Below are 106,838 nucleotides of genomic sequence, written 5' to 3' on the forward strand. Positions count from 1 at the left end.
CAGTCGCAGCCCTGGGAGGGTTGTGGGTGCGGAGAGCAGATCGGGGTCGGTGCGTTGCTCCGCTGCCAGTTGAGCATAGTCCACTGCTAGGTGGGCGCCGTGGACGGCGGGGCGGGAAAGGCAGTCGGCCACCACGTTGTCTCGACCGGAGACGTGCCGGATGTCCGTGGTGAATTCGGACACCGCGGCGAGCTGGCGTTGTTGCCTGGCTGACCACGGGTCCGCAGATTTCGCCATCGCGACTGTCAGGGGTTTGTGGTCGACAAACGCGGTGAAGGGGCGGCCCTCCAGAAGAAATCTAAAATGGCAGACTGCCAGGTACAGTGCGAGGAGCTCGCGGTCAAAGGCGCTGTATTTGGCCTCCGGGGGGCGCAGTTGGCGGCTGAAAAAGGCCAGCGGTTGCCAGGCCCCGTCGACCCACTGTTCGTACACGGCGCCGACTGCGTGGTCGGAGGCGTCCGTGGTGAGGGCCACCCTGGCGTTGGGCTGTGGGTGAGCGAGCATGGTGGCGTCGGCGAGCACCTTTTTGGTCGAGTCGAAAGCGGTCAACATGTCCGCCGACCACTTGATCGCCATTCTGTCTTTCTTACTCCGGAGGGCTTTGTATAGGGGCCGCATGAGGGAGGCCGCTCCGGGAATGAAGCGGTTGTAAAAGTTGAACATCCCCAAGAACTCCTGGAGGCCTTTGATGGTGGTAGGCCGGGGGAACTGCTGGACGGCTTGCACCTTGGCGGGCAGGGGAATGGCTCCGTCCTGCGTGATGTGGTGGCCGAGGAATTCGATCCTGCTGAGGCCGAATTGGCACTTGGCTGGGCTGATGATGAGCCCCTGCTCACTGAGCTGCTGGAACAGGGTGCGGAGGTGCTCGATGTGTTCCTGCTTGGAGGAACTAGCTACCAGGATGTCATCCAGGTAGACAAAGAGGAACTTCAGGTCCCGGAGGACCGAGTCCATGAGCCGCTGGAAGGCCTGGGCCGCGTTTTTGAGGCCGAAGGGCATTCGGAGGAACTCGAATAGCCCAAAAGGGGTGATTATGGCCGTCTTGGGAACGTCCGTGGGGTGGACTGGCACCTGATGGTAACCGCGCACCAGGTCGACTTTGGAGAAGACTGAGTGGCCGGCCAGTCTAGCCGAGAAGTCTTGAATGTGCGGTATGGGGTACCGATCCGGCGTGGTGGCGTTGTTTAGGCGCCGGTAGTCCCCGCAGGGGCGCCATCCCCCGTCGGGTTTGGTGACGATGTGGAGTGGGGAGGCCTAGGGGCTGTTGGAGCGGCGGATGATGCCGAGCTGTTCCATTGTGGCGAACTCGGCCCGCGCGATCTCCAGCTTGACCGGGTCCAGCCTGCGGGCATGGGCATACACCGGTGGGCCTGTGGTGGGGATGAAGTGTTCTACCCCGTGCTTAGCAACCTTCGCGGAGAAGGTCGGGTTGGTGAGGGCTGGGAACTCAGCCAGGAGTGCTGAGTAGTCGTCCGTTGAGCGGGCGCGGCACTGCCACGCCATTTTGGCGGGTTGGGGGGGGCCATGGCGCCCGGGACAGGTGACATGGTGTTCATGTCCACGAGGCGGCGCCGAGGCATGTTGACCAACAGGCCGTGGGCGCACAGGAAATCTGCACCGAGGAGCGGGGAGAGCACCTTGGCGGTGATAAACTCCCAGTGGTAGCGGCGGCCTGCGAGGTCGATGGTGATGGTGCGGGTGTCGTACGTCCGGATGTAGGTGCCATTGGCGGCAGCCAGCGCAGGGCCGCGGCCGCCTCGCTGGATCTCGAGGGCGGACGCGGGGATGATGCTGCGCTGCGCGCCCGTGTCGCACAGGAAACGGCGTCCGGAAGCGCTGTCCGTAACGTACAGCAGCGCGCCTGCTTGCCCCACGGCCATTGTGTAGGCCAGTGTGGGGGCGGTTGGAAACGTGCAGGGATGGCTGCAGTGGCGTGTCCGTGCACCGAACCAGGTATGGAAGTAGCAGTAGCCCTGGGTCGGAGGGCTTGGGGGACGTGGGGGCCTGGGGGGCCTCGTGGCCGAGCTGTGTGGCCGCGCGATAGAGGGTGGAGCACACGCCGACGCTGCGGAGGCCAGGTCGGGGGTGACGGCGTGGTTGGAGCTGGCGGACAGGAGCTTATTGGCTTCGTTGGCCAGGGCCTCGAGGTCCGTGAGGCTGGACACCACGATCGCCGGGCGGATGCTGGGAGGTAGTTGACGGATAAAGAGCATGCGGAAGAGGGAGCTGGGCGGTTTCTCGTCGGTCAGAGCAAGCATGTGTGAGAGCAAGTCTGACGGCGTGGAGTCACCGAGGCCCGGGAGGTCGAGGAGGTGGCAGTTGCGCACGAATTGGGAGGCTGTGAATTTTTTAATGAGCGCGGCCTTGAGATGTGCGTACTTGCCTTCCTCCGGAGGGTTTTGCAGTGTTGTCCAGACTTTCGTGATTGTGGAGCTGCCCAGGGAGGCGAGGAGGTAGTCGTACATCGTTGCGTCGGCGGTGATGCCGCGGAGTCGGAATTGCGATTCGGCTTGAAGGAACCAGGCGCTGGCCAGGTTTTCCCAGAACTCCGGCAGCTTCACAGAAACTGCGTTTGTGTCAGCCATGGTTACACTTAGGAGTCGTCCTGAGTGTCGGGGTCACCAATGTAGGAGTCTACGTACTCCTAGCAAAAAATACTGAACTCGGAGAGGTTCAACAGAAAAGGTTTAATTGTTGAGGCTGCATGCTGAACACAAAATGGAGTCACAGACTACACAACGTACAACTCTCTTTCATCAGTGCACAGCTTCGACTGCTCCTCCCCCGCTCTGGGCTTAACTATGTTGCAGATCGAGTTTCTTAAAGGTGTGATCCTTCTTAAAGGCATGACGCCTGATTTATAGTCTACGGACCGGAAAGTGGATTGTGTCCGTTCTGTGATCGGTACGCCACAACCTCCCTATTCTTCCGACCAAAATGTAATACCTCACACTTATCTGTGTTGAACTTAATTTGTCAATTATCTACTCATTCTGCAAGTTCATTAATGTCCTCTGTAATTTGTTGCAAACCTTCTCACTGTTGACTAGCCCCCCCAATTTTGTGTCATCTGCAAATTTAGAAATTGTGTTTTTGATTCCAAAGTCTTAATCGTTAATGTAAATTGTGAACAGCAGTGGTCCCAGCACTGATCCTTGTGGAACATCACCACCCACCTTCTGCCACTGTGAATAGCTACCCTTTACTCCTACTCTCTGCGTTCTGTCCTGAAGCCAGCCAGCAATCCATTCTGCTACTTGTCCCCTGACTGCATTCTCTGACCTTGTTCATCATTAATACTGAGGAAGATTGTGACAAAATACAAGAGGACATTATCAAGCTTGCAGAGTGGGAGGGTAATTAGCAGATACATTTATAGGTGGTGCATTTTGGTAGGAATAATAGGAAGGCCACATACTACTTGGAAAATAAGAGTTTAAATGGGGTAGAGAAGCAAAGGGATCTTGGGGTCCAGATATACAAATCACTAAAAGTAGCGACGCAGGTTAATGAGGCCATAACAGGAGCAAACAATGGATTGGGGTTCATTTCTAGAGGGATAGAATTAAAAAGCAGAAAAGTTATGTTAAACTTGTATCGAACCTTGGTTAGACCACACTTGGCGTACAGTGAACAGTTCTGGTCACCATATTATAAAAAGGATATAGAGGCACTGGAAAAGGTGGAAAAAGGCTTTGCAAGGATGATCCTAGAACTGAGAGGATATACTTATCAGGAAAGGCTGAACAGGCTGGGGCTCTTTTCTCTAGAATAAAGAGAAGGCCGATGGGTGACCTGATCGAGGTCTTTAAGATTATGAAAAGGTTATATAGGGTGGACCTGGAGAAAATGTTTCCACTTGTGGGGCAGTCTAAAACTACAGGTCATAAATATAACACAGTTGTTGAGATACCGCGGCAAACGTGGGAGTCGAGACCAGAGCTATTGAAAACTCAACTGCTTTATTCCAACCACATGACAAACAGGAACTAGAAAAGCCCGCGCATCCACTTAAATACTTCCCAGACAGGAAGTGCTCCCGGCAGCCTGTCCCTGCGGGAAACAAGTTGCTGGAGGAAAGGGCCCCCGGCTGGGGGCTTCTGCTTAGACTGTCTGTGCCGCCGTGAGCGGATTATGTCCAGTGGTGGCGTGTCGCCACAGAGCTCCCCCCAGAATCCGCTTAGGAGGAGTGGACGAGACGTGACGGTGGTCTAATGGTTCTGCCGCAGCGGCTCTGAGTGGTCGCCGGTCTGGTTGGTTGGGTCGGGCGGTTCGCCGCCGGCTGTGCTGGCTTGCCGGGGGGACGGCCTCTAGTTGGAGGCTGGGCCACGGGGACCTGTTCCCCTGGTTCTGTGTGTGCTGGTTTGAGCCGGTCGATGGAGACTGTCTCGACCCTGTCGCTGAGTCGCAGCTTGAAGACCTTGTCCCCGGTTTGTAGTACCTCGTACGGACCGTCGTACGGGGGTCGCAGGGGCCCGTGGTGCGTGTCGTGTCGCATGAAGACGAAGCGCACCTGCTGTAAATTTGGCGGGACGTGAGGTGCGAGTTCGCCGTGTCGGTTGACCGGAAGTGGGGCGAACTGCTGAGCGGAAGAGAAAGAGTCGAGCCGCTGCTGTTCGGCCGACCAAGGCTTGGTAGGCTCCGGAAGGAATTCGCCTGGGACGCGCAGCGGTTGTCCGTAGACTAACTCTGCTGCTGAGGACTGGAGGTCTTCCTTGACCGCGGTGCGTAGGCCGAGTAGCACCCACGGTAGGCGGTCAGTCCAGGTACTGTCCTGCAGGCCTTGAGTGACCTGTGGAAGCGTTCACAAAGTCCGTTGGCCTGCGGGTGGTACGCCGTGGTGCGGTGGAGCGTCACCCCGAGGTTGTGTGCTGTGGCCGTCCAGAGTTCGGAGGTGAACTGGGCGCCTCTGTCGGAGGTTATGTCGGCCGGTACGCCGAACCTCGCAATCCAGGTGTTAACGAACGCCCTGGCGATGTCGGCTGTGGTGGTGGAGGTCAGTGGCACTGCCTCAGGCCAGCGTGTGTAGCGGTCGACCATCGTGAGGAGATAAGTTTGGCCTTGCGATGGTGGCAGGGGACCGACGATGTCGACGTGTACGTGGTCGAAGCGGCGGCTGGGTACCTCGACGTCTCCCAGGGGTGCTTTGGTGTGCAGCTGTACCTTAGCCCATTGGCAGGCGAGGCAGGAGGTGGCCCAAGTCCGAACATCTCTGCTGAGGCCGCGCCAGACGAAGCGCTTGGAGAGGAGTTTGACGGATGCGCGGGAACCCGGGTGAGAGAGCCCGTGGAGCGCGTCGAAGACGCGGCGGCGCCAGGTCTCAGGGACGACCGGCCTGGGTTGGCCGAGTGAGACGTCGCACGTGACTGCCGTGGCTTCGGGCCCGTGCGCGACCTTGGCTAGGCGTAGCCCTGGCAGGCTGGTAGCCGCCGAGAGGAGGTCTGGGTCCGTGAGCTGGGCCGCTGCTAGTTGTGCGTAGTCGACCGCGAGGTGATTCGCACAGACGGCGGGACGGGAAAGGCAGTCGGCGACCACGTTGTCTCTACCGGAGATGTGCTGAATGTCCGTAGTAAACTCGGAGACGGCCACGAGCTGGCGTTGCTGCCTAGCGGACCAGGGTTCGGTGTGCTTGGCCATCGCGTATGTGAGTGGCTTGTGGTCCACATACGCGGTGAAGGGGCGGCCTTCCAGGAGGAACCTGAAATGGCGGACCGACAGGTGGAGTGCGAGAAGCTCGCGGTCGAAAGTGGAGTATTTGACCTCCGGGGGGCGCAGTTGGCGGCTGTAGAAGGCAAGTGGCTGCCACGCGCCATTGACCCACTGCTCGAACGCGGCCCCGACCGCGTGGTCGGAGGCGTCGGTGGTGAGCGCGACCCGGGCATCGGCCCTCGGGTGCGCGAGCAGAGTGGCGTCGGCGAGCACGTTTTTGGTGGCGTCGAAGGCGGCTGCCGTGTCAGTGGTCCAGTCTATGTCCATCTTGCCGGATTTTCCTCGGAGGGAGTCGTATAGGGGCTTCATGAGGGCTGCGGCTCTGGGGATGAACCTGTTGTAGAAGTTCACCATCCCGAGGAACTCCTGGAGGCCCTTGATGGTTGTGGGGTGGGGGAATTGCTGGACGGCCTGCACCTTGTTGGGCAGGGGGACGGCCCCAGCAGGGGTGATGTGGTGACCGAGAAAATCGATCTCGGTTAGGCCGAATTGGCACTTCGCCGGGCTGAGGATGAGCCCGTGTTGGGCTAGGCGCCCGAACAGGATGCGAAGGTGTTCGAGGTGTTCCTGTTTGGAGGAGCTGGCCACGAGAATGTCGTCTAGATAGACGAATAGGAAGTTCAGGTCCCGGAGGACTGAGTCCATAAGGCGCTGGAAAGCCTGTGCTGCATTCTTGAGGCCGAAGGGCATCCTCAGGAACTCGAACAGGCCGAATGGGGTGATGACGGCCGTTTTGGGGATGTCCGCGGGGTGTATGGGGACTTGGTGGTAACCGCGCACCAGGTCAACTTTGGAAAAGACGGTTCGTCCGGCCAGTCGGGCCGAGAAGTCCTGGATGTGTGGCACCGGGTATCGATCGGGGGTGGTGGCGTCGTTGAGGCGGCGGTAGTCCCCGCAAGGGCGCCAGCCTCCGCCGGGCTTGGGGGCGATGTGGAGGGGCGAGGCCCAAGGGCTGCTGGAGCGGCGGATGATGCCGAGTTGTTCCATGTTGGTGAACTCGGCCCGCGCGATTTCCAGCTTGGCCGGGTTGAGTCTGCGGGCGTGGGCAGAAACAGGGGGGCCGGTGGTGGGGATATAGTGTTCCACACCGTGCTTGGCGGTTTTGGCCGAAAAGGTCGGGTTAGTGAGGGCGGGAAACTCAGCTAGGAGTGCCGAGTAGTCGTCCGTGGCTCTGGCGAGGCAGTAGGTCGTCAGGCCGGCCGAACGGGCCGGGGTAAAGGCGCCGGGGATGGGGGCCATAGTGTTGATGTCGACGAGGCGGTGCCTTGGAATGTCGACAAGGAGGCCGTGGGCGCGTAGGAAGTCGGCGCCGATGAGTGGGCAGAGGACCTTGGCTGTGAGGAACTCCCAGCGGTAGCGGCGGCCCGCGAGGTCGAGCGTGACCATGCGGGTGCCATATGTGCGGATTTCAGAGCCGTTGGCTGCAGCCAGTGTGATACCCCGTGTGCCGCGTTGGATCTCGAGGGCGGAGGCGGGGGTGATGCTGTGCTGGGCCCCTGTGTCGCACAGAAATCGGCGGTTGGTTCTGTCGTCAGTGACGTACAGTAGGGGCTCCTTCCGCCCCGCAGCCATCGCGGGGGCCGGTGCGGGGGGGGGTTTGAAGGAACACGGTGGCGTGCAGCGTTGAGCCCTAGCGCCAAAACGGGTGTGGTAGTAGCAGTGACCCGGAGTGGTAGGGCGGCCGGGCCTAGCGGCCCGGGAAGACCGCGTGGTCGTTGCCGTGAGGTCGGGCGCGACGTCGCGAGCGGCCTGTGCAGAGAGCAGCCGGTCGGCCTTTTCGGCTATATCATTCAGGTCCGTGGAGTCAGACTCCACAATGAGCGGGCGGATGCTGGCGGGGAGCTGCCGAATGAAAAGCGTGCGAAAAAGGGCGCCGGGATTTTTGTCGTCTGAGAGGGACAGCATGTGGGAAAGCAGGTCTGATGGTGAAGCGTCACCAAGGCCGGGGAGGTCCAGGAGTTGGCAGTGGCGCTGGTAAGAGGACGTTTGAAATTTTTTAAGTAGCGCAGCCTTCAGATGTTCGTACTTGCCCTCCGTTGGTGGATTCTGCAGCGCTGCCCAAACCTTGGGGACTGTAGCGTAGGTGAGCGAGGCGACGAGGTAGTCGTACTTCGTGGCGTGGACTGTAATGCCTTTCAGCCGGAATCTGGACTCAGCTTGAACGAACCAGGCTTCGGCGAGGTTCTCCCAAAAGTCTGGTAATTTAACCGTGACTGCGTTTGTATCCGCCATGCTAGCTTAGGATTCATCCTGAGCGTCGGGGTCACCAGTGTTGAGATACCGCGGCAAACGTGGGAGTCGAGACCAGAGCTATTGAAAACTCAACTGCTTTATTCCAACCACATGACAAACAGGAACTAGAAAAGCCCGCGCATCCACTTAAATACTTCCCAGACAGGAAGTGCTCCCGGCAGCCTGTCCCTGCGGGAAACAAGTTGCTGGAGGAAAGGGCCCCCGGCTGGGGGCTTCTGCTTAGACTGTCTGTGCCGCCGTGAGCGGATTATGTCCAGTGGTGGCGTGTCGCCACACAGTCTCTAATAAATCCAATGGGGAATTCAGGAGAAACTTCTTTACCCAAAGAGAGATAAGAATGTGGAACGTGCTACCACAAGGAGTAGTTGAGGTGAATAGCACAGATACATTCATGGGGAAGGTAGATAAGCACATGAGGGAGAAAGGAATAGAAGGATATGCTAATAGGGTTAGATGAAGAGTGGTGGGAGGAGACTCGTGTGGAGCAGAAACACTGGCAGTGACCAGTTGGGCCGAATGGCCTGTTCCTGTGCTGTAGACTCTGTAATTCTATGTAACTCTGTGTAACTATGTCTTCTGACTCCTGACGTAGCTGGAAAAGCTTTTACTATTATTACCACAATTGTGCACCATCTTCCAAAAGATCTCTTAGCCTCTCTAATGGCTGCTTTTGACTCCCTCAATTGTGGGTGATATTTGTCCCTATTCTCCTATAAACTGAACTCACCTTGATCTGAACTGGGTTCAATGTAAGACAGTTCGGGGAGTCAGGAGTCATTCACCCGAAGACCTATGCTGGCCGGTAAAACCCCAGACGGTTCCTCAATAAGGATTCCTCTGGTTCCTCGCCATATATTTGACAGGATAACGAAACCCAGCTTTCTTACCGTCCACTCCTGGAGGCCCCACTCCCTGAGCCTACAACCTTCAGCAGGGTCAGTGGTGGAGTTCCATAACGGGAGTGATCCCAGAGTAACTGTCGGGATCGCACTCCCATGGATGTTCCGGGTCGTGTATTTTTAGTTGTCCTGGTGTCTAACACACACACATCAATAAAACAGGGAATTCCTGGAAACACGCTGCAGGTCCTTCTTTATCTGGAGATCAAATGTCTGTTGTATAATTGTACCAGCAGTTACCAGGCTCCTGTGAACTCCTCCCTCTGCTATTTTAATGTGGACTTTAACCAATTTATTTTAAACAGGTTCATTTTAATCGAATTAACGCCTGCCTTAAAATGGTAGACTCAGGACTGTCACACAAACACGTTAAATCTTCATAGAATAATTACCACAGTCATTTTTAGACTAGAAACTTAAACCTGCCGTTTCACTTTCAGTCGGGAACTGATCGCAGTTTGACCCCAATCTCTGATTTGACAGCACATTTCCAGCATTCGCCGTTCTTCCAGACTCTAAACACAGTTGTAAAGGAGCTTTCTGTTCTGTGCCTAGGAGCTCTGAACCATGGAAGAGAGCGGCTGGGACACATTTCTTACACACCCCAAGATTAACTCACATGGGGACTTTGCTGTCAGTGAAGAGAGACGAGAAAGACCAAAGTGCCGTTTGCCCCTCTCAGTGTGGCCCTGAAGGACTGTGTCCAGGCTGAAGTTCTATTCCCGCCGTACGATCCTCCCCCAGATTGTCCTTTCTCATAGAGTCATAGAGTAATACAGCACAGAAAGAGGCCCTTCGGCCCATCGTGTCTGTGCCGGCCATCAAGCCCTGTCTAATCTAATCCCATTTTCCAGCACTTGGTCCGTAGCCTTGTATGCTATGGCGTTTCAAGTGCTCATCTAAATGCTTCTTGAATGTTGTGAGGGTTCCTGCCTCTACCACCCTTTCAGGCAGTGAGTTCCAGATTCCAACCACCCTCTGGGTGAAAAAGTTTCTCCTCAAAACCTCCTGCCCCTTACCTTGAAACTATGCTCCCTGGTTATTGACCCCTCTACTAAGGGGAAAAGTTACTTTCTATCTACCCTATCTACGCCCCCCATATATTTGTACACCTCAATCAGGTCCCCCCTCAGCCTTCTCTGCTCTAAGGAAAACAACCCCAGCCTGTCCAGTCTCTCTTCATAGCTGAAGCGCTGCAGCCCAGGTAACATCCTGGTGAATCTCCTCTGCAACCTCTCCAGTGCAATCACATCCTTCCTATAGTGTGACGACCAGAACTGCACACAGTATTCCAGCTGTGGCCTAACTAGTGTTCTGTATAGCTCCATCATAACCTCCCTGCTCTTATATTCTATGCCTCGGCAAAGGAAGGGAAGTATCACATATGCCTTCTTAACCACCTTATCCACCTGTCCTGCTGCCTTCAGGGATCTATGTACATGCATACCAAGGTCCCTCTGATCCTCTGTCCTTCCTAGGGTCCTACCATTCATTGTGTATTCCCTTGCCTTGTTAGTCCTCCCAAAATGCATCACCTCACACTTTTCAGGGTTAAATTCCATTTGCCACTGTTCTGCCCATCTGACCAACCCGTCGATATCGTCCTGTAGCCTGAGGCTTCCCTCTTCGCTATTTACCACTCCACCAATTTTCGTGTCATCTGCAAACTTACTGATCATACCTCCTACATTCATATCTAAGTCATTAATGTACACTACAAACAGCAAGGGACCCAGAACCGATCCCTGCGGTACACCACTGGACACAGGCTTCCAGTCACAAAAACAACCTTCGACCATCACCCTCTGCCTCCTGCCACTAAGCCAATTTCGGATCCAATGTGCCAAATTGCCCTGGATCCCATGGGCTCTTGCCTTCTTGACCAGTCTCCCATGTGGGACTTTGTCTAAAGCCTTACTGAAGTCCATGTAGACTACATCAACTGCATTACCCTCATCCACACACCTAGTCACCCCCTCGAAAAATTCAATCAAATTGGTTAGACATGATCTCCCCCTGACAAAGCCATGCTGACTATCCTTGATAAATCCTGGCCTCTCCAAGTGGAGACTAATTCTGTCCCTCAGAATTGTTTCCAATAATTTCCCTACCACTGATGTTAGGCTCACTGGCCTGTAATTCCCTGGTTTATCCCTACTACCCTTCCTGAATAATGGTACTACGTTAGCTGTCCTCCAGTCCTCTGGCACCTCCCCTGTGGCCAGAGAGGTTCTGAAAATTTGTGTCAGAGCCCCTGCAATCTCCTTCCTTGCCTCACAGAGCAAGCTGGGATACATCTCATCTGGGCCTGGGGATTTATCCACTTTTAAGCCCCCTAAAACCACTAGTACCTCCTCCCTCTCAATGCTAATTTGTTCACGTAAATCACAATCCCCCTGCCTGATTTCTATGCCTACATCATCCTTCTCCAAAATGAACGCAGATGCAAAATATTCATTTAAAACCTCACCTACATCTTCTGGCTCTACACACAGATTGCCACTTTGGTCCCAAATGGGCCCTACTCTTTCCCTGGTTATCCTCTTGCCATTAATATACTTATAAAACACCTTGGGATTTTCCTTTATTTTGCCCACCAGTGTTTTTTCATGCCCCCTCTTCGCTCTCCTAATTTCTTTTTTAAGTACCCTCCTGCACTTTCTATACTCCTCTAGGGCTTCCACTGTTTTTAGTTCTGTGTATCTGCCAAAAGCCTCCCTTTTTTTCCTAATCCATTCTTGTATATCCCTTGACATCCAGGGTTCCCTGGACTTGCTGGTCCCACCCTTGACCTTTACAGGAACATGTTGGCATTGTACTCTCTCTATTTCCTTTCTGTAAGAAGTCACACAACACCAGGTTATAGTCCAACAGCTTTATTTGAAATCACAAGCTTTCGGAGCGCTGCTCCTTCTTCAGGTGAAGTGGAGAAATGCATAAAGACACAGCTTATATAGTCAGAGAATAATGTCAGATGTTTACAGGTAACCTTTCCAACTGCCATTTATCACACCTCGGCAGAGAGATAATCACAGCAGTCAAAGGTGTGAATGGTGTCCAAACAGGTCAGACAGTTTTTTTGTTTTTCATACAGACCCCAGCATCTGCAATATTTGACCCCTTGTGACCCCACCTCATTGTTCTTTGATGTACTGTTTCCCTGACTGACCTGTTTGGACACCATTCACACCTTTGACTGCTGTGATTATCTCTCTGCCGAGGTGTGATAAATGGCAGTTGGAAAGGTTACCTGTAAACATCTGACATGATTCTCTGACTATATAAGCTGTGTCTTTATGCATTTCTCCACTTCACCTGAAGAAGGAGCAGCGCTCCGAAAGCTTGTGATTTCAAATAAAGCTGTTGGACTATAACCTGGTGTTGTGTGACTTCTTACATTTGTCCACCCCAGTCCAACTCCGGCATCTCCACACCATATTTCCTTTCTGAATGACTCCCACTGCTCTGATGTTGATTTTCCGACAAGTAGATGATCCCAGTCCACTTTGGCCAGATCCTGCCTTATCATATTAAAATCGGCCTTCCCCCAATTTAGAACCTTTATTTCCGGTCCATCTTTGTCCTTTTCCATGACTACCTTAAATCTCACCAAATTATGGTCACTGTCACCAAAATGCTCTTCTACTGACACTTCTGTGTCTGCGTGGGCCTGCGTGGGAACACTGAGCATCGGCGGCAGTTAAAACCGGCGGCAGTGAGTGAGGAGCAGCCCGACCAGAGCGGGCCTGCGTGGGAACACTGAGCATCGGCGGCAGTTAAAACCGGCGGCAGTGAGCGAGGAGCAGCCCGACCAGAGCGGGCCTGCGTGGGAACACTGAGCATCGGCGGCAGTTAAAACTGGCGGCAGTGAGTGAGGAGCGGCCCGACCAGAGCGGGCCTGCGTGGGAACACTGAGCATCGGCAGCAGTTAAAACCGGCGGCAGTGAGCGAGGAGCAGCCCGACCAGAGCGGGCCTGCGTGGGAACACTGAGCATCGGCGGCAGTTAAAACCGGCGGCAGTGAGCGAGGCCCGACCAATTCAACAGCAGGGGAGAGAGGTAAAAAGTAATCAAAGTGTGACGTCACCAGGAAGCAGGTAAGTGATTGGTTGGTGAGTATTTCTCTCTTTTTTTTAAACTTTAACTCTGGTTTATAGTTTCTAAGGTCTCTCTAGTGTAGCAGGGACTGTTGGTGAACCAGTTAACTGTAGTGTAATTAGTGGGATTGATTGATTTAATTTAAATTCAATTAATTAAAGGGTAAGTCATGGCAGGACAGCCGGGCCCCGTGATCTGCTCCTCCTGCGATATGTGGGAACTCAGGGACACTTCCTGTGTCCCTGACAACTACATGTGCAGGAAGTGCATCCAGCTGCAGCTACTGACAGACCACATTGCGGCGCTGGAGCTGCGATTGGATACATACTGGAGCGTTCACGATGCTCAGGACATCGTGAATAGCACATTTACAGAGTTGGACACACCGCAGGTCGAGGTTGGACAGGAAGAAAGGGAACGGGTGACCAACAGGCAGAGTACTAGGTGCAGGCAGGTAGTGCAGGGGTCCCCTGTGGCCATCCCCCTCTCCAACAGATACAACACTTTGAGTACTGTTGGGGGGGATGGCTTATCAGAGGAAGGCAGCAGCAGCCAACTTCCTGGCACCAGGGGTGGCTCTGCTGCACAGAATGGGAGGAAAAAGAGGGGTAGAGCTATAGTAATAGGGGATTCAATTGTAAGGGGAATAGATAGGCATTTCTGCAGCGCAAACGAGACTCCAGGATGGTGTGTTGCCTCCCTGGTGCAAGGGTCAAGGATGTCTCCGAGCGGCTGCAGAACATCTTGGAAGGGGAGGGTGAACAGCCAGTTGTCGTGGTGCATATCGGCACCAACGATAAAGGTAAAAAGCGGGATGAGGTCCTAAAAGCAGAATATAGGGAGTTAGGAGATAAATTACAAAACAGGACCTCAAAGGTAGTAATCTCAGGATTGCTACCAGTGCCACGTGCTAGTCAGAGTAGAAATAGAAGGATACTTCAGATGAATACATGGCTAGAGGAATGGTGCCAGGGGGAGGGATTCAAGTTCCTGGGACATTGGAACCGGTTCTGGGGGAGGAGGGACCAGTTCAAACCGAACGGATTGTACCTGGGCAGGGCTGGAACCGATGTCCGAGGGGGAGTGTTTGCTAGTGCTGTGGGGGAGGGTTTAAACCAAAATGGCAGGGGGTTGGGAACCTGAGCAGGGAGACAGAGGAAAGGGAAACAAGGATAAAAGCAAAAGATAGGAAGGAGAAAAACAAAAGTGGCAGTCAGAGAAATCAATGGTTTAAATCAAACATGGCCACAGTAAATAATAATTCTAATAGGTCTAAGAGCATTAAAAAAACAAGCCTGAAGGCTTTGTGTCTTAATGCGAGGAGCATTTGTAATAAGGTGGATGAATTGGCTGCACAAATAGAAGTAAATAAATACGATTTGGTTGTGATTATGGAAACGTGGCTCAAGGAAGGCCAGGACTGGGAACTCAACATCCAGGGGTATTCGCTATTCAGGAAAGATAGGCAAAGAGGAAAGGGAGGTGGGGTAGCATTACTGGTTAAAGAAGGGATTAACACAATTGTAATGAAGGATATTAGCTCTGATGAGGTGGAATCTGTATGGGTAGAATTGAGAAATACTAAGGGGGAAAAAACGTTAGTGGGTGTGGTTTATAGACCTCCAAACAGTAAGGCGGAGGTTGGGGATGGCATTAAAAGAGAAATTAAAGAAGCGTGCAATAAGGGCACAGCAGTCATCATGGGTGACTTTAATCTACATATAGATTGGGCCAACCAAATTAGTAACAATACTGTGGAGGAGGAATTCCTGGAGTGTTTACGGGATGGTTTCCTGGACCAATATGTCGAGGAACCAACCAGAGATCAGGCCATCTTAGACTGGGTATTATGTAACGAGAAAGGATTAATTAGCAATCTTGTTGTACGAGGCCCCTTGGGTCGGAGCGATCATAATATGATCGAATTCTTCATTAAGATGCAGAACGAAGTAGTTGAATCGGAGACTAGGGTCCTCAATTTAAATAAAGGAAACTACGATGGTCTGAGGAGCGAGTTGGGTAGGATTGATTGGGGAATGGCCCTCAAAGGGTTGCCGGTGGATAGGCAATGGCAAACATTCAAAGACCGAATGGATGAACTACAGAATTTGTTCATCCCAGTTTGGCATAAAAATAAAACAAAAAAGGTGACCCAACCGTGGCTAACAAGGGAAATTAGGGATAGCATAAGGTCCAAGGAGAGGGCATACAAATTGGCCAGAAAAAGCAATAATCCTGAGCATTGGGAGCAGTTTAGTGTTCAACAAAGGAGGACAAAGGGATTAATTAAGAAAGGGAAAATAGAATATGAGAGTAAGCTTTCAGGGAACATAAAAACTGACTGTAAAAGCTTTTATAGATATGTGAAGAGAAAAAGATTGGTGAAGTCAAGCGTAGGTCCCTTGCAGTCAGAATCGGGGGAATTTATAATGGGGAACAAAGAAATGGCAGACCAACTAAATACATATTTTGGTTCTGTCTTCACAAAGGAGGACACATATAACCTCCCAGAGATGCAGGGGAGCATAGGGTCTGATGAAAGGGTGGAACTGAAAGAAATAAGTATTTGTAGGGAAATGGTGTTAGGAAAATTGATGGGACTGAAGGCCGATAAATCCCCAGGGCCTGATAATCTACATCCCAGGGTACTTAAGGAAGTGGCCCTAGAAATAGTAGATGCATTGCTGGTCATCTTCCAGAACTCGATAGACTCTGGAACGGTACCCATGGATTGGCGGGTAGCTAATGTTACCCCACTATTCAAAAAAGTTGGTAGAGAAAAGGCAGGGAATTATATACCGGTAAGCTTGACATCGGTAGTGGGAAAAATGCTAGAGTCCATTATAAAAGATGTAATAGCAGAGCACTTGGAAAGCAGTGACTGGATCGGACAAAGTCAACATGGATTTACAAAAGGTAAATCATGCTTGACTAATCTACTGGAATTTTTTGAGGATGTAACTGGTAAAATAGATAAGGGAGAACCAGTGGATGTGGTGTATTTGAACTTTCAGAAGGCTTTCGATAAGGTCCCGCATAAGAGGTTAGCGTGCAAAATTAAGGCACATGGGATTGGGGGCAAGGTATTGACTTGGATAGAGAACTGGTTGGCGGACAGAAAGCAAAGAGTTGGAATAAACGGGTCGTTTTCCAAGTGGCAGGCAGTGACTAGTGGGGTACCGCAAGGATCGGTCCTAGGACCCCAGCTGTTCACAATATATATTAATGATCTGGACGAGGGAATTGGATGTAATATCTCCAAATTTGCAGATGACACAAAGCTGGGTGGGAGGGTATGCTGTGAGGAGGATGTCGTGAAACTCCAGCACGATTTGGACAGGTTGGGTGATTGGGCAGAAACATGGCAAATGCACTATAATGTGGATAAATGTGAGGTTATCCACTTTGGTGGCAAAAACAGGAAGGCAGATTATTATTTGAATGGCAATAGATTGGGAGAAGGGGAAGTGCAAAGAGACCTGGGTGTTCTTGTACACTGAAGGTAAGCATGCAGGTGCAGCAGGCGGTTAAGAAGGCAAATGGTATGTTGGCCTTCGTAGCAAGAGGGTTCGAGTACAAGAACAAGGATGTCTTGCTGCAGTTGTACAGGGCCTTGGTGAGACCACACCTTGAGTATTGTGGGCAGTTTTGGTTGCCTTACCTGAGGAATGACGTTCTTGCCATGGAAGGAGTGCAGCGAAGATTCACCAGGCTGATACCTGGGATGGCAGGAATGACGTATGTGGAGAGATTGTGTCGATTGGGCTTATACTCACTGGAGTTTAGAAGATTGAGAGGGGATCTCATCGAAACCTATAAAATTCTGTCAGGCCTGGACAGACTAGATGCAGGAAGGATGTTTCTGATGGCCGGGGAGTCCAGAACCAGGGGTCATAATCTAAGGATAAGGGGTAAGCCATTTAGGACTGAAATGAGGAGGAATTTCTTCACCCAGAGAGTGGTGAACCTGTGGAATTCTCTGCCACAGAGGGCGGTGGAGGCCAGTTCATTAAGTATATTCAAGAAAGAGTTGGAAACATTTCTTAAGGCTAAAGGGATTAAGGGATATGGGGAGAAGGCAGGGACAGGGTACTGAATTTGGATGATCAGCCATGATCTCATTGAATGGCGGAGCAGGCTCGAAGGGCTGAATGGCCGACTCCTGCTCCTATCTTCTATGTTTCTATGTTAGTAGTGAGCTCCAGCCAGGTGATGCTAAACACTCAGGTGAGAAGACAAAAATCTACAAAAATGCATTGAAAACAAAGCTGATTTATTTGACACATATCCGGAATATTAAACACCAGCCCAGTTATAGGGTTATTAACTTCAGCAGAAACAAAACCCAACTGTCAGAATGAACAAGGTTCAGTCCTGGATGTGATTAACAGCAGCAACAACAGCAGAATCCAACCCCTGCAGTCACTTGTGAACTGGCTGGTGTCTCAGCAGGTTGGATGACCGATTGAATCCCTCCCCTCCCACGGAGCAGGTGAACGGCCTCTCCCCAGTGTGAACTGGCTGGTGTTGCAGCAGGTGGGATGACCGAGTGAATCCATTTCCACACACGGAGCAGGTGAACGGCCGCTCCCCGGTGTAACTGCATCGATGAGTTTCCAGGTGGGATGGGGAATTGAATCCTTTCCCACAGCCCCCACATTTCCATGGTTTCTCTATGGTGCGGGTGTCCTTGTGTCTCTGCAGGTTGGACAATCGGTTGAAGCCTCGTCCACACACAGAACACATGTACGGTTTCTCCCCGCTGTGAATGGTGCGATGATTTTTCAGGCTGTGTTAAAGCTCTTCCCACAATCAGTGCACTGGAACACTCTCACTCAGTGTGTGTGTCTCGGTGCTTTTCCAGTCACACTGATGTTTGAAATCTTTTCCCACAGACAGAACAGAGAAAAAGGCCAATGATATTCAGGTCCTGATGAATCAAGTGACTGTCAGATCGTGTTGTGATGGGGCAAGTTATTGACTTGGATAGAAAACTGGTTGGCAGACAGAAAGCAAAGAGTTGGAATAAACGGGTCTTTTTCCAAGTGGCAGGCAGTGACTAGTGAGGTACCACAGGGATTGGTCCTTGGACCCCAGCTATTCACAATATATATTAATGATCTAGACAAGGGAACTAGGTGTAATATCTCCAAGTTTGCAGACGACACAAAAGTGGGTGGACATGTGTGCTGTGAGGAGGATGCCGAGAAACTCCAGGATGATTTGAACAGGTTGGGTGATTGGGCAGAAGCATGGCAGATGCAATATAACGTGGATAAATGTGAGGTTATCCAGTTTGGTGTCAAAAACAGGAAGGCAAATTATTATCTGAATGGCAATAGATTGGGAGAAGGGGAAGTGCAACGAGACCTGGGTGTCCTTGTGCACCAGTCGCTGAAGGTAAGCATGCAGGTGCAGCAAGCGGTGAAGAAGGCAAGTGGTATGTTGGCCTTCGTAGTGAGAGGGTTCGAGTACAGGAACAAGGATGTCTTGCTGCAGTTGTACAGGGCCTTGGTGAGACCACATCTTGAGCATTGTATGCAGTTTTGGTCGCCTTATCTGAGGAAAGATGTCCTTGCCATGGAGGGAGTGCAGCAAAGATTCACCAGGCTGATACCTGGGATGGCAGGAATGACGTATGAGGAGAGATTGGGTCGATTGGGCTTATACTCGCTGGACTTTAGAAGAATGAGAGGGGATCTCATTGAAACTTATAAAATTCTAACAGGACTAGACAGACTAGATGCAGGAAGGATGTTCCTGATGGTTGGGGAGTCCAGAACCAGGGGTCACAGTTTAAGGATAAGGGGTATGCCATTTAGGACAGAGATGAGGAGGAATTTCTTCACCCAGAGAGTGGTGAACCTGTGGAATTCTCTACCACAGAAGGCAGTAGAGGCCAATTCATCAAATATATTCAAGAAGGAGTTAGATATATTTCTTAAGGCTAAAGGGATCAAGGGATATGGGGAGAAGGCAGGGACAGGGTACTGAATTTGGATGATCAGCCATGATCTCATTGAATGGCAGAGCAGGCTCGAGGGGCCGAATGACCTACTCCTGCTCCTATCTTCTATGTTTCTATGTTTGGTTTGAGTTTCCCGTCTTTAAATCCTCCCCTTCTAACAGCCTGTAAAAGGAGTTTACAAAAGTCATCACTGTAAGTACAGGATAGAAATTCAGAACAGACAATTCTAGTTTCTATGTAACATTCTTTCCTCTCTTGTTCCCCCAAAGTTGTAAATCCCCGTCCCACACACTCTTCCTCCTCCCTATGCTGAAATGCAAACCCATCGTGCCATCTCCAACATTTCTTTCCTCCACTCCCAGTTTTCCCCCTCCCTCTGCTCTGGTTGGGTTCGGTTCTACACCCGCCATGTGCAGAGTGAGAATAAAATCAATGCGTCAATGATTGTGTCTCCGAATCACTGGGACCCTGAAGCCCCGCCCGCTCTCTGTTCCTGTACAAAGATGGCCGTGCATGCGCCGTGCTGCAGGTAGAACCAAGTTGGCGGCGCATAACCCGGGCCTGCCAACGAGAAAAAGCCTCACCGCTGCCGTCCGGCGGAACACAGACCGGGTCGCTGGATCTCATTCTGGCCTGAGGCCATTCTCCAACTTTATAAACCCTGCGGCGCGGCCTACGCACAGGTTATTAATCTCCCGACCCCACCGACCTGCAGCTCCGCCCGGCGACTGCCCGAGCCTTTCTTTGTAAAGTCGGCGAGGGACACGTGACCCGGGCCCACGGCCTGATTGACGGGAGCTTCCGACCAATAGGGAGCGAGCGGGGCGGGGCTGGAAGAGCGAGCCGGCAGCGGGTCCTCCAACCAATCGGGGAGCCCGAGGGGCGGGACTAGCGCCGGCTGATTGCCTGATCCGCAGGGCAGCGAGTTTCTCCAGTCTCTTGTTCAGGGCCCGGGGCCAGGGGAGGCTGTGGGCCTTTATTCCCCTTATTGCACACAAGGCTCTTTGTCTCACAACACACTGGCTCAGCTTTTAATAGAGACTTTTTAAATTCATCAATAAAAGCAAATAAACCTGGATGCTTCTGAAGAATAAACTTTGTAATATTTAGGAGTAAAAGTACAAGTTTCTTTCCCTCTGTGGAATTTATCAGTTTCAGGAAACAACAACAACCACTTGTATTTATAAAGCACCTTTAATGTAGTAAAACGTCCCAAGGCTCTTCACAGGATCATTATAAAACAAAATTTGACACCGAGCCACATAAGGAGATATTTGGGCCGATGGTCAAAGAGGTAGGTTTTAAGGAGCATCTTAAAGAAGGAGAGAGGTAGAGAGACGGAGAGGTTTAGGGAAGGAATTCCAGAGCTTAGGGCCCAGGCAACTGAAGGCACAGCCACCAATGCTGGAGCGATTAAAATCGGGGATGCTCAAGAGGCCAGAATTCGAGGAGCGTAGATATCTCGGGGGGTTGTGGGGCTGGAAGAGATTACAGGGATAGGGAGGGGCGAGGCCATGGAGGGATTTGAAAACAAGGATGAGAATTTTAAGGATGAGACACTTGAGGAAAAGGAGGGAGTGGGGGAGGTTCAAGCCCTTATGGGACAGGGTCGCTAATTTTGTTCTGCAACAGTTACTGGGACAGACTGTATCTCCCCCTCTCCTCCACACAGGGTTTTGTGGTAGTTAAAGGGACAGTGATTCTCCTTGTTCTGTGAGATTGTAATTAAAGGGACAATACTCTGAGATGGCTGCGAACTTTTAGCGTTGCCAGCCTTTCTAAAACATCTTCCTTTCTTTGAAGATCTGTGTGAACTCGCTGGTGACTCAGCAGGTTGGATGACCTCTGAAACCTCTTTGCACAGTCAGAACATTTAAAGGGTCTCTCATCGGTTCTGGGGCAGGAGGGATCTGGTTAACAGTGATCACAATATCATTGGGTTTAAAGTAGTTATGGAAAGGGACAAAGAAAATTCAACGGTGAAAATACCCAGCTGGAAGAAAGCCAATTTCAGTGATTTGCGAAGGGATTGAGCACAGGTGGACTGGAAACAAAGGAAAACAGTGAATGACCAATGGCAGGCCTTCAAGGCTGAGATAGTTCAGGTACAAACCAAGCATATTCTCATACGGAGGAAAGACGGGGCATCCAAAGCTAGAGCTCCCTGGATGAGAAAGGATATCGAGGTTAGAAAAAAACAGAAAAAGGTTTACAACAAATGTCAGGTACAGAATACAGTCAAAAACCAGGCAGAATACAGAGAGTGCGGGGGAAAATGTAACAATATAAGGGCAAAGAGACAATATGAAAAAAGATTAGAGGGTAACATAAAAGAGAACCTAAAAATCTTCTATAAACATATGAAAAGTAAAAGGATAGTTAAAGGAATGGTGGGGCCGATTAGGGACCAAATAGGAGCTCATCATACGGAGGCAGAGGGCGTGGCTGAGGTACTGAATGAGTACTTAGCATCTGTCTCCACAAAAGAAGAGGATGAAGTTAATGTCGCAGTAGAGGAAGGGAGAGTAGAGAAATTGGATAAAAATAGATAGAAAGGAGGTGCTCAATAGGTTGTCATCACTCAAAGTTAACAAGTCACCCGGTCCAGATGGGTTGTTCAGGGAAGCTAGGGTGGAGATAGCAGAAGCTCTGACCACAATCTTTCAATCTCCCTCAGATATATGGGAGTGGTGCCAGAGGACTGGAGGATTACAAATGTTACACCCCTGTTTAAAAAAGGGGAGAGGGATAAACCTGGTAACTACAGGCCAATCAGTCTAATGTCAGTGGTGGGTGAACGACTAGAAACCATTGTCAAGGACAAAATTAATACTCACTTGGAGAGGTATGGGTTAATAAGGGGCAGCCAGTATGGATTTCTTAAAGGTAAATCGTGTCTGACTAAACTGATTGAGTTCTCTGATGAAGTAACAGAGGGTTGATGAAGGTAGTGCAGCAGATGTTGTATATATGGACTTTCAAAAGGCATTTGATAAAGTACCACATAAGAGACTTACTCAGAAAATAGAAGCACAGGGAATTAAAGGGCTGATGGTAATTTGGGTGTATAATTGGCTAAGGGAGAGGAGACAGTGAGTAGTGCTGAGGGATGTTTTTCTGACTGGAGGGAAGTATGCAGTGGGTTCCCCCAGGGGTCGGGATTAGGACCATTGCTTTTCTTGTTATATATACCTGACCTGGACTTGGGTATAGGTGTCCAATTTCAAAGTTTACGGATGATACAAAACTTGGCAACGTAGTAAATAGTGAGCATAGTAGTAGCAGACTTCAGAAGGACAGAGACAGACTGTGAAATGAGCAGACACAAGGCAGATGAAATTAAATGAGGATAAGTGTGAAGTGATGCACTTTGGGAGAAACAACAGGGAGAGGCCGTATAATCTAAATGGGACTATTTTGAGGGGGTGCAAGAGCAGAGGGACCTGGGGGTCCATATTCACAAATCTTTGAAAGTGCCACGGCAAGTTGGTGAGATGGTTCAGAAAGCGTATGGGATACTTGGCTTTGTAAATAGGGCCATTGAATACAAAAACAAGGAAGTTACACTAAACCTTTACAAATCACTGGTTAGAAACATAGAACAGGAGGAGGCCATTCAGCCCCTCGAGCCTGTTCCACCATTCAATGAGATCATAGCTGATCTGTGACCTAACTCCATACACCCGCCTTTGGCCCATATCCCTTAATACCTTTGGGTAACAAAAACCTATCAATCTCAGATTTAAAATTAACAGTTGATCTCTCATCAATTGCCGTTTGCGGAAGAGAGTTCCAAACTTCTACCACCCTTTGTGTGTAGAAGTGTTTCCTAATTTCACTCCTGAAAGGTCTGGCTCTAATTTTTAGACTATGTCCCCAGTCCTAGAATCCCCAACCAGCGGAAATAGTTTCTCTCTATCTACCCTATCTGTTCCCCTTAATATCCTGAAAACTTCGATCAGATCACCCCTTAACCTTCTAAATTCCAGGGAATACAACCCTAATTTGTGAAATCTCTCCCCGTAACTTAACCCTTGAAGTCCGGGTATCATTCTGGTAAACCTACGCTGCACTCCCTCCAAGGCCAATATATCCTTCCTAAGGTGTGGTGCCCAGAACTGCTCACAGTACTCCAGGTGTGGTCTAACCAGGGTTTTGTACAGCTGCCGGGTTTTGGCCTCAGCTGGAGTCTTGTGTACAGTTCTGGGCACCACACTTTAGGAAGGATGTCAAGGCCTTGGAGAGGGTACAGAGGAGGTTGACCAGGATGGTACCAGGGATGAGGGACTTCAGTTATGTGGAGAGATTGGAGAAGCTGGGATTGTTCTCCTTAGAGCAGAGAAGGTTAAGAGGAGACCTAATAGAGATATTCAAAATGATGAGGGGTTTTGATCGAGCAAGTAGGGAGAAACTGTTCACTCTGGCAAGTGGGTCGGTAACCAAAGGTCACATTTAAAATAGTTGCTAAAAGAACTAGAGGGAAATGAGGAGAATTGTTTTCACACAGAGGGTTGTTAAGATCTGGAACGCACCATCTGAAAGGATGCTGGAATCAGGTTCCACAGGAACTTTCAAATGGTAATTGGACATGTACTTGAGGAGGACTAGTTTGCAGAGTTCTGGGGATAAAGCTGGGGTTTGAATCATAGAATCAGAGAAAGTTACAGCACGGAAGGAGGCCATTTCGGCCCATTATGTCCGCGCCGGCCAACAAAGAGCTATCCAGCCTAATCCCACTTCCCAGCTCTTGGTCCGTAGCCCTGCAGGTTACAGCATCCCAAGTGCACATCCAAGTACTTTTTAAATGTGGTTAGGGATCCTGCCTCTACCACCCTTTCAGTCAGTGAGTTCCAGACCCCCACAACCCTCTGGGTGAAGAAATTTCCCCTCAAACCCCCTCTAAACCTTCCACCAATTACTTTAAATCTGTGCCCCCTGGTTTTTGACCCCTCTGCTAAGGGAAATAGGTCCTTTCTATCCACTTTATCTAGGCCCCTCATAATATTATACACCTCAATAATGTCTCCCCTCAGCCTCCTCTGTTCCAAGGAAAACAGACCCAGTCTATCCAGTCTTTCCTCATAGCGAAGATTCTCTACTCCCGGCAACATCCTTGTAAATCTCCTCTGTACCCTCTCCAGTGCAATCACATCTTTCCTGTAATGTGGTGACCAGAACTGCGCGCAGTACTCTAGCTGAGGCCTAATTAGTGTTTTATACAGTTGAAGCATAACCCTCCTGCTCTTGTATTCTATGCCACGGCTAATAAAGACAAGCATTCCGTATGCCTTCTTAACCACCTTATCTACCTGGCCTGCTACCTTCAGGGATCTGTGGACATGCACTCCAAGGTCCCTTTGTCCCTCTACACTACTCAGTGTCCTACCATTTAATGTGTATTCCATTTCCTTGTTAGCCCTCCCCAAATTCATTACCTCACACTTCTCCGGATTGAATTCCATTTGCCACTGTTCTGCCCACTTGACCAATTTATTGATATCTTCCTGCAGTCTAGTTTCCTTCTTTAGTATTAACCACACAGCTGATTTTAGTATCATCTGCAAACTTCTTAATCATACCCCCTATATTCAAGTCTAGATCATTGATATATACCACAAAAAGCAAGGGACCTTGTACTGAGCCCTGCGGAACCCCACTGGAAACAGCCTTCCAGTCACAAAAACATCCATCAACCATTACCCTCTGCTTCCTGTCTCCGAGCCAGTTTTGAATCCAACTTGACACTTTGACCTGGATCCCATTTGCTTTTAACTTCGTGACCAGTCTGTCATGTGGAACCTTATCAAAAGCCTTGCTAAAGTCCATATACACTACATCAAACACACTATCCTCATCTACCCTCATTACCTCCTCAAAAAATTCAATCAAGTTTGTCACACACGACCTTCCCTTAACAAATCCGTGCTGACTATCCTTGATTAATCCGTGTCTTTCTAAATGAAGATTTATCCTGTCCTTCAGAATTTTTTCCAATCATTTTCCCACCGCCGAGGTTAGGCTGACTGGCCTGTAATTACTCGGTCTATCTTTTTTCTCCTTTTTAAACAAGGGTACCACATTAGCAGTCCTCCGGCACCACACCTGAAGCCAGAGAGGATTGAAAAATGATGGTCAGGACCTCTGCTATTTCCTCTTTTGCTTCACTTAGCCTGGGATACATTTCATCCGGGCCTGGGGATTTATCCACTTTTAAAGCTGCTACTTAATACTTCCTCTCTCACTATGTTTATTTCATCTATTATTTCACACTCCTCCCCCTGAAAGCAATGTCTGCTTTGCCCCTCTCCTTTGTGAAAACAGACGCAAAGTATTCATTGAGAACCCTACTGACGTCTCCCGCCTCCACACACAGATTACCCTCATGATCTCTAATGGGCCCTACCCTTTCTTTAGTTATCCTCTTAATCTTAATATATTTGACATGAATCTCGTCATTCATATGGAAATTACTTATGAAGTAATACTGGGCGGCCTGCTGGTGGCGCTGTCCAGGGAGAGTAGAAATACTCGGGCATGGGCCCAGCTTGCTCAGGACATTCTTAACAGGAACCAGTGAAGGACACAACTAGATCTCCATGTTGAAAAACAGATGATTAAAGCCTTGTTTAATACTCAGACCAAGTGCCTAGTAGTTTTCTTACTTCAATATTTATAAAACATCTTTGGGTTTTCCTTGATTTTACTTGCCAAGAATTTTTCATGCTCTGTCTTTACTTTCCTAATATCCTTTTTAATTGCACCCCTGCACTTTCTGTACTCCTCTAAAGATTTTGGAGTATTTAGCCCTCGCTATCTGTCATACCCCTCCCTTTTTTTCATTATCCTACCCTGTATGTCTCTAGACATCCAGCGGGCTCTAGATTTGTTAGTATACCTTTTTTCTTTAAGGGCACATATTTGGTCTGAACCCTCCGGATCTCCTCATTGAATGTCTCCCACTGCTCTGACACGGATTTACCTTCAAGTAGCTGTTTCCAGTCCACTATGGCTAAATCCCCTCTGAGCTTAGCAAAATTTGCTTTTCCCCAATTTAGAATTTTTATTCCTGGTCTATCCTTGTCCTTTTCAATAACTACCTTAAATCTAACAGAATTATGGTCACTAGCATCAAAATGCCCCCTTACTGATACGCTTTCTACCTGCCCAGCTTCATTCCCTAAAACTAAGACCAGAGCTGCCCCCTCCCTTGTTGGGCTTGCTACATACTGGCCAAAACGTTCTCCTGGGTGCATTTTAGGAATCCCGCACCTTGTATACCCTTCACACTAATTTTGTCCCAGTTAATATTGGGGTAGTTGAAATCCCCTACTATTACTGCCCTATAGTTTTTGCACTTCTCAGAAATTTGTCTACATATTTGTTCTTCTATCTCCCTCTCACTGTTTGGGGGTCTGGAGTACATTCCAAGCAGTGTGATCGCCCCTTTTTTGTTTCTCAATTTGACACATATGGCTTCGTTTGATGATCCCTCCAACATATCATCCCTCCTCACAGTTTGGGAATAAATTGGACAGCTCTTTCAAAGAGCCAGCACAGACACGATGGGCCGAATCACCTCCTTCTGTGCTGTTAGATTCAATGATCAGTGTGAACACGCTGGTGTCTCTTAAGGCTCTTAGAGCTTTTAAAGCTCTTCCCACAGTCAGAACATTGAAAGGGTCTCTCGTCAGTGTGAACAAGCTGGTGTGACAGGAGGGTGGATGACTCAGTGAATCCCTTCCCACACATGGAGCAGGTGAACGGCCTCTCCCCAGTGTGTAGGAGCCAGTGTCTCTTCAGCTCCCCGGAGCTTTTAAAGCTCTTCCCACAGTCAGAACATTTAAAGGGTCTCTCTCCCGTGTGAACTCGCAGGTGTGCCAGCAGGTTGGAGGACCGCGCGAATCCCTTCCCACACACGGAGCAGGTGAACGGCCTCTCTCCAGTGTGTAGGTGTTGGTGTCGCTTCAGATCGCCGGAGCTTTTAAAACTTTTCCCACAGTCAGAACATTGAAACAGTCTCTCGTCAGTGTGAACAAGCTGGTGTGTCTGCAGGGTGGATGATTCAGTGAATCCCTTCCCACACACGGAGCAGATGAATATCCTCTCCCCAGTGTGGAGGCGCTGGTGTCTCTGCAGGTTGTATGACTGAGTGAATCCCTTCCCACACATGGAGCAGATGAACGGCCTCTCTCCAGTGTGAACTCGCTGGTGTCGCTTGAGCTCCCGGGGGATTTTAAAGCTCTTCCCACAGTTAGAACATGTAAATGGCCTCTTATCAATGTGAACTCGCTGGTGTCCCTTCAGCTCCCCAGGGATTTTAAAGCTCTTCCCACAGGCAGAACAGTTAAACGGTCTCTCATCAGTGTGAACAAGCTGGTGTGTCAGCAAGGTGGAAGATTGAGCGAATCCCTTCCCACACACGGAGCAGGTGAATGGCCTCTCCGCAATGTGAGCTCGCTGGTGTCCCATCAGATCCCCAGAGCTTTTAAAGCTCTTCCCACAGTCAGGACAGTTAAATTGCCTCTCATCAGTGTGAGTTCGCTGGTGTCCCTTCAGATCGCAGAAACTTTTAAAGCTCTTCCCACAGTCAGAACATATAAATGGTTGCTCATCAGTGTGAACTCGCTGGTGTGTTTGCAGGTGGGATGAACAAACAAATCCCTTTCCACACACAGAGCAGGTGAACGGACTGTCCCTGGTGCGACTGCGCCGTTGAACCTCTATTGCAGATGGGGAACTGAATCCCTTCACGCCGTCCCCACCTTTACCCGGTTTCTCCCTGGTGTGATGGTGCATGTGTCTCGCCAGGTCAGGCAATCGGCTGAATCCGCGACCACACACCGAACACGTGTGCGGTTTGTCATCGCTGCGATTGCTGCTTTCTCCTTCCATGTGTGAAAGCCGATGATATTCAGGTCCTGATGAATCGAGCGTCTCTGTCAGATCTTGACGTGATGTTTGGTCTGAGCTTCCCGCCTGTAACTGCTCCACTTCTATAACCCTGTAAATTGAGATCAGAAAAGGATCAGAGGCAAACTGTTGTTTAATTTTCCCCTTTCCGACCCTAGGGGCAGTGAAGCTGATTTTCAGGCCCCAGCTGCTGCACAGGTTGGTTGAAAGGATCAGCAGTAATGGCGGCTGTAATACCCACAAGCCCCCGCGTGCCAGAATGCGTTCTGTTGACTCTGAGTCCCGCACATGTGCTCATGGCCCCTGCGCTCTCCCTCCTGCTCCACAATCGCCCGTCCCAATCGGTCTGCAACGCACATGCTCAGCGCACAAAACCCCGCGGTTGGAACATCGGGCGCATGTGGAGCCGCAACATCTGGTATGCGTGCGCGGCTCAGGTGGGAGCGAGTCGGTGTTTCGCCTCAGCCGCCAGGGAGGTGCGCATGCGCAGGACGACCCAACATTCTTCCTGTCAGCAATCACTCCCTCATTTCTTTAATAAAAACAGAAAATGCTGGAAATACTCAGCAGGTCAGGCATAGAGTCATAGAGTTTTACAGCACAGAAAGAGGCCCTTCGGCCCATCGTGTCTGCGCCGCCCATCCATCCCTGTCCAGTCTAATCCCATTTTCCAGCATTTGGTCCATAGCCTTGTATGCAATGGCATTCCAAGTGCTCATCCAAATGCTTCTTGAATGTTGTGAGGGTTCCTGCCTCTACCACCCTTTTGGGCATTGAGTTCCACATTCCAACCACCCTCTGGGTGAAAAAGTTCCTCCTCAAATCCCCTCTAAATCTCCTGCCCCTTACCCTGAATCTATGCCCCCTTGTTATTGACCCCCCTACTAAGGGGAAAAGTTCCTCTTTGTCTACCCTATCTATGCCCCTCATCATTTTGTATACCTCAATCAGGTCCCCCCTCAGCCTTCTTTGCTCCAAGGAAAACAACCCCAGCCTGTTTAGTCTTTCTTCATAGCTGAGGCGCTCCATCCCAGGTAACATCCTGGTGAATCTTCTCTGCACCCTCTCCAAAGCAATCACATCCTTCCTATAGTGAGGCGACCAGAACTGCACACAGTACTCCAGCTGTGGCCTCACCAGCGTTTTGTACAGCTCCATCATAACCTCCCTGCTCTTATATTCTATGCCTCGGCTAATGAAGGCAAGTATCCCATATGCCTTTTTAACCACCTTATCTACCTGTTCCGCTGCCTTCAGGGATCTATGTACATGTACACCAAGGTCCCTCTGACCCTCTGTACTTCCTCGGGTCCTACCACTCATTGTGTATTCCCTTGCCTTATTTGTCCGTCCAAAATGCATCACCTCGCACTTTTCAGGGTTAAATTCCATTTGCCACTTTTCCGCCCATCTGACCAACCCGTTTATATCGTCCTGTAGCCTAAGGCTTTCCTCCTCGCAATTGACCACCCCACCAATTTTCGTGTCATCTGCGAACTTGCTGATCATACCTTTTACATTCTCATCCAAATCATTTATGTAGATCACAAACAACAAGGGACCCAGCACCGATCCCTGAGGTACCCCACTGGACACAGGCTTCCAGTCACAAAAGCAACCTTCGACCATCACCCTCTGCCTCCTGCCACTCAGCCAGTTTAGGATCCAACGCGCCAAGGCACCCTGGATCCCATGGGCTCTTACCTTCTTGACCAGTCTCCTATGCGGGACTTTTGTCAAAGGCTTTACTGAAGTCCATGTAAACCACATCCACAGCATTTCCCTCATCCACCCCCTCGAAAAATTCAATCAGATTTGTCAGACATGATTTACCCTTGACAAAGCCATGCTGACTATCCCCGATTAATCCTTGCCTCTCCAAGTGGAGACTAATTTTGTCCCTCAGAATTTTTTCCAATAATTTCCCTACCACAGATGTGGAGACAGAAACAGAGTTAACGTTTCAGGTCGATGACCCTTCGTCAGAACTGCTTGTTCTTTAGTGTCAGCTGTGACTCAGTTGGTAGCACTTTCGTCTCCGAGTCAGAAAGTTGTGGGTTCAAGTCCCACTCCAGAGATTGAGTACAAAAATCTAGGCTGGCACTCCAGTGCAATGCTCATCTTTCAGATGAGACGCTAAACTGAGGCCCCGTCTGCTCTCTCAGATGGACGTCAACGATCCTATGGCACTATTTTGAAAATGAGAGGGCATGAAAAAATATTGGCAAGGAAAACAAGTGGAGCCTATTAGGGACTATAAAAGTAACCTGTGTGTGGAAGCGGAAGACATGAATACTTCTTAATTAATACTTTGCATCTGTTTTCACAAAAGAGAGGGACGATGTAGACATTGCAATCAGGGAGGAGGAGTGTTGCAGTGGGGAAAGAGTTAAACTGACATCGCTGGCAGTTTCACTGAATGGTGTAATAAAGACCATACTTTGCAGTAATAAGATTTTTCTAAGTTGCTGAATAGGCAGTGGAGATAACATAGCCGGACATGGAACCATAAGAGGCCGAGAGGATGCAAGTTCTGTTCTGGCAGGAAAGTAAACAATGAGTTGGAAGTAAAAGAGGCCGAGAGAGGCAGGAAAGGAGGACAATGAGTCCCCCATCTGGCATTAACACCGGTCAGAGGTGCAACAACTGCTTGACATATACTTTCAGATAATAAAGGCGGTGCTTTAATGTAACGCGGCATAGGCAACCAATCAGTGAAGATGCATGTGGGCCAAGGTCCAATCGGGTGGCAGGAATGAATTGTGCATGAGATGGCCATGTGTACTGTAATGTATAAAAATGTAGTGTTTGCTGTGGCAATTTGGAGAGGTCTGGCTAAGACAGAGCAGACTGTTTCCCCACCGGTGCAATAAAGACAACTTGACCATCGATCTAAAACCTTGTGTCGAGTGTTGGTTTAAAATACTCCACAACAATTGGTGTCATGAACAGGATTTGAACCTGTGCGGGGATAGAGAGTATACATGGACCAGGGTCCCGCAGGGGTTCCACAATAGTCCAAATATATTCCACTGTGTACTGAGTCAAGCCTTAGATGGGTTAGACCTATCAAAAGTACCAGACCGCCCTACTCCAATATGTTGATGATATAATGATTGCATCAGAGGATGCCAAAGGACACATGGGAGCAGTACTAGACACCCTCCAGACACTTCAGAAAGCTGGCTTTAAATTGAACCCCAAAAAGGCACAGGTTGGACTGTCCAAAGTAAAGTATCTGGGGCACGAAATGAGCCAGGGGTATAAGGCACTCCCGCAGGAACGAAAGGCAGCCATAAAAGACATGCCAAGGCCAGTGACCGTCCGGGGAGTGAGGAAAGTGTTGGGACTGTTTAACTACTGCAGGAATTTTATATCAGACTTTGCAGGGAAAGCAGAGCCGATTCAATGTTTAGTTAAAGGGGGGGACCCGCCACTGATAAGATAGAATGGGAATCGGAGCAGGACGAGGCTTATGCAAAATTAAAAGCAGTCCTGACATCTGCACCCGCACTAGGATTGCCAAATGTAGTCAAACCATTCCATATATACTATAGTATAGACGGGAACTTCTATAACGCTGTAGTCACCCAAGAGTCCGGGGGAGATATGAGGCTAATTGCCTATTACTCCACCCAACAAACCCCCATGGCTAAAGGAATGGCGAGATGCGTGGCGGCCCTCGACAGCGCCGCATGGGCGGTGCGGATATGCGAGCCCATCACTATGTCAGGACAGCTGATATTACACACGCAACACACAGTGTGGACCTGCTAAACACAGGCAAAATGAAGGCTGTATCAGACAGAAGGAGGGCAGCTTGGGAAGCAGTATTGATACCCAAGGACAGATCAGTCCAGGTTATAAGGGAACCCCACAGAAGGAATGCTATCAGAGGGTGAGGCACACGAGTGTCAGTTAGTAATCGAAGAAGAGGTCAAAGGAACCGTATCAGAATCGCCCCTTGAAAATCCCGAAAACACCTTTTATGTGGACGGATCTCGCCGATATATAAATGGGGAGCCACACACGGTTGGGCAGTAGTATCCGAGAACGGAGAAACAGTCACAAAGGGAGGGGTTGAAGGAGGAACCTCAGCGCAGGTAGCAGAACTAGTGGCTCTCACGGAAGCATTGAAATTGGCAAAAGGAAAATGAGTAAATATATACACAGGCAGCAGGTATACGTTTGGGGTAGTACATGATTATATGATAGTGTGGAATAGGAGAGGATATGTAACCTCCGGAGGAGGACAAATACAGCATGAGGAGGTAGTGAGAGACCTAGTAGAAGCAGTAAAAGGAGAAGAGGTAGCAATGATTAAAATAAAGGCACACCACAAGATAGTGAGCGAGCAACAAAAAGGAAATATGCTAGCTGATCAGGCAGCAAGAGCAGCAGGTAGAATAACAGCAGAGGAAGTGAACATTAAAAGAATCTAAGAGGAGACCGAAATGGAGGAGCAGGAGCAGTGGACAAAGAGAGGCGCAGCCAAAGGTAGAGATGGAATATGGAAAAAGGATCACAGGGTGACCGGACTGACACCATATGAACTCAGGACTGGACGAGCAACGTGTCTGCCGGAAGGAGCAGCATCTGGTAGCGAGGGACTAGGACCCTTAAAAGATAAAATGAGGAAATACGTACAAACATTGGATAATCAATTGAAGGAGCTCAAACAAGAAGTTAAAGAACAAGAGGCTCGAGGGGCCGAATGGCCTACTCCTGCTCCTATCTTCTATGTTAGATATCAGAAATAAAAATACACAGAAGTAGGGAGCCCTCGCAGCCCCTACCCAAGGTGGGCGAGCGGGTATTTGTTAAAATATTGCCAGAGATGTACTGGACCATTTGAGGTTATCATGGCCAGCGATACGTGCACATGTATAGATATGAGGGGAAAGGGTAGATGGAAACATTGGACCCAACTAAAACGGTACAACAATAACCCATCTGATCTTAAATCCCACAGGAACAATGGAATAAACACCGGAGATAAACTAACCTCTGGTGACGACCAGGCTTCTGCTTAATTTACAGGGAAACTTCACCATGAAGGTGGGATTACTGCTGGGACATGAAATAAGCCGACAAGTACATGATGAAGAAGCATCATGTTTTAATGGAGCAATCACATTCGGAGTCTCATCCATGGCTCCCAATACACAGAAAGAAGAGACAAGCGAACCGAGGATGCTACAATGTCCAGATATGAAACCTGGACCCATGAATGGACTAGTATTATTTACGGAGGGAGAACAATTGTATGGTAATGTGAGACACGAAATTGTACCGGTGCTAATGAACTTAACCATGATACAATGGCCAGGATATTGTGAAAGGTTTACTAAAACTAGAGAATTGTAAGCATATATGATGAAGAATGTAATTAACCAAGCTGCTGATGCGACAGGGGCTACTAATTTTAGGGGACATGCTACATTCCACCAAAGGATTAAGAGGAGCTTAGGAACCGATATACTCACAGGAATAAACATGGGGACATCATTCATTAATGCCCCAGATATACAAGGAGTCCAGAGTCATGTGGAACGACTACAAAGGGTAATACAACAGATTTTAGAGAAGGAAACTGGTTTGGTTCGACAAGGATCAGAGTTGGGAGGACACACGATAAGGAAATTACTCGAGGGAATCAAAGTTATAGAGGACCATGCTAGCATTATCAACAAACTAAACCATAGAGATGAGGAACAGGCAAAAGACGGGGTAGGGAGAGGCTTGTGTCATGCCTTTGGCCAATGGATCACCGGACAGTTAAAACATAATCTGGCACAGATACAGCGAGGCGAGGTACCAGACTGGATTAACAGCACACAGCTGTATGGCCTGAGCCAGAATCCAGGCCCTCTGAGTGCTTGTACCCTCAAAGGGATGACCAGAGTATATCCGGTGATACAAAAATGTAAAGCAGAAGTGACAGCAATGATAGGCATGGTACTCCTGATACCAGTGGTGGGACTAGACATGACTCCATACCCACAGTACCAGGTAACAAACATAGGCACAGTGAGGGGTGAGACATACCTCCAATACTATCCAATTGATACCTATGCCAGCAGGAAGAATGGTACTATGAGAGGAGTCTCCCTAAACGGATGCCACGGGAAAGGCACGCTTACGATATGCCCACATCCGGTAGGAGAAGGCCCTAAGGATGAGTGCGGCTATAATAAGACAGAGGTGTGTGTGTTGGAATTATCACATGTTGATCACCATCACACCCGCTCGGGATATAGAGGCGAAGGGGAGTATTGTATAGTCACCACAGAGACTGAGTACCAATATAGTTACCTTGTACGTGCAATCACAATGCCTAACTTCTGCTTTACGCCAAAGATCCCTGTGACAATTGGACACACCAGATTGGTGTATGTACATTCAAGGGAGGAGATAAAACCAAATGTGCCAGATAGTCTAAAGGACGAGTTGGTTAATTATGAAGATCCGGTAGGGGCCCCAATACCCTGCCTGCAAGAGGATCTGCAAGAAATGAAAGAGGATTTAAGTAAGATGGTGAAACAATACTTAGTGTTGTAAAGGAATCTTGGGGAATTAGAAAGGGACATAGAGGTAGAGCTACAGGAAGTCCCGTGGTATGAGAAGCTGTGGGATTGGGGAGTGAATGTCAACATACACCCATGGATCCGCATCATTTCTCATATATTAGTGATAGTACAGTTAGTCATGGCTATAGGATGGGGAATAGCAGCATGCACCACTTGTAAAAGGAAACGGACCAAACAAAGAGCTAAAGCGAGTCGGAAAACACAAGCTTGCTCTAAACATGATGGGTATGCAGGGCCTCCCGAACCAGCGCCTGATCACCACATGGGGCAGGAGGCACAGCGATGCTTATACATGTGGTTTAACTTGGGCAAGGGTCAAGTACCAAAAGGGGGGATTGCAGTGGGGAAAGAGTTAAACTGACATCGCTGGCAGTTTCACTGAATGGTGTATTAAAGACAATAATCTAATGGGCCTTTTGCAGTCGTAAGCTTTTTCTAAGTGGATAACATAGTCGGATGTGGAAACCATAAGAGACCTAAGAGGATGTAAGTTCTGTTCTGGCAGGAAAGTAAAACAATGAAAGAGGCCGAGGGAGGCAGGAAAGGAGGACAATGAGTCAGAAGTACAATGTTGATGAGACCCATTTGGCATAAACAAAGGTCAGAGGTGCAACAACAGCTTGTGGGATAACGGCCGATAATAAAGGTGGTGCTTTAATGTAGCGCAGCATAGGCAACCAATCAGTGAAGATGTATGCGGGCCAAGGTCCAATCGGGTGGCAGGAATGAATTTTGACATGTATTGTAATGTATAAAAATGGAGTGTTTGCTGCACCAATTTGGAAAGGTCTGGCTAAGACAGAGCAGACTGTTTCCCCACCGGTACAATAAAGACAACTTGACGATCGATCTAAAACCTTGTGTCGAGTGTTGGTTTAAAATACTCCACAACAGTGTAGTCACGGACAAATTATTCTAAAGAGCTTTTAAAAGCTACAAGATACGGGACTGAAGACGTTCCTCAAACGGAGGGGGGACAAATCCCAGGGACATGATGGTTTCCATCCGAGGATTCTGAGGGAAGCCAGGGGAAGGAATAACGGAGGGTCCCTGAGTATAAATTGGCTGGCGCCTTTCCCTACATTACAACAGCGACAGCAATTCAAAATCAATGAATTGGCCGTGAAGCCCTTTGGGCATCCTGGGGTCGTGAAGGGCGGCGAATAAATGCACCCTCACCTCTGAGTCAGAGGTTGTGGGTTCAAGTCCCACTCCAGAGACTTGAGCCCAAAAATCCAGGCTGACACTCCAGTGCAGTGCTGAGGGACTGCTGCGCTGTCAGAGGTGCCGTCTTTCAGATCAGACGTTAAACCGAGGCCTCCTCTGCTCTCTCGGGTGGGCGTAAATGATCCCAGGGCACTATTTCGAAGATGATTAGGGGAATTATCCCCGGTGTCCTGGCCAATATCAACATCACTAAAAAAAAAAACAGATTATCTAGTCATTATTACGTTGCATAGAAACATAGAAAAATAGGAGCAGGAGTAGGCCGTTCGGCCCTTCGAGCCTGCTCCACCATTCAATATGATCATGGCTGATCCTCTATCTCAATACCATAGTCCCGCAATCTCCCCATACCCCTTGATGCCTTTTGTGTCTAGAAATCTATCGATCTCCTTCTTAAATATATTCAGTGACTTGGCCTCCACAGCCTGCTGTGGTAGAGAATTCCACAGGTTCACTACCCTCTGAGTGAAGAAATTTCTCCTCATCTCAGTCCTAAATAGCTGACCACGTATCCCGACACTGTGACCCCTTGTTCCAGACCCCCAGCCAGGGGAAACATCCTCCCTGCATCCAGACTGTCTAGCCCTGTCAGAATTTTATACGTTTCAATGAGATCCTCTCTCATTCTTCTAAACTCTAGTGAATACAGGCCTAGTCGACCCAATCTCTCCTCATACGACAGTCCTGCCATCCCAGGAATCAGTCTGGTGAACCTTCGCTGCACTCCCTCTATGGCAAGTACATCCTTTCTTAGGTAAGGAGACCAAAACTGCACACAGTACTCCAGGTGTGGTCTCACCAAGGCCTTGTTTAACTACAGTAAGACATCCTTGCTCCTGTACTCAAATCCTCTTGCAATGAAGGCCAACATACCATTTGCCTTCCTAACTGCTTGCTGCACCTGCATATTTGCTTTCAGTGACTGGTGTACAAGTACACGCATGTCCCTTTGTACATCAACATTTCCCAATCTATCACCATTTAAATAATACTCTGCCTTTCTGTTTTTTCTACCGAAGTGGATAACTTCACATTTATCTAGTTATACTGCATCTGCCATGTATTTGCCCACTCACTTGTCTAAGTCGCCTTGAACCCTTTTTGCATCCTCCTCACAACTCACAATCCCACCTAGTTTCGTGTCGTCAGCAAACTTGGAAATATTACATTTGGTTCTCTCATCCAAATCATTGATATATATTGTGAATAGCTGGGGCCCAAGCACTGATCCCTGCGGTACCCCACTAGTCACCGCCTGCCACCCCGAAAAAGGCCCATTTATTCCTATTCTCTGTTTCCTGTCTGTTAACCAATTTTTAATCCATGCCAGTATATTACACCCAATCCCATGAGCTTTAATTTTGCACACTAACCTCTGATGTGGGACTTTAATCAAAGGCCTTCTGAAAATCCAAATACACCACATCCACTGGTTCTCCCTTATCTATTCTACCAGTTACATCCTCAAAAAACTCCAGTAGGTTTGTCAAACTTGATTTCCCTTTCATAAATCCATGTTGACTCTAATCCCGTTGATATTTTCTAAGTGTCGTGTTATCACATCCTTTATAATCGAGTCTAGCATTTTCCCTACTACTGATGTTAGGCTAATAGTGGGGTTACATTTGCCACCCTCCAATCTGCAGGAACTGTTCCATAATCTATAGAATTTTTGAATTGCTGTTTGTGGGAGCTTGCTGAGCGCAAATTGGCTGCCGCTTTTCCTACATTACAACAGTGACTCCACTTCATTGGCTGTAAAGCTCTTTGGGACGTCCGATGTACGTGAAAGGCGCTATATAAATGCAAGTCTTTCTTTAAGTTCTTTGTTTCTCTTTTTCACTCCATTTTGACCCAGACTGTCTCGCAATGGAGGGGTTATCATAGAATCACAGAAATTTAGGGCACAGAAGGAGGCCATTCAGCCCATCGTGCCTGAGCTGGCCGAAAAACAGCTTTCCAGCCTAATCTCACTTTCCAGCTCTTGGTCCGCAGCCCTGCAGGTTACAGCACTTCATGTGCATATCCAAGTACTTTTCAACTGAGATGAGGGTTTCTGCCTCTACCACCCTTTCAGGCAGAAAGTTCCAGACTCCGACCACCCTCGGAGTGAAAAAAGTTCTCCTCAACTCCCCTGTAATCCTTCTACCAATTACTTTAAATCTATGGCCCCTGGTTATTGACCTCGCTGCTAAGGAAAATAGGTCCTTCCTACCCACTCTATCCAGGCCCCTCATAATTTTATACACCTCAATCAAGTCTCCCTCAGTCTCCTCTGTTCCAAAGAGCAGTTAGTAACAGAGATTGGAGAAGTTTGGGGCTTTTTTTTGCACTGAAGGATGAGGGCCAGCCTGATGGAGGTCCTCAAGACCATGAGGGTTATTGATCAAAGGCAAATGACAGATTCCTCTCTGGGCACCTCAAAGTCTGCATGCGCCGCTCTTGTTGGGGTTTAGAACGCACATGCTCAGGGGCAGCGGAGTCCCAGGCCCAGCTGCTAGTGGGCATGCTCAGGGGCAGAGTCCTAGGACCAGCTGCTAGTGGGCATGCTCAGGGGCAGCGGAGTCCCAGGACCAGCTGCTAGTGGGCATGCTCAGGGGCCCAGTGTCCTAGGACCAGCTGCTGGTGGGCATGCTCAGGGGCAGAGTCCTAGCACCAGCTGCTAGTGGGCATGCTCAGGGGCAGCAGAGTCCCAGAACCAGCTGCTACTGGGCATGCTCAGGGGCAGCAGAATCCCAGGACCAGCTGCTAGTGCGCATGCTCAGGGGAAGCAGAGTCCCAGGACCAGCTGCTAGTGGGCATGCTCAGGGGAAGCAGAGTCCCAGGACCAGCTGCTAGTGGGCATGCTCAGGGGAAGCAGAGTCCCAGGACCAGCTGCTAGTGGGCATGCTCAGGGGAAGCAGAGTCCCAGGACCAGCTGCGAGTGGGCATGCTCAGGGGAAGCAGAGTCCCAGGACCAGCTGCGAGTGGGCATGCTCAGGGGAAGCAGAGTCCCAGGACCAGCTGCTAGTGCGCATGCTCAGGGGAAGCAGAGTCCCAGGACCAGCTGCTAGTGGGCATGCTCAGGGGAAGCAGAGTCCCAGTACCAGCTGCTAGTGCGCATGCTCAGGGGTAGCAGAGTCCCAGGACCAGCTGCTAGTGCGCATGCTCGGGGGAGTCCCAGGACAAGCTGCTAGTGCGCATGCTCAGGGGTAGAGGCCCAGGACCAGCTGCTAGTGCGCATGCTCAGGGGCAGAGTCCCAGGACCAGCTGGTAATGCGCATGCTCAGGGGGCGGAGTCCCAGGACCAACTGCTAGTGCGCATGCTCGGGGGGACGCTCTGCGTAACGGTCGTTAAAGGTTGAAGAGTCGGAATTACCGGCGGAAAGTGAGGTTTCTCAGCTGGACTGACGGGCGGAGAGGGACGGCGAAATAAATAACGGTAAACACAAACCTGGGAGTCCGAGGGTCCCGGGAAGCGAACCGAGCGGATTCAGCCTCGCGGAGTGGGTCAGACTTCCTCAGCGACACGTGACGTCATCGCCTCATGGACATGTGACCCGGGCCCGCTGCCTGATTGACCGGAGCTTCCGACCAATAGGGAGCGGGCGGGGCGGGCTGGTGGAGCGAGTCGGCGGCGGGTCCTCGAACCAATCGGGGAGCCCGAGGGGCGGGACTAGCGCCGGCTGATTGTCTGATCCGCAGGGCAGCGAGTTTCTCCAGTGTCTTGTTCAAGGCCCGGGGCCAGGGGAGGCTGTGGGCCTTTATTCCCCTTATTGGACACAAGGCTCTTTGTTTCACAACACACTGGCTCAGGTTTTAAATTCATGAATAAGAGCAGATAATCCCCATGCTTCTGTGGAACAAATTTCTAATATTTGGGAGTAAAAGTACAAGTATTTTTCCCTCTGGGGAATTTATTATTAGTTTCAGGAAACAACAACAACCACTTGTGTATTTATAAAGCGCCTTTAATGTAGTAAAACGTCCCAAGGCTCTACACAGGATCATAATAAAACAAAAATTTGACACCGAGCCACATGAGATATTCGGGCAGATGACCAAAAGCTTGGTGAAAGAGGTAGGTTTTAAGGAGCATCTTAAAGAAGGAGAGAGAGGTAGAGAGATGGAGAGGTTTAGGGAAGGAATTCCAGAGCTTAGGGCCAAGGCAACTGAAGGCACGGCCGCCAATGCTGGAGCGATTAAAATCGGGGATGCTCAAGAGGCCGGAATTAGAGGAGCGCAGATATCTCGGAAACTGCTAATGTAACAAACACCCTTATTTGAAAAGGGCAGTAGACAGAAGGCTGGAAACTATAGACCGGTTAGCCTAACATCTGTGGTATGTAAAATTTTGGAGTCCATTATTAAGGAGACAGTAACAGGACATTTGGATAATCATAATTTAATAGGACAAAGTCAGCATGGTTTTATTGACAAATTTGCTGGAGTTCTTTGAGGAAGTAACATATAGGGTGGATAAAGGGGAACCAGTGGACGTAGTGTATTTAGACTTCCAAAAGGCATTTGACAAGGTGCCACACAAAAGATTATTGCTTAAGATAAAAAATCACGGGATTGGGGGTAATATTCTGGCATGGATAGAGGATTGGCTATCTAACAGAAGGCAGAGAGTTGGGATAAATGGTTCATTCTCAGACTGGCAATCAGTAACTAGTGGTGTTCTGCAGGGGTCAGTGCTGGGTCCCCAACTCTTTACAACCTATATTAACGATTTGGAGGAGTGGACCGAGTGTAACATATCAAAGTTTGCAGATGATACTAAGATGGGAGGGAAAGTAGTGAGTGAGGAGGACATAAAAAACCTGCAAGGGGACATAGACAGGCTAAGTAAGTGGGCAGAGATTTGGCAGATGGAATACAGTACTGGAAAGTGTGAGGTTATGCACTTTGGCAGGAAAAATCGTAGAGCAAGTTATTATCTTAATGGCAAGAAACTGGAAAGTACTGAAGTACAAAGGGATCTGGGGGTCCTGGTGCACGAAACTCAAAAGGTTAGTATGCAGGTGCAGCAAGTGATTAAGAAGGCCAATGGAATGTTGGCTTTCATTGCTAGGGGGATAGAATATAAAAATAGGGAGGTATTGCTTCAGTTGTACAAGGTATTGGTGAGACCGCACCTGGAATACTGCATACAGTTTTGGTGTCCATACTTAAGAAAAGACATACTTGCTCTCGAGTCAGTACAAAGAAGGTTCACTCGGTTAATCCCGGGGATGAGGGGATGGACATATGAGGAGAGGTTGAGTAGATTGGGACTCTACTCATTGGAGTTCAGAAGAATGAGAGGCGATCTTATTGAAACATATAAGATTGTGAAGGGGTTGGATCGGGTGGATGCGGGGAGGATATTCCCGATGATGGGTGAAACTAGAATTAGGGGGCATAGTCTTAGAATAAGGGGCTGCTCTTTCAAAACTGAGATGAGGAGGAACTACTTCTCTCAGAGGGTGGTAGGTCCATGGAATATGCTGCCCCAAAAAGCTGTAGAAGCTACATCATTACATAAATTTAAAACAGAAATAGACAGTTTCCTAGAAGTAAAGGGAATTAAGGGTTATGGGGAGCGGGCAGGAATTTGGACATGAGTCTAGGTTCGGATCGGACATGGCCCTGTGGGTAGCGGAGTGGGCCCAGGGGCCGTGTAGCCTGATCCTGCTCCTATTTCGTGTGTCTAATTCTGTTAGATTCAGGAGATGGTTCTGTGATAGTAGATTGGCGGTTAGGATCAGATCAGCCATGATCTTATTGAATGGCGGAGCAGGCTCGAGGGGCCGATTGGCCTACTCCTGCTCCTATTTCTTATGTTCTTATGTTGTAGGGGCTGGAAGAAATTACAGGGATAGGGAGGGGCGAGGCCATGGAGGGATTTGAAAACAAGGATGAGAATTTTAAGGATGAGATACTTGAGGAAAAGCAGGGAGTGGGGGAGGGTCAAGCCCTTATGGTACAGGGTCGTTAATTCTGTTCTGCAACAGTTACTGGGACAGACTGTATCTCCCCCTCTCCTCCACACACGGATTTGTGGTAGTTAAAGGGCCAGTGATTCTCCTTGTTCTGTGAGATTGTAATTAAAGGGACACTACTCTGAGATGGCTGCGAACCTTTAGTGCCGCCAGCCTTTCTAAAACCTCTTCCTGTCTTTGAAGATCTGTGTGAACTCGCTGGTGACTCAGCAGGTGGGATGAACTCTGAAACCTCTTTACACAGTCAGAACATTTAAAGGGTCTCTCATCGGTTCTGGGGCAGGAGGGATCTGGTTAACAGTGATCACAACATCATTAGGTTTAAAGTAGTTATGGAAAGGGACAAAGAAAAATCAACAGTGAAAATACCCAGCTGGAAGAGAGCCAATTTCAGTGATTTGAGAAGGGATTGAGCACAGGTGGACTGGAAACAAAGATTGTCCAGGATAACAGTGAATGACCAATGGCAGGCCTTCAAGGCTGAGATAGTTCGGGTACAAACCAAGCATATTCCCATAAGGAGGAAAGATGGGACATCCAAAGCTGGAGCTCCCTGGATGACAAAGGATATCGAGGTTAGAATAAAACAGAAAAAGGAGGTTTACAACAAATGTCAGGTACAGAATACAGTCAAAAACCAGGCAGAATACAGAGAGTGCGGGGGAAATTGAAACAGGATATAAGAAGGGCAAAGAGACAATATGAGAAAAGATTAGCGGGTAACATAAAAGAGAACCCAAAAATCTATAAACATATGAAAAGTAAAAGGATAGTTAAAGGAATGGTGGGGCCGATTAGGGACCAAATAGGAGCTCATCATACGGAGGCAGAGGGCGTGGCTGAGGTACTGAATGAGTACTTAGCATCTGTCTCCACAAAAGAAGAGGATGAAGTTAATGTCGCAGTAGAGGAGGGGGGAGTAGAGAAATTGGATAAAAATGGATAGAAAGGAGGTGCTCAATAGGTTGTCATCACTCAAAGTTAACAAGTCACCCGGTCCAGATGGGATGCATCCTAGGTTGCTGAGGGAAGCTAGGGTGGAGATAGCAGAAGCTCTGACCACAATCTTTCAATCTCCCTCAGATATATGGGAGTGGTGCCAGAGGACTACAGATGTTACACCCTGTTTAAAAAAGGGGAGAGGGTTAAACCTGGTAACTGTAGGGCAATCAGTCTAATGTCAGTGTGGGTGAACGACTAGAGACCATTGTCAAGGACAAAATTAATTCTCACTTGGAGAAGCATGGGTTAATAAGGGGCAGCCAGTATGGATTTGTTAAAGGTAAATCGTGTCTGACTAACCTGATTGAGTTCTTTGATGAAGTAACAGAGGGTTGGTGAAGGTAGTGCAGCAGATGTTGTATATATGGACTTTCTAAAGGCATTTTATAAAGTACCACATAAGAGACTTACTTGGAAAATAGAAGCACAGGGAATTAAAGGGCTGATGATAATTTGGGTATCTAATTGGCTAAGGGAGAGGAGGCAGTGAGCAGTGCTGAGGGATGTTTTTCTGACTGGAGGGAAGTATGCAGTGGGTTCCCCCAGGGGCCAGGATTAGGACCATTGCTTTTCTTGTTATATATAACTGACCTGGACTTGGGTATAGGTGTACAAATTCAAAGTTTATGGATGATACAAAACTTGGCAACGTAGTAAATAGTGAGCATAGTAGTAGCAGACTTCAGAAGGACAGAGACAGACTGTGAAATGAGCAGACACAAGGCAGATGAATTTAAATGAGGATAGTGTGAAGTGATGCAGTTTGGGAGAAACAACAGGGAGAGGCCGTATAATCTAAATGGGACTATTTTGAGGGGGTGCAAGAGCAGAGGGACCTGGGGGTCCATATTCACAAATCTTTGAAAGTGCCACGGCAAGTTGGTGAGGCGGTTCAGAAAGCGTATGGGATACTTGGCTTTGTAAATAGGGCCATTGAATAGAAAAACAAGGAAGTTACACTAAACCTTTACAAATCACTGGTTAGGCCTCGGCTGGAGTCTTGTGTACAGCTCTGGGCACCACACTTTAGGAAGGATCTCAAGGCCTTGGAGAGGGTACAGAGGAGGTTGACCAGGATGGTACAATAGATGAGGGACTTCAGTTATGTGGAGAGATTGGAGAAGCTGGGATTGTTCCCCTTAGAGCAGAGAAGGCTAAGAGGAGACCTAATAGAGGTGTTCAAAATGATGAGGGGTTTTGATCGAGCAAGTAGGGAGGAACTGTTCACTCTGGCAAGTGGGTCGGTAACCACAGATTTAAAATAGTTGCTAAAAGAACTAGAGGGGAATGAGGAGAATTGTTTTCACACAGAGGGTTGTTAAGATCTGGAACGCACCATCTGAAAGGATGCTGGAATCAGGTTCCACAGGAACTTTCTAACGGCAATTGGACATGTACTTGAAGAGGACTAGGTTGCAGAGTTCTGGGGATAAAGCTGGGGTTTGGGACTAAATTGGACAGCTCTTTGAAAGAGCCGGCACAGACACGATGGGCTGAATCACCTCCTTCTGTGCTGTTAGATTCAATGATCAGTGTGAAGACGCTGTGTCTCTTAAGGCTCTTAGAGCTTTTAAAGCTGTTCCAACAGTCAGAACATTTCACGGATTCTCGTCAGTGTGAACAAGCTGGTGTGACCCGAGGGTGGATGACTCGGTGAATCCCTTCCCACTCCCCAGTGTGAACTTGCTGGTGTCCCTTCCGCTCCCAGGAGCTTTTAAAGCTCTTCCCACAGTCTGAACATTTAAAGGGTTTCTCTCCAGTGTGAACTCGCTGATGTGTCAGCAGGTTGGATTAATGAGTGAATCCCTTCTCACACACGGAGCAGGTGAACGGCCTCTCCCAAGTGTGAACTCGCTCGTGTGCCAACAGATTGCAGGACCGAGCGAATCCCTTCCCGCACACGGAGCAGGTGAACAGCCTCTCCCCAGTGTGTAGGTGTCGGTGTCGCTTCAGCTCCCGGGTGCATTTAAAGCTCTTCCCACAGTCAGAACATTTAAAGGGTCTTCCGTCAGTGTGAACAAGCTGGTGTGACAGGAGGGTGGATGACTCAGTGAATACCTCCCCACATTTGGTGCAGGTGAACGGCATCTCCCCAGTGTAGAGGTGCTGGTGTCTCAGCAGGTTGGTTGACCGAGCAAATCCTTTTCCACACACGGAGCAGGTGAATGGCCTCTCTCCAGTGTGAGCTCGCTGGTGTCCCTTCAGCTCCTCAGAGCTTTTAAAGCTCTTCCCACTTTGAGAATATTTAAATGATCTCTCATCAGTGTGAGCAAGCTTGTGTGTCAGCAGGGTGGATGAATCAGTGAATCCCTTCCCACACACGGTGCAGGTGAACAGCCTCTCTCCAGTGTGAGCACGCTGGTGCATTGTCAGATCCCGATAGCTTTTAAAGCTCTTCCCACAGTCAGAACACGTAAACGGTCTCTCATCAGTGTGAACAAGCTGGCGTGCCTTCAGCTCCCCAAGGCTTTTAAAACTCTTACCACAGTCAGAGCATGTAAACGGTCTCTCCCCAATGTGAGCTCGCTGGTGTTCCTTCAGAGCCCCGGAGCTTTTAAAGCTCTTCCCGCACTCAGGACAGTTAAACGGCCTCTCCCCAGTGTGAACAAGCTGGTGTCTCAGCAGGTGGGATGGATAAACAAATCCCTTCCCACACATGGAGCAGGTGAACAGACTGTCCCCGGTGTGACTGTGCCAATGAACTTCCGACGCAGATGGGGAACTGAATCCATTCCCGCCGTCCCCACCTTGACCCAGTGTCGCCAGGTCAGGCGATCGGCTGAATCCACGTCCACACACGGAATTCATGTGTGGGTTGTCCGCGCTGCGATCACTGCTTTCTCCTTCCATGTGCAAAGATCGATGATATTCAGGTGCTGATGAATCGAGCGACTTTGTTTGATCTTGACGTAATGTTTGGTCTGAGCTTCCTGTCTGTAAATGCTCCACTTCTATAACCCTGTAAAACGAGTTTAGAAAGGGGTAAGAGGGAGAATGTTGTTGCATGTTCCCCTTTCCCAGCCCAGGGGCAGTGAAGCTGATTTTCAGACCCCAGCTGCTGCACCGGTTGGTTGATGCTGAGGACGTCGTGGATAGCACGTTTAATGAGTTGGTCACACCGCAGGTAAAGGCTGCACAGGCAGGAAGGGAATGGGTGACCGCCAGGCAGAGTAGTAGGCACAGGCAGGTAGTGCAGGGGTCCCCTGTGGCCATCCCCCTCTCAAACAGATATACCGCTTTGGATGTTGTTGGGGAGGCTGGCTTATCGGGGGAAGACAGCAGCAGCCAACTTCCTGGCACCATGGGTGGTTCTGCTGCACAGGACGGGAGGAAAAAGAGTGGGAGAGCGATAGTAATAGGGGATTCTATTGTAAGGGGAATAGATAGGCGTTTCTGTGGCTGCAAACGAGACTCCAGGATGGTATGTTGCCTCCCTGGTGCAAGGGTCAAGGATGTCTCGGAGAGGCTGCAGAGCATTTTGGAAGGGGAGGGTGAACAACCAGTTGTGGTGGTGCATATAGGTACCAACGATATAGGTAAAAACCGGGATGAGGTCCCAAAAGCTGAATATAGGGAGTTAGGAGGTAAATTAAAAAATAGGACCTCAAAGGTAGTAATCTCAGGATTGCTACCAGTGCCATGTGCTAGTCAGAGTAGAAATAGAAGGATATTTCAGATGAATACGTGGCTGGAGGAATGGTGCAAGGGGGAGGGATTCAAATTCCTGAGACATTGGAACCAGTTCTGGGGGAGGTGGGTCCAGTACAAACTGGACGGTTTGCACCTGGGCAGGACCGGGACCAATGTACTAGGGGGACTGTTTGCTAGTGCTGTTGGGGAGGGTTTAAACTAAAATGGCAGGGGGTTGGGAAAACTGAGCAGGGAGACAGAGGAAAGGGAAACAAGGATAGAAGCAAAAGACAGGAAGGAGAAAAGCAAAGGTGGCAGTCAGAGAAATCAAGGGTTTAAATCAAACATGGCCACAGTAAATAATAATTCAAAAAGGTCTAAGAGTGTTAAAAAAACAAGCCTGAAGACTTTGTGTCTTAATGTGAGGAGCATTCATAATAAGGTGGATGAATTAGCTGCGTAAATCAAGGTAAATGGATATGATATGATTGGGATTACGGAAACATGGCTCCAGGGTGACCAAGGCTGGGAACTCAACATCCAGGGGTATTCAATATTCAGAAAAGACAGGCAAAAAGGAAAAGTAGGTGGGGTAGCATTGCTGGTTAAAGAAGGGATTAACACAGTTGTAAGGAAGGATATTAGCTCTGATGATGTGGAATCTGCATGGGTAGAGCTGGGAAATACCATGGGACAGAAAACGTTAGTGGGAGTTGTATACAGACTCCCAAGCAGTAAGGCGGAGGTTGGGGATGGCATTAAACGGGAAATTAAAGACGTGTGCAATAGGGCACAGCAGTTATCATTGGTGACTTTAATCTACATATAGATTGGGCTAACCAAATTAGTAACAATACTGTGGAGGAGGAATTCCTGGAGTGTATACGGGATGATTTCCTGGACCAATATGTCGAGGAACCAACGAGGGATCAGGCCATCTTAGACTGGGTATTATGTAATGAGAAAGGAATAATTAGCAATCTTGTTGCGCGAGGCCCCTTGGGGTGGAGCGATCATAATATGATAGAATTCTTCATTAAGATGGAGAGTCAAGTAGTTGACTCGGAGACTAGGGTCCTGAATTTAAATAAAGGAAACTACGATGGTATGAGGCGCGAGTTGGGTAGGATTGATTGGGGAATGTTACTCAAAGGTTTGACGGTGGATAGGCAATGGCAAACATTTAAAGATTGCATGGATGAACTGCAGAATTTGTTCATCTCTGGCATAAAAATAAAACAAAAAAGGTGACTCAACCGTGGCTAACAAGGGAAATTAGGGAAAGCATAAGATCCAAGGAGAGGGCATATAAATTGGCCAGAAAAAGCAGTAAACCTATGGATTGGGAGCAGTTTAGGATTCAGCAAAGGAGGACAAACGGATTAATTAAGAGGGGGAAAATAGAGTATGAGAGTAAGCTTTCAGGGAACATAAAAACTGACTGTAGAAGCTTCTATAGATATGTGAAGAGAAAAAGATTGGTCAAGTCAAGCGTAGGTCCCTTGCAGTCAGAATCAGGGGAATTTATAATGAGGAACAAAGAAAAAGCAGACCAATTAAATACATGCTTTGGTTCTGTCTTCACAAAGGAGGACACAAATAACCTCCCAGAGATGTCGGGAACATAGGGCCTAATGAGAGGGAGGAACTGAAAGAAATCAGTATTTGTAGGGAAATGGTGTTAGGAAAATTGATGGGATTGAAGGCCAATAAATCCCCAGGGCCTGATAATCTACATCCTAGGGTACTTAAGGAAGTGGCCCTAGAAATAGTGGATGCATTGCTGATCATCTTCCAACATTCGATAGAATCTGGAACAGTACCCATGGATTGGAGCGTAGCTAATGTTACCCCACTATTCAAAAAAGGTGGTAGAGAGAAAACGGGGAATTATAGACCAGGAAGCCTGACATTGGTAGTGGGGAAAATGCTAGTGTCCATTAAAAAAGATGAAATAGCAGAGCACTTGGAAAACAGTGACAAGATCGGACAAAGTCAACATGGATTTACAAAAGGTAAATCGTGCTTGACTAATCTACTGGAATTTTTTGAGGATGTAACTGGTAGAATAGATAAGGGGGAACCAGTGGATGTGGTGTATTTGGACTTTCAGAAGGCTTTCGATAAGGTCCCGCATAAGAGATTAGCATGTAAAGTTAAGGCACTTGGGATTGGGGGCAAGGTACAGACTTGGATAGAGAACTGGTTGGCAGACAGGAAGCAAAGAGTTGGAATAAACGGGTCTTTTTCCGAGTGGCAGGCAGTGACTAATGGGGTACCGCAGGGATAGGTCCTAGGAGCCCAGCTATTCACAATATATATTAATGACCTAGACGAGGGAACTAGATGTAATATCTCCAAGTTTGCAGACGACACAAAGCTGGGTGGGCGTGTGTGCTGTGAGGAGGATGCCGAGAAACTCCAGTATGATTTGGACAGGTTGGGTGATTGGGCAGATGCATGGCAGATGCAGTATAATGTGGATAAATGCGAGGTTATCCACTTTGGTGGCAAAAACAGGAAGGCAGATTATTATCTGAACAGCAATAGATTGGGAGAAGGGGAAGTGCAATAAGACCTCGGTGTCCTTGTGCACCAGTCGTTGAAGGTAAGCATGCAGGTGCAGCAGGCGCTTAAAAGGCAAATGGTATGTTGGCCTTCGTAGCGAGAGGGTTCGAGTGTAGGAACAAGGATGTCATGCTGCAGTTGTACAGGGCCTTGGTGAGACTGTACCTTGAGTATTGTGTGCAGTTTTGGTCGCATTATCTGAGGAAGGTTCTTTCCATGGAGAGAATGCAGCGAAGATTTACCAGACTGATACCTGGGATGGCAGGAATGACGTATGAGGAGAGATTGGGACGATTGGGCTTATACTCACTGGAGTTTAGAAGATTGAGAGGGGATCTCATTGAAACTTATAAAATTCTAACAGGACTGGACAGACTAGATGCAGGAAGGATGTTCCCGATGGTCGGGGAGTCCAGAACCAGGGGTCACAGTCTAAGGATAAGGGGTAAGCCATTTAGGACAGGGATGAGGAGGAACTTCTTCACCCAGAAAGTGGTGAACCTGTGGAATTCTCTAGCACAGAAGGCAGTAGAGGCCAGTTCATTAAATATATTCAAGAAGGAGTTGGATATATTTCTTAAGGCTAAAGGGATCAAGTGGTATGGGGAGAAGGCAGGGACAGGGTACTGAATTTGGATGAGCAGCCATGATCTCATTGAATGGCGGAGCAGGCTCGAGGGGCCAAATGGCCTACTCCTGCTCCTATCTTCTATGTTTCTATGATTGAGCGGCCACAGCCCGGCGTCTGCTGCAGGGAGCCGGACTGGGCACGTCCTCAACTCCAGGGCGAGGACTGACGTGAGCTCCGACAAAGAGGGAGAGTGGGCAGATCTTGGAGGACTGAGGTGGCAGTGGGTCCTCCAACCAATCGGTGTGTCTGAGGGGCAGGACCTTCGTCGCCTGGTTCACCCGCTGCTGAGACCAGTGTCAGGCAGCAGAGGGCGCTTGTCTGAGTTTAGGGCTCAGGCATGTTGGTAGAGCAGTGCAGAGGGAACTTTAGTCTGCGCCTCAACACTGCACTGGATTGTTTGATGGGACAGTGTAGGGGCAGTTTTACTCTGTATCTAACCCGTGCTGTACCTGCCCTGGGAGTGTTTGATGGGACAGTGCAGAGGGAGCTTTTCTCTGTATCTAACCCGTGCTGTACCTGCCCTGGGAGTGTTTGATGGGACAGTGTAGAGGGAGCTTTACTCTGTATGTAACCCGTGTTATATTTGCCCTGGGAGTGTTTGATGGGACAGTGTAGAGGGAGCTTTACTCTGTATCTAACCCGTGCTGTACCTGCCCGGGGAGTGTTTGATGGGACAGTGTAGAGGGAGCTTTACTCTGTATCTAACCCGAGCTGTACCTGCCCTGGGAGTGTTTGATGGGACAGTGTAGAGGAAGCTTTACTCTGTATGTAACCCGTGTTATATCTGCCCTGGGAGTGTTTGATGGGACAGTGTAGAGGGAGCTTTACTCTGTATCTAACCTGTGCTGTACCTGCTCTGGGAGTGTTTGATGGGACAGTGTAGAAGGAGCTTTACTCTGTATCTAACCCGTGCTGTACCTGCCCTGGGAGTGTTTACTCTGTCTCTAACCCGTGTTGTATCTGTCCTGGGAGTCTTTGATTGGACAGTGTAGAGGGAGCTTTACTCTGTATCTAACCCGGACTGTACCTGCCCTGGGAGTGTTTGATGGGACAGTGTCGAGGGAGCTTTACTCTGTGTCTAACCCGTGCTGTACTTGCCCTGGGAGTGTTTGATGAGACAGTGTAGAGGGAGCTTTACTCTGTATCTAACCCGTGCTGTACCTGCCCCGGGAGTGTTTGATGGGACAGTGTAGAGGGAGATTTACTCTGTATCTAACCCGAGCTGTACCTGCCCTGGGAGTGTTTGATGGGACAGTGTAGAGGGAGCTTTACTCTGTAAGTAACCCGTGCTGTACCTGCCCTGGGAGTGTTTGATGGGACAGTGTAGAGGAAGCTTTACTCTGTATGTAACCCGTGCTATATCTGCCCTGGGAGTGTTTGATGGGACAGTGTAGAGGGAGCTTTACTCTGTATGTAACCCGTGTTATATCTGCCCTGGGTGTGTTTGATGGGACAGTGTAGAGGGAGCTTTACTCGGTATCTAACCTGTGCTGTACCTGCTCTGGGAGTGTTTGATGGGACAGTGTAGAGGGAGCTTTACTCTGTATCTAACCCGTGCTGTACCTGCCCTGGGAGTGTTTGATGGGACAGTGTAGAGGAAGCTTTACTCTGTATCTAACCCGTGCTGTACCTGCCCTGGGAATGTTTGATGGGGCAGTGCAGAGGGGGCTTTACTCTGTATCTAACCCATGCTGTTCCTGCCCTGGGAGTGTTTGATGGGACAGTGTAGAGGGAGCTTTACTCTGTATCTAACCCGTGCTGTACCTGCCCTGGGAGTGTTTGATGGGACAGTGTAGAGGGAGCTTAACTCTGTATCTAACCCGTGCTGTACCTGCCCTGGGAATGTTTGATGGGGCAGTGTAGAGGGAGCTTTACTCTGTATCTAACCTGTGCTGTTCCTGCCCTGGGAGTGTTTGATGGGACAGTGTAGAGGGAGCTTTACTCTGTATCTAACCCGTGCTGTACCTGCCCTGGGAGTGTTTGATGGGACAGTGTAGAGGGAGCTTAACTCTGTATCTAACCCGTGCTGTACCTGCCCTGGGAATGTTTGATGGGGCAGTGTAGAGGGAGCTTTACTCTGTATCTAACCTGTGCTGTTCCTGCCCTGGGAGTGTTTGATGGGACAGTGTAGAGGGAGCTTTACTCTGTATGTAACCCGTGTTATATCTGCCCTGGGAGTGTTTGATGGGACAGTGTAGAGGGAGCTTTACTCTGTATGTAACCCGTGTTATATCTGCCCTGGGAGTGTTTGATGGGACAGTGCAGAGGCAGCTTTACTCTGTATCTAACCCGTGCTGTACCTGCCCGGGGAGTGTTTGATGGGACAGTGTAGAGGGAGCTTTACTCTGTATCCAACCTGTGCTGGAACTGCTCTGGGAGTGTTTGATGGGACAGTGTAGAGGGAGCTTTACTCTGTATCTAACCCATGCTGTACCTGCCCTGGGAGTGTTTGATGGGGCGGTGTAGAGGGAGCTTTACTCTGTATCTAACCCGAGCTGTACCTGCCCTGGGAGTGTTTGATGGGACAGTGTAGAGGGAGCTTTACTCTGTGTCCAACCTGTGCTGGAACTGCCCTGGGAGTGTTTGATGGGACAGTGTAGAGGGAGCTTTACTCTGTATCTAACCCATGCTGTACCTGCCCTGGGAATGTTTGATGGGGCAGTGTAGAGGGAGCTTTGCTCTGTATCTAACCCATGCTGTTCCTGCCCTGGGAGTGTTTGATGGGACAGTGTAGAGGGAGCTTTACTCTACATAAGAACATAAGAACATAAGAAATAGGAGCAGGAGTAGGCCAATCGGCCCCTCGAGCCTGCTCCGCCATTCAATAAGATCATGGCTGATCTGATCCTAACCGCCAATCTACTATCACAGAACTATCTCCTGAATCTAACAGAATTAGACACATGAAATAGGAGCAGGATCAGGCTACACGGCCCCTGGGCCCGCTCCGCTACCCACAGGGCCATGACCGATCCGAACCTAGACTCATGTCCAAATTCCTGCCCGCTCCCCGTAACCCTTAATTCCCTTTACTTCTAGGAAACTGTCTATTTCTGTTTTAAATTTATGTAATGATGTAGCTTCTACAGCTTTTTGGGGCAGCATATTCCATGGACCTACCACCCTCTGAGTGAAGTAGTTCCTCCTCATCTCAGTTTTGAACGAGCAGCCCCTTATTCTAAGACTATGCCCCCTAGTTCTAGTTTCACCCATCATCGGGAACATCCTCCCCACATCCACCCGATCCAACCCCTTCACAATCTTATATGTTTCAATAAGATCGCCTCTCATTCTTCTGAACTCCAATGAGTAGAGTCCCAATCTACTCAACCTCTCCTCATATGTCCATCCCCTCATCCCCGGGATTAACCGAGTGAACCTTCTTTGTACTGACTCGAGAGCAAGTATGTCTTTTTTTAAGTATGGACACCAAAACTGTATGCAGTATTCCAGGTGCGGTCTCACCAATACCTTGTACAACTGAAGCAATACCTCCCTATTTTTATATTCTATCCCCCTAGCAATGAAAGCCAACATTCCATTGGCCTTCTTAATCACTTGCTGCACCTGCATACTAACCTTTTGAGTTTCGTGCACCAGGACCCCCAGATCCCTTTGTACTTCAGTACTTTCCAGTTTCTTGCCATTAAGATAATAATTTGCTCTACGATTTTTCCTGCCAAAGTGCATAACCTCAAACTTTCCAGTATTGTATTCCATCTGCCAAATCTCTGCCCATTTACTTACTCTGTATCTAACCCGTGCTGTACCTGCCCTGGGAGTGTTTGATGGGACAGTGTAGAGGGAGCTTTACTCTGTATCTAACCCGTGCTGTATCTGCCCTGGGAGTGTTTGATGGGACAGTGTAGAGGGAGCTTTACTCTGTATCTAACCCGTGCTGTACCTGCCCTGGGAGTGTTTGATGGGACAGTGTAGAGGGAGCTTTACTCTGTATCTAACCCGTGCTGTATCTGCCCTGGGAGTGTTTGATGGGACAGTGTAGAGGGAGCTTTACTCTGTATCTAACCCGTGCTGTACCTGCCCTGGGAGTGTTTGATGGGACAGTGTAGAGGGAGCTTTACTCTGTATCTAACCCGTGCTATACCTGCCCTGGGAGTGTTTGCTGGGACAGTGTCGAGGGAGCCTTACTCTGTATCTAACCCGTGCTGTACCTGCCCTGGGAGTGTTTGATGGGACAGTGTAGAGGGAGCTTTACTCTGTATGTAACCCGTGTTATATCTGCCCTGGGAGTGTTTGATGGGACAGTGTAGAGGGAGTTTTACTCTGTATCTAACCCGTGCTGTATCTGCCCTGGGAGTGTTTGATGGGACAGTGTAGAGGGAGCTTTACTCTGTATCTAACCCGTGCTGTACCTGCCCTGGGAGTGTTTGATGGGACAGTGTAGAGGGAGCTTTACTCTGTATCTAACCCGTGCTGTATCTGCCCTGGGAGTGTTTGATGGGACAGTGTAGAGGGAGCTTTACTCTGTATCTAACCCGTGCTGTACCTGCCCTGGGAGTGTTTGATGGGACAGTGTAGAGGGAGCTTTACTCTGTATCTAACCTGTGCTGTTCCTGCCCTGGGAGTGTTTGATGGGACAGTGTAGAGGGAGCTTTAATCTGTATCTAACCCGTGCTGTACCTGCCCTGGGAGTGTTTGATGGGACAGTGTAGGGGAGCTTTACTCTGTATCTAACCTGTGCTGTACCTGCCCTGGGAGTGTTTGATGGGACAGTGTAGAGGGAGCTTTACTCTGTATCTAACCCGTGCTGTACCTGCCCTGGGAGTGTTTGATGGGACAGTGTAGAGGGAGCTTTACTCTGTATCTAACCTGTGCTGTTCCTGCCCTGGGAGTGTTTGATGGGACAGTGTAGAGGGAGCTTTAATCTGTATCTAACCCGTGCTGTACCTGCCCTGGGAGTGTTTGATGGGACAGTGTAGGGGAGCTTTACTCTGTATCTAACCCGTGCTGCAACTGCCCTGGGAGTGTTTGATGGGACAGTGTAGAGGGAGCTTTACTCTGTATCTAACCCGTGCTATACCTGCCCTGGGAGTGTTTGATGGGACAGTGTAGAGGGAGCTTTACTCTGTATCTAACCCGTGCTGCAACTGCCCTGGGAGTGTTTGATGGGACAGTGTAGAGGGAGCTTTACTCTGTATCTAACCCGTGCTATACCTGCCCTGGGAGTGTTTGATGGGACAGTGTAGAGGGAGCTTTACTCTGTATCTAACCTGTGCTGTACCTGCTCTGGGAGTGTTTGATGGGACAGTGTAGAGGGAGTTTTACTCTGTATCTAACCTGTGCTGTACCTGCCCTGGGAGTGTATGATGGCACAGTGTAGAGGGAGATTTACTCTGTACCTAACACATGCTGTACCTGCCCTGGGAGTGTTTGAATCTGCTGGGTTTAACCCTTAGTACTTCTGAGCCCAGGAGGACCCAACAATTTCCAATGTGAGACTGTCAGGGGAGGTGGATTCTGGGGGAGATTAGGTTGTCCCTACAATGTAAAATAATATTGTTTTTGGAACAAGTATTTCTGTAGAGACTTTTGATCCATTTTGCATCTACAGATTTAGTTTAACTCATTTTTGGGATGTGGGCGTCACTAGCAAGGCCAAGATATATTACGTACATACGTAGGATATACAGCACAGAAACAGGCCATTCGGCCCAACCAGTCCATGCCGGTGTTTATGCTCCACTCGAGCCTCCTCCCGTCTTTCCTCATCTAAATCTATCAGCATAACCCTCTATTCCCTTCTCCCTCATCTGCTTGTCTAGCCTCCCCTTAAATGCATCGATACTATTCGCTTCAACCACTCCCTGTGGCAGCGAGTTCCACATTCTCACCACTCTCTGGGTAAAGAAGTTTCTCCTGAATTCCCTATTGGATTTCTTGGTGACTATCTTATATTGATGGCCTCTAGTTTTGCTCTTCCCCACAAGTGGAAACATTCTCTCTGTATCCACTCTATCAAAACCTTTCATGATTTTAAAGACCTCTATTAGGTCACCCCTCAGCCTTTTTACAAGAGAAGGGACCCAGCCTGTTCATCCTTTCCTGATATGTATACCCTCGTATTTCTGGTATCATCCTTGTAAATCTTCTCTGCACCTTCTCCAGTGCCTCTATATCCTTTTTATAATATGGTGACCAGAACTGTACGCAGTATTCTAAGTGTGGTCTAGCCAAGGTTCGATACAGGTTTAGCATAACTTACCTGCTTTTCAATTCTATCCCTCTAGAAATAAACCTTGGTGATTGGTTTGCTTTTTTTATGGCCTTGCAAACCTGTGTTGCAACTTTTAGTGATTTGTGTATTTGTACTCCGAGATCCCTTTGTTCCTCTACCCCACCTAGACTCGCACCCTCCAAGTGATAAGTGACCTCCCCATTCTTCCTACCAAAATGTAATATCTCACATTGATCTGTGTTGAACTTCATTTGCCAATTATATGCTCATTCTGCAAGTTTATTAATGTCCTCTGTAATTTGTTGCAGTCCTCCTCAGTATTGACTAGTCCCCCAATTTGGTATCATGCGCACATTTAGAAATTGAGTTTTTGATTCCAAATTCTAAATCGTTAATGTAAATTGTGAACAGCAGTGGTCTCAGCACTGATCCTTGTGGAACGCCACTACCCATCATATATTGCCAATCCCCAGTTTCCCGTTGAGAAGGTGATGACGGGCCGCCTTCTTCAACCGCTGCAGTCCGTGTGGTGAAAGTACTCCCACAATGCTGTTAGGTAAGGAGTTACATGATTCCCAACCAGGATTGGTGAAGGAACGGCGATATATGTCCAAGTCAGGATGGTGTGTGACTTGCTGGTAAACTTGGAGGTGATGGTGCTCCCATGCACCGGTTTCCCTTGTCCTTCTAGGTGGTGGAGGTCGTGGGCTTGGGAGGTTCTGTCAAAGTTGCAGATGTATAAAGCCCCTCTCCTTCTCCCCCACCTCTCTCTCTCTCTTTCCTCCCATAGAGGCCAGAGTCTTGTGTAGGCAGGTTCCCTTCCCTGAAGGACATTTGGATTTCCAGAAGGCATTCGATAAGGTGCCACATAAAAGGTTACTGCACAAGAGCTCACGTGGTTGGGGGTAATATATTAGCATGGATAGAGAATTGGCTAACTAACAGAAAAGAGAGAGACGGGATAAATGGGTCATTTTCCGGTTGGCAAACGGTAACTAGTGGGGCACCACAGGGATCAGTGCTGGGGCCTCAACTATTTACAATCAATATTAGTGACTTGGATGAAGGGACTGAGTGTAATGTAGCCAAATTTGTTGATGATACAAAGATAGGTGGGAAAGCAAGTTGTGAAGAGGGCACAAAGTATCTGCAAAGGGATAGAGACAGGCTAAGTGAGTGGGCAAACATTTGGCAGATGGAGTATAATGTGGGAAAGTGTGAGGTTATCCACTTTGGTAGGAAAAATAAAAAAGCAAATTATTATTTAAATGGAGAGAGATTACAAAATGCTGCATTACAGAGGGACCTGGGGGTCCTTGTGCACGAAACACAAAAAGTTAGCATGCAAGTACAGGAAGGAAAGGAAGGAAAATGGAATGTTGGCCTTTATTGGAAGGGGGTTGGAGTATAAAAGCAGGGAAGTCCTGCTACAACTGTACAGAGTATTGGTGAGACCACACCTGGAGTACTGCGTACAGTTTTGGTCTCCTTATTTAAGGAGGGATATACTTGCATTGGAGGCAGTTCAGAGAAGGTTCACCAGGTTAATTCCAGAGATGAAGGGGTTGACTTATGAAGAAAGGTTGAGCAGGTTGGGCCGATACTCATTGGAGTTGAGAAGAATGAGAGGTGATCTTATTGAAACATATAAGATACTGAGGTGCTCGACATGGTCGATGCAAAGAGGATGTTTATCCTCTTGGGGGAATCTAGAACTCGGGGGCATAGTTTCAGAATAAAGGGTCGCCCATTTAGAACTGAGATGAGGAGGAATTTCTTCTCTGAGGGTCGTAAATCTGTGGAGTTCTCTGCCCCAGAGAGCTGTGGAGGCTGGGTCATTGAATATATTTAAGTTGGAGAGAGACAGATTTTTGAACAATAAGGGAGTGAAGGGTTATGGGGAGCGGGCAGGGAAGTGGAGCTGAGCCCAAGATCAGATCAGCCATGATCTCATTAAATGGCGGAGCAGGCTCGAGGGGCCAAGTGGCCGACTCCTGCTCCTATTTCTTATGTTCTTATTCGTGAACCAGTTGGATTTTTATGATAATCCGACAGCTTTCATGGTCACTTGTTTCTGGTGCTGGCCCCACAAATGACCAGATTCATTGAGCACAATTTCACAAACTGCCTTTCCTTTTTTGTGGGTTCTCTCTCACGCTTCCTTTTTCCTGTTTTGAATTCATTTTACAGGGTATTAGAAGGGGAGGATTTGCAGACAGGAAGCTCAAACTAAACATCACGTCAAGAGTAACTTGCTTCATCAGGACCTGAATATCATTGGCCTTTGCACATGGAAGCAAAAAGCACCGTTCACAGCGGGGAGAAACCGTACGTGTGTTCTGTGTGTGGACGAGGCTTCAGCCGATACTCCGGCCTATCGAGACACAAGCGCATTCACACCGGGGAGAAGCCGTTCACCTGCTCTGAGTGTGGGAAGGGATTCACTAATTCATCTCACCTACTGAGACACCAGCGAGTTCACACTGGGGAGAAGCCGTTCACCTGCCCTGTGTGTGAGAAGAGGTTCACTTGTTCATCCAACCTGCAGACACACCAGCATGTTCACACTGATATGCGACCCTTCACATGTTCTGACTGTGAGAAGAGCTTTAAAAGCAAAAAGGATCTGCTGAGACACCAGCGAGTTCACACTGGGGAGAGGCCGTTCACCTGCTCCGTGTGTGGACAGGGATTCACTCAGTCATGCACTCTGCTGACACACCAACGCACACACACTGGGGAGATTCTATTCACCTGCTCTGTGTGTGGGAAGGGATTCACTTGTTCATCGTACTTGCTGAGACACCAGCAAGTTCACACTGGGGAGAGGAAGTTCACCTGCTTGTTGTGTGGGAAGGGATTCATTCAGTCTTCCCACCTACTGACACACCAGCGAGTTCACACTGGGGAGAGGCCATTCACCTGCTCTGTGTGTGGGAAGGGATTCATTCAGTCATCCAACCTCCTGACACATCAGCAAGTTCACACTGGGGAGAGGCCGTTCACCTGCTTGTTGTGTGGGAAGGGATTCACTCAGTCTTCCCACCTACTGACACACCAGCGAGTTCACACTGGGGAGAGGCCATTCACCTGCTCCGTGTGTGGGAAGGGATTCACTCAGTCATCCGACCTCCTGACACACCAGCGAGTTCACACTGGGGAGAGGCCGTTCACCTGCTCTGACTGTGGGAAGGGATTCAGTCGTTCATCCAACCTGCTGACACACCAGCGCATTCACACCGGGGAAAGGCCGTTCACCTGCTCCGTGTGTGGGAAGAGATTCACTCGTTCATCCCACCTGCTGAGACACCAGCGAGTTCACAATTCACTGCAGGGGTTGAATTCTGCTGTTATTGCTGCTGTTAATCACATCCAGGACTGAACCATGTTCATTCTGACAGTTGGGGTTTGTTTCTGCTGATAATAACCCCTATAACTGGGCTGGAGTTTAATATTCTGGCTAGATGTTAAATAGATCAGCTTTGTTTTAAACATGTTGTAGATTTTTCTCTTTCCCACCTGAGTGTTTAGCATCATCTGGCTGGAGCTCAGAAAGGACAATCTGGGGGAGGATCGTACGGCGGGAACAGAACTTCAGCCTGGACACAGTCCTTCAGGGCCACACTGAGAGGGACAAACGGCACTTTGGTCTTTCTCGTCTCTCTTCACTGACAGCAAAGGCTCCGTGTGGGTTAATCTTGAGGCGTGTGAGAAACGTGTCCCAGCCGCTCTCTGCCATGGTTCAGAGCTCCGAGGCACGGAACAGAAGGCTCCTTTACAACTGTGTTTAGAGTCAGGAAGAACAACGGTGAATGCTGGAAACGTGCTGTCAAATCAGAGATTGGTGTCAAACTGCGATCTGTTCCTGACTGAAAGTGAAACAGCTGGTTTAAAAATGACTGTGGTAATTATTCTACGAAGGTTTAACATGTTTGTGGGACAGTCCTGAATCTACCATTTTAAGGCAGGTTAAAATAAATTGGTTAAAGTCTGCATTAAAAAGCAGATGGAGGAGTTCACAGGAGCCTGTTAACTGCTGGTACAATTATAAAACAGACATTTGATCTCCAGATAAAGAAGGACCTGCAGCGTGTTTCCAGGAATTCCCTGTTTTATTGATTTGTGTGTGTTAGTCACCAGGATAACTAAAAATACACGATCCGGAACATCCATGGGGGTGCGATCCCGACAGTTACTCTGGCATCACTCCCGCTGTGGAACTCCAACACTGACCCTGCTGAAAGTTGTAGGCTCAGGGAGTGGGGCCTCCGGGAGTGAAGTGTAAGGAAGCTGGGCTTCAGTATCCTGACAAATGCATGGCGAGGAACCAGAGGAAACCTTACTGAGGAACCGTCTGGGGTTTTATCGGCCAGCGTAGGTCTTCGGGTGAATGACTCCTGACTCCCCGAACTGTCTTACATTGAACCCAGTTCAGATCAAGGTGAGTTCAGTTTATAGGAGAATAGGGACAAATATCACCCACAATTGAGGGAGTCGAAAGCAGCCATTAGAGAGGCTAAGAGATCTTTTGGAAGATGGTGCACAATTGTGGTAATAATAGTAAAAGCTTTTCCAGCTACGTCAGGAGTCAGAAGCCAGAGTTACACAGAGTTACATAGAATTACAGAGTCTACAGCACAGGAACAGGCCATTCGGCCCAACTGGTCAATGCTGGTGTTTCTGCTCCACACGAGTCTCCTCCCACCACTCTTCATCTAACCCTATTAGCATATCCTTCTATTCCTTTCTCCCTCATGTGCTTATCTACCTTCCCCATGAATGTATCTGTGCTATTCACCTCAACTACTCCTTGTGGTAGCACGTTCCACATTCTTACCTCTCTTTGGGTAAAGAAGTTTCTCCTGAATTCCCCATTGGATTTATTAGAGACTGTGTTATATTTATGACCTGTAGTTTTAGACTCCCCCACAAGTGGAAACATTTTCTCCAGGTCCACCCGATATAACCTTTTCATCATCTTAAAGACCTCGATCAGGTCACCCATCGGCCTTCTCTTTATTCTAGAGAAAAGAGCCCCAGCCTGTTCAGCCTTTCCTGATAAATATATCCTCTCAGTTCTGGGATCATCCTTGCAAAGCCTTTTTCCACCTTCTCCAGTGCCTGTATATCCTTTTTATAATATGGTGACCAGAACTGTGCACTGTACGCCAAGTGTGGTCTAACAAAGGTTCTATACAAGTTTAACATAACTTTTCTGCTTTTTAATTCTATCCCACTAGAAATGATCCCCAGTCCATTGTTTGCTCCTGTTATGGCCTCATTAACCTGCATCGCTACTTTTAGTGATTTGTGTATCTGGACCCCGAGATCCCTTTGCTTCTCTACCCCATTTAGACTCTTATTTTCTAAGTAGTTTGTGGCCTCTTTATTATTCCTACCAAAATGCACCACCTTTCTTAAAATTCATTTGCTAATTGCCCTCCCATTCTGGAAGTCTTGCGTTTTTTAAATATTCGTTCATGGGATGCAGGCGTCAGTGGTAAGGCCGGCATTTATTGCCCATCCCTAGTTGCCCTTGAGAAGGTGGTGGTGAGCCGCCTTCTTGAACCGCTGCAGTCCGTGTGGTGAAGTTGCTCCCACAGTGCTGTTAGGAAGGGAGTTTAACCCATGATTTTGTCACAGTCTGCCTCAGTATTAACTCTACCTCCCAATTTGGTGTCATTGACAAATTTTGGAATTGTACCTCTGATTCCCGAGTCTAAATCGTTTCTGTAAATGGTGAATAACAGTGGTCCCAGCATCGATCCCTGTGGAACACCACTTCCCACCTTTTGCCAGTCTGAGTAGCTACTCCCAACCCCTACTCTCTGTTTCCTGTTTTGTAACCAGCTTGCTATCCATAACAGTTTGTAAGATCAACAAGATGACCCAGGTCAGGCCGTGTGGAGTGAAGGGCCAGGCAGCAGAGTGGATGGAAAGCTGGCTACAAAACAGAAATCAGAGGGTTGGAGTTAAGGGAAGTTTGTTGTGATCTTTCCATCCATTCTGCTGCCTGACCTTTGACTCCACACGGCCTGACCGTGGTCATCTTGTAGACCGTACATACTGCAGACACAGTGCAGCAGTGGTGGAGGGGGTGGATATTGAGTCCTGTGGCAGGGGCACTGATGAAGTGGGTTTCTCTGTCCGTGAGTTTTGAGGCATCACTAGTGGCGTTTTTCACCACTTTCCACCTTTAAAAAAAACAACCTTGCTGCCAGTTTATTAAAGCCATTAACAGCTGCTCGGGTGGGACACACCAATAACTGAGGCCTTGTTTCCCTCACAATGACAGGCCTGAACCCGAGTTAGAAAACATTTAGTAATTAAACCAGACTGGACGGGGCCTGAGGTGTGAGTTAGTAACGGAAAATTGGTGGCCAGCGTACTTCACACCAGGGCTGAGGACCCGGGGACTCGGGTTTCTGTATCATTTATTGATTAATTTAGTTTATTGCCCAATCTCAATCAGACTGGCGGGTCATCTTGCTGTCCAGCGGAGGCGAGGTTCCCCAGTGGAGGGCTCTCTACGCGGGGGTCCTTCCCTGCACCATTGGGGATCTGGGGTGGAGACTGTTATGAGGAGCTGTCGTGTGCAACAGTTTTTAAACTCCTTTCCGGACTCCAAGGTCAGATGTGGTTTTTGCAGCCTGCAGCAGTCCATGGGCCGTGTGTATATTCAGTGTGAGAGGTTGCAGCCCCTGTATAGTTACCTGAAGGGGCTGCTCCTCAACTCTTGGTTACACTTTAGCCCCACGCTCCTGATCTTTGCCCGCCCGGTGCGGAGGGGGGTGGGTAAGTCGGAGGATCTTCTCCTGGAACTGCTCTTGGGCCTGGCGAAAACAGCAATTTGTAGGTCCAGGATGGGCGGGGCCCATGGGGGGGTCACTCTGGCTGCCTGCCTCTCTCCCGTGGTCTTGTCCCTGCCCGGATGGCCCTGGAGAGGGAGCAGGCGGTGTCCACCGGTTCACTTGATACCTTCCCCGACCGGTGGGCATGGAAGGTTAAAGAGACGATAATCGATCCTCACGATCACATTGTGATTTAATTATTAATTGTGTGTGTGTCACAAATACATTTCTTCTATTTTGATACAAAAGCTCTACTAGACATGTTAAACTACTAGTTATTTAATCAGGGCTGCAGCTGCTGAAAGGTTGACTGTACTGAGGTTTGTGGCCAGAGCTGGCAGACGTGTTGTTCTGAAGTCTGGTCTCACACCTGAAGAGTCTGTTTATGTCGTGTTGTAATGACCTTTTTCTGTTGCCTGGTGTCAGAAATAGAAATCAAAGGGAGATGATGCCCCACTCTGTTAATCAACTCTTTGACACATTCCTATGCATTTCCTTTCTTAATTTACAAAGATCACAACTCCATTAGTGAACAATGGATTGCCAGTCTGCCACTTTTTAGTGAGGCTTGAATGGCTTCGCTGTGAAGCGACACCTGCCCATCTGTCTGTGTGTCACTGTGTTTGGATTGTGTTAGACAACAGTCCTAATATCTCGTCTACATCATTACAATTTTTGAAATGTTAGATTGTACTTGGATGAAGTTGAGTTTGAATCTGACAATTCTGAAATTGGGAGCTGTTAATGATTTCTGTTTTTCACATAACTATATAGTGATGTGATCAGTCAAAGCAAATTAAAAGATGCTGCTATTTACTGAACACAACTGAATAATTCTGCAAGGATGTTATCGCAGTCTTCCTCAGTATTAACTACACCCCCCAATTTAGTGTCATCTGCAAATTTTGAAATTGTACTTCTGATTCCCGAGTCCCAATCATTCTTGTAAATGGTGAACAACAGTGGTCCCAGCACCGATCCCCGCGGAACACCACTTCCCACCTTCCGCCCGTCTGAGTAAATAGAGTCATAGAGTCATAGAGTTATACAGCACGGATAGAGGCCCTTCGGCCCATCGTGTCCGCGCCGGCCATCAAGCCCTGTCTAATCTAATCCCATATTCCAGCATTTGGTCCGTAGCCTTGTATGCTATGGCATTTCAAGTGCTCATCCAAATGCTTCTTGAATGTTGTGAGGGTTCCAGCCTCCACAACCCTTTCAGGCAGTGAGTTCCAGACTCCAACCACCCTCTGGGTGAAAAAGTTCTTTCTCAAATCCCCTCTAAACCTCCCGCCCTTTACCTTGAATCTATGCCCCCTAGTTATTGACCCTTCTACGAAGGGAAAAAGCTCCTTAGTATCCATCCTATCTATGCCCCTCATAATTTTGTACACCTCAATCATGTCCCCCCTCAGCCTCCTCTGCTCCAAGGAAAACAAACCCAATCTGCCCAGTCTCTCTTCATAGCTGAAGTGCTCCAGCCCTGGTAACATCCTGGTGAATCTCCTCTGCACCCTCTCCAAAGCTATCACATCCTTCCTGTAGTGTGGCGACCAGAACTGCACACAGTATTCCAGCTGTGGCCTAACCAGTGTTTTATACAGCTCCATCATAACCTCCTTGCTCTTATATTCTATGCCTCGGCTAATGAAGGCAAGTATCCTATATGCCTTTTTTACCACCTTATCCACCTGTTCCGCCGCCTTCAGGGATCTGTGTACTTGCACACCCAGATCCCTCTGACCCTCCGTCTTGCCTAGGGTCTTACCATTCATTGTGTATTCCCTTGCCTTGTTAGTCCCCCCAAAGTGCATCACCTCGCACTTTTCCGGGTTAAATCCCCTTTGCCACTGTTCCGCCCATCTGACCAATCCATCTATATCGTCCTGCAGACTGAGACTACCCTCCTCGCTATTTACCACCCTACCAATTTTTGTATCATCCGCGAACTTACTGATCATACCTTTTACATTCATATCCAAGTCATTAATGTAGACCACAAACAGCAAGGGACCCAGCACCGATCCCTGTGGTACCCCACTGGCCACAGGCTTCCAGTCACAAAAACAACCTTCGACCATCACCCTCTGCCTTCTGCCACTAAGCCAGTTTTGTATCCAATGTGCCAAGGCACCCTGGATTCCATGGGCTCTTACCTTCTTGACCAGTCTCCTGTGCGGGACTTTATCGAAGGCCTTACTGAAATCCATGTATACCACATCCACTGCATTACCCTCATCCACACACCTAGTCACCCCCTCAAAAAATTCAGTCAAATTAGTCAGACATGATCTTCCCTTGAGAAAGCCATGTTGACTATCCCTGATTAATCCTTGCCTCTCCAAGTGGAGACTAATTTTGTCCCTCAGAATTTTTTCCAATAATTTTCCCACCACTGATGTTAGGCTCACTGGCCTGTAGTTCCCCAGTTTTTCCCTACTCCCCTTCTTGAATAATGGTACTACATTAGCGGTTCTCCAGTCCTCTGGCACATCCCCTGTGGCCAGAGAGGTTCTGAATATATGTGTTAGAGCCCCCGCAATCACTTCCTTTGCCTCACACAGCAGCCTGGGATACATTTCGTCCGGGCCTGGGGATTTATCCATTTTTAGGCCTGCTAAAACCGCCAATACCTCCTCCCTCTCGATGTTAATATGTTCCAGCATATCACAGTCCCCCCGCCCTATTTCTATGTCTACATCGTCCCTCTCCATAGTGAAAACAGATGCAAAAAATTCATTTAGAACCCCTCCTACATCTTCCGGCTCCACACACAGATTGCCACTTTTGTCCCTAATGGGCCCTATTTTTTCCCTAGTTATCCTCTTACCCTTAATATACTTATAAAACATCTCAGGATTTTCCTTTATTTTGCTCGCCAGTGTTATTTCATGGCCCCTCCTTGATCTCCTAATTTCTTTTTTAAGTATCCCTCTGCACTTTTTGCACTCCTCTAGGGCTTCCTCCGTCTTTAGCCTTTTGTATCTGCCAAAAGCCCTCTTTTTTTAATCCATTCTCGTATATCCCCTGACATCCAAGGTTCCCTGTGGTTTTTGGAACCACCCTTGACCTTTACGGGAACATGTTGCCATTGTATGATCTCAATCTCCCTTCTGAAAGCCTCCCATTGCCCCGATGCGGATTTTCCTACAAGTAGCTGATCCCAGTCCATTTTGGCCAGATCCTGCCTTATCCTATTAATACCTTTAACTCATCCTGTTACTATAACTGGACTTGTCTCCATTCCCGTGCCGAGGGGATTGCTGTACCAGACGGGAGGGGAAACATTTGGGGACTCTCGATTCTCCACCAATTCCCATTCCCCTTCTTTCTGGTGGATAATGGAGGTGCCACTGTGTGTAATGTGCAAGTCAGTAAGAATTGTCAGCGAGGATTAATCAGCACTTTCTAATTGGAGATGTTACTCAGTGGAACTTTTCAGACACTGACTTGTAGATTTTTTACCAAAGATCAATTTAGGATTGAAGTAAAAGTTCATAATTTTATTGTAAAATAATTCAGGGACTCTCATCAGAAATTAAGGGGAAAGATCAGACAGTGGTTCTTAAATAAACACTGCAGCCCCGACAAGTCAATCAGCTATATATCCAGAATATTAAACTCCAGCCCAGTTATAGGGGTTATTAATATCAGCAGAAACAATCCCCAACTGTCAGAATGAACATGGTTCAGTCCTGGATGTGATTAAGAGCAGAATCCAACCCCTGCAGTCACATGTGAACTCGCTGGTGTGTCAGCAAGTTGCATGAACGATTAAATCCCTTCTCACACACGGAGCAGGTGAACGGCCTCTCCCCAGTGTGAATTCGCTGGTGTGTTAGCAGGATGGATGATTGATTAAATCCCTTCCCACACACGGAGCAGGTGAACGGCCTCTCCTTAGTGTGAATTCGCTGGTGTGTCAGCAGGTTAGATGATCGATTAAATCCCTTCTCACACACAGAGCAGGTGAACTGCCTTTCCCCAGTGTGAACTCCCTGGTGTGTCAGCAGTTTGGATGACTGATTAAATCCCTTCCCACACACTGAGCAGGTGAATAGCCTCTCCACAGTGTGAAGTTGCCGGTGTGTTAACAGGTGGGATGACCGAATGAATCCTTTCCCACACACGGAGCAGGTGAACGGCCTCTCCCCAGTATGAACTCGCTGATGCAGAATGAGGCTGGATGACTGCTTGAACCTCTTCCCACAGTGAGTGCAGCTGAATGGTCTCTCGTCAGTGTGAACTCGCTGATATGTCTGGAGAATGCACAAGCGAGTGAATCCCTTACACATGGAGCAGGTGAACGGCCTCTCCCCAGTGTGACTGCATTGATGAGTTTCCAGCTGAGACGGGTAATGGAATCCCTTCCCACAGTCCCCACATTTCCACGGATTCTCCATGGTGCGGGTGTCCTTGTGTCTCTTCAGGTTGGACATTCGGTTGAAGCCTCGTCCACACACACAATATGTGTACGGTTTTTCCCCGCTGTGAATGGTGCAATGTTTTTTCAGGCTGTGTAACTGGTTAAAGCTCTTTCTACAGTCAGTGCACTGGAACACTCTCACTTGGGTGTGTGTCTTAGTGCTTTTCCAGTCACACTGATATTTGAAATCTTTTCCCACAGACAAACATTTTTCCTTCCACATTCAAAGGCCGATGATATTCGGATCCTGATGAATGGAGTGACTCTGTCAGATCTTGATGTGATGTTTGGTTTGAGTTTGCGGTGTGTAAATGCTGCCCTTCTCACAGCCTGTAAAAGGAGTTTACAAAAGCCATCACTGTGAGTCCAGGATAGAAAGTGACACGATTCTCTCCTCCTGGTTCCTGGCCAAGGGGGCCGCGCATGCGCCCTGCTGCCCTTGAGCCTCTCAAGATGGCGGCCGTTACCCCGGGCCTGTCACTGGGAGAAAGCCCAGCAGCTGCCGCCCCCTCGGGGCAAACGCCCGGCCCGGAGGCTCTTGTTCAGGGCCTGAGGACCACCCCGGGTGTTTGTGAAGTGGGTAATGTTGAGTGTTTTAATAATGGGGCCTGGGGCTGCACTCGGGGTGTGAGCAGCCCGCGTCCTCCCGGGGTTCATGAACCCGCTCCCTGAGCTCTGGGTGTGAGCAGCCCGCGTCCCCCCGGGGTTCATGAACCCGCTCCCTGAGCTCGGGGTGTGAGCAGCCCGCGTCCCCCCGGGGTTCATGAACCCGCTCCCTGAGCTCGGGGTGTGAGCGGCCCGTGTCCCCCCGGGGTTCATGAACCCGCTCCCTGAGCTCGGGGTGTGAGCGGCCTGCGTCCCCCCGGGGTTCATGAACCTGCTCCCTGAGCTCGGGGTGTGAGCGGCCCGCGTCCCCCCGGGGTTCATGAACCCGTTCCCTGAGCTCGGGGTGTGAGCGGCCCGCGTCCCCCCGGGGTTCATGAACCCGTTCCCTGAGCTCGGGGTGTGAGCGTCCCGCGTCCCCCCGGGGTTCATGAACCCGCTCCCTGAGCTCGGGGTGTGAGCGGCCCGCGTCCCCCCGGGGTTCATGAACCTGCTCCCTGAGCTCGGGGTGTGAGCGGCCCGCGTCCCCCCGGGGTTCATGAACCCGCTCCCTGAGCTCGGGGTGTGAGCGGCCTGCGTCCCCCCGGGGTTCATGAACCTGCTCCCTGAGCTCGGGGTGTGAGCGGCCCGCATCTGTTGTATCCGTATGTTAATGGAGACACGGAATGCAGGAGTTGGTTTCACAGGTGTTTACTGAACAAAGTCTGGAGGTGAACTAACAGATGCAAGACACTATGCAGGCTTATATAGCCCGAGTGGCCATTACCGGCATTACAGTACACAGGGGACTCTGAACGGCACATACACCACAATTCCTCCCCTTTTAGACAACCAGTACATAACATTTTAAGTAATCATTAATTAACATGTTACAAGAACAATAATCTACACATTTGCTGCAGTTAATCAATTTTCAGTCAGTCTCTCTGGAGGCTTCCTGACTCGGTCTGGATAACGCCTCCGTGGTGTAGTAGTTTCTTTTGGCAAGGTTGATTCGGCTTGAATGCCAGTGTCGGGTTCATCTGGTTCCAGTATCACCGGATCAGAGGTAGATACTATGGGTATCTCTGCTTCATCATTAGGCGTCTAGAGTTGTGGTGTAGGTTGTCCCTTTTCGGATGACTCTATGATCTGGTCAGCATGGCGCCTTATTATGCTTTCTCCAATGTCCACGGTATACATCAGCGGTCCTAGTCGTGTGCAAATAGTTCCAGGCTGCCATTTCTCGGTACGGTAGTCCCGGGCCAAAACTTGTTGACCTATCTGGAAGGTTCTAATTGGCCTTTCATTCATGCCTTGAAATTGCCGGTTCTCCACGTCCCTTCTGATGTTTGGCTTGATCAAATCCAGCCGGCATCTTAGGCTTCTATTGAAGAACATCATGGCGGGAGTTTGGTTTGTAACCACATGTGTTGCATTCCTGTATGCAAACAAGAAGTTATCTACCTTATGCTGTAGATTTATGTCTTCATTACCCATGGCCTTTATGGCCTTCTTGAAGGTCTGGACAAACCTTTCAGCCAATCCATTGGTGGCGGGATGGTATGGGGCGGACGTGTAGTGCTTAACCCCATTGTTTTTTAAGAATTTCCTGAATTCTTCGGACACAAATTACGGTCCATTATCAGATCAGATCTGTTCAGGCAGCCCATTCCTGGCAAATATGGTCCTTAATACTGTGATGGTTTTTTCCGTGGTGGTGGAGGACATCTTTATTACCCCCGGCCACTTGGAGTGTGCATCAACCGCGATTAAGAACATTGAGTACATAAATGGACCAGCAAAGTCGATGTGTACCCTTTGCCATGGAGATGAGGGCCACTCCCATGGATGTAGAGGGGCTTGTGGTGGGGCGTTTTGGACCTTCTGGCATCCTAGGCAGCTCTTGGTCATTTCTTCGATGTCTCCATCAATACCTGGCCACCACACAAACGCTCTGGCTAGGTTCTTCATTTTCACTCCACCCAGATGCCCCTCATGAAGCTCCTTTAGCACTTTATCCTGGAGTTTGGGTGGAATCACCACTCTGGATCCACACATCAAGGTTCCTCGGCACACTGACAGCTGTTCTCTTCTTTGCGAGAATGCTGGCAACAGTGGTTCGCCATGTGCTGGCCATCCCTTCACCGTTAAATCGTAGACTCGTGAGAGAGTCGGGTCATTTCTCGTTTCCTTTTCAATGGCACAATTTGTTACTGGTAGACATTCCACTATGGTTGAGTGGAACATCTCCACTGGGTCCACTGTAGGTGCCTCTTCTACCGTTGGCAACGGTAGGCACGATAAACTGTCAGCATTCCCATGCTGTTTTGATCCTTTGTACTCTATGTCATATTGGTGTGCCCCTAGGAAAAGGGACCCCCTCTGTAGCCTTTGCTGTTGAATTTCTTCACTCCCCATACCAGGCTGAGTGCTTCCCTGTCGATCTGGGCATAGTTACGCTCAGCTGAGTTCAATGAGCGTGACGCAAAAGCTATCGGCCGCTCCGAGCCATCAGGGAATCTATGCAATAATACCGCTCCTACGCCATAAGGGGATGCATCGCACGCCAGTCTGATTGGCAGTGATGGGTTGTAATGAGCCATAACTTCCTTGGACGTGATCAAGCCTTTGCATTTATGGAAGGCACGTTTACAGTCTTCGCTCCATTTCCAAATTACTCCCGTTTGTAGCAGTTCGTTAAGAGGGTGCAGAAGAGTTGACAAGTTCGGTAAAAATTTATGATAGTAATTTATCAATCCCAGGAATGACCTTAATTGTGAGACATTTTCAGGTGCTGGGGCTTTTACGACCGCTTCAATTTTTTCAGGTGACTTATGCAACCCTTCCTTGTTAATTATGTGGCCACAATATGATATTTGTTTCTGGAAAAATTCGCACTTGGGGCGATTTGCTCGTAGGCCCCGTTCTCTCAGCCTAGTGAGCACCTGCTCCAAATTGGCACGGTGCTCGTTGTTGCTTTCTCCTGTTACAAGGATGTCGTCTAAGTAGCATTGAGTCCCCGGAATCCCTTGGAGGACTTGCTCCATAGCTCTTTGCCAGATAGCTGGAGCTGATGCTACTCCGAAAACCAGTCGATTGTACTGGTACAGGCCTTTGTGTGTATTTATCGTGAAATACTTTTTAGAGGCCTCTTCAACCTCCATCTGTAGATATGCCTGTGCCAAGTCAATTTTGGTGAAACATTTCCCTCCGGATAGTGAGGCAAAAATATCTTCTATCCTCGGAAGAGGATACTGTACCGTGTGAAGGACCAGGTTTACAGTTACCTTGAAGTCCCCACAGATGCGAATTTTTCTCTGTTCTTCAGATTTATCATTATTCAACATTTTCTTCATGACCGGGACGATGGGTGTTGCCCACTCGCTCCAATCTATCTTGGATAACACGCCTGCCTTTTCCAAATTCTCCAGCTCTGCCTCGACTGCTGGACGAATTGCGTATGGCACCGGCCTTGCCTTAAAAAACTTGGGAATTGCCGCATCTTCCACTTTTATTGAGGCGGTGACGCCTTTCAAGGTTCCTAGTTCCTGTTGAAACACTTCCTTGGCATTGGCCAAGATGTCTTTTAATCGTTCAGGTATGACGTCATCATCATTTGTTTTCTTACTGGTCACCGTCAGTGCCTGCATGGAGTGCCAGTCTAAACGTATCTTCCTGATCCATTCACGTCCCAACAGCGGTGGACCACCATCTTGCAGAACGTATAAATGCAACTTGTGTATTTCCTTGCCGTTGTATACAACAGGCACCCTTATTTTCCCTTTGGGGTATACTTTCTGCCCCGTATATGTTTTCAAGATAATGGATGTGTCTTTCAAAGGTATATGCGGAAATAGCCGCTCGTAATCCCGTCGACTTATGACGATCAGAGCTGATCCTGTATCTAGCTCCATTTTAACTGGGGACTCCGCTATCGTGAGGGTAACCCAAATGGTCTGGTAATCTTCTTTGGCAATTACATTATTTAATTTGAGACAGCTTAGTCTCTTGTTTCCGGAGTCGCTATCGCTCTTCTGGTCTTCGGAGCTACTGTCCGTCATCATTTGTACCTTTCTGTACTTTTCCTTCGTGATTTTTTTCCTGTCCGTGGATTTTTTGTTTCCAGATCGGCATACACGTGCAATGTGTCCAATCTTTCCGCATTGCCTGCATGCTTTGTCCCTGAACCAGCAGTCCCTCTGGTCATGGGTGGATCTGCCGCAGCGATAACATCTCTCGAAACCCTGTGTCATTTCATGGGTGCCGAAGTCCTGTGGGTTTTGCTGTATCTCTGCAGCTCCTCTTGCGGCTGCTTCGTATGATACAGCCACACTGAAAGCCTTGTCCAGTGTCAAATCTTTCTCAGAAAGTAGCCTTTTCTGTGTTCCTTCACTTAGGAGACCGCAGACGAATTGGTCTCGAAGAGAATCTGCCAGTCCTGCCCTGAATTGGCAGTGCTTTGACAGCTTCCTTAATTCGGTGAGGTAATCAGCGTTACTTTCATTCTTGTGCTGATTCCTCCTGAAGAATTTGAATCGTTACGCTATCAGCAGCGGTGTTGGGTTTAAGTGCTCCTGTAGGGTATCAACAATCTCCTTAAAATTCTTGTCCTTCGGTTTGGCTGGAGTGATTAAGTTTCGTAATAGCCCGTATGTCCTTGCGCCCACTAGATTTAGAAGTACTGATGCCTTTTTATCATCCTCTATTTCATTTGCTGTGCAATATACCTCCACTCATTCCACATATGTGGTCCAATCCTCTATATCGCTATCGAAAGCATTAATATTGCCAACCTTAGGCATCCTGAAAAAAAATGGCGCCTCCCGCGCTTTCCTTTCTTCCCCGCAGAAAAAAAATGGCGCCTTCCCGCCGCTGCCGCTGCTGACAATGCTGTTCTCCGCGGTTTTTATTTACATAAGTATTTTTAATAGGTGGAGACTCGTTCCCGCCGGACTCTCTGGGACTTTTCCCTCCCTCTGCTTGGTCCGAACGCCGACCTGCTTTGCAGCGCCGGCCGTCTCCCGAGTGCTCCACCCTCTGTCTCTGTTTGCCTCCGCCTTCGCTGCTCGGCCCCGCTGCAGAGCCAGCCGATGGAGCCCCAGCCCGCTGCCCAGGAAAGATTATTGCAGTACCTGCCACCAGCTCGGCTAGCTGGTGAAACCACAGTTTTTTTTTCTTTCTTGTTTTTCTTCGACTTTCATCTGAGGAATCGATCTCCTTGAGGTGCTGCCGAATTGCAGGTAAGTCCGTTTCCAATTCGTCGCCACTGTTGTATCCGTGTGTTAATGGAGACACGGAATGCAGGAGTTGGTTTCACAGGTGTTTACTGAACAAAGTCTGGAGGTGAACTAACAGACACTATACAGGCTTATATAGCCCGAGTGGCCATTACCGGCATTACAGTACACAGGGGGATCTTAAAGGCACATACACCACAGCGTCCCCCCGGGGTTCATGAACCCGCTCCCTGAGCTCGGGGTGTGAGCAGCTCGCGTCCCCCCGGGGTTCATGAACCTGCTCCCTGAGCTCGGGGAGTGAGCGTCCCGCGTCCCCCCGGGGTTCATGAACCCGCTCCCTGAGCTCGGGCTGTGAGCAGCCCGCGTCCCCCCGGGGTTCATGAACCCGCTCCCTGAGCTCGGGGTGTGAGCAGCCCGCGTCCCCCCGGGGTTCATGAACCCGCTCCCTGAGCTCGGGGTGTGAGCGGCCCGCGTCCCCCCGGGGTTCATGAACCCGCTCCCTGAGCTCTCACCTGATGTGTCAGCGGCTGCTGCTAAGGTCCACGCATGCTCAGTTCACCTTCTGTTGTTCAGGTTTAAAGGTCAAGCCCCGCCCCTCACACACTCCGATTGGTTGGAGGACCCGCCGCCCGCTCGGACCTGCAGTCCCACCCCCCTCTTCCTATTGGTCCGGAGCTCCCGTCAATCACAGGGCAGTGTGAGCTGAGCCTGCGCGGACCTTGGCAGCAGCCGCTGACACATCAGGTGAGAGAGCTCAGGGAGCGGCTTAAATTATAAATCTTTACGTCAACATATGAGTGAACATTTCCAAGTCAGTCTGACTGGTTTTGCTGTCCAGGAAGAAAGACAAATGTTAAGTCATAGCTTTTCCTGCTTTTTGTTTATAATTCAGTGACACAAATTGTGTGTATATTTGTAAATTGTAAAATAACAACAATAAATCACATTTCTGTGACATTTAAAAAAAAATGAACCCCAGGGGGACGCGGGCTGCTCACACCCCGAGTGAGGCCCCAGGCCCCATTATTAAAACACTCTCAACATTATCCGCCTCCCCACAACTACCCGCCAGTTTAAGACACAAACTCCGGAACAACCAGGAAGTGCTGGGAAATCCCCAGCGAGCCATGGAGCCGGACTCTCAGGAGGCTCCACGCCGCTGGCTACTCGTGTGTCATAGAAATATAGAAGATAGGAGCAAGAGTAGGCCATTCGGCCCCTCGAGCCTGCTCCGCCATTCAATGAGATCATGGCTTATCATCCAAATTCAGCACCCTGTCCCTGCCTTCTCCCCATATCCCTTGATCCTTTTAGCCTTAAGAAATATATCCAACTCTTTCTTGAATATATTTAATGAATTGGCCTCCACTGCCTTCTGTGATAGAGAATTCCACAGGTTCACCACTCTCTGGGTGAAGAAATTCCTCCTCATCTCTGTCCTAAATGGCTTACCCCTTATCCTTAGACTGTGACCCCTGGTTCTGGGCTACCCCGCCATCGGGAACATCCTTCCTGCATCTAGTCTGTCTAGTCCTGTTATAAGTTTCAATGAGATCCCCTCTCATTCTTCTAAACTCCAGTGAATATAAGGCCAATCGTCCCAATCCCTCCTCATACATCATTCCTGCCATCCCAGGTATCAGTCTGGTGAATCTTTGCTGCACTCCCTCCATGGCAAGAACATCCTTCCTCAGATGTAGAGTATGGTGTTTGTGTGGCCATAAGATGGGAATAGAGAACGGAATAAAAGGGAAAAAGGGAAGTAAAAGGCAAAACAAAGTAATATCGGCAAGGAATAACGAATGTCTTGATGACTGGGTCCTGTGAGTGATAACAGCAAGAAGAAGGAAATTTGAGTAGTCGTTTTCTTCTTTTACGGGATTTGAGAAAGTGGTCGGCTTCTTTTCTGTGGAAAAGTTGAAAACTGTGGACAAGGATCATGACATTATATGGTTAGATAACATCAAGTGAAAACGAGGAGTTATTAGAGTGCCAATAGGACTGGCGTAGAACTGGTATTTACTTGTTTTGTTGAAGAAGTTTCGGGTTTCTGGTTAAAAGTAGTTTACTTGAAGTTTTAATTGATTTCTGATATGGTTGTGGGACTTTGTATATTGTGGTGTTATTTAGTGTTAAAGCCTTCCTTAATGTATGAACAATCGAACGAACGAATGAACGCTCAAGTGAATGCACGCATGCGGACACAAATGATACACACGCATACACAATGGAACTTACGTTCGACCGAATGAAGGGCCCTCGCTCCCCAGGATGAAAGTGGGCATCCTCTTGGGTGAGCGTGAGGCCTGTCTGGACGGATGAGCGAACGCACGCATGCACGCAGGTAGACAAATGACACGCACGCACGCAAACATGCACAATGGAAGTTATGCTTGAGCGAACGAACGAATGAACGGAGGAATGAAAGACTGAATGATTGAGCGATGCCAGTAGGACTGGCGTATACGGGTTCTTTCTTTTCTTGGTTTATTAAATAGTGGCAGTTTGTAATGTAAACTTTATTGATTTACCTGACAAATGTATTATTGTATTTATATTGTTGACCATGAAGCTGTTTTGAGGCTTTATCCTTTTAATTGTAGTCAGTGAATGTAATGGATTTACTGTGTAATTGATGAGTTGTATAAGTACTGTTGTACTTGAATGTTAAAAAAAATAAACCCAGGGGGGACGCGGGCTTCACACACCCCGAGTGCGGCCCTAGGCCCGATTATAAGAGCAGTGAACATTATCCGCCTCCACCTGCGGGTTCCCGTTTCGCTCCGGCCCGAATCTCAACTAAGCGCCAAACTCCGGGACAGACAGGAAGTGAGTCAGGGAGCGTCTGTAAATGGAGGAGAAATGGAGACTGGTCAGGGAGCGTCTGTAAATGGAGGAGAAATCGTGATTGGTCAGGGAGTGTCTGTAAATGGAGGAGAAATGGAGACTGGTCAGGGAGCGTCTGTAAATGGAGGAGAAATGGTGACTGGTCAGGGAGCGTCTGTAAATGGAGGAGAAATGGTGACTGGTCAGGGAGCATCTGTAACTGGAGGAGAAATGGTGACTGGTCAGGGAGCGTCTGTAAATGGAGGAGAAATGGAGACTGGTCAAGGAGCAACTGTAAATGGAGGAGAAATGGAGACTGGTCAGGGAGAAATCATTCAGCATTTTTTGGGGGTTGGTTTGTGTGAACAAATATATCAGTGATTTTAATGAGACTCTTTCTGTGTCCCAGCTCCTGTAAATACAGGCTGGAAAGGGGCCGGACTCTCAGGAGGCTCCACACCGCTGGCTACTCGTGTGTCAGTGATCTCCCATCAGATTAATGTGCTTCTGCTGTCTGTGTGTTTAATAAAGTGCCCGAAGCCCTCACTGTAACACTCTCACATATCCCACCTGCAGTGTAATGTCCATGCTGTGTGCTTCCTGTCCAATATCCCCCTGATCCCTGGCTCTCCTGTTGCACCAACTCGGTATAATGGGACAAGAAGTGCCAGCTCAAGAGATTCCCAAATCAGGGACGGAATGAAAGGTTCAGACACATGGAATGTTAATCTTACACAATGTGTGAGATGCTGAGCACCCGCCCAACATTTCACCACCACACCTTCTTTTAAATAGTTTCTTCAATCTCTCTTCTGAAGCCATGGTTTTGTGACAGAGTCAGGTGAGTGAAAAAACTGGGATTGGAGGAAAATACTATGGGGTTTGTTTTCAGGAGAGGGAGGAGGGAGAGTGTGTGGGACCGGGATTTACAGCTTTAGGAGTAAGAACAAACGTTCCACAGAAACTAAAATAGTCTGTTCTGAATTTCTATCCTGTACTTACAATGCTGCCTTTATAAACTCCTTTTACAGGCTGTTGGAAGGGGAGGATTTGCAGACAGGAAACTCAAACCAAACATCACTTCAAGATCTGACAGAGTCACTCGGTTCACAGGACCTGAATAACACTGGCCTTTGAACATAAAATGAGAAATGTTTTAACCAGTTTCACAGCCTGAAAAAACATCACACTGTTCACAGCGGGGAGAAACCGTACATGTGCTGTGTGTGAACGAGGCTTCAACCGATCATCCAACCTGGAGAGACACAAGGACACCCGCACCACGGTGAAACCGTGGAAATGTGGGGACTGTGAGAAGGGATTCAATTACCCATACCAGCTGGAAACTCATCGAAGCAGTCACACTGGGGAGAGGCCGTTCACCTGCTCCGTGTGTGGGAAGGGATTCACTCAGTAATCCCACCTACTGGCACACCAGCGAGTTCACACTGGGGAGAGACCGTTCACCTGCTCCGTGTGTGGGAAGGGATTCACTCAGCAATCCCACCTACTGGCACACCAGCGAGTTCACAAGTGACTGCAGGGGTTGGATTCTGCTGTTATTGCTGCTGTTAATCACATCCAGGACTGAACCATGTTCATTCTGACAGTTGGGGTTTGTTTCTGCTGATGTCAATAACCCCTATAACTGGGCTGGAGTTTAATATTCTGGCTATATGTTAAATAAATCAGCTTTGTTGTAGATTTTTCTCTTTCCCACCTGAGTGTTTAGCATCACCTGGCTGGAGCTCAGAAAGGACAATCTGGGGGAGGATCGTACGGCAGGAACAGAACTCCAGCCTGGACACAGTCCTTCAGGGCCACACTGAGAGGGGCAAACGGCACTTTGGTCTCTATTGTCTTCTCAGGTGAATTTCTCACTTGTTCAGGATAATTTTCTGCAACAATATGTCCTAGAACCAACAAGGGGGCAGGCCATATTAGATTTAGGAATGTACCAGATTTAGTGAACAGCCTCACTATGAGTGAACATTTATCTAACAGCGATCATAACATGATCGAGTTCCACATTATGTTTGAAAGGGAGAAACGCAAAACAGCTACTAAGATTCTAGTGTTAGTTCAGGGCAACTTCAACGGGATGAGACAGAGACTGTCCACAGTAAACTGGGGAAATCTGTTAATGGGTAAAACAACAGATGATCAGAGGGAGATGTTCAAAAAATAATTTACGGTGAGACAGAAGCAGCTTCTACCCCCGAGGGGCAAGAGCTCTACTTACCAAAAAACCCCAGCCATGGACGACTAAAGAGAGAAGGGACAACATCAAACTAAAAGAACAAGTACACAGAAATACAATAAATAGCACAAATCATGGTGATTGGGAGAAATACAAAGAACAACAAAGGGTGACAAAACAGACAGTAAGAGCTACAAAAAGGGAGTATGAAAAGAAACTTGTAAGGATTATCAAAATCAACACAATTTTTATTACAATTATCTGAGGAAAAAAATGGTCCGGAGCAATGTGGGCCCCTTGAAAACTGATAATGGTGACATTGTAAATGATAATAAAAAGGTGGACATGTTGAATAATTATTTTGCGTCAGTATTGACAGAGTGGAAGAGGATAGCAGGCCGGACATCCCAAGGAAACTAATATTGAGTCAGGGACGGGGACTCACCAAAATAACAGTAATGAAGAAAATAATGGCACTAAAGAGTAACAAATCCCCAGGACCAGATGGTTTCCAAGCCAGGGTTTTAAAGGAAGTAGGTGAGAACATTGCAGATGCCCAAACTATAATCTTCCAAAGTTCTCTCGATTTGGTAACCATTTCATCAGATCTGAAAATTGCACATGTCACTCCGCTATTTCAGAATGGTGAGAGAGGGAAACCAGGGAATTAGAGACCAGTTAGCCTAACATCTGTTGTGGGGAAATTACTAGAGTCTATAATTAAGGACAGGGTGACTGAACACCTTGAAAATTTTCAGCAGATTAGAGAGAGTCAGCATGGATTTGTGAAAGGTCGGTCATGCCTGCTGAACCTGATTGAATATTTTGAAGAGGTGATTGAAGTAGACAGGGGAATGTCTATGGATGTTATTTATATGGACTTCCAGAAGGCATTTATTAAAGTCCCTTATAAGAGTCTGTTAGCTAAAGTTGAAGCCCATGGAATTGGCTGAGTAGTGGGAGACAGAGAGTGGGGATAATGGGCAGGGACTCTAATTGGCAGGATGTGACTAACGCTGTCCAGCAAGGATCTGTGTTGGGGCCTCAACTATTCACCATATTTATTAATGACTTAGATGATGGGATAGAAAGCCACATATGCAAGTTGCTGATGACACAAAGATAGGTGGCATTGTAAGCAGTGTAGATGGAAGCATAAAATTAGAGAGATATTAATACATTAAGTGAATGGGTAAAACTGTGGCAAATGGATTTCAATGTAGGCAAATGTGAGGTCATCCACTTTGGACCTAAAAAGGATAGAACAGAGTACTTTCTAAATGGGGAAAAGCTAGAAACAGTGGAGGTCCATCGAGACTTGGGGATCCAGGTACATAGATCATTAAAATGTCATGAACAGGTACAGGAAATAATCAAAAAGGCTAATGGAATGCTGGCCTTTATATCTCGAGGACTAGAATACAAGTGGGTAGAAGTTACACTACAGCTATACAAAGCCCTGGTTAGACCACACCTGGAGTACTGAGAGCAGTTCTGGGCACCACACCTTGGGAAGGATATGTTGGCCTTGGGAGGAGTGCAGCGTAGGTTTACCAGAATGATACCCGGATTCCAGGGGTTAAATTACAAGGAGAGATTAAACAAATTCGGGTTGTATTTCCTGGAATTTAGAAGGTTAAGAGCTGATTTGATTGAAGTTTTCAAGATATTAAGGGGAACTGATAGAGAAAATCTATTTCTGCTGGTTGGAGAGTCTGGGACTACGGGGCAGAATGTAAAAATTAGAGCCAGACCTTTCAGGAGTGAAGTTAGGAAATACTTCTACACACAAAGTGTGTTAGAAGTTTGGAACTCTCTTCCACAAACAGCAGTTGATGCTTGGTCAATTAATTTTAAATCTGGGATTGATAGGTTTGTGTTAACCAAAGGTATTAAGGACTATGGGGTAAAGGCGGGTATATGGAGTAAAATCTCACTGAATGGTGGGCAGGCTCGAGGGGCTGAATGGCCTACTCCTGTTCCTGTGTTGCCAAGCTCTGGAATTTCATTCCTAAACCTTGCCGCCTCTCTACCACTCTTTCCTCCTTTAAGATACTCCTTAAAACCTACCTCTTTGACCAAGATTTTGGTTACCTGCCCCAATATCTCCTTATATGACTCGCTGTCAAATTTTGTTTGAAAATGTTCCTGTGAAATAACATGGGATGTTTACTATGTTAAAGGCACTATATAAATGTAAGTTATTGTCTGTGACCACTTACACTTTGAGACCAAATCGAGGTACCATTTACACTGTGACACCAAATCCAGGGACCACTTACACTGTGGCACCAAATCCAGGGACCACTTACACTGTGACACCAAATCGAGGTAACATTTACACTGACACCAAATCGAGGTACCATTTACACTGTGGCACCAAATCGAGGTACCATTTACACTGTGGCACCAAATCCAGGGACCACTTACACTGAGGCTATAAATGGGAATCAGAGAGCCTCAGTGTGGAGAATGGTCATGGTGGTGAAACCAGCTCTAGTGAGGGTGAAAGGCGGGTAATGGATGAAGATATGATGGTGGAATCAGATGGTGATTGGTGGGGCCTGGTGACAGGTTATTGTCAGAAACCCTTTTCAGGCAGGCTGATGACTGGATGTAATCTGCACAATACCTGGATCCGCCTGTTCTTGTCCAAAATCGCAAAGTCTAATGTCCGTGATGTCTATTTCTGTGAGAATTGTAGAGATGTGAAAGAAGAGAGGAAATCAGGCTCGGGCCAGAAAGAAGGTTCCTTGAATGAACAATTCATGAGGCTGTTTTGTGACTCGTCTGCATGAGGTTCTAACACATGAAATGGAAAAGGACGCGTCTAGTGACACTGGCGTTGTCAATAGTGGTTTCTAACCTTAATCACTATTTCCTAAGCCTAATATCCTCTCGACTACCCCCAAGCACTGACCCCAATCCTGACCACTAACCCCAATCCTAACCAATAACCACTAGCCCCAACCACTAACTCCAATCCTAACCAATAACCACTAGCCGCAACCACTAACTCCAATCCTAACCAATAACCACTAGCCCCAACCACTAACCCCAATCCTACGCCTTAACCCCAGCCCCTGACCAAGGATTATTGACAGGGATCAATGGAGGAGCTAAAGAGCTGATAAAGGAAGTATTTGAAACAATTATCTCGATTAAAGAAATAGTGCAAGGTATGTTAGTAACAAGAGATTAAATCAAAGAGACCATCAAAATCAGCAATGACAATTACAAAGATCAGAACATTTCTAAGGCTGTCACATGCAGTATGTGTGGAGTTTTTTTTTAAATCGGATCCAAGAGATGTTAAATGATACAGAAAATAACAGACTTCAAATCTTATGCAAGGCAGTTCTGTAAAGGGGTGGTTCAAAGGAATTTCAGATGAGTGTAAAGTGAGACACTACAGTTCAGTCTATGACACCCACAAGCCATGTACACAAATGGAACAAGTTTGGGGTTTGATGTGGTAGAAGGTGAACTAGATGAGAACTGAAATAATCCAGAGTAAGAAAAGGGCCAAAAATGGAACAGTCAGTAACAGAACATCAATTAGTCTCCTCTTATCATGGAGAAATCAAATATTAGACAAACTCTGTGTTTGAAACAAAGCTGATTTATTTAATATTTGTCCAGAATATTAATCTCAAGCCCAGTTATTCTAGTTATTAACATCAGCAGAAACAAAGCCCAATTGCCAGAGTGAACATGGTTCAGTCCTGGATGTGATTAACAGCACCAATAACAGCAGAATCCAACCCCTGCAGTCAGTTGTGAACTCGCTGGTGTCTCAGCAGAGTGCATGACTGAGTGAATCCCTTCCTACACACGGAGCAGGTGAATGGTCTCTCCCCAGTGTGAGTGCATTGGTGGGTCAGCAGGTCGCTTATGTTCTTAAAGCTCTTCTCACAGTCAGAACATCTAAATGGTCTCTTAACAGTGCGAACAAGTTGGTGAGTCAGAAGATGGGATGACTGAGTGAATCCCTTCCCACACACAGAGCAGGTGAACTGCCTCTCCCCAGTGTGAACTCGCTGGTGTATCTGGAGATGGTATAACTGAGTGAATCCCTTCCCACATTCAATACACGTGAACAGCCTCTTGCCAGTATGAACGCTCTGATGCATCTGGAGTTTGGATAACTCTGCGAATCCCTTCCCACACATGGAGCAGGAGAACAGTTTCTCCCCAGTGTGAACTCGCTGGTGTCTATGGAGGCTGGATGACTGAGTGAATCCCTTCCCACATTCAATACACGTGAACGGCCTCTCCCCAGTGTGAACTCGCTGGTGTATCTGGAGCTTGGATAACTCTGCGAATCCCTTCCCACACACGGAGCAGGTGAACGGCCTCTCCCCGGAGTGAGTGCGCCGATGAGTTTCCAGCTTGGATGGATAATTGAATCTCTTCCCACAGTCCCCACATTTCCACGGTTTCTCCGTGGTGCGGGTGTCCTTGTGTCTCTCCAGGTTGGACGTTCGGTTGAAGCCTCGTCCATGCACAGAACACATGTACGGTTTCTCCCCGCTGTGAATGGTGCGATATTTTTTCAGGTTGTGTAACTGGTTAAAGCTTTTTCCACAGTCAGTGCTCTGGAACACTCTCACTTGGGTGTTGGTGTCTTGGTGCTTTTCCAGTCACACTGATGTTTGAAATCTTTTCCCACAGACAGAACAGACAAACATTCCTCCTTCCACATTCAAAGTCCGATGATATTCAAGTCCTGATGAATGGAGTGACTCTGTCAGATCTTGATGTGATGTTTGGTTTGAGTTTCCCGTCTGTAAATCCTCCCCTTCTAACACCCTGTAAAAGGAGTTTACAAAAGTCATCACTGGAAATACAGGATAGAAATTCAGAACAGACAATTCTAGTTTCTATGGAACATTCTTTCCTCTCTTGTTCCCCCACAGCTGTAAATCCCTATCCCACACACTCTCCCTCCTCCCTGTGCTGAAATCCAAACCCATCGCACCATCTCCAACATTTCTTTCCTCCACTCCCAGTTTTCCCCCTCCCTCTGCTCTGGTTGGGTTCAGTTCTACACCCGCTGTGTGCAGAGTGAGAATAAAATCAATGAGTCAATGATTGTCTCTCCTGGTCACTGGGACCTTAAAGCCCCGCCCACTCTCTGTTCCTGTACCAAGATTGCCATGCATGCGCCGTGCTGCAGGTGGAACTGGTCCGTCTTCACTCCCCCAAGATGGCGGCACGTAAATAATGAGCGGTTTTGATCGAGCAAGTAGGGAGAAACTGTCCTCTCTGGCAAGTGGGTCGGTAACCAAAGGTCACAGATTTAAAATCGTTGCTAAAAGAACTAGAGAGAAATGAGGAGAATTATTTTCACACAGAGGGTTGTTAAGATCTGGAACGCATCATCTGAAAGGATGCTGGAATCAGGTTCCACAGGAACTTTCAAACGGTAATTGGACATGTACTTGAGAGGACTAGTTTGCAGAGTTCTGGGGATAAAGCTGGGGTTTGGGACTAAATTGGACAGCTCTTTCAAAGAGCCGGCACAGACACGATGGGCCGAATCACCTCCTTCTGTGCTGTTAGATTCTATGATCAGTGTGAAGACGCTGGTGTCTCTTAAGGTCCTTCGAGCTTTTAAAGCTCTTCCCACAGTCAGAACATTTAAAGGGTCTCTCGTCAGTGTGAACAAGCTGGTGTGACAGGAGGGTGGATGACCGAGGGAATCCTTTCCCACACATGGAGCAGGTGAACGGTCTCTTACCAGTGTGGAGGAGCTGGTGTCTCTTCAGCTCCCCGGAGCTTTTAAAACTCTTCCCACAGTCAGAACATTTAAAGGGTCTCTCGTCAGTGTGAACAAGCTGGTGTTACAGGAGGGTAGATGACTGAGTGAATCCCTTCCCACACACAGAGCAGGTGAACGGCCTCTCACCAGTGTGGAGGAGCTGGTGTCTCTTCAGCTCCCCGGAGCTTTTAAAGATCTTTCCACAGTCAGAACATTTAAAGGGTCTCTCGTCAGTGTGAACTCTCTGGTGTCTCTGCAGGTTGGAGGGCTGAATGAGTCCCTTCCCACACACAGAGCAGGTGAGCGGTCTCTTCCCAGTGTGTAGGTTTTGGTGTGTCTTCAGCTCCCTGGAGCTTTTAAAGCTCTTCCCACAGTCAGAACATTTAAAGGGTCTCTCGTCAGTGTGAGCTCGCTGGTGATGCTTCAGATACTGGGGGCTTTTAAAGCTCTTCCCACAGTCAGAACACTGAAATGGTCTCTCATCAGTGTGAGCTCGCTGGTGTCCCTTCAGTTCCCTGGGGCTTTTAAAGCTCTTCCCACAGTCAGGACACTGAAATGGTCTCTCATCAGTGTGAACAAGCTGGTGTCCCTTCAGTTCCCTGGCGCTTTTAAACCTTTTCCCACAGTTACGACACTGAAATGGTCTCTCATCAGTGTGAACAAGCTGGTGTTGCTTCAGATCCTGGGGGCTTTTAAAGCTCTTCCCACAGTCAGAACATTGAAATGCTCTCTCATCAGTGTGAACAAGCTGGTGTTGCTTCAGTTCCCCGGGGTTTTTAAAGCTCTTCCCACAGTCAGAACACTGAAATGGTCTCTCATCAGTGTGAACAAGCTGGTGTCCCTTCAGTTCCCTGGCGCTTTTAAAGCTCTTCCCACAGTTAGGAAACTGAAATGTTCTCTCATCAGTGTGAGCTCGCTGGTGTTCCTTCAGATCCCTGGCGCTTTTAAAGCTCTTCCCACAGTCAGAACACTGAAATGGTCTAACATAGAAACATAGAAGATAGGAGCAGGAGTAGGCCATTTGGCCCTTCGAGCCTGCTCCGCCATTCAATGAGATCATGGCTGATCATCCAAATTCAGTACCCTGTCACTGCCTTCTCCCCATATCCCTTGATCCCTTTAGACTCAAGAAATATATCCAACTCCGTCTTGAATATATTTAATGAACTGGCCTCCACCGGCCTCTGTGGCAGAGAATTCCACAGGTTCACGACTCTCTGGGTGAAGAAGTTCCTCCTCATTTCAGTCCTAAATGGCTTACCCCTTATCCTAAGACTATGAACCCTGGTTCTGGACTCCCCGGCCATCATAAACATCCTTCCTGCATCTAGTCTGTCCAGACCTGACAGAATTTTATAGGTTTCGATGAGATCCCCTCTCAATCTTCTAAACTCCAGTGAGTATAAGCCCAATCGACACAATCTCTCCTCATACGTCATTCCTGCCATCCCAGGTATCAGCCTGGTGAATCTTCGCTGCACTCCCTCCATGGCAAGAACGTCCTTCCTCAGGTAAGGTGACCAAAACTGCACACAATACTCAAGGTGCGGTCTCACCAAGGCCCTGTACAACTGTAGCAAGACATCTTTGTTCCTGTACTCGAACCCTCTTGCTACGAAGGCCAACATACCATTTGCCTTCTTAACCGCCTGCTGCACCTGCATGCTTACCTTCAGCGACTGGTGCACAATAACACCCAGGTCTCTTTGCACTTCCCCTTCTCCCAATCTATTGCCATTCAAATAATAATCTGCCTTCCTGTTTTTGCCACCAAAGTGGATAACCTCACATTTATCCACATTATAGTGCATTTGCCATGTTTCTGCCCAATCACCCAACCTGTCCAAATCGTACTGGAGTTTCACGACATCCTCCTCACAGCTTACCCTCCCACCCAGCTTTGTGTCGTCTGCAAATTTGGAGATATTACATCCAATTCCCTCGTCCAGATCATTAATATATATTGTGAACAGCTGGGGTCCTAGGACCGATCCTTGCGGTACCCCACTAGTCACTGCCTGCCACTCGGAAAACAACCCGTTTATTCCAACTCTGCTTTCTGTCCGCCAACCAGTTCTCTATCCAAGTCAATACCTTGCCCCCAATCCCATGTGCCTTAATTTTGCACGCTAATCTCTTATGTGGGACCTTATCGAAAGCCTTCTGAAAGCCCAAATATACCACATCCACTGGTTCTCCCTTATCTATTTTACCAGTTACATCTTCAAAAAATTCCAGTAGATTAGTCAAGCATGATTTACCTTTTGTAAATCCATGTTGACTTTGTCCGATCCTGTCACTGCTTTCCAAGTGCTCTGCTATTACATCTTTTATGATAGACTCCAGCATTTTCCCCACTACCGATGTCAGGCTTACCGGTCAGTGTGAACAAGCTGGTGTTGCTTCAGTTCCCCGGGGCTTTTAAAGCTCTTCCCATACTCAGAACATTTAAATGGTCTCTCATCAGTGTGAACTCGCTGGTGTTCCTTCAGATGCCTGGGGCTTTTAAAGCTCTTCCCACAGTCAGAACACTGAAATGGTCTCTCGTCAGTGTGAACTCGCTGGTGTGTTTGCAGGTGGGATGAACAAACAAATCCCTTTCCACACACGGAGCAGGTGAACGGACTGTCCCTGGTGTGACTGCGCCATTGAACTTCCAATGCAGACGGGGAACTGAATCCCTTCCCACCATCCCCACCTTTACCCGGTTTCTCCCCGGTGTGACAGTGCATGTGTCTCGCCAGGTCAGGCGATCGGCTGAATCCGCGTCCACACACCGAACACGTGTGCGGTTTGTCATCGCTGCGATCGCTGCTTTCTCCTTCCATGTGCAAAGGCCGATGATATTCAGATCCTGATGAATCGAGCAACTCTGTCAGATCTTGACGTGATGTTTGGTCTGAGCTTCCCGCCTGTAACTGCTCCACTTCTATAACCCTGTATATTGAGATCAGAAAAGGATCACAGACAAACTGTTGTTTAATTTTCCCCTTTCCCACCCTAGGGGCAGTGAAGCTGATTTTCAGGCCCCAGCTGCTGCACAGGTTGGTTGAAAAGATCAGCAGTAATGGCGGCTGCAATACCCACAAGCCCCCACACTCCAGAAAGCGCCCTGTTGACTCTGAGTCCCGCCCATGTGCTCATGGCCCCCGCGCTCTCCCTCCTGCTCCACAGTCGCCCGTTCCGATCGGTCCGCAACGCGCATGCTCAGCACACAAAACCCCGCGGTTGGAACATCGGGCGCGCATGCGGAGCCGCAACATCTGGTACGCATGCGCGGCTCAGGTGGGGGCGAGTCGGTGTTTCGCCTCAGCCGCCAGGGAGGTGCGCATACGCAGGATGACCCAACATTCTTCCTGTCAGCAATCACTCCCTCGTTTCTTTAATAAAAACAGAAAATGCTGGAAATACTCAGCAGGTCAGGCAGCATCTGTGGAAAGAGAAACAGAGCTAATGTTTCAGGTCGATGACCTTTCGTCAGAACTGCTTGTTCTTTAGTGTCAGCCAGTGGCTCAGTTGGTAGCACTCTCGCCTCTGTATTAGAAGGTTGTAGGTTCAAGTCCCACTCCAGAGACTTGAGCACAAAAATCTAGGCTGACACTCCAGTGCAGTACTGAGGGAGTGCTGCACTGTCGGAGGTGCCATCTTTTGGATGAGACGTTAAACTGAGGCCCTGTCTGCTCTCTCAAGTGGATGTAAAAGATCCCATGGCACTATTTCAAGAAAGAAAGACTTGCATTGATATAGTGCTTTCATGACCACCAGATGTCTTGAAGTGCTTTACAGCCAATGAAGTACTACAGTGAAGTAGTCACTGTTGTAATGTGGGAAAGAGCAGGGCAGTTATCCCCAGTCTCCTAGCCAATGTTTATCTCTCAATCAACATAAAAAGATAGATTATCTGGTCATTATCACATTGCTGTTTGTGGGAGCTTGCTGTGCGCTAATTGACTGCCGCATTTCTTACATGACAACAGTGACTACACTTCAAAAGTACTTAATTGGCTGTAAAACACTTTGGGATGTTCAGTGGTGGTGAAAGGTGCTATATAAATGCAAGTCTTTCTTTCTTCACTGGTCTCAGCGACCTCTTCTGACTGTTGGTTGATTGACATTACAAGAGGATTTGAGTACAGGATAAAGAAGTCTTACTCCAATTATATAGGGCCTTGGTGAGACCACACCTGGAGTATTCTGTACAATTTTGGTCTCCTTACCTAAGGAAGGATGTACTTGCCACAGAGGGAGTGCAATGAAGGTTCACGAGATTGATTCCTGGGATGGCGGGACTGTCGTATGAGAAGAGATTGAGTAAACTAGGCCTGTATTCTCCTGAATTCAGAAGAATGAGAGGGGATCTCATTGAAGCATACAAAATTATTACAGGGCTTGATAGGGTGGATGCTGGGAGAATGTTTCCCTTGGCTGGGGATTCTAGAACCAGGGGCCACAGCGTCAGGATAAAGGGTCGGCCATTCAGGACTGAGATGAGAAGAAATTTCTTCACACAGAGGGTGGTGAATCTTTGGAATTCTCTACCCCAGAGGGCTGTGGAGGTTCAGTCATTGGGTATATTCAAAACAGAAGTCATAGAATCATAGAGTTATACAGCACAGAAAGAGGCCCTTCGGCCCATCGTGTCTGTGCCGACCATCAATCCCTGTCCAGTCTAATCCCATTTTCCAGCATTTGGTCCATAGCCTTGTATGCAATGGCATTTCAAGTGCTCATCCAAATGCTTCTTGAATGTTATGAGGGTTCCTGCCTCTACCACCCTTTCAGGCAGTGAGGTCCAGATTCCAACCACCCTCTGGGTGAAAAAGTTCCTCCTCAAATCCCCTCCAAACCTCCTGCCCCTTACCTTGAATCTATGCCCCCTTGTTATTGACCCCCCTACTAAGGGGAAAAGTTCCTCTTTATCTACCCTATCTATGCCCCTCATCATTTTGTACACCTCAATCAGGCCCCCCCTCAGCCTTCTTTGCTCCAAGGAAAACAACCCCAGCCTGTTTAGTCTTTCTTCATAGCTGAGGCGCTCCATCCCAGGTAACATCCTGGTGAATCTTCTCTGCACCCTCTCCAAAGCAATCACATCCTTCCTATAGTGAGGCGACCAGAACTGCACACAGTACTCCAGCTGTGGCCTCACCAGCGTTTTGTACAGCTCCATCATAACCTCCCTGCTCTTATATTCTATGCCTCGGCTAATGAAGGCAAGTATCCCATATGCCTTTTTAACCACCTTATCTACCTGTTCTGCTGCCTTCAGGGATCTATGTACATGTACAGCAAGTTCCCTCTGACCCTCTGTACTTCCTCGGGTCCTACCACTCATTGTGTATTCCCTTGCCTTATTTGTCCGTCCAAAATGCATCACCTCGCACTTTTCAGGGTTAAATTCCATTTGCCACTTTTCCGCCCATCTGACCAAGCCATTTATATCGTCCTGTAGCCTGAGGCTTTCCTCCTCGCAATTTACCACCCCACCAATTTTCGTGTCATCTGCAAACTTACTGATCATACCTTTTACATTCTCATCCAAATCATTTATGTAGATCACAAACAGCAAGGGTCCCAGCACCGACCCCTGAGGCACCCCACTGGACACAGGCTTCCAGTCACAAAAGCAACCTTCAACCATCACCCTCTGCCTCCTGCCACTCAGCCAGTTTAGGATCCAACGCGCCAAGGCGCCCTGGATCCCATGGGCTCTTACCTTCTTGACCAGTCTCCTATGCGGGACTTTGTCAAAAGCTTTACTGAAATCCATGTAAACCACATCCACAGCATTTCCCTCATCCACACACCTAGTCACCCCCTTGAAAAATTCAATCAGATTGGTCAGACATGATTTACCCTTGACAAAGCCATGCTGACTATCCCCGATTAATCCTTGCCTCTCCAAGTGGAGACTAATTTTGTCCCTCAGAATTTTTTCCAATAATTTCCCTACCACAGATGTTAGGCTCACTGGCCTGTAATTCCCTGGTTTATCCCTGCTACCCTTCTTGAATAATGGTACTACGTTAGCTGTTCTCCAGTCCTCTGGTACATCCCCTGTGGCCAGAGAGGTTCTGAAAATTTGTGTCAGAGCCCCTGCAATCTCCTCCTTTGCCTCACACAACAGCCTGGGATACATCTCGTCCGGGCCTGGGGATTTATCCACTTTTTGGCCTGCTAAAACCACTAGTACCTCCTCCCTCTCGATGCTAATATGTTCAAGTATGTCACAGTCCCCTTGCCCGATTTCTATGTCTACATCGTCTTTCTCCATAGTGAACACAGATGCAAAAAATTCATTTAAAACCCCACCTACATCATCTGGCTCTACACACAGATTGCCACTTTGGTCCCTAATGGGCCCTACCCTTTCCCTGGTTATCCTCTTGCCCTTAATATACTTATAAAACATCTTAGGATTTTCCTTTATTTTGCTCGCCAGTGTTATTTCATGGCCCCTCCTCGCCCTCCTAATTTCTTTTTTAAGTATGCCCCTGCACTTTTTATACTCCTCTAGGGCTTCCTCCGTCTTTAGTCTTTTGTAACTGCCAAAAGCCCCCCTTTTTTTCCTAATGCATTTTTGTATATCCCTTGTCATCCAAGGTTCCCTTTGCTTGTTGGTCCCACCCTTGACCTTTACAGGAACATGTTGGCGTTGTACTCTCTCTATTTCCCTTCTGAAAGTCTCCCACTGCTTTGATGTGGATTTTCCTATAAGTAGCTGCTCCCAGTCCACTTTGGCCAGATCCTGCCTTATCATATTAAAATCGGCCTTTCCCCAATTTAGAACCCTTATTTCCGGGCCGTCTTTTGTCTTTTTCCATGACCACCTTAAATCTCACCGAATTATGGTCACTGTCGCCAAAATGCTCTCCTACTGACACTTCCACCACTTGCCCGGCTACATTCCCTAGAATTAGGTCCAGTACCGCCCCCTCTCTTGTAGGACTTTCTACATGTTGGCTCAAAAAGCTCTCCTGGATGCACTTTAAGAATTCTGCACCCTCTAAGCCTTTCACACTCTGACTATCCCAATTAATATTGGGGAAGTTGAAATCCCCCACTATTATTACCCTATTATTTTCACACTTCTCTGAGATTTGCCTACATATCTGTTCCTCTATCTCCCCCTGACTGTTTGGGGGCCTATAGTACACTCCCAGCAAAGTGCTTGCCCCCTTTTTGTTTTTAAGTTCTACCCATATGGCCTCATTAGAGGAACCCGCTAATATATCACCCCTCCTTACAGCAGTAATTGATTCCTTAATTAATATTGCAACACCCCCTCCCCTTTTACACCCCCCTCTGTCTCGCCTGAAGATTCTATACCCCGGAATATTGAGCTGCCAGTCCTGACCCTCCCTCAACCATGTCTCCGTGACAGCAACAATATCGTACTCCCATGTGTTCAGCAACAACTTCAGTTCATCCACCTTATTTGCAAGACTCCTTGCATTAAAGTAAATGCCTTCCAGCCTTGCCATATTCCCTTTTGCCTTCACATATTTGCTCTGCCTTCCCAGCTGACTTGTTTTTTCCTCCGTATTTGGCTGTAAATCACCCCCTACTATAGTTCCACTCTGTATCCCATCCCCCTGCCAAGTTAGTTTAAACCCCCCCCAGCAGTGCTAGCAAACCTCCCCGCAAGGATATTGGTCCCCCTCTGGTTCAGGTGTAAACCGTCCGACTTGTACAAGTCCCACCTTTCCCAGAAGCAGACCCAGTGATCCAGGAAACTAAAGCCCTCCCTCCTGCACCATCCCTTTAGCCACGCATTCATCTGTTCTATCTTCCTATTCCTATACTCACTAGCACGTGGCACCGGGAGTAATCCAGAGATTACAACCTTTGAGGTCCTGCTCTTTAATCTTCCACCTAGCTCCCTAAATTCTTGCTGCAGGACCTCATCCCTCTTTTTACCTATGTCGTTGGTACCAATGTGGACCATGACCTCTGGCTGTTCACCCTCCCCCTCCAGAATGCCCTGCAGCCGCTCAGTGACATCCTTGACCCTGGCACCAGGGAGGCAACAAACCATCCTGGATTCACATCTACGATAGATTTCTGACCAGTAAGGGCATCAAGGGATATGGCGATAGGGTGGGTGAATGGAGTTGAGGCAGAAGATCAGCCATGATCTCATTTAATGGCGGAGCAGGCTCGAGGGGCCGAATGGCCCTCTACTGCTCCTATGTAAAGAACTAGATGTAATATCTCCAAGTTTGCAGACGACACAAAGCTGGGTGGGTGTGTGTGTGATGTGAGGGGGATGCCAAGAAACTCCAGTATGATTTGGACAGGTTGGGTGATTGGGCAGATGCATGGCAGATGCAGTATAATGTGGATAAATGCGAGGTTATCCACTTTGGTGGCAAAAACAGGAAGGCAGATTATTATCTGAACGGCAATAGATTGGGAGAAGGGGAAGTGGAAAGAGACCTGCGTGTCCTTGTGCACCAGTCGCTGAAGGTAAGCATGCAGGTGCAACAGGCGGTTAAGAAGGCAAATGGTATGCAGTCAGAATCAGGGGAATTTGCAGTCAGAATCAGGGGAATTTATAATGGGGAAGAAAGAAATGGCAGACCAACTAAATACATATTTTGTTTCTGTCTTCACAAAGGAGGACACAAAAAACCTCCCAGAGATGCCGGGGAACATAGGGTCTGATGAAAGGGGGGAACTGAAAGAAATCAGTATTTGTAGGGAATTGGTGTTAGGAAAATTGATGGGACTGAAGGCCAATAAATCCCCAGGGCCTGATAATCTACATCCCAGGGTGCTTAAGGAAATGGCCCTAGAAATAGTAGATGCATTGCTGGTCATCTTTCAGAACTCGATAGACTCTGGAACGGTACCCATGGATTGGAGGGCAGCTAATGTTACCCCACTATTCAAAAAATGTGGTAGAGAAAAAGTGGGGAATTATAGACCGGTAAGCCTGACATCGGTAGTGGGGAAAATGCTAGAGTCCATTATAAAAGATGTAATAGCAGAGCACTTGGAAAGCAGTGACAGGATCAGACAAAGTCAACATGGATTTACAAAAGGTAAATCATGCTTGACTAATCTACTGGAATTTTTGAGGATGTAACTGGTAAAATAGATAAGGGAGAACCAGTGGACGTGGTGTATTTGGACTTTCAGAAGGCTTTCGATAAGGTCCCACATAAGAGATTAGCGTGCAAAATTAAGGCACATGGGATTGGGGGCAAGGCATTGACTTGGATAGAGAACTGGTTGGCGGACAGAAAGCAAAGAGTTGGAATAAACGGGTCTTTTTCCGAGTGGCAGGCAGTGACTAGTGGGGTACCGCAAGGATCGGTCGTAGGACCCCAGCTGTTCACAATATATATTAATGATGTGGACGAGGGAATTGGATGTAATATCTCCAAATTTGCAGACAACACAAAGCTGGGTGGGAGGGTATGCTGTGAGGAGGATGTCGTGAAACTCCAGTACGATTTGGACAGGTTGGGTGATTGGGCAGAAACATGGCTAATGCACTATAGTGTGGATAAATGTGAGGTTATCCACTTTGGTGGCAAAAACAGGAAGGCAGATTATTATTTGAATGGCAATAGATTGGGAGAAGGGGAAGTGCAAAGAGACCTGGGTGTTCTTGTGCACCAGTCATTGAAAGTAAGCATGCAGGTGCAGCAGGCGGTTAAGAAGGCAAATGGTATGTTGGCCTTCGTAGCAAGAGGGTTCGAGTACAGGAACAAGGATGTCTTGCTACAGTTGTACAGGGCCTTGGTGAGACCACACCTTGAGTATTGTGTGCAGTTTTGGTCGCCTTACCTGAGGAAGGACATTCTTGCCATGGAAGGAGTGCAGCGAAGATTCACCAGGCTGATACCTGGGATGGCAGGAATGACGTATGAGGAGAGATTGTGTCGATTGGGCTTATACTCACTGGAGTTTAGAAGATTGAGAGGGGATCTCATCGAAACCTATAAAATTCTGTCAGGCCTGGACAGACTAGATGCAGGAACGATGTTTCTGATGGCCGGGGAGTCCAGAACCAGGGTTTATATTCTAAGGATAAGGGGTAAGCCATTTAGGACTGAAATGAGGAGGAATTTCTTCACCCAGAGAGTGGTGAACCTGTGGGATTCTCTGCCACAGAGGCCGGTGGAGGCCAGTTCATTAAATATATTCAAGACGGAGTTGGATATATTTCTTAAGGCTAAAGGGATCAAGGGATATGGGGAGAAGGCAGGGACAGAGTACTGAATTTGGATGATCAGCCATGATCTCATTGAATGGCGGAGCAGGCTCGAAGGGCCGAATGGCCTACTCCTGCTCCTATCTTCTCTGTTTCGTAGCGAGAAGGTTCGAGTACAGGAACAAAGATGTCTTGCTGCAGTTGTACAGGGCCTTGGCGAGACCACACCTTGAGTATTGTGTGCAGTTTTGGTCGCCTTATCTGAGGAAGGATGTTCTTGCCATGGAGGGAGTGCAGCGAAGATTCACCAGACTGATACCTGGGATGGCAGGAATGACGTATGAGGAGAGATTGGGTCGATTGGGCTTATACTCGCTGGAGTTTAGAAGAATGAGAGGGGATCTCATTGAAATTTATAAAATCCTAACAGGACTAGACAGACTAGATGCAGGATGTTCCCGATGGTCGGGGAGTCCAAACCAGGGGTCACAGTCTAAGGATAAGGGGTAAGCCATTTAAGACAGAGATGAGGAGGAATTTCTTCACCCAGAGAGTGGTCAACTGTGGAATTCTCTACCACAGAAGGCAGTTGAGGCCAATTCATTAAATATATTCAAGAAGGAGTTAGATATATTTCTTAAGGCTAAAGGGATCAAGGGATATGGGGAAAAGGCAGGCACAGGGTACTGAGTTTGGATGATCAGCCATGATCTCGTTGAATGGCAGAGCAGGCTCGAAGGGCCGAATGGCCGACTCCTGCTCCTATCTTCTATGTTTCAATGGTTATCCCTCAATTAACATAACAAAATGATAGATTATCAGATTGCTGTTTGTGGGAGCTTGCTGTGCGCTAATTGACAGCTGCGTTTCTTACATTACAACAGTGACAACACTTCAAAAGTACTTCATTGGCTATAAAGCGCTTTGGGACGTCCGGTGGTGGTGAAAGGCGCTATATAAATGCAAGTCTTTCTTCCTTCACTGGTCTCACCAGCAACCTCTGCTGGCTGACGGTTGATTGACAGCCGAGAGTCCGCGCATGCGCAGTCAGGACGGCGGTTTCAGCCAAGTCCGGCACAGCGACCCCTCCCGCTCACCGAGGATAATAACCGCGCATGCCCGGAGTAGACCAACCCCCTTCCGCCACTCGGAGCTGTGCCTGCGCACTCGGATCCTGTCGGACGGAGTCGGCGTGGGGCATTCCAGGTAAAGGCCACTGGGACCCTTAAGCCCCGCCCACTCCCTGTTCCTGTACCAAGATGGCCACGCAAGCGCTGTGCTGCTGGTGGAACCAGCCTGTCTTTCCTCCACCAAGATGGCGGCGCATAGCCCGGGCCTATCACCGAGAAAAAGCCTCACCGCTGCCGTCCGGTGGAACACAGACTGGGCCGCTGAATCTCATTTGGGCCTCAGGCCGTTCTCCAACTTTATAAACCCTGCGGCGCGGCCTTCCCGCAGTTTATTAATCTCCCGACCCTGCTCCTGCCGACCTGCAGCTCCACCCTACGACTGCGCGAGGCTTTCTTTGTAAAGTCGGTGAGGGACACGTGACCCGGGTCCATGGCCTGATTGACGGGAGCTTCCAACCAATAGTGAGCGAGCGGGGCGGGGCTGGAGGAGCGAGCCGGTGGCGGGTCCTCCAAACAATCGGGGAGCCCGAGGGGCGGGACTAGCGCCGGCTGATTGTCTGATCCGCAGGGCAGCGAGTTTCTCCAGTCCCTAGTTCAGGGCCCGGGGCCAGTGGAGGCTGTGGGCCTTTATTCCCCTTATTTGACACAAGGCTCTTTGTCTCACAACACACTGGCTCAGGTTTTAATACAGACTTTTTAAATTCATGAATAAAAGCAGATAAACCCCGTGCTTCTGTGGAACAAACTTTCTAATATTTTATAGAATCATAGAATGGTTACAGCACAGAAGGAGGCCATTCGGCCCATCGAGCCTGCTCCGCCATTCAATAAGATCATGGCTGATCATCCAAATTCAGTACCCTGTTCCTGCCTTCTCTCCATATCCCATGATCCCTTTTGCCTTAAGAAATATATCTAACTCCTTCTTGAATATATTTAATGATACTTATCCAATTCCCTTTTGAAAGCCGTGATTGAATCTGCCTCCACCACCCTTTCAGGCAGTGCATTCCAGATCCTAACCGCTGCGTAAAAAAGTTTTTCCTCATGTCGCCTTTGGCTCTTCTCCCAATCACCTTAAATCTGTGTCCTCTGGTTCTCGACCCTTCCGCCAATGGGAACAGTTTCTCTCTATCTACTCTGTCCAGAACCCTCATGATTTTGAACACCTCTATCAAATCTCCTCCCAACCTTCTCTGCTCTAAGGAGAACAACCCCAGCTTCTCCAGTCTATCCACGTAACTGAAGTCCCTCATCCCTTATCCCTGGAACCATTCTTGTAAATCTTTTCTGCACCATCTCTAAGGTCTTCACATCCTTCATAAAGTGCGGTGCCCAGAATTGGACACAATACTCCAGTTGAGGCCGAACCAGTGTTTTATAAAGGTTCATCATAACTTCCTTGCTTTTGGACTCTATGCCTCTATTTATGAAGCCCAGGATCCCGTATGCTTTTTTAACCACTTTCTCAACCTGCCCTGCCACCTTCAACGATTTGTGCACACATACCCCCAGGTCTCTCTGTTCATGCACCACCTTTAGAATTGTACCCTTTAGTTTATATTACCTCTCCTCGTTCTTCCTACCAAAATGTACCACTTCGCACTTTTCTGCATTAAATTTCATCTGCCACGTGTCTGCCCATTCCACCAGCCTGTCTATGTCCTCTTGATGTCTGTCACTATCCTCCCCACTGTTCTCTATACTTCCAAGTTTTGTGTCATCTGCAAATTTTGAAATTGTGTCCTGTACACCCAAGTCCAAGTCATTAATATATATATATCAAGAAAAGCAGTGACCCTAGTACCGACCCCTGGGGAACACCACTGTGTACCTTCCTCCAGTCCGAAAAACAACCGTTCACCACTACTCTCTGTTTTCTGTCACTTAGCCAATTCCGGATCCATGCTGCCACTGTCCCTTTTATTCCATGGGTTTCAACTTTGCTGGCAAGCCTATTATGTGGCACTTGTCGAACGCCTTTTGGAAATCCATGTACACCATGTTAACCGCATTGCCCTCGTCAACCCTCTCTGTTACCTCATCAAAAAACTCATTCAGAATCAGAGCGGCCGAGACCGGCGGACGTGCGGCCAGGGCCCCGGCACCAGGAAACCCAGGGTGCAGCGCCTCCCCCATCCGAGCCGCCGCTTCCCGGTTTCTTCAGCCGGTTCCACCGAGTCTGACTCAGGAAAAGGACAGGAACCAGGCTCCCAGAATGGCCCGCGGCCCTGGGGAGCATGCGCTCTCAGCGGGGAAATCAGCGCCTTGGATAGAGCGGTTTCTGGGACGCGGGGGATTGTGGGTGCTGTGGCTGCCATTAGTCAGTGGCTGTCGGGAAGAGTTTTATTGCAGGCTGGCGGAAGGTAGGTCCCTGGCCGCCTGTGTCGGCCTTTTTGTTGCTTCAGTTTGAGCTGGAGTGGAGATGGAGGAGAAGTTGCTGGCTTTAACCCTCAGTACTTCTGAGCCCAGGAGGACCCAACAATTTCCAATGTGAGACTGTCAAGGGAGGTGGATTCTGGGGGAGACTAGGTTGCTAAGCAGACACTGTCCCTACAATGTAAAAGAGTATTGTTTTAGGAGCAAGTATTTCTCTAGAGGCTTTTAATCCAGTTTACATCTACAGATTTGCTTTAATTCATTCTTGGGATGTGGGCGCCGCTCGCAAGAGCAGCAAACATGGCCAATCCCCAGTTGCCCGTTGGGAAGGTGGTGGTGAGTCACCTTCTTGAACTGCTGCAGTCCGTGTGGTGAAGGTACTCCTGTTGTATCCGTGTGTTAATGGAAACACGGAATGCAGGAGTTGGTTTATAGGTGTTTACTGAACAAAGTCGGGAGGTGAACTAAAAGATACAAGACACTATACAGGCTTATATAGCCCGAGTGGCCACTACCGGCATTACAGTACACAGGGGCTCTTAAAGGCACATACACCACAATTCCTCCCCTTTTAGACAACCAGTACATAACATTTTAAGTAATCATTAATTAAGATGTTTACAAGAACAATAATCTACACATTTGCTGCAGTTAATCAATTATAAGTCAGTCTCTCTGGAGGCTTCCTGACTCGGTCCGGATAACGCCTCGGTGGTGTAGTAGTTTTCGGTGGTGTAGTAGGTTCTTTTGGCAAGGTCGATTCGGCTTGAATGCCAGTGTCGGGTTCACCTGGTTCCAGTACCACCGGATCGGAGGTAGATACTATGGGTATCTCTGCTTCATCATTAGGCGTATAGAGTTGTGTAGGTTGTCCCTTTTCGGATGACTCTATGATCTGGTCAGCATGGCGCCTTATTATGTTTTCTCCAATGTCCACGGTATACATCGGCGGTCCTAGTCGTGTGCAAATAGCTCCAGGCTGCCATTTCTCGGTACGGTAGTCCCGGGCCAAAACTTGTTGACCTATCTGGAAGGTTCTAGTTGGCCTTTCATTCATGCTTTGAAATTGCCAGTTCTCTACGTCCCTTCTGATGTTTGGCTTGATCAAATCCAGCCGGCATCTTAGTCTTCTATTGAAAACATCATGGCGGGAGTTTGGTTTGTAACCACATGTGTTGCATTCCTGTATGCAAACAAGAAGTTATCTACCTTATGCTGTAGATTTATGTCTTCATTACCCATGGCCTTTATGGCCTTCTTGAAGGTCTGGACAAACCTTTCAGCCAATCCATTGGTGGCGGGATGGTATGGGGCGGACGTGTAGTGCTTAACCCCATTGTTTTTTAAGAACTTCCTGAATTCTTCAGACACAAATTACGGTCCATTATCAGAACAGATCTGTTCAGGCAGCCCATTCCTGGCAAATATGGTCCTTAATACTGTGATGGTTTTTTCCGTAGTGGTGGAGGACATCTTTATTACCTCCGGCCACTTGGAGTGTGCATCAACCGCGATTAAGAACATTGAGTCCATAAATGGACCAGCAAAGTCAATGTGTACCCTTTGCCATGGAGATGAGGGCCACTCCCATGGATGTAGAGGGGCTTGTGGTGGGGCGCTTTGGACCTTCTGGCATCCTAGACAGCCCTTGGTCATTTCTTCGATGTCTCCATCGATACCTGGCCACCACACAAACGCTCTGGCTAGGTTCTTCATTTTCACTCCACCCAGATGCCCCTCGTGAAGCTCCTTTAGCACTTTATCCTGGAGTTTGGGTGGAATCACCACTCTGGATCCACACATCAAGGTTCCTCGGCACACGGACAGCTGTTCTCTTCTTTGCGAGAATGCTGGCAACAGTGGTTCGCCATGTGCTGGCCATCCCTTCACCGTTAAATCGTAGACTCATGAGAGAGTCGGGTCATTTCTCGTTTCCTTTTCAATGGTAGAATTTGTTACTGGTAGACATTCCACTATGGTTGAGTGGAACATCTCCACTGGGTCCACTGTAGGTGCCTCTTCTACCGTTGGCAACGGTAGACGCGATAAACCGTAAGCATTTCCATGCTGTTTTGATCCTTTGTATTCTATGTCATATTGGTGTGCCCCTAGGAAAAGGGACCACCTCTGTAGCCTTTGCGCTGTCATAATGGGAACACCCTTTTTAGGGTTGAATATGGAAACGAGGGGTTGATGGTCAGTCAACAAGGTAAATTTTTGTCCGTGTAGGTAATGGTTGAATTTCTTCACTCCCCATACCAGGCTGAGTGCTTCCCTGTCGATCTGGGCATAGTTACGCTCAGCTGAGTTCAATGAGCATGACGCAAAAGCTATCGGCTGCTCCGAGCCATCAGGGAATCTATGCGATAATACCGCTCCTACGCCGTAAGGGGATGCATCGCACGCCAGTCTGATTGGTAGTGATGGGTTGTAATGAGCCAAAACTTCCTTGGACGTGATCAAGCCTTTGCATTTATGGAAGGCACGTTTACAGTCTTCGCTCCATTTCCAAATTACTCCCGTTTGTAGCAGTTCGTTAAGAGGGTGCAGAAGAGTTGACAAGTTCGGTAAAAATTTATGATAGTAATTTATCAATCCCAGGAACGACCTTAATTGTGAGACATTTTCAGGTGCTGGGGCTTTTATGACCACTTCAATTTTTTCAGGTGACTTATGCAACCCTTCTTCGTTAATTATGTGTCCACAATATGATATTTGTTTCTGGAAAAATTCGCACTTGGGGCAATTCGCTCGTAGGCCCCGTTCTCTCAGTCTAGTGAGCACCTGCTCCAAATTGGCAAGGTGCTCGTTGTCGTTTTCTCCTGTTACAAGGATGTCGTCTAGGTAGCATTGAGTCCCCGGAATCCCTTGCAGGACTTGCTCCATAGCTTTTTGCCAGATAGCTGGAGCTGATGCTACTCCGAAAACCAGTCGATTGTACTGGTACAGGCCTTTGTGTGTGTTTATTGTGAGATACTTTTTAGAGGCCTCCTCAACCTTCCTCTGTAGATATGCCTGTGCCAAGTCAATTTTGGTGAAATGTTTCCCTCCAGATAGTGAGGCGAAAATATCTTCTATCCTCGGAAGAGGATACTGTACCGTGTGAAGGAGCGGGTTTACAGTCACCTTGAAGTCCCCACAGATGCGAATTTTTCTCTGTTCTTCAGATTTATCATTATTCAACGTTTTCTTCATGGGACGATGGGTGTTGCCCACTCGCTCCAATCTATCTTGGATAACACGCCTGCCTTTTCCAAATTCTCCAGCTCTGCCTCGACTGCTGGACGAATTGCGTATGGCACCGGCCTTGCCTTAAAAAACTTGGGAATTGCCGCATCTTCCACTTTTATTGAGGCGGTGACGCCTTTCAAGGTTCCTAGTTCCTGTTGAAACACTTCTTTGGCATTGGCCAAGATGTCTTTTAATCGTTCAGGTATGATGTCATCATCATTTTTTTTCTTACTGGTCACCGTCAGTGCCTGAATGGAGTGCCAGTCTAAACGTATCTTCCTGAACCATTCACGTCCCAACAGCGGTGGACCACCATCTTGCAGAACGTATAAATACAACTTCTGTATTTCCTTGCCGTTGTATACAACAGGCACCCTTATTTTCCCTTTGGGGTATACTTTCTGCCCCGTATATGTTTTCAGGATAATCGATGTGTCTTTCAAAGGTATATGCGGAAATAGCCGCTCGTAATCCCGTCGACTTATGACGGTCAGAGCTGATCCTGTATCTAGCTCCATTTTAATTGGGGACCCCGCTATCGTGAGGGTAACCCAAATGGTCTGGTAATCTTCTTTGGCAATTACATTATTTAATTTGAGACAGCTTAGTCTCTTGTTTCCGGAGTCACTATCACTCTTCTGGTCTTCGGAGCTACTGTCCGTCATCATTTGTACCTTTCTGTACTTTTCTTTATTGATTTTTTTTCTGTCAGTGGATTTTTTGTTTCCAGATCGGCATACACATGCAATGTGTCCCATCTTTCCGCATTGCCTGCATGCTTTGTCCTTGAACCAGCAGTCCCTCTGGTCATGGGTGGATCTGCCGCAGCGATAACATCTCTCGAAACCCTGTGTCATTTCATGGGTGCCGAAGTCCTGTGGCTTTTGCTGTATCTCTGCAGCTCCTCTTGCTGCTGCTTTGTATGATACAGCCACACTGAAAGCCTTGTCCAGTGTTAAATCTTTCTCAGAAAGTAGCCTTTTCTGTGTTCCTTCACTTAGGAGACCGCAGACGAATTTGTCTCGAAGAGAATCTGCCAGTCCTGCCCCGAATTGGCAGTGCTTTGACAGCTTCCTTAATTCGGTGAGGTAATCAGCGTTACTTTCATCCTTGTGCTGATTCCTCCTGAAGAATTTGAATCATTCCGCTATCAGCAGCGGTGTTGGGTTTAAGTGCTCCTGTAGGGTATCAACAATCTCCTTAAAATTCTTGTCCATCGGTTTGGCTGGAGTGATTAAGTTTCGTAACAGCCCGTATGTCCTTGCGCCCATTAGATTTAGAAGTACCGATGCCTTTTTATCATCCTCTATTTCATTCGCTGTGCAATATACCTCCAGTCTTTCCACATATGTGGTCCAATCCTTTACATCACTATCGAAAGCAGTAATATTGCCACTCTTAGGGATCCTGAAAAAAAAATGGCGCCTCCCGCGCTTTCCTTTCTTCCCTACCGAGAAAAAATGGCGCCTCCCGCGCTTTCCCGCCGCTGCCTCTGCTGACAACGCTGTTCTCCACGGTTTTTATTTATACAGATATTTTTTAATAGTTGGAGACTCGTTCCCGCCGGACTCTCTGGGACTTTTCCCTCCCTTTGCTTGGTCCGAACGCCGACCTGCTTTGCAGCGCTGGCCGTCTCCCGAGTGCTCCACCCTCCGTCTCTGTTTGCCTCCGCCTTCGCTGCTCGGCCCCGCTGCAGAGCCAGCCGATCGAGCCCCAGCCCGCCGCCCAGGAAGGATTATTGCAGTACCTGCCACCAGCCCGGCTAGCTGGTGAAACCACAGTTTTTTCTTCTTTTTTTTTTTCTTCGACCTTCATCTGAGGAATCGATCTCCTTGAGGTGCTGCCGAATTGCAGGTAAGTCCATTTCCAATTTGCCGCCACTGTTGTATCCGTGTGTTAATGGAGACACGGAATGCAGGAGTTGGTTTACAGGTGTTTACTGAACAAAGTCGGGAGGTGAACTAAAAGATACAAGACACTATACAGGCTTATATAGCCCGAGTGGCCACTACCGGCATTACATTACACAGGGGCTCTTAAAGGCACATACACCACAACTCCCACAATGTTGTTAGGTATGGAGTTCGAGGATTTTGACCCAGCAACGATGAAGGAATGGTGATATATGTCTTAAGTCAGGATGGTGTGTGACTTGGAGAGTAACTTGGAGATGATGGTGCTCCCATGCAACAGCTGCCCTTGTCCTTCTAGGTGGTGGAGGTTGTGGGTTTTGGATGTTCTGTCAAAGTTCTGGTCGAGTTGCAGATGTATAAAGTCCATCTCCTTTGCCCCCCTCCCCCCTCTCCCTCTCGCCTCCCATAGAGGCCAGAGTCGTGTGTAGGCCCAGACCAGGTGGCGGATTCCCTTCCCTGAGGGACATTGGTGAACCAGTTGGGTTTTTATGACAATCCGGCAGCTTTCATGGTCACTTTTTTCTAGTGCCGGCCCCACAAATGACCAGATTCATTGAGCTCAATTTTACAACCTGGCTTTGGTTTCTTGTGGGTTCTCTCTCACGCTCCCTGTTTTAAATTAATTTTACAGGGTATTAGAAGGGGAGGATTTGCAGACGGTTAGCTCAAACCAAACATCACACCAAGATCTGACAGAGTCAGTCGACTCATCGTATCTGAATATCACTGGCCTCTGAACATGGAAGCAAAAACACCGTTCACAGCGGGGAGAAACCGTACACGTGTTCTGTGTGTGGATGAGGCTTCAGCCAATCCTTTGGCCTATTGACACACAAGTGCATTCACACTGGAGAGAGGCCGTTCACCTGCTCTGAGTGTGGGAAGGGATTCACTAATTCATCTCACCTACTGAGACACCAACGAGTTCACACTGGGGAGAGGCCGTTCACCTGCTCTGAGTGTGGGAAGGGATTCACTAATTCATCTCACCTACTGAGATACCAACGAGTTCACACTGGGGAGAGGCCGTTCACCTGCTCTGAGTGTGGGAAGGGATTTACTAATTCATCCCACCTACTGAGACACCAGCATGTTCACACTGGGGAGAGGCCGTTCACCTGCTCGGTGTGTGGGAAGGGATTCACTCAGTCATCCAACCTGCTGAATCATCAGTGCGCTCACACTGATGAGAGACCTATTAAATGCCTGGACTGTGGGAAGTGCTATAAAAGTTCCTGGGAACTGACGTACCATTAACGTGTTCACACTGACGAGAGACCGTTTAGGTGTTCTCACTGCGGGACTGGGTTCAGGCAATCATCTGAACTCACTGTCCACCAGCGAGTTCACACTGGGGAGAGATCGTTCACCTGCTCCATGTGTGGGAAGGGATTCACTCAGTCATCCACCCTGCTGACACACCAGCGAGTTCACAAGTGACCGCAGAGGTTGGATTCTGCTGTTCTTGCTGCTGTTAATCACATCCAGGATTGAACTATGTTCATTCTGACAATTGGGTTTTGTTTCTACTGATGCTAATAACTCCTGTAACTGGGCTGGAGTTTAATATTTTGGATATATGTCAAATAAACCAGCTTTGTTTTAAACACATTGTTGTAGATTTTTGTCTTTCCCACCTGAGTGTTTAGTATCACCTGCCTGGAGCTCAGAAAGGACAATCTGGGGGAGGATCGTACGGCGGGAACAGAACTTCAGCCTGGACACAGTCCTTCAGGGCCACACTGAGAGGGGAAAACGGCACTTTGGTCTTTCTCGTCTCTCTCCACTGACAGCAAAGTCTCCGTGTGAGTTAATCTCGAGGCCTGTGAGAAATGTGTCCCAGCCGCTCTCTGCCATGGTTCAGAGCTCCTAGGCACGGAACAGGAGGCTCCTTCAGGAATGTACCCCAGTGGGTTTTTTTTAATGGCCTTATTAACGTGTGTCGCTACTTTTAGTGATTTGTGTATCTGTATCCCTGGATCCCTCTGCTCCTCCAGCCCATTTAGATTTTTAGGAGGAAAAATTCGGTGGCACCCCCTTTGGGTCGCTAACGTCGCTGGGGCTAATTTTAGCCCCGAAAAAGTTAGCACCCCTGTGCATTAAATTCAGTGGTAGCGCCCCAGGCAGGAGGCGGGGTGCTACTGGAAGTGCTCCCCTCCCTCTTGAGGCGCTACCAGTGAATTTCGCGGTGCTTCGTGCAACAGTGCCATGCCCGTTGGCACATAGCACCGTGTCATAGCAGACCTCCCTCCCCGATTAAAGGGGAGGAGCCTAGCACTGCGCACACCGGGGCCCTGCTGGGCCACCGGGGAGCGGGGTGTCGGATCAAGAGGAGCGCCGGGCTGAGCGATCGCGGACGACTCCCCGAAGAAGAAAGGGGAAGGGTGCAGGTGCTGGCAGTCGGCCAAAATAAAAAGTTGCCGCCCGACACCTGCTCTTTAAGTGGCGCCGCCGCGGCTGCAGAATCGACCCCTGACCCTGTTGGACATATTGTTCAGCGATAGGTCAGGGGTCGCAACCCAAGGTTGCAGCCAGGGCACTGCGCACGGCGATGACGTCATTGCCAGCGGTGCAGTGCCGCGGGGCACTACCGGCTACCGCCGCCGCTAACCTCCCGCTGAATATCGCGGGGGGCGCAAAGCAACCCAATTTCTCCCCTTTGTTGTCCAAGTAGTGTGTGGCCTCCTTATTCTTCCGACCAAAGCACACCACCTCGCACTGATCTACAGTGAAATTCATTTGCCAATTACACGCCCATTCTGAAATTTATTAATGTCTTCTTGCATTTTGTCTTCCTCAGAATTAACTCTGCCTCCCAATTTGGTGTCATCGACAAACTTTGAAATTGTTCTTCTGATACGCGAGTCCAAATCGTTTATGTAAATGGTGAACAATAGTGATCCCAGCGCCGCTCCCTGTGGAACACCACTTCCCACCTTTTGCCCGTCTGAGTAGCTACTCCCAACCCCTACTCTGTGGCCTAGAAATTGAGTTTGCGCTGCGCCAGGGCTTTAGCGCCGGAAGTTAGCGCCGGCGCTAAGTCCCTTTGCGCGCGCCAAAAATTCAGTAGCGCCGCGCCCAAACGGCTGCCGGCGCTACTGAAGGGTTTTAGCGCCTGAAAACTGGCGCAACGCGCCGCATTGCGGCGCTATTCCGGCGCTGCGGCGCCCGCTGCGGTGCGGCAGGCTCGGGAAGTGCAGGCCTCCTCCTTCCGTTAAGGAGGAGCTGCCTGCACCCGGCCGCGGCCCGCGCAAATCTCTGCAAAAATGAGCCCGGCACCTCGGACAAGTGCCGGGCTTGCATCTGTTCCGGGGGGGGGGGAGGGAGAAGTCCGGGGAGGGAGCTGCGGGCAGGCGGCCGGCGGGAAAGCGGCCAGCCGCCGCGCCTCCTAAAAGCGCCGGCGCAGACTCCGGCAGCACTCGTTTGCCGGAGTCTTAGTTGCGGCTGCCACTGGCGAGGCGGCCGCAACTGAATTTCGGCTTGGGGCCGGGTTACCACGGCAACCGGGACGCTGCGCACACCGATGACGTCATCGGTGCCGGCGCAGCGCTACCGGTCTACTGCCGCGGAAGGGCCCCAGGCAATTTAGGAACCGGCGCCAATTGCAGCGCTAGGCCCTCTAGCGCCGCAAAATCGGTGCTAAGGGCACTCAATTTCTAGGCCTCTGTTTCCTGTTTTGTAACCAGCTTGTTATCCATAAACAGTATGTACGGTCTACAAGATGACCAAGGTCAGGCCGTGTGGAGTGAAGGGCCAGGCAGCAGAATGGATGGAAAGATGGCTACAAAACAGAAATCAGGGGGTTGGAGTTAAGGGAAGTTTGTTGCGATCTTTCCATCCATTCTGCTGCCTGACCTTTGACTCCACACGGCCTGACCGTGGTCATCTTGTAGACCGTACATACTGCAGACACAGTGCAGCAGTGGGGGAGGGGGTGGATATTGAGTCCTGTGGCAGGGGCGCTGATGAAGTGGATTTCTCTGTCCGTGAGTTTTGAGGCATCGCTAGTGGCGTTTTTCACCACTTTCCACCTTTAAAAAACCTTGCTGCCAGTTTATTAAAGCCATTAACAGCCTCTCGGGTGGGACACACCAATAAATGAGGGCTTGTAGGTTTCCCTCAGAATGACAGGCCTGAACCCGAGTTAGAAAACATTTAGTAATTAAACCAGACTGGGCGGGGCCTGATGTGCGAGTTAGTAACGGAAAATTGGAGGCCAGCGTACTTCACACCAGGGCTGAGGACCCGGGGACTCGGGTTTCTGTATCATTTATTTATTAATTTAGTTTATTGCCCAATCTCAATCAGACTGGCGGGTCATCTTGCTGTCCAGCGGAGGCGAGATTCCCCAATGGAGGGCTCTCTAAGTGGGGGTCCTTCCCTGCATCATTGGGGATCTGGGGTGGAGACTGTTGCAAGGAGCTGTCATGTGCAACAGTTTTTAATCTCCTTTCCGGACTCCAATGCCAGATGTGATGTTTGCGG

General features: G+C 48.5%; 2 protein-coding genes and 1 pseudogene across 2 annotated transcripts; 2 read left to right on the forward strand and 1 right to left on the reverse strand.

Annotated features, from left to right (window-relative positions):
• Positions 1-25,519: 25,519 nt before the first annotated feature.
• On the reverse strand, positions 25,520-68,298 carry LOC147119333 (uncharacterized). Its single transcript, XM_085984076.1, has 4 exons — positions 68,293-68,298; positions 66,241-66,843; positions 39,087-39,166; positions 25,520-27,927 (listed from the first exon to the last, which is right to left on the reverse strand). The coding sequence occupies exons 1-4, from the start codon at positions 68,296-68,298 to the stop codon at positions 26,523-26,525; spliced, it is 2,094 nt and encodes a 697-aa protein (XP_085840202.1). The 3' UTR covers positions 25,520-26,522.
• Positions 38,916-60,081, forward strand: LOC147119334 (uncharacterized). Its single transcript, XM_085984971.1, has 2 exons — positions 38,916-39,074; positions 57,837-60,081. The coding sequence occupies exon 2, from the start codon at positions 57,937-57,939 to the stop codon at positions 59,026-59,028; it is 1,092 nt and encodes a 363-aa protein (XP_085841097.1). The 5' UTR covers positions 38,916-39,074; positions 57,837-57,936; the 3' UTR covers positions 59,029-60,081.
• Positions 68,299-73,872: 5,574 nt separating the features above from the next.
• LOC147119335 (uncharacterized) lies at positions 73,873-103,793 on the forward strand (annotated as a pseudogene).
• Positions 103,794-106,838: the final 3,045 nt, after the last annotated feature.

This window comes from Somniosus microcephalus, chromosome 4, assembly GCF_052327205.1.
Source record: "Somniosus microcephalus isolate GS21.2 chromosome 4, FLI_Smic_1.0, whole genome shotgun sequence".
Taxonomy (NCBI): Eukaryota; Metazoa; Chordata; class Chondrichthyes; order Squaliformes; family Somniosidae; genus Somniosus; species Somniosus microcephalus.

Bases quoted from the DNA above. Each gene is read 5' to 3' on its own strand.
- LOC147119334 (XM_085984971.1), top strand. From the start codon at position 57,937: ATGGAAGCAAAAAGCACCGTTCACAGCGGGGAGAAACCGTACGTGTGT.
- LOC147119333 (XM_085984076.1), bottom strand. The intron at 39,167-66,240 runs GTTCACATGTGA...AGGCGATGACGT, and splicing joins ACTTGCTGACACACCAGCGA to CACGTGTCGCTGAGGAAGTC. The intron at 27,928-39,086 runs GTTTGTGTTTAC...CTCAATTTACAG, and splicing joins CGGGACCCTCGGACTCCCAG to GGTTATAGAAGTGGAGCAGT.